Source organism: Melospiza georgiana, chromosome 5 (assembly GCF_028018845.1).
Source record: "Melospiza georgiana isolate bMelGeo1 chromosome 5, bMelGeo1.pri, whole genome shotgun sequence".
Lineage (NCBI taxonomy): Eukaryota > Metazoa > Chordata > Aves > Passeriformes > Passerellidae > Melospiza > Melospiza georgiana.
Genome location: NC_080434.1, coordinates 27280232 through 27407500, shown reverse-complemented (window position 1 = coordinate 27407500; position 127269 = coordinate 27280232). Strand labels below are relative to the sequence as shown.

Below are 127269 nucleotides of genomic sequence, written 5' to 3'. Positions count from 1 at the left end.
TTAGGAGCAGTGCAAAAGGGTAGTTAGAGTTGGCAATGTTCCCTGCACATCTTCTGTAAGGTAAGATAGTCCTTGCAACCTTTGTACACAGAGATAGAACTTGTGTTTTTCCTTGCTGGAGGAATGGGAGGGTTTCAGTGTTACAGGCAGCATGTTTTGGTCAGGCTGCTGGTCTCAGCCAGTGATCCCTGCAGCTTGGCTTCCCTGCCTTCTAATTCCATGATCCTCATCCCATTATCCCAGCACTGGAGCAGCCAGGTGATAATGTACTCAGACTAATGTTTTTGCTGTAAAAGACCTGTAAACTTATTTTTGGGATTTTGTTCTTTGGATGGTTTTCTCCTAGATGACCATTGAAATTCATACTGTGCTAAGAATTACAATCAGTTCTCTCTTAAAGCTGTGGATTTGTGACTGAGTGGCAAAGCATTTTGAGAAAAAGTCCTCATTTTCTTACAAAGCAGTATAGGCTTGTGGGTAGAGATTTGCAACCAAATAATTTTCAAAAAGTGACTTCCCTCTGTAGCTCTAACCTTTTTAGTAAGGAAAAATGAACATTCTTTTACCTCATAGTGAGAAATTGTGTGACTCTGGTACAACCCTTGAAGAAAGCAAAGGCAGAGATGGGGCAGTGCTGAACTCTGATAGGCAAAGTCCAGTGCTGGGCACAGAGCTGGCCAAGACACTTCCACCTCTTCCCAGGGCTGGGCAGTGTGTTTGCCCCTGCTAGCCCAATGCTCCTCAGCCCTCCAGTGCTCTGGGGCAAGAGGAGGAGGGTTCTTTGTGCACCTCTGGGAGATCACAGGGACCTTGAATGTAGCTCTGATGCTCATGAAAAGAGCCAATTTTCAGTGGAGAAACACCTGCAGCAACAAGTGCCAGAGGGTGGGAATATGGCGTCACTGACCTGAACCCTGCAATTTCTGCCCAGCACAGCACTCATGCATGTGCTGTGGGTGCATGAGAAATAGCTGCTCCTGTGTGAGCTGATTGAGCACTGGGGCATGAATTAATTGGGTGCTCATGTGAGCAAGGCTGTTTCCAGGCTTGCTTGTCAATAGATTGAGTGCTTGTGCATGAAGTGATTGGATGCTAAGGTCTGAATAAATAGGGCACTCATGCATATGCTGATGGGGCACTAATGCATGAAGCTTTGGGACATTCAGGTGTGAAGTGATGGGATGCTGCTCACAGTGTCATGGGCTGTTCATGCATAAAGCTATTGTGTGTTCATGCATGAGCTGATCCAGTGCCTCTCATGCTTGCCATGGCTCCTGCACTGCCTGTACAGCCACAGGTTGGGCTCTGTGTTTGCTGCCAGCTGGGAACACGTGGACATCCATTCACACTTCTCCCTCTGCCTCCAGTCCTGGCTGGCCAGCCAGCACACAACGGTATTTTCTGCAGGAACTGGCCTAGAATAAATCCAAACCCAAACAAGCTTTTGGGCAGGAGATGATAACTGTGTGACAGGCCATCCAAAAAGAGCTTTTATCTTCTGCATCCAAGGGAATGGACAGCAGATGACATTGCTCTTGCCTGCCCATGGATACAGAGCATATATTTGCAGCCAGCACTGACAAAGAGCTTATGATGAGAGCCATGGGATCGATGGTGTGCTGGCCTGGCTTTTATATTCCATTAAATGAATTGAGAGCCTGCATGAGTCAGTAGAATCCTGGTTTCTCCTGATTTCCAGGAGGCCCATGGCTGCCTTTTTGGGAAGGCAGTGGGTGTGGGGATTTGAGAGCCTTTGATTTCCTAATAGAAGTACCTGTGCCCTCCCAAAAAAACATTGTCCCACCAGTGCTCCCACTCTTCTGGCCAGTAGCCAGAGATGGTGTGTAGAGCTACAGTTTGAAGAAGCAGGAGCTGAACTAACCTATGACTTCAAATAACTTGAGCAGTAACTTGCTGGAGAATGTCCATCAGCAGAATGTCTTACAGCAGATGCTGTAAGAAGCAGGAGAAGCTTTTTTTCTGAGCATCCAGTACTGGAGGTAGAGCTTCAATGAAGTGGAGTTGGAATGAGCTAGAAATAAAAATAAGTCTATGTCCATCAGCTGGAGCTTTAGGAAGCCAGAACGGCTACACAAAAGCTGGAGTTTAACAAGCTTGACCTGGAATCACCTTCAACTGAAAACAAGTCAAAGCTGGAGTGTTCAGTAACTGGAACTGAAATCACCTGAACTGAGCAGCAGCAGCATCTCTCCTCACAACTGTGCAGGAGCTGGAGCTGCAAGACAGAGCCAGAGCTTTAAGAAGCAGCAGCTGAAGTTATCTGAAGCTTCCTGAGTAGTAACATGCTGGACCCTCTGCCAGCAAGAGCTGCAGGAAGCAGGAGCCTCTCTCATCCAGAGCATCCAGCCACTGGAGTGCGCGTTGGCTGGAACTGCAGCAAGCTGTGGTGTCCAAGCCAGGGCTGCCTTCCAGCACTGCTCAACAGAGGAGCATCTGCTATCCACAGCCTCTGTTAGCCAGAGCCAAGGGAGAAATGACAACAGGAGCTCCTGCCCTGCTGGCACAGACCCTGCCAGAGCAGGGAATGGGAACATGCCAGGTGAGAGCTGCAGCAGGCAAGTGCAGCCCTATAGTACCTGCACAGGAATCACCTCAGGGCCTCACCCCACATCCCACTGCCACAGCCAGGGACTAGGGCAGGCTATGAGAAACTGGAACTGGGGACACAAGTCAGCAGGTCATGGCTAAAACCTGATGCTCTTATCTCTCTTCAAGTCATGCGTATCTGATGACAAACAAACTTTGCTTTGTAATGAAACAAGCAGCTCCTTTACTGAAAGAGGGGAAGGTACAACCCCAGCGGTGTGACATGCAATCCTTTAAGGGTTAAGGGTTTTTACTGCTTTAAACTGCCTTTTCTAAGCCTTTGGTTGAAATTCTATCTCTGTAGCCTTGCTAATTTTATTTATACTTTCACTTGACACTGGGTGGCAGCAGCTCTATGAGCACACTATTCAGTAATCCATTTCCTTCTCCTTCAATATTTTCACGGTTCAAGTACCAGAGCAATAAATTGGAAGGGCTTATCACTTTTTGACATTTCTATATATATTTATGCAGAATAGTTAACAAATTAGCTGTTGTCTTTCTCTCCTTTTAAAAAAGAGGAGAAAAATACATTTTCATAAAATTTCTGGCTCAAATGTTCCTTGAGGTGGTGGGGGTACTGAAAAGGCCTTCTCAGGTTTCTGACTTCTGCCTTGCCTGCCTGATTGGCACACCCACAGTATTTCCCTTTCAAGCTGGTTTGTTTCCAGATCGTCAGCTCTCACGGCTGCACTTCTTGGCTGCAAATTTCAGCCTGCCACATTCTCCCCCTTGTCCTTAATGTGGTTGTTAAATTAGTAAACTCAGTTAAGTTAATCAGTTACGTTGCTGTTACTCCTTTCGCACATTACAACAACTGTTAAATGCAAGTTTCTCTTTCCAGGTTTCACTCCTCTTAAGGGATGTTTCATCCAAACGTACCAGATTTCATGAGTACACCGACCCCTAGGGGAGTTCTTGTGGAACTGTGTTCTCTTCCTTTTCAAAATGCCTTTTCTTTCCTTTGCTGTGGTATGAAATTGCCATGCAGACAAGGGAAAACAAGTCCTGTATGGGGAAATCAGCAAGTCATCAGCCACCACCAACCTGTGAAAAACGGACAGGCAAAATTCCAGCCTCTTTTGGCTTTAGACCATTGGGAGTCTTTTGCAGTGAGAGCTTGAAGAACATTTAGGGAAGAGACCATGATAATGTGGGGTATTTTGGAGTTTTTTTGTTTGGATGGTTTGGGGTTTTTGTGCTGCACCTCTAAACATCAATAGCAAACCGCAGCACCCCGATAGGTCTTCAGCAGAAGGAACTTGAAAATCATTAAGCCTTTTTTTGGCCAGGGTGGGCTCAAATCTGCAGGCCTTCTCTAAGGGAAAGGGCCAGGAGAAAAGTCAAATCTATGTGCAAAACAGGTGGAGTTTAAAACTGGAAGACAAAAGCTGTGCTTTTCTCCTGGCTGAGAAGACAGGCAGTAGGCAGTTGCAGACAACAAAACCTTATTGCTGCTGTTCGATAATAAAGAAAAAGAGTCCATTTCTCAGGTGTGGGGCTCTGTGGACTCCTGGCTTGGCTTTAAGGACAGCCAGAAACTGTGATTTGCACAGGCTCACTGCACAATAGCATTCACTTTTTAACCCAGTGGTCACTCCTGGGCCTGGTGTCATTAGGACATGTGAGGGATGGCACCTGCTAAGCTGGAAACAGCCTCAGATTTTCCATAGGCATCAGGCTCTGCACGCAAAATCAGATGCAGTAGTTTCCAGCAGTTGTCTTCTAACAGCTGCTCAAATAAATCCATAGTTTATAAAATTCAGTGTGACAATGCCTATTGTTAAGAATCTCACAAGCTCAACCAATAAACCCAACTGAATCTAATAAATTTGTAGTGAGCTCATTGCAAAATAGATTTCAGAGAGCTTGACACAGAGCCGTTGCACATCAGGAGTCACAGTGAGCTCACTTTGGGAATTCTGCCAAAGGATGCACCTGACCCCTGAGTTAAATCCTGCTGCTGTCTTGCTGCTGTCCTCAAGACAGACAGCTGGGCAATATTTATGTGGCAAACAACAGATAATGGGTTTACAAGAAAATAATTACCCACCTTTTCCATGCCTGGTGTGCAGCTCAGTTTGCTTTGAACTCCATGTCTGGCACCACCTTGCCCATGATGTACAGAAGAACCAAGCCCTCACCTCTTGCCTTTGACTATGAGAATGGCACCACAACCATGGGAACCACATCCCTGAATGTGGACATGCAGCCACCTCAGTGGTGAGAAGTACAACTGGGAAACAAATTTCTGTACTGGGTGCATTCCTGTATGCATGTTGATTTACCCTACTGGTTTAGCCCTATACCAAGATGTAAAGAAGTCAATCAGAAATGTTCAGATCCATGCCAGGAAACAAAACAACTGTGCTACAACATTCAGGCACAAGGAACTTAAGAGAGAAAGAATGCCAGTCTAGTGCTGCCTTGCAAAAGGTGGGAAGGGAGGAAGAATTCAGGACAGTGTGCTGCGTTACAGTTGGGAAGGCTGGTTTTAATTTTCTCTTTTTTTCCCCACACTTTCTACACAATTTTGAGGAAGCCAAACTGTCAAACTGTCAAAGCAGTCAAAACTCAAAGTAACACACAGCTCTCTAGAGGGACTTCAAAATCATCAAGGGACTTAAATCTCTCAGGACTTTGTCAGACAAAGAGAAAAATTCTTCCTGGCACTACACTGTATCCTCTCGCTCTGCTGCTGTTCCTTCCTCTCTGAAGTGCTCACCTGCATCTCCACTCTGATCTGGTAGCTGGGGAAAGGCACTTTCATCTCACCAGCCCAGGCTAACTGTTCTCTGTCAGGAACAATCCTCATCCCTCCTGCCTCCTAAGGCAGGTTCTCTTGTGGCAGGAGTGCAGGGAAAAAAGCACAGCTACAGCTGAGTTTCTGAGGGAGCCACACCATAAAAGCAAAGCTGACAGGACAGAAATGCAAAGCACAGAGAAGAACACCAGGGACAGAACTCAGAGAATTACTAACATATCCACAGCATGCCCAAAACCTGAATGTCAAAATCAATTCAATGACTTTAAATTAGAAAATGCAGCAATAAGCTTAATCTGATCATCATCCTAATTGTCCATTCAATTCTCCCATGATCTCCTGCACTGTGACACTACTTGAGCCTGACTCACTCACTCATCCCCTTGTTTTACCTCAACATAACTCCACTGCTGCTGAGCTGAAGTCTGAAGCACATCTGGCTGTCAAAGTAATATTTAATCTCTCCTGTATCAGCTTCTGCTTGTTTCTGGGAAACTTCCCCTCAGCATACCTGCAAGAACTAGAATGAATTGAATGCACATGGGAACTCTACATAACTACAAAATAATCTGTGACCTCATTCATTTTCTCAACATCCACTAGGGAAAACAAAATCTGAGTGCAGGACATGCTGCAAGAAATGACAGCAGTGGCTCTCTCTCCAGGATAGCCTTTTCTGCCTCAGTCTCTTCTGAATCATGTAGACAAGAAGTATAAATCCAGTCTTTGAATCTGGGCTGCTGTATGGAATGTGCTTGTAAAAAAATAGTGTTCATCTCGTTACATTATAAGCTTACTTTATTTGCACATAAATAAACAAGCTAAGTTAAATTTTATAAAGGAAATATATCCCACAGCTGCACAGACTTAATGCTAACTGCACTAAACTTATCATACAGATAATTTTTCACTTAAAAAAACATATATATACCCCCATTCTTATTTTTATATATATGTATATATAAGGAAACTACATATAAATACAATGGAAAAATACATTCTAAAGCTTTTTATAAAACTTGGCGCAATATTATTTTGACTGTCATAAAAATATTTATGAGAGAAAGGTAGATGCACGGAGAAACACAAATACATAATGTCTAGTGCTTCATCTAAATCCTGAAAATAAAATTTAGTCTTTGGTATTACTAAACAAAGTTAAGTTGCAACCATCTGGAGTCCCAGCTTACAGCCTCTGCTGCATGCTCTCTGATTCCACTTTGCACAGGCTTTGCTGGCTGCAAATTTCCATAATAATTTGCAAACAGGCAGAGAAACAAAATCAGCTAAATATGTAGTGTCTTCTTTCAAGGGCTCCATCCAACCTTCATTAAATTCAATGGAAAATATTCTATTGCCTTATTCAGGCTGACGGCTACGCAAAACATTTAAATTGATTTGCTGTCAAAGTGATCGTCCCCCACCAGTGAAAAATAATTATAACCATGTAACAAAGCATGGAACTGCCCCTGAGGCATTCCCTCCCTCATTTTCCCCTTCCCAGTGGGAGAAGTCACTCCCAGCAGCCAGGGAGGTGATCCAGCAGCCATGGGTAACCAAACCCTGAGCACTCAGTACAAGCTGCCCGGGAGGTTTTCCCTCCAGCCTGTGAAATGCGGTAAAGCTGCGGCAGCTTCAGCCCGGAAATTTAAATTGAATTGGTCTCAGCAGGAGCTGAAATAAATCCAAGCAGTGGCTGCAGATGCACCCATCCCATAAACCCAGCACGAAACCCAGGAACATCCCTGATTCAGCAGCAGTTGGGGTTCATAACACAGAATTTTCCTGTATAAGCCATGAATGCACAACATCCATCTGCATTTTGTCCCTGCAAGGTAAAAGCTTTTTGTCCATCTATTTTATCTTCACACTACACAAAAGCAAAACATTTTAAGAAAGGCACATGGCTCTTTGAAGCAGTAAGGGAAATGCACACCACAGTCTGATTCTCTAGGCAACTTCTATTACGCATACAATTTTTTGTTTGACCAGTCTCACATATCCAACCTGGTGCAAAACTAGACTGACAGCTTACACAGTGATACCTTTTTGGCTGTAGCTAAATCAAATCAACCTTTCAGTAAAAGTCTCTTTTCTACACATTTATGGATCAATGCAATACAGGACATTTTGGAGGAAAAGCAAAACACAGCAGATAAAAAGAAAAATAAGTGCCTATAGTTTTATCTACTGACAAATGTCACAGCTGCTGGCTTCTGATACCCATCCTCTCCACCCAAAAAAAGATGTATGGTAACCTTGTTAATATCAACATTTCAGCTAGTGATATTTTTAGTGGCAAAACCATAGATCCAATCAAAAGTATCTGGGAAATGTTCACTGTGTATCAAAAAATAAATTCAGGTTACCTCTGCTGACTGAATTTTGCTGACTGCACAGATTTTGGTGGATTATCCAAACAAGTTCTGGTTCTGTACTGTCTTCTATTCTTCGAGGAGTGCTGTGTAATTTGTGTAACTTCATTTTAAGCAAGAAACAAGATAGAACCGATGCCTATGGGTCTCTATAAATGTGCCAGGAAGAAAAATGATCAGAAATCCTTGTCCCAGCCTGAAAGTTCATCTGGAGGGCTCCCCACTTCAGGTGGATAGCTGTCAAAGTAGCTGTAATCAGTTGGTCCAGACAACTAGGACATTGAAAGCACAAACAAAAGGGTGTTTCAGAAAGTACCTTTTGAAAATGTTCTCTATGATTATGCATAATTTGTGTTGCTCCCAACATGGAAATGAAAGGCTAATATGACAAAGATGATGTCTTTCAATGGATGCATTTTCTCATTCTTTAAAACAAATACCTCCAGCAATTGCATTGTAGAACAGAACAGTGGCATTAGCCTTCTTGTACAAAAGGAATTCCCAAATATCAAATCCTTGATTTCATCCCAAGCCCTGTTAATTCAGTAAGAAAACTGGGCCACACTGTACAATTTGAATGCTATTAAGACCAAATCTACATTCATAGGGTAGCTACTCAAAGTAGACCTCAGAATTACTTTTTGTTTCAAATTAAGATCAAAGTGAGTTTCAAATGCTTTATCCTTAGTCTTTTATCGTTTAAGGGCAAAAACATTTAGGCCTTTTAAAGCTGGGAGCTTACTCAAGGATGTGTTGGAACTCAGTAGCAGGAGAACACAGGAATTTGTACTCTTCACAGTAATATGAACAGTGCATCTTAATAATGTGCCCATTACCAAGGGAGATATATTTTTTCAATATTAGTTTCTGACCAAACAACATTTGTTCTAGTAATGGTGAAAATGTAATACAAAGTACACAGGCAGAATAATATTTCCATTACTTGACTGACTGTAAGTTATGTATTGCTTGCTGTCTCTCTTTCATTCAATTTTCACAAAAAATGTTTTACTGTAATAATTCAAATGCATCTTTGGGAAGATTTGCTATCACCATCAGTTCTCCTTTGTAGCCAAGCTGTGTTAGCAAAGCATTATGACACTGAAAGCCAAAGCCAATACCTCTCTTTTTAAAGGCGATGTCAATTTCCTCACTTTCAGACTATCCCAGTTAAAACCACTCAACCACCTGATTAAAAAGAGATGAAAGACAGAGAGAGACCAAAAGAGAAAGACAGGTAATTTTTGGACATGATACCACAAAGAGTAGAAAAATCACGTGAACAAGGGCTATAAGAGGCTTTTTTCATGTCAGCTCCTGTAAGAACACAGAAGGAGGAATCTCCAGCACCGTTGTTGCCACACAAGGCAGAGGCAGCATCAGGCCCACCAGGCACTTTGGCACTTCTGCATGGAGGAGGTGCACAGACAGGCAGGTTAGTGCATGCAGAAACACAGCCATGCAGAGGCTTGTGTGCCTCCTTGGAATTCCACCCTTTTTACAGCATGAGAACAGGAAGACAAGCAGAAAAATCAAAGAACTGCCTTCCCTAGGCACAAAGTAAAGGGCTTAGAAACAGCTCAGATAAAAAGAGAAAACAGAAAATGTTTAATTTACAGAGGGCTTTCTTTGTTAGAAGAAGGACTTGCATTAGAAAAATTCATTGTGAGAAAGACTTTCTTTGTTACAAGAAAGAAGACAAACCCCTAAAATTATTGCTATGGAGCCCTTAACTACTCATTCTTAAAAATCAAATGTTGAAGAGTCAGGAGGTCTGAGAAGCAGATGCTGAACTGGCATTGATTTCTCTGAGAACTGAATTAAACTCCTACATCAACAACCTGCAGCAAAATCAGTAAAAAATAAGATTTCTAGATAATCCTGCTGAGGATTTACATTCATGTTGTTGCTTGCTATAGTTGCAAAATACTCACGAGCAACAGAGATGTCTATGAGTTTACCTATCTGGGTATTAAAAATGTTTCAAAATAAGCCCCAAATTTTCTTCTTGGAAATCTCCTTTGCTTACCTGTGCTTCTTGATGTCATTTATTCCATTCCTCAAATTGCCTAATCTTTCTGTAGGGTTTTGCCTCAAAAAAAAAAAAAAAAAGGGAAAAAAAAGAAAAATAATAAGAATAATAATATATGAAATATTCCTATTTTTAAAAGAGCATTTATAGGTCCTAATTGCTTGCATTTAACAGTTGCACAGGGATGCAGCTTGCATAAAACATGTGGCCTCATGAGGAGATATAATGAGGTGTTGCTCACTGCTCTCTTTTTCTGAGGATTGAGAAACCTTCTAGAAAGCCAAAGCAGTGTCACTCAGCTGTGAGAAGCAGCAGAGGGAAATCAGCTGGCTGAGTTTTAGCTGCATATCTTTTTCCTGGCCAGCAGGTCTGAGTTACAAAAGGAGGCAGATCAAAATTTACATTACAAGATCCTTCCAGCTGTGGTACACAAGAATACTGTTCCCAGTGCCATGGATGAAATCCCCCAAGAGCTGGGAATCCAAAGTCAGTGTCACCAGCCACAGGTTGTGCAGGCCACTAAGTTAGGCTGGTTCTTTTGAAATATCACCTTCTGCACATTTTCTGAAGGACTTAAGCCAGTCTTTCAGTGGCTTATGTTTTCTGAAATATCTATATGCCTAAGTCATTTTGGAAGATTTTATTTTTTTAACAATGTGCTTGATTTGATAATCAAATCCCTTAGCTCTTTCCTCAGCCCCCACTTAATAAATTTTCCCAAAGATGTGTTTCAGAAAAAATTCCCAGCTGCAGAGAAAGCCCAGAGCCTCTGCAGACTCAGAGGTGTGACACATTCAGGAGCATGCAATGCCTACTGAATTCAATCAGAATAGACCATGTCATGCATAACAATTCCAAATGAGATTCTCAGGAATTCAGTGCTCACTGTGAGTCCTAAAAGAGCTCAATCTCTCTACACTCAGTTTTTGCCTCACTGCCCCTCATACCTGCAGAGCCTGCGGATCAAATCCTCAGGTCGCCTTGTTATTGCTTTAGGAAAATCCAGCTTTTCAATGCCTTTGAGAATCAAATTGTATGTCATCATCTGATCAGCCCCAGAGAATGGTGGGCTGGAAAAAGAAAGCAACACTGCTAAATGAAACATCTGGCAAGAGCAGATGTGGCCAGTACTTATCTAAGCAAATATAGAAAAAATATGGAAAAAATGGAAAAAAGCCCACCTTCCTACTTTTACAACCCTCACCCTTTCAGCCTGTAAGATAATAGATAAGATAACAGAAAGGCTTGAAGCTGAGAAGCTTCCTGTATGTACCAGGTAAAATGCATGTCCACGTGTCCCTTTAAGCCTAACTCAGAGAAGCTTCCACTTTGTACTGCCACTGAGCATTCCCACAGAGTTGTCATGGGAGTCTGCAGGGAGCTAAAGAGAGAGAGCCCTGTTTACAGCTCACCCATCCCACTGCACCCCATCACCCACTAACAGGCAAGAGAACAGCCTGTTGTCACTTGCTCCCCACAGGAAACATCAGCAGCAGCTGCAGGAGTTCTACACCTGCCACTTATAGCTTGTGCCTGGATAAGGCAGAACTGAGAATACAGAACCCAGTAGGTCTGTGACATTTCTGAAATGATGGAAGGTAGGACTTGCATAAAGAAGTATCATTTTGCAAGGCTGTCTAAAAATAACCTTGGAAAGGTTTCTAATAACAGATAAACTAGGTAAGAACTTTGAGTAGGAGGCACTTACCTGCCAGTGAGGAGTTCATACACAAGAATCCCAAGGGACCAAAAATCCACGCTGAAGTCATGGCCTTTACTCAAAATGACTTCAGGGGCAACATATTCAGGGGTTCCACAGAATGTCCAGGTTTTCTGTCCTGATCCAATCTTCTTTGCAAATCCAAAATCAACCTGATCAAAATCAACATATGCTGCATAATGCAGAGGAGTTTTGCACTGGGAAGCATTAATGTCTTAATTGCTTCCTCACTTTCTGCAAAAACCCCAGAATTGCTAGTTTACAGCTAGAACAACCTCACAGTGTAATTGCGAAGGAGGGAGAGGTAATTCCACTGGATTACTGAATGTTATAAAAGAGATACATTTATTATCACAAGTAATTTTCTGAATAGTTTTCCTTCTGGGGAGAACAACCCATGATTTCCTTGAGGACATGAGATTTACTGTCCCTGGAAAGCAGTGGGTGGCTCACTGTCTTCAGAATGGATATTTCAAGCTCCCTGAAGGGTATTCTTGTTGCACATCTCATGGCCACAGTAAAGCATGGCAGGAGTTCTTTCCTGTGTTCTCTCTCTACAAAGAGAAGGAACCTGTGACTGTAAACGGAATCAATGAATGTTGAACCTGTGATTGTCTGAGGCTGGACAAGGAGGTAGTTCTGCACCCGGGAAATGTGGTTTCTGTTCTCACAATAAAACTGACTGCTGGGAGAATTCTGTCTTTTGCTGTTTATACTGTGGCAAGAGCTCTCAGAGGCTGCAATTCCCCAGTTTGTCCATGGCTTGCAGTGGCTTTGTAATGCCTTAGTTCCTCATTGTGCAATGAGAAGCCCTTTACTGCTGAAGCACAAGAGTTACTACACTCCAGGATCCTGGTTCTATAATTACATGCTATTTATATCCCCCCCTGCAAAGAAACAGGATACAGGCACAAAAGGATAACATTACAATTGATTACATCTTACCAATTTTATATATCCTTCAGCATCCAAAATTAAATTTTCTGGCTTCAGGTCTCTGTAGATAATTCCTATTTGATGCAGATAGTCAAAAGCCTCTGTCACACACCCAACACAAAACTTGGTGGTGAATTCATCAAAGCTGCCTCTGGAACAAAAATAATAATCACCATCAAGTTCTGAAAATGCCTCAGTTATTAACCAGATAATATTTAACATCCAGAATATTAACCAAACTGAACCAAACATTGAATGGAGAACCTACTCAGTAGCCACATGGGGCTGACTTTAAAGGGCAAGGTTATGCTGTGTTTGCTGTTACCTGTCTCTCAGCAAGCTCCACAGTTCCCCTCCAAGGCAAGCCTCCAGGAGCATGTACACGTATTTGTTATCCTTGAATGTGCGATACAGCCTGTGGAGACAAACAGCAGCAATTTAGGAAAAGCAAAATAAAAACGAGACTTGCAGTGGCTTTCCTCCAGAGCTCATGAGTGCCAAACCCCATTCCTAACAGTGCTGCCCCAGGGGTCAGCTGGGGGACAAAACCAAGGGAACCTTATGCTCAACTTACTTCACAACAAATGGAGAACATATCTGCTCAAGGATTTTCTTCTCAGAATAGATGTGCTCTTGCTGTTTGGTATCCACTACGTGTTTCTTCTTTATGCATTTCATAGCAAAAGCCACGTTCTCATTTTTAACTTTAACCTGTGGATAAAAATGATGAAAGCACATGAGGCAAAGAAAGGATGCTTTACTAAATTGTTCTCAGTAGATACATTGATATGGATATTTTTCAACACAGCACAGGACTGAAATTGATGGCTGTAACAAGGGACAAATTCCAGATCTTCTGCAGAACTGTTATGTGGATTTTACGCCAAGCATCAGATATTTTAGTTTCCCAGTCCCCACTCGTAAAGTGAAATGTTCCCTCTGTTCATGTTATATATACCAAATAGCAGCAGCTTGGATAGGTACTACATATTACAGTGAGTTTATATCACAGTGGGTCCCAATTTCAATTTAAGATTTCTAATCACCAGCATAATACAAACAAAAAGGAGAGGCAGTTTAGGAAGAATGTTTACAAATGATTTTGCATTACACTGAAATATTATCCAATATGCAATAAAAAGATGGAAGTTAAAAAAGGGCCTCTTGAAATGAAGGAAGCAGATATCTGCTCTACAGCTGGATGAGAATTCAATTTTCAGCTTAGTATTCAGATGCTGCAGTAGAATTCCAGTGTGGAATTTTTTTTGTGAAGCATGAATCAGAATGGAATAGTTGATGGTCTAACGACTGTAAAGGATTATTGACTTCACTAAAAGCACAAAGTCTCCTTTAATTTACCATTGCCTTCAGCAGCCTGCACAAAAAGCATTCAGGTTTTTGTCAGATGTTTGCAGCTCAGCCAGAGGCCAGTGGAATTTAAGGCTTTGGGCTAATGAAGCCCTTGGTATCCCAGAAGCACAGCTGATCACGCTATTGAATATGACTCAAAAGAGCCATTGCAAATTGTTGGAAATTTCCCAGTGAGCACAGCTCAGAGACAGCTCAGGCTGGCTGGAGCTGCTGTGGGGCATACAGAAGCAGTTCTACCAGCACAGACTATGTGGTGCCATTCAGATTGCTCCAGGTCCAGGCAGATTCCTGGAAAAAGGCCTGCCATTCAGGGGACATAATGCAGGCAGGCACGTCTGTAAACTCCACATGCACAAACTGATGACTATGTCTAGTGAGCAGGAAGGTATTTTTAACAGCAGGAGATGGAGGCACACAAGAATGGATTGGCTTCTTTAAACACCCAAGTCCTGAAATGCTTTTTTAAACTATGCAGTGCTTTATGGAGAATTATTTCTGCCTGAGGGGCAGAAGCACATAGAATACCAAAATCCTTCCCATTATTCAGTGGCTAAATCAATCATCCAAGACAGAGAGCTACATGAATAATTTTAAAACATTCTCTTACAAGCTCAACCCTTCCGAACCCACCAACACCCAGAGTTGTGACAACTTCTAAATTCTGGAATGGGGAAGGAGGGAACTGGGCTACTTTCTCCTTCAGCTCTATCATCTCCAAAGACACCTCTTTGGTCAACTGTCCACAGAAGGATCTGCCTCTGCATTAAAAAAAAAAAAACATCGGTTAGTTCTTTTCCTTGCCATTACTTTTAATGATCCTATATAAAGGAAAGGAAAGGAAATGGAGAAGAGGAAAATGGGAAGTGGCAAAGGAAAATGAGGAAAGGAGAAGGAAAGAAAACTCTTCTTATTTCCTAACAGAATCTTAATGAAATCCTATAGAAGTAAATTAGGACAAAAATGGTACTGAAATTCACTGAGTAGAATCTACAGTAATTTTAGCAAGACCTGATCCCTGGTGAGATTCCTGTTGATGGGGGCAGCTGCAAAAGTTTGGGCAGTCCAAGCTGGAGAAGCAATGCTTGAAGGACTGTGTACCAGTTCCAGTGGAATTATCAGAAATAAGAATGCAGATACATTTCTAGACAGAGGAAAAACACACTCTGCTAACCTTCCAGCAGTGCTCAGACTGATACCAAAGGTACATAAACTAAAAGTGTGGCCCACAGCTAAGAGCAGACATCAATACCATCACTGCTGCACTGAAACATTAAAAATAAACTGTTCCTTTATGTCTGTTTCTTTCTTTTTGAAATGGCACTCAATCTTTTGCACAGTAATACAGATGCTTTAACTAAACCTGGAGTTGGCCTTCAGGGTTTTTTACCAGTCAAAGAACTTACCATCAAAATGCAAAATCTATTTGAGCACAACATCATTTTTTTCCTGTGCTCAGTTTTCCAGGAATAGAATGAATTCTTGTTTGGAAGTCAATACCCTGAGATTCTATGCAATTTTTGTATCAGAAAAAGTTTTTTGGGCTTCATAAGCATAGACAGACTGTTCTACTACAGTGATTGCTGTCATTCCTAGGGGTCCATCTCCTTCAACTACCATCCATTATTTTAGTTAAGTATCTATGACATTTTTTTATGATTAGCTACTATAGGTGTAACAAACATGATCTGACTTACTTTGCGTGTCGTTTCTCATCAGCCTGTGTCAGATTGGCCACGTAACCTTCCAGGTAAGTTTGCAGCTCCTCATAAGTTCCAACTGTTTGATTAAATGTCCTGAAACCACAAAGGAAACACCATAAACTGCTGAACATTTGAGTTATGACCCAGTAGGAGTTGGTGGATACTCAAGGATCACTTCCTCTAGGCTCAAGAAATGATCAAGCAATCTGGCAAAGGGGGCAAGAGACCTGTGTGGAGAAATAAAGAATTCTTGTAATTACTCAGGCTTAAGTGGAAAACACACAGGAGATGGAAGATGGGTCAGGCTACTTGGAACAATATAGAGAGGTTGTCAGGGTAAATATAAATGAGACAAGGATGGCTGAGGCCCACCTGGAATCAATCTGGCCAAGAAGAAAGGTGTCTTCAAATACATCAGTAACTAAATGAAAAGGACCCATTACTAAATATGCAGATCTCATATTCAAATCTCCAAAGGATAAGGACCCATTACTAAATGCAGCAGGGACTCTGGTGACAGAGAAGGCAGAGTTACTGAATGCTCTCTTTGCATTGGGCTTCACTGACAAGAATAGGGCTTAGGAACCTGTAGGTGACCCAGGAGATCAGGATAAATATCATCACTACAAGGAGAGAAAGAAAAGAGTAACTCTGAACTACTTCTAAGCTTCTGTGCTCCAGCACCTGCTGTCAGCCTCTCTTCATTGGTATTCCTAAAGCACAACCACTCGTTCAGGATCCATTTAAGGAAACGCTGTGGTTCTGCCTACAGTGAAGTCACATTACCCACTGAAAGTCACTTTAACCTGCTGAAAGAGGATGCAAATCTTTCATGAAGGTGCAATGTACTTACTCTCTGTCTATAACGAGGCACTCCACGTTGTACTCATCTGCAATGACGTTTGCTGATCTGACGTCGTCACTGAGAATTGAAATGCATTAGGAGAGCTCAGAAGCATGTCAAAATCCTCAAAGTACCTCACACTGCACTCATGGAGGGGCACAGCTGCTCTGGCTTAAACTCCTCAAAAGCCTCTGCAGCCTGTACCTGGATTAATGCTGCTGAACCAAATACAACATTTAGTCTTTTACTGGTCATTATTATGGTCAAGCACAGTATTTTTTCCAGTTTCAATAGGGTTTGGATCATGATATCCTTTAGCAAGCTTCCAAGAAACTAGGGTGAGATATAGTTATCACTACATCAAGATTCACTACTTATTTCTAAAAAGATCCTTGGATATAAAACATTCCCAAAGCCAGGTGACTCCCTCCTCAATCACACACATAAATATGTACTGTGTGACTCCTTCTCTCTGTTTCTTACTGCCACGGGCAATGGAAACAAGAGCTCATTCCACTCACAATGGACCTTATCCATTCTGGCAATTACAACCTGGCACAAGTTCTCACCACAGTTTTTACTGAAGTGTTAACAATAAGCCACAATGCAGAGGGCCAGACTTTGACTTCTGCAGGGAAAACCAAAGGTAGATGCCAGTGTAAACTTTCGAGCCCTCTCTGCAACCCCTCAAAACAATAACACAAATTTGGTCACTGCCTTCATCTACTGACTTTACAATGAAAAGAAATATATTCAAAGCAGCCATGAGTTGTAGAATCTGACACACAGTGATGGGACAATTGAGATCCTGAAATTCACATCATGAATCAGACAGTGTGAACTAACCTAATGAGAGCCTTTTCTCCAAAGTAATCTCCTTTGTATAGATTTTTAATCACCTGAGGCTGCGAGTGGTCTGTGGTACTCTGGGTAACTATCACCTGCAAAGTACAGGAAAAAATTCTGTAAGGGAAAGTTTTAAAGTATTGCATGATTTTCTTTCTATTCTGTGTATTTGAGAAATGTCTTAAACTCACTAATGCTGCAGAAAGAGTTACAGATATATATTGTTACCCCTCCTCTCAAAAATTACACCCAAACATTCCCTAACTCCTCTCTGAGTTTTGCTGGGAAGAAGGAATATATTCAGTATTGGGAAGCCCTCAACATTTTCTCCTCATTCTTTTTGAAACAGAGCAGAATAAGTCACATTTAAATGAAAGACTGAAAAATATTTCAGTTCCCACAGTGGGCAGATGTCATATGAGCTTTTTGTCTTCTCAGTTAAACAGGCAACACTCCAGAAGCATTAACTAACATTTCCCCTCACAAAATTCTGCTTCCACAGTAGCACTTTCTGCTGATGCCCATGCTAGCAAGAAACAAACTAGAATATCTACAGACACAGAGATGTTTTGGAAACTGGAAGTTTGTTGTGGAAAATTCTCCTGATTTAATTCTTTAGAGACCTGACTCAGCCTCCAAGCTATCAGCTGAGGGATAAAGGCTGCTGCCTTGCATCTCTGGGACTAACCAGTGAAAGGATTCTGAGACACCTCAAAGGCCATTCTCCATTAGGCCTGCGACTCCATTACCTAGACTTTTCACAAGTCTAGGTTTTGCCCATCAGATATTGCACCATGTAGGAGAAGACATAGAATCAAATCTCATTTACAAAAAAAATTACCAAAAAATTTTACAAAAAAATTGGCTTTATATCTGTGGCACAGAATCAAGAGGCTTCAGGACAAAATTTAATTACATTGTAATTAGAATAGTATAACATGAATTCATTGTGAATGAAAAATTAGGCTCCCTGAATCTTTGCATTGCTGCTCCAGGCTTTTATCACGAATATTGTGAATTTAATAGCATGTGCAGAAACACTCTGCAGCATTTTTACTGAAGACCACACCCCTTAAAGTAGCTTTTGAGATACAAGTGTTTGTACATGTTATTTTTTAAGCTAGGTTTATTATACTTACCTTTCCTTTTGCTATTATAAAGAAGGTGTTTCCTTCTTCTCCTTCCCGAATAACATAATCTCCCTTGTCATAGTACTCCTGGTGGGGGGCAAGTGAGAGAAAATATTGTCCAATAAATCTTTGAAAGGTTACTAGAGAGTAAGAACTACTAAAGAGTTCTGAACACGTGGATGTTTCACTGATGTTTAACTTCCTCCATGTGAAAAGAACATGCCTCCATGCGAAAAGAATAAAGTTACCATTATCCTTGGAAAAAAATCCCAGCTGTGGTTATAGATCAGGCCTTTACCTTCAAAGGCTGCTGGCAAATGCAGCCCTAAGGCACACAGGTATTTGACTGGATTCATGTGCTGGGCACTTAATGCCTTCTTCCCTTAGATCTTGCAGTGTATGTGGTCCAAGGGATATGAAAGAATTACATACCCACATCACAAAGAGGTAAATTTGATTACCAAAAAGTCTTGGAGAGCAACTTTGTACTTAATCTTAATAAAGGAGAGATTACAAATCCTCTCAACTACTTGCTTGGCTCCTTTGATGCCAAAAATATAACTTATTTCTATGTCACTAAATGTTATTATTTTTAATGTTATTATTTTCTGCCAACTTGGAGTTCAGCTCTGATCACTCCAAAACCACTCTCATATTAAAAAAGCTTGGTTGCTTTTTATTTTTTTTTTATTATTTTGGAAGCTTACTGAATATTATTTAGAAAAACTTAATATCTTACCACTTCCAGGCAGTCCATGATCTTGGTTAATTTATCTTCAGGTAAGTTTTTCAGCAGGGACACACTTGCAGAAAACAAAACAAAACAAAAAAAGCCCCATAACCCAAAGCAGTTATCATTAGCAATTTTCACAGTCAAATTTTATAACTAGTTAAACTAGTGGTGAACACAGTATATGACTAAATCTTAATTTGGAAGGTTCAAGCATTCTCATCCTGGTTTTTAGATAAACAAACTCGCACAACTTAGAAATGTGGCAAACATTGGTCAGTTCATAAACCAACTTTGAATTTCAGGAGAGGAGGGACTTTAGTGGGCATAAGGATTGATTTCAAAAGAACCCAGCAATTATACACTCAAGACATGATAGCAATTCAAGAATATATTTTCAAGTGCACTGCAGAGACTGCAAAAGTTAAAACTTCAGTACTCCGCACAGATATTGAAAGATAATCCAATTACAGTAAAACCTTTGTGAACTTGCTGGTAAGAACGAAAAAACCTTCCACCCTGATCACTTGGACTTGTAAAAGTTAGGAAATTATAGAAATTTCTATCTATTTAGGCTCAGCAAAGAAGTGTGTATAGAAATCAAAGGTGGGGAAGGATGTGAAAATACACAAGCATTCTATGCATGGCCAGGTTTGGCATCTTGCTTTGAAGGCACAAAAGAATGGTCATTCTGGGTTAAGAAGATAGAATATCACACAGCTAATTGTGGTTTGGAACCTCTGATTTCCCCATCTTCCTGAGGAGAAGCATGGCACCACTCTCAGTGGTCCCTGCAGGAGAGAATTATTCTGCTCTGCAGATTTCTTAGTAATTTAGATTGGAATTAGTTCATAAGTTGAGAGATATGCAGATCTCATATTCAAATCTCCAAAGGACAAGGAATATTCCTTAATCTACTCCAGCAGCAAACCAATTATTCATTGGAGGATTTACTTAGCTTTATTTATTATACTGTTCTACGTTCTAGACCTGTAAGTTCCCTATACATTTATACCACTACTTAAAGGCATTCAAGCACCTATTGAAGCTTTCTAGTGTGATGCAGGAGAAAAACAATTAAAATGGAAAAAACTCTCATGAATATTAAAAGAAAAAAATACAAATATTCAGGCTTTTGAGGCCATATTTGCCTGAAGAGCACCTTTTTCTCTCTGTTTACAAGACAAGCGCAGTATTGTTGTGCACCTTAGTAAGTAGCACAAAGCAGTATCAGAAATAGAAATTCACCATATTTACCTTCTAAGGAAGTTTCTGTATTGCTCTTGTCTGGTTTGTGCTGTCACTCTCATGATATTTTGAAACACTTCTCTGTCCAGTGCCCATGTTTTAACATTAGTGATTGCTTTGAGAAAACAAAAAAAAGAACAAAATCAGCAATGTTTCCAAATTATTTGATAGATGATATTACAGAATCAGCTCATGGTAGAAAACAGACTAGCTATTTAACAAGGCCCAAGGCTGAATTTTAAAATATCCAGCACCTATTGCAATCAGACTTTTAAAAGAATTCAATTCCCACTTAAAACTGCTCACTAAAGTAAGGAATAGATTTCCAAATGGTTCCTCCAGGGAATGCTTTCCATGCAATTTCATAGGCTGAGCAACCTTGGAAATGACAGGGCTGAACACTTGGGAAAATCTACCCTAATCACAGACAGTCACTGCACTCAAAAGCTGTAAAATGCAAAGAAGCTGACTGGAAAGAAAGAAGAACATGGTTGGTTTTCCAAAACCTATGTCATTGAATACTGTGCCCTGAATCAAACTCTAATTCAGATCATATGCAAATTCAGATTGTATGCAAATTATCTGCACTAAGATAGAAAAAACAGAGGTCAAGAAATAAATTTAATTTCATTTAATCCTGTGATCCTCATACACTTTTCCTCCAAACTATCCATTATATAAGGGAATAAAGGGTAATCAAAATATTAGTGTCTCATTTTCAAAAGAGAATCAAACTATTAATATGGTAAGCAGGCACAGGATTCAGCATCAAAGATGCAAACCACTAAGCAGCTTCTGAGTGCAATCACCAACACAACAAAACAGTTCTTATTTTTTTGAGCAAAAGGTGATTCTATGAAATTTAATCTCTTCTTTCAAAAGATGCTACACCATAATCAGCAGTTTTCCTTCTGCTCTAAGAAAGAACAAAACTATGTTTTCTGGGAGATAAAATTTACAGAAAAAAAATTGGGACAATTGATTTCCTCTGTTTATCATCAACATGGAACCATTTTTTTCAGGGAACAAAAATGCCAGGTTTAAAATGAAGCACAGTAATTTCTCATTGTATACAATACACACATATGATCTCCCATCTATCAAAATAGATCAAAAAATATTTTTGGATGCTGGATGGGAGAACAAAGGTGTTACTTTGGTTTTATTTCTCTCCTGGATAACATCTTTCGGTTTATTTTGCATGAAGAAAGCATGGCAAGTACACCCAGCCTATTGGAAATTGGTATTTCCTGTATCTTGCACCTTAACTAAATGAAGTGGTTATAGAGTTAGAAAAATGCCTGCAGTCTGAAAGATGAGATTAAAAAAAGAGAGAAATTCAGAAACATTGGGGCAAATCACATTGCCAATTTCAAATACAGCTCCTGCCTGGGAAGATGCTGCTGAGCAGCAGCAGCCACTGAGATGCTGTTTGGGTGAAACCCTTCACTTGTGAGTTTTCACAGGCTGCAGGAAAAGGGCACCAGGAGATCCAGCATCAGGAAAGGGTTTCACACGTGTGTTCACTATTCATGCTCAGGTATGGCATTGCACTGCTCTGCCTCCACAAGGACCACAGGAAAGCTGGTGGGGAGGGGTGCATTTCTGCAGTGTTTGCAAGAATTCAAATACCTTTTCTTGTCCATAATTGGACAATTCCTGTCCTACCTCAAAAGCAATTAATGCTAGCAAAGGCCTAAAGCAGCTTGACATCTTATTATGCAGAAACACTACTTTATAATGCTAATACTATACAGCAGGCAAAAAAGAAAAATAGGGAACATATTCAATTAGAACAGCATGTTAGTAAGAAAAATAATCACATTACGGATGCTGTTCTGTTTATCAGGCAGCAACAAAAACAGATTACATGTAATAACTTCCATCTGCAAAGCCAGCAATGATTTAGTGTCTAAACTGGGTGCAGGAAGAAAGACCAAAAGCTTTTACAGCAAACAACTTCTTGTTTTATTCCATTTGCTCTTTTTTAAGTCAACATGAACTCTTCATACTTACTGGTGGCACAAAGTCCCTGCAGATTTAGACAAGAACAGAAATTAGTCTTCAAACAAAAGTATTATTTATGAAATGGTGGAGAGTGAAAAAATGATGACCTTAACTATATTTAGTCACTTACTTGTTTGTCACAGAGCAATTATGGCATGTTGGAAAGGGAATCAGGGGTATTTAATGGATGCACACCCAGTCTTATGCAGAAAGCAGAATATTTGTATCAGAGCAACCCTTAAACGCTCCATCCTGGTCAGTCCCCCAACTGCCAGCTGCAAATGGGCCTAGGCAAGACTCAGTAACATAATGATGATACAGAACTAAAAGAAGGGCAAAAGCAACTAATTCCTGCACATTTTAAATTGAATTAGAACTGTACCCACTCTACTAAAAACACCATGGCTCTCACATGCTTTCAAACTCACTGCAGTTTCATCCTTGGCACTGCATTAGACACAAGACCATAAGACCCAGAGACCACCGCCTCTACTAAAGCATCCACAATTAAAACACAGTCCTGCCCTAGTTGTTAGTATGCCACACATCAGGCTAACCAGCACAATTTGGAGGTGCCTAATTGCTTATCAAGATTAAGATTAGATAAATTATCAAGGTTATGCCAGAGATGGAATGATATTCATGGCATAGTATTCAAGTTCCCAAGGAGAAAGAACTCAAGGAAGAAAATGTGAGTTTACTGTAGATAACCAAGACATGCAAACATCTATTAACTGAAAACTCCAAAGGAAATCTGGGTGTAACAGGATCTCACAAAAATCCACAGTTTTTATTTTGAGCAAGGTTGCTGTATTTAACCTCAGGTACCTTTCACAGAAGCTGTCCGTGTGCAGTTGTATAAAATGGCCAGTTCTCCAAATGCTGTCCACACAGGTATTGAGGAGAGGAGTTTATTCTGCTGAAAGACTTCCAGACTGCCCTCTGTCAAAAATCACCAGGATAATAGCTGTTAAACTTGTGCTCAGCTGCACAGAGCGGATGGGAAACAAATCAATATATTTCTGACTTTGCCACTCCCTGGAACACAGGATGGGGAGGAACAGTGCAAAAAGTGCTTTGAAACTCACATGCAAACCAGTAAATATTTATTGTTTAAAATGTACTGCTAATCTACAGATGTGCTCTGGAAGGAAGGGCCATTCTAAATCCTGATGGATAAACCTCTGCTACAACAAGCCACTCCCTTGTGGTTCAGATAATCTAGTGTGGTGTAAAGAAAGAAGTCTCAAAATAATGGTCACAGGAGAAATGACTCATGGTTTATCTCTTCATAGAGATGTATGAGCATGTATATGCAGAATGCAAAGGAGAGGGTAGAAAAATTAAAAGCACATCAAATCTTCAATAAGTTGTTCTTGAGCTTTACTAGTAAAAGTTAAAGTAAGTCTGAACTTCACAGTTTATGGCCCCCAAAAACCTTCCCTTAAATATGCTATGAAAATTCTGCCCTGTTCTCTCCAAGGCCCACACCATCTCCTCAAGAAAGGTTCCAATGTGCCAGAAAAAGTTCCAGGTGCACATCTCCTTTCTGATATTTCATCTGCTTTCAAAGTGTTATCATTTTGTCTTGCAATAATATGACCACACTGTCACAAATCCTGCCTCCTCTTTTTTCCTGTAGCATCTCTGTTTTCCTAACACAGTTACCATCATTTTTTCCCAACTAACCCATCCATATAAAGCTAGAAAATGAGCTTCCCAACATATACCAGTTTGTTGGTATACCTGTTTAAATATTCCCACCTCAACAGAACTCTTACTATATATAGTACAAGTTCTAATTCATATGAGTCTCTGAGACTTTTAGTGGTCCCCAGTTGATGAAATATGCAAATTCAACACATTTTTTTTAATGGCGAAAAGATGAAAGACCTTATTGCTGATAGGAGCAAATTCCAGGTGTTAACATATAGCTGAACAGCAATTTGGGGCACAGTAGCAGTCAGCACAAATTATTTCAGACTTGTTGGCCTTATTTTAAGAAAGCCTTCTGATCCTAAAGCTTTTTTTCTTTTTTTTTCCCATAAAAAGCCAAACAGGTCTTTTTTTTTTTTTTTTTAAAAGCAACCTCTCAGCTCTGAGAATTATGAATGTAGACCTCATCTTTCCATTTTCCATGCACTGAAAACTGGTATCTTATGAATGTTGAAACGTAAGTCTATTTCAGGAGTGGCTTCATGATTGAACAGTTCTCTGTGTTTTAAATAATACCTGTTCTTCCTCTGGAGAGTAAAGGGTTGGCTACACCTCCAACAGAAAGGAGCTGCTGGCCTCTGAACTTTCAGAAATGAAAAAGGCCATGAAAAAACATTAAATCAAGACTCATGTTTCCAAGGTGCTTTTTTACTGCTCTCACTCCATTTCATGAAAGTCACTGGTAAAACTTGCCTTGCCCTCCACAGGGACCAATTACTTAGGAGCACAAACACCCTCACTGTGATACCCTGCAAAACCTCCTAAACCCCTTTCCTGTTCCTTGCACTTGTGTGCTGTACAAGTGAGCAATGTTCACCTTTGAGCACGAAGATGTGATTTCCCGGCTCTCCCTGCCTGATGACGTAGCTCCCCTGCTGGAACGTCCTCTCGTACATGCATTCCACCATGTCTCGTGTCTGGTGAGGCTCCAGTCTCTTCAGGAACTGGTTTTTGTTCAGGGCATCTGTGATGAGCTTCTTCTCACTGGTTGCAAAAGAAAAACCACAAAGTTTAAAATGCCCAGCATGGCTGGGGTTTGTTATTCACCAAGCATCCATTGCTCTCAAAAGCATTCCTCTCATTTCTAACACGCTGCTCTGCCTGCCTTGTTTAGACCTCGTGGGATGGTAGCCTGGCTAGTGAGGGAATTGTCTGTGCTGTAGCCACCTGGTGGAACAATCCCATTGAACAATCTTGCTCTCACTGCTCCCTGAGACAGTCTCTGCAGCATTTCCTGCTGCAGTAAATGCATATAAATACATGGGTGACTTGTAAAGACAAGAACTGTCTGTATTTGAGCTGCTGGTAGCAGAGCCCAGTGACTGGATTTTAAGAAGGAGAAAACATGGAAAAAGAAACAATGGATGCATCTGTGGATAGGGGCTAATCAGCTAAAACAAAGCAGGCCATACACAATCTATGGGTTCTTACTGATTTGAGTATGCTCTGGCTCAAAGGCATCCTAAAAAGCAGTGCCTCAAGTCCACACCAGAAATGAAGGCAATTACACAACTTCTGCACTGATGGGGCTTTTATGGCCCTGCTGAGTTTTCTTTTACTGCTGAAGTGAAGGACAAATTCTGCCTTCGAGTCCCCATGCTCCCAATGTTGACAAAGTCAATACCCTGACAGATTTCTGAGGCACTTAAGGCTTCCTCTTGTTTGTATTCATAAAGCAATGGGAGGTTGTCATCAAAACTAGGTTATGTGGGAAAAAATCTCCTGAGGACAATCCAGGAATGAACAAACCTAGAGCACGTAAATACACTTACAATGTTACTAGTCATGTAATGACTGAAAATAAGTGAAGGTGATGAGATGATGCAGGAAAATAAAACCAAGTAGCTATGGTGAGGACTGTGTTTAGAAATAGGAATCATAACTTACCTTCTGCTGAAAGCAACAGGGTTATTGGAATATAAGCTCTAACTTAGTTTTCATCTAAAGCCAACCTTGATAATTTGATTCATCCTGGCCTGCATCATGTGTACAATACTGCAATAAAACACAGTAATTGCATATAACCTGATACGTGAAATGAGCACAAAAGCTTCCAGAACTGTGGAAGAGGAGACTACGCTTCTAAACTTTCATTAAAATCATCCATGCTGAGATACTCCAAACAAAAGTATGGCACTCAAACCCCTGCCATACAAATAGCATCAAGTTGTGCCATTTGCTTTACAAATATTTCTAAAGGGACTGGTGACACTCTGGAATAATGCAAATTCAAGAAGCATGGAGCTTCCCCTCCTTCTGAGGCAGCTCCTTGCACAAGGAGCACCACAAAGTTACCTTACACAGCAGTGGGGCTGCATTAAGTCCTTTCTCTGTAAAGGGGAGGCTGCTACTGGTAGCAGCAACTCCAAACACCCCTACAGCCACTGTCAGGCTAAGGGGTCAGTATTTGGTAATTATAGCACAAAGAATTCTGTAGACAGTGAAGGTTACACTTTGTCCTTATGTGTCTGAACTTGACCTACTACAGTATTTACAGGCCAGGTAAGGAAATGTTTGTGCTTTTCATCATTTGGCTGTCTCAACAGCAAGGTGATGGGGTTTTACACAAGTGCATGTGTATCACAGGCTTATCTAACTGAGAGACATAGCAATGCACAGCACTACAGGTTTGTGGTGCTTTTTTGGCATATGTTTGCTTCCAAAATATTTGGAAGATCAAATAATACTTTGGCCACCACGACATCAAAAAATGATGTGCATTATGTCTGGATTGCTTAAGCTGCAATACTTGCTTTGGTTCTGGCTGCTGCACTTTGCTAATCCACTGGCTCTTCTCCTCACTGCTGTTACAATTCTGTCTCTGAAGGCACCCTGGAAAACCATGTGCTGGACTGCAGTACAAGGATTATGCCAAGGAGAAGACAGGTTACAAACAGAACACTCTTAAAACTATGATTTAAGCTACCCAGGTACTTGTGATAAAATATTAATGCAGTTCCCTTACTCTGGAAAAACACTGCTAACTGAAGTTCTCAGCTCTTTGTGGTGACTCAGGCAGCCTTTCTGATTCATGAGGCAACCTCTAAGGTGCAGTGCTGGACATGATGGATGAGAAAACATGCCTCATAACTCTCAGGTCTACTATGGTAAAGACTCAGATATGCCATGAATAACAAAGCTCCCCAGAAATCTGAAGGCACTAAAGTCACTGGCTGAAGTCCAGGTAGGGTCTGGCTACCACCATGTTACACAGACTCTCAGGTTATGTCTGCACTGCAAGGTAAAAGAGGGTCTAAGTTATGCTTAAGGATACCAGACTGATATCTCTGTCTGCAAGGTCAGCTCTGACCACAGAGGTTTCTGGGTCTATCAGAGTCTAGAAGGTGTAATTGGGTTAAAAGAGGAACAAGTAAGATTCAGTTCCTACACCATGATTGTTAGAAGCTGGAGGGAAGGAGGAAGCTGGCAATAAAGATAAATCCCCAAAAAAGCAGTAAGATTCTCATCTGAAATACAGAGGCTGCCCACCACTCTTCATCTGAAGTCTGTGGGACACAGATGATTCTTGGTTAAAGCTACCCACAAACTCAACCAGAGTCTATCACAGCTGCAAAGCCTGCATGAAAAGGATGAATACTTTAATCCTGACTAATCATGAGGAGAGGATATAATTATGATGTAAGTAATAACCTTGTAACACAAACAGAGAAGCCCTCTGAAACAAGCTCACCTGGAATCCTTTCGGACTGTTGCCTTTTCAAGGGAAAACACAGTTTGCCTGCTCAAATCACACAGTCCTGTTGTTGGCTCTGCAGATACACCTTCCTTGGCTCCTCTCCTCCTGTCAGCAGAGACTTTAAATGGAGAAGGCTGAAGAGAGTGCTCTCCTTGAGTGCTAACTACATCCTGCAGCTTGTTCAGCTGAATGCACTTGCTCTGGAGCTCCTTAGTGAGTTCTGCTATGACCTTAGTCTGCATGGCCAGCTGTTCCTGAAGCTCAGCAACGTGGCTACGACTCTCTTGCAGCTGCTGATCTTTTCTCTTCAGCTCCTTCTCCAGTTCCAGTACCTTGCTGCAGAGGACATCAGCTGGCCCATTGATCACATTGATGCCCAGGCATGGGTCCATGAGAAACTTGTGGCTGGCAGCACAGCCAATAGCCAGGTTTGCCACATGCCTATTGGGCTGCCTCAGGTGCTTGGGCTTCACTAATCCGTTCCCCATTTTGTCCAGGGACCTAGGTGGGAAAATAAGTCTGTAGTTTTATTTCATTCCTGAATAAAAAATAAAATTAAGTCATGGAATGTTGAGCACTGAATTCAGTAATTAGCTGGCAGCTGAATTTGCCATATGCAACTGTAGTAAACACAGCTGATTGCTTTCATCCTCTCCAGTCCTGCAAGTCAGCAGAGTAAAGGGCAAGGAGAAGAGGCAGGGAGAGGTGGTAGAAACAAAGCAAAAGATCTCATGGCTACCACTTCATTTTTGTGAGCTGAAGAGATGTGTAAGCTCCTTTCAGCCTAACAAAGACAAAACAAACAGCAGGAAGGAGAAAAGCTTGTGCTTGACTGCTAAAGCAAGAAAATTGTTAGAAGCAAAAAACAAAAGTTGGGTCACTTGCCCACTGAGGAATAATTATTGTGTAGACTAATTTAATTTAATTTAATAGATAGACTTATTTAACCAGTGGGTACATACCTGCCTGGCATAAAGGGTATGTGATTAGTAAGTATATGTGTTAATACACAGGCAGCTGGCATCATTTCTGCAGCTCACTTACTCATCTAAAACTGGCTCATATTTGTTAGTACAACTGCTGTAACAGCTGCTACTGCTGTCAAGGAACAATTATCTTTTTATGGGGAATTAACCCTTTCCACAGGCTACTCATGAAAAGTGACCAGGAAAACAAATGGTCCTGGGCTCCTGTCAGAACACACCCATGGCTCCAACAACCACTTGTTGCAAACCAGCAGCCTTCAGTAAATTTGCAGGGAAGTGTCCCCCTTCTTCCTTGGACACAATCTTTGGCATGTTTCATTGGATCATTCATTGCAGGAGGAGCAAGGGATGGTGCTGCTGTTGTGGTCAGGCGTCAGCAGGCCCAAAGCAGCTATCTGTCTGCCCCATGGATGAAGGACACCTTTTTCAGGCTGAACCCTAAGTGATGTGGATTAAGATAATCTCCTTCACCATTTTATTGGAACTGGAGAAGAACATGGCCCTGACAAGGTGTGTTGGTCAGATGACAAGCTTCAGCAATTTGCTTTTACTTGTTAGCATAACCATACTTTTAACACATGCACAGTTCTCTTCTGGTCTACAGCCTTCAATGGGTCAGAACTGAAACAGCTGACATGGTACCTCATTCCAAATCTAGTTTTCTTTAACATAGTCTTTCTTCTCAGCTCTGTCTGGCTTATTGTGACTTTGAATAATATTTTTCATTTGTGCCAATTTCACAGATGCATTTTGAACAGCTGATGCTTCAGCCTGTTAACAGGGACACCTCAGTATGTCAGAAATGAAGGCAAATCTACTGCACAGGAGCATTTAAACAAATTGCACATCAGGGAACCGAACCAAATAACTCTGAAGAGAGACCTGTGTGTCACTGCACATGGCTTAACCAAAGATCTTAGCTCAGCATGCAACCATATTTAAAAACAACACCAAACAACAATCAACATAAACTAAAAGTTACAATACAGAGAGGAGATTGTGGGAAACACATCACCACACTGTAGCAGTCCCTGCTACTAAAAGCAGCGGCAGTCACTGCATTACAAATAAAGGATATCCCACACACTTCAAAATTATGTATGGCAGAGTGACTGCCCCAAGGGACAGAAAAACCTACTGTTGGGATTGTACCCAGCAACAGAACAGGTTTACTGTGTGATGTTAGAGGTTCATAATCTATCAGCCTCACTGGAGCGACAATGTTAGCAGCTTCTGTCTTCCCATTGTACATGCACAGTTAATTGTCAGTAGGCAATGAAAGAGGCAGCCAGATCTGACAGATTCCTGTTTCCACATCTTAACTGGCCGCTTGTGTAGGAAACTCGTGGATGTGGCAGGAATCAATAAAACACTAACAGGTGATTTTAGTAATTCAGCATTACAGCAGCCAATTCAAGCAGAAAACTTAAAGCCCTGCTCCTGACCAGCTGTACCCACAGCTCCGGAGACAAAAAGCTCAACAGGGCATTCATTCCTCCGTGTTTGCCCACAGGGCACCTCACACGCTCCTTCCAGGTCACTGAACAAACGGGGACGAGTACCGGACTGACCCAAAACCCACCCGGGAGAGACGGAGGTGTCCGCGCCCGCCGCGGGATGCCCGGGGGATGCTCCCGGGATGCCAGGGGATGCCCGGGGATGCCCAGGGGACACTCCCGGGATGCCAGGGGATGCTCGGGGGATGCCCGGGAGATGCCCGGGGTATGTTCCCGGGACCCAGCGCCAGCCGGACCCGGGTCCGCCCAGGCCCGCGGGATGCGGTCGCTGCCGGGCCAGCACGCCCACCCCGCTGTCACCCGCTCCCGCCCCGGGAGGCCGCGGCTGCCCCGGCCCCGGCCTGCCCCGGCCCCCGCCCGCCCGGAGCCGCGGGCTGCCCTCACCTGCGAGCCCAGAGCCGGGGCTGGCGGCGGCGGGCACGGAGCGCTGCTCCCCGCGGAGCCGGGCTGGGCACGGAGCCGCTCCCGTCACGGCGGCCGGGGCTGCGGCGGGGCCGGCCCGTCCCGCCCTCGGCCCCTCCCTCGGCCGTGAGGGGCTGCGGGGCCGTGCCCGGTGGGCAGAGATGGGCCGGGCTCCTGAAGGCACCCACCTGGCACAGAGGTAACGCGGGCCCAGCTCAGGTGTTTGTCCTGTTCGCTTTCTGCCGCTCTGTGTGCGGGTCTCGGCTGTCGGGCACGCAGCTGCAGAGATGCTGCAGCCCTTGCTCTCGCAAACTGACCCTCAACCAGGGCTGCACAGCCTGCGAGGGGCTGGCCCATGCTCTAGGATAGATCTATATCCACTCAGGATTGCCCCAGAATGAAGCAATGTTCAGCATTGACTACTGGTAGAGTACAGCATTTCATAAAGGCTATTCTCTCCTAGCACATATCTTTATGTTGATTCAAAACATCTGTCTCCTTTTGCTTACCCAAATAGCCTGACAAACCAGGGATGAAAGGATTTTACAACAGGCAAAGAGCTGCACGCATACCTCTCCTAGGCATGCTGTCAAGAAGACTTGGTCTAACGCCAACCTGTGGCCTCTAGGACACTGGCTCTCCAATTTCTTCTCTACAATTACACTGTAGCCATGATATTTTCTGAAAAAGCCTTTCTTTAGGATTTTTTCTCCTAAAGATGAGAAGATGAGAGGCCTCAGGAACAAAATGTAAACAATGATTATCTGCTGCTGTGGAATGCAACAGGTGGATCTGTGATTGGTCTCATGTGGTTGTTTCTAATTAATGGCCAACCACAGCCCAGCTGTCTGGACTGTCTCGGTCAGTCACAAGTCTTTGTTATCATTCCTTTTCTATTCTTAGCCAGCCTTCTGATGAAATCCTTTCTTCTATTCTTTTAGTATAGTTTTAATATATCATAAAATAATAAACCAAGCCTTCTGAAACATGGAGTCAACATTCTTGTCTCTTGCCTCATGCTAAGACCCCTGTGACCACCATCACATTACGCTCTCCTTTTGGGACTGCCCACTTATAAATCTTCCTTTGGTTCCAACAGATCTCAGTGCTCCACAATCTCTGTCCATGTCTGGGATGAAGCAGCTCACATAAATTCTAACAGGACCAGCCCCCAAAAGAAAAAATGATAAAAAATACTGGTCACATACATTTCACTGCTGAACAGCCTCAAATCAGAAATGTTGTAGTGCTCAGTGAAGCATGTGATGAGAAAACTTGTCCCAGCAACTCCTCTGCAAGTGAGCTGCTCTGGGATGCAGCAACTGGCTCCAGTTCCCCGAGGCAGTTTGCCAGCACCCTCTTCTCCTATAGCAAAGTTCATAAGAAATGCAGACAGGATTCCAGAGCCTGGTCCTTATTTGTGGTACACCAGGGCTCCGTGGGGTGTTGCTCTTTGCTGTAAGGTGAAAAAGGTAACGGGAACACCAGAAGTTCACCTCCCAGGATCCTGTGGAGATCAGCATTCCAGACCTGAAAGGACTGAGGTCAGCTGCAGGGCTCTGTCTGGAGGGCCTCATACCTGTGTGGGCAGGTCCAGCTGTCACACCTCGTCTAAAAATTCCTTAGATATCTTACAGAGCCTTATTATCCCTTCAGAACTTGTTTCAGGGTAGCAGTATGTTTGGGAAAAATTAGGGGTGCTTTGGTCAAGATAAATTAGAACTTCATTTGATACGAGCTAGCTTGAAAATTTGGAAAGCTTATTTTGGTGTTACTGTGAAAGAAAAAGCTGTGCAATCATATCACACAAGGCCTATGTCCCATAATAACCACTGTCCTATCTGCAAACTGCAGGGGCAGCAGTAAACCTGTGAAGCACAACAGGGGTGGCCTGTTGTTAATCCTCTCCATTTGTACTGTTGTCTTATAGAGAAATAGATGAGACATTTATTGGCAGGAAGCCAATAAATGAGGAACAGGAGCCTGAAAACTTGGGAGATTAGATTGCTTTCATGTTTTGTAGCAGAATAAAATTGATGGTGTTAAATGTTGCTTTGTTGGTGTTTTTTTTTTTTGGTTTTTTTTTGTTTTGTTTTGTTTTGTTTTTTTTTTTTTTTAGGTAGAAATCAAACAGAGATTAGAAAATAACAGAAAATAACAGTGCTTCTCCTTCTTTCATGCCTTGGGAAGTATTTCTTTATTTTAACAATTTTGCTCCTAATTTTGTGACTAGCCTGTTGAATCAGTAATCTAGAAGAGGGACTTCAACCTGAAACACAACACAGTCTCACTTGCCCACCGTACTTCCAGAAAGAATGTTTTGTTTGGAGTTGATCCCTTCTTCCCTTCCACCTCAAATAAAAGCTTTTTTTATTGTGGGTGTGGGGCTGTTCTTGTGGTTTTGGCTCATCTAGCAGCATAATTAAAAATCAAACAATCAGAAAAACATTGTTTGAAACCTAAAGGACATTAATAATCTAAGATCCACTGCTGTCAAAAAAAAAAAAAAAAAAAAAAGAAAGCATGTTTTGTTTGCTAAAATGTATAAAGAGCAAAAGGTTTGGTAGTTGTCGTGCTGGCTTTGTGAATTTGCCACCCAACACCTCTGTCTGCACAGAACTGTAAATAAATACCTCAAGCGTGTAAATTGGCCTCTTGCACACTGGGTGAGGGAAGCTTTTTTGGGACAACACCCTTGGCAAGAGGTGGTGCTGCAGTCTTGGCTTGAGGCTGGATCCCAACAGTGGCTGTTCAGAAGGCAGCAGATAACAAGTGAGATCCTGCTTTTCTTTCTGTCCCCATTTGCAAAAAAAAAAAAAAAATCCTTCTCTTCAGCCTTGTGGGAAAAATAGCTTCTCATCCTGCTAAAACAATCACTGGGCAAAGTTCACCATATTTTGCTGCCTCTCTTTACAATTGATTGACAGGTTGAATGTTGCTAGGATGTCTTGAGCAGCCTCTTTATGCAGATATGATAACAGAGATTATGGCATACAAAAGAGGGACTGTGGTATTTTCAGGGTCCCCCATCAAAGGGAGGAAATGATGAATCTGACTCCATGTTCTTAGAAGGCAAATTGATATTTATATTATATTATATTATATTATATTATATTATATTATATTATATTATATTATATTATATTATATTATATTATATTATATTATATTATATTATATTATATTATATTATATTATATTATATTATATTATATTATGCCATACTAAAACTATACTAAAGAATAGAGAAAGGATACAGACAGAAGGCTTAATAAGATAATGAAAAACCTGTGACTCTCTCCAGAGTCCCAACACAGCTGGACCATGATTGGTCATTAGGTAAAAGCAATTCACATGTTGGATAAACAATCTCCAACCACATTCCAAAGCAGAAAAACACAGGAGAAGCAAATGAGATAATACTTTTCCTTTTCTCTGAGGTTTCTCAATTTCCCAGGAGAGAAATCCTGGCAAAAGTATTTTTCCAGAAAATATGACAGTGACAAGGGACTGCACGAGGGAAATGGCACTGCTTCTTAATTCTCAAACAGAAACCAGTCTTTAGATTACATGAAAGAATAGATAGTATTAGAATCAATTGGGACCTATCACACTTTGAAAAGACACATTTTTTTCTTGTTCAACTATCACATATCACATATCACATTTCAAAGCATCCTGCTACTGTGATTACTTTTTGCTTGCAAACCTTTTCTGGTGATGACCCAGGTCTTATCCTTACATTGAAAAAGTTCTCCTGCAGGACTGCCCATCAAGTCGTGAGTTTGAGCAGCCAGGTTAAACAGCCACAGCACTGCTTCTGAGCATTCCCTTTTCCTGAGCACTCTCCAAAGAGATCCAGCTCAGCTCAACATCACTGGTGTGGGAATACAGTCCTGCACTGTGGAATGAAAGCTCACCTGGATCACCCTGCCTCAGCGGTGTCTAGGCCTGGGAATAAACCCTTACAGCTCCCTTTGCACTCTCCCTCCCTGTCACTTTTTACCTCTTTTCATTTCTTTTCCCAGCTGCTCCTCTCAGTGTACATTTTGGTTTTCTGCTGGGTGCAGACATCTGGTGGTAGAGCTGGTGATGGCAGCTGAACGAGGGAAGCCAAACGAGGGAGGGATGCAGGATCTTTTCTTCTTACACTTTGGCCCAGTGATAGGAAAAAAACAAATTCTGTTTAAGCAGCAAGGATTTATGTTCAGTTTTGTTCCCCTTTTACTTTGTCACTCATTTTCTCCCCTTTTCAAGCCTCAGGGACCTGCTGGTCCTGGGTGTTTAGAAGAAAGGGCAGACTGTGCCCAAGTCACTTCTGCCATGCAAGTGTGCTCAGAGCAGGAGAGGAGTCACTTCCAGCAGGGCAAGTGACACCTCCCCAGGCAGTATCTGCTACACAGATGCCCCACAGGGCAAAGAATGGCTTCAGTCAGTTCTGCAGCCAGATAACTGCACCCCACTCGTCCCTGAGACAGCCAGGAGCAGTTGGAAGCAGGAATATTTCCAGACAATGTGTGTGGTCCTTTCTGGACCACTTCCATGTGCCTGCAGTCTCTGGCCCCTCTTTTTCTGGGATACATTTTGTGTATGCTTTGGCTCTGTAGTGCAAGAAGGGAAAAGAGCTATACATCACTTTGTTTTAGTTCATGCTGGAAAACTGCTTACTTAAGTCACAGATCCTTCAGTGCATGACACATCTGGAAGGGTATTCAAGCTCTCCCACTGAGATACTGTGCACTAGGACACGTATATTTATTCTATGAATTGAAAGAAATATGTAGGGTCAGGGACTACTCCATACTCCATACTCCGTACTCCATACTCCATACTCCATCTGCTAAAGGTGGGATCAAGTCTAATTTTATCTTTTCCAGGAAGCACAGCAAAAGAGTGAGATCCCTTCACCTGAGAGGCGATGAAGTGCTGGAGGTGCCTGGTTCTTTCCAGTGTCTTAATCTACATGTGCAACACCCTGGCTTATAGGTGTGACATCAGATGAATCTCTCAGTATACAAAGCTCTTTTGCCCAAAGAGCCCGAGGCAAATGTAACTTGACACAAAAGATTGGTCTCAAGGACGAGCAGATACTCCCCACCTCTGGCTCTGGTCTGTCTCTATCCCTGTTCAGTGTTTCTTCAAAACTTAATGTGTTTCCAAGACAAGCAATTTCCTCAACTTCAGACAACTGTTTTAGGGCCATTTTGCTGCTGGAAAAGCAGGAGCCAGCCTGTTGCCATGAGCTTACCTACATTATATAATTTGTTCTATAACCAAGTAAATTCCAAATTGTAAACTCGATGACTCGTCTGCTTACAGGAGGTTGCTGAAGCAATGTGATATCAAACTGATAAATGAATGGACTGAGAGAAGCAGCAAGAATGGGATTGAAATCAACATGTAAGAGACAGCACTTAGAACCAATGTTTTTGCAATTGATCAATGACAAGCCTGGGAGAAAGGGGAGAGAGGGAGAATAAATTTATTCATAACCATTCTAATATGCTCATTGGGTTCATTCCCCAAGTACTTGAGTATTTGTTTCCAAAAATTAAATGTGTACATGATGGCAGGCTTGTTGCTTTTTTCTTTACAAAAAACTAGAGTTCTTTTTGGGGTTTGCATATCCCCATCTGCAGTTAGGAGGGAAAAAAAGGAATTACAAGAGAAAATTTACATTGAATCATATACCACACATGGCCAATCCCAATAGAAACATTCAATGAGTGCAATCTTGACTCAGTAGGATGTAAAATGAAAGGGAGAAAACTGATAATGCTCTCGATGCTTTTCTTTTTTTCATTCTGCATTTTACTTCATTTCAGTCTTAAAATACATGAACACTTTTCAGTTGGGCATTAAGCAAGATAACATTGGTGCTGAGTCTCATTTCCTTTACTCCAAAGAAACCAGCTTTCCAGGTGGTTCAAAACAGGATGCAGTGCCCTACCTGAATTGCTGCTTGCTTTCAGATTTATTTCAATTACAAAGTAGCTATTCCAGGGAAAAAGCTGAGAGAAGTGAGGCTGTGCAGGAAATATGCCCCAGTAAAGTTCATTATGATGCTTAATTCTCATTGGCTTCACACCACATGTTGGCAGAAGTTGAAGAGTGTGGAGACAAAGCAGTTGCTGGCTTCTGGGTATGGCCACAATCTAAACACATTTTTTCTTGGGAACCTACATTCATTTTTCCTCATCCCATCCCATGTGGATCTCTGGATTTGTTTCACTTGTATCACAAGAGGGCACTCTGCATCAGAATAAAGTTTCCCATCCACATCTTGAAAGGCATCAGCTGAAATCAGGAAAGTTCGTGGACTGAAAGGGCTTACAGGGAGAGAGAGGGACACTGAAAGAACAGCCAGGGCTGCCCCTGCAATGTCAGTGTCCTCCCCTTGAGTGGGAGGGACAAACACCCACCCTGCCCTCCTCCCACTCAAACAGGACCTCTGCAATTTTTAAAACTCAACTCAAAAGTAGCAGGCTGCAGATAAGGGATTTGAGCAGGCCAGCCATGTAATACTTAACTGAAAAGGCTCTCTCAGTCATGCTGGATAACTGGAGTGCCTTCTTCACTTGTTTTCACTGAAAACCAGCTAACTACTGATATACCAACTGGCACTCTTCACAAGACATTGTGTAACTATGGCTTCCCACGGCAGCTAATAAATGGAAGGAGTTTTCTTCTTTGAGAAGAAAAGCAGCATTTAAATAATCCAATCAAGCATGCCACTATTATATGAAATGTAATTTGTATAGACAAATACATGGACTTAAATAAATTCCCACTTCACTTCTAAAGCTGGTGAATGACTGTTTCTTAATTATAACAACCTGATAGCACATCAAAAATACTTATACTGTGTCCTGAAAATCTGTATTATGAAAGCAGCTATTTGGGATGAATCTGATTTTGATTTTGTATGAGGAAAGCAAAATTCTATCTGTTAAAAAGCTTACACTGTGGTGCACTGTTCTCATCATACACTTACCTTTTTCTTGAAACTTAATCTACTAATGACATACTCTGTGAATATTGCTCCAGAATATATTTTCATTAATCTTTTGTGAAAAACAGCTCAACATGTATTGCATCTTTAAGTAAACCTGTTGAAACAGAAATTCACAGATGAGGTTTCCTTAATGCTCAACCTTCCAAATTCAGATTGGATCTTCACATGAGACCTGTTCTCTGTGAGGTTGCTTGAGAGTATGTAATGCTGTAAGCACTTTTTTATGGGGGGCAAACAGCCTCTGAATTCCAATTCTGCTGGTTATCAAATTGAGTCACACAGGGATCAAGGAGTATCACCTGCTGCTTCCTCCAGGCCTGATCCTGAACTGCCAAACAGAAAGAAGTACCGTAAGAGTTGTATGTTTGCTCAGACAGAAATTAAGGAGAAACAGTAATGTTCTTCATTGTTAGCATCAGAATAGATTGTTGCCTTAGCAACAGCAGACGAAGAAACACATTGGATGCAGCCAATACTTGTTTTATCTCATGTTTCACATGCTATTTTTCTAAACTTTTCTTACTAACTGATTATTGTTTTTGTAAACTTCTGCTGTCATCCTACTAGGTTACTCTTGCTGGCATTGGATGTTATCTTCTCTAAAGCTTGGTAGCAGATGCAGCACATCTCTGACTCCCTTAAAAAACTGTGGGATTTCTGAGTGGAGCTTCTTAGGCAGCATAAGAAATTCAACATATGCAAGTCAAACAAACTACTGTGACTTAAAGTTTTATTGCTTGCACTTCCTTCTGTCCAATACTGCTGGCTACAATTATGTGACATGCCTCAGGAAAGGGGTGCCAATTCATTTCTTACCAGATTCTCTTTTCTATTACTCCATAGAATAATAGAATACTCCATAGAATACTCCATATTGCTTTTCTAACTTTTTTAATGGAAAAGCAGAATTCAACTTCTCTGAACCATCTGAAGGAGAAAAGGACAAGGGAAAGTCTAACTCCTTCTGAAATAATTTTCTCCCAGTCCTAATTATTTCTGACTTCCTACATATAGCTTTCTGCCAAGAAAAACTCATTTAAAAAGCAGTGAGGCATTCCATATGTAAATGCTAGTGAGTTGTCAGACAATAAGGACTTGTTAATGCCAGCAAAGTTATTTAATCTTTTGACCACTAGGCCAGACTTGGGGGCCTGCAGAAGATCCTGCTGTAACACCAACAGATATTTTGGTTTATTGTTTCCTGGAATACACTGGCTCCAGATGCTGTTTTCCCCTGCAGCTGGAAGCCCACCTAAGAACCATTTCCCTTTCCAGCCTCTGGACTTCACAAGACAGGGGAGAAAAGCAGTAGGACAAAGCAGACAATCTGGCCCCACAGAATCACTGGCACTCAGACTTCTTTGGCTACATAAATAGCTGATAAAAACCAGCTGCTTTATTCACAGTATCTTTTGCATTTTTCTTCCTGAAGAGTAATCTCCATGAAAGGAGGACACTGCATTTACTTGGCTTACTGTGAGATCTCCTTTTGGGTCATGCTGTAGCTAAAACTTTCTGCTGAAGGAGAAAGAAAAAATCCTATTCCACAGTAGCTTTATGCAGCACGGTGTAATGATGATGAAGTGTCAGTGGGTATCAAATGATGCCCTTGCTGGCACCAAACCCTCACTGAACTTTATCAGTTCTTGGAGTATGAAGTGTCAGCTTAGGACATGCCTTCCCTTTAAGCAGGAAAAATCTGCTACCAAGATCAGACAGAGGAGCTGAGAGAAAAAGCAGACATTGGTGCACTACGAAAGGATTCTTCTTCTTTTCCAGCAAAAATACTGCAGGAAGCCCACAAAGGAGCATGGTACACACATGTAGTAAGTGTAAGTGAAGTGGTTTTGATTTGCTAATTTGAGATTTTTGGCTAAAACACTAATTAACATAGTGGGTTTAATGCTGGCTAAATGCCAGTGCACATATTAGAACTATTTATTTATTTTTTTGGCTGTGAGATGAGAATTAGGAGGAGAGCAAAGCAGGCTTAAAACTTTAAAGGGCATAAAGAAAACCTTATTAATAGAATTAAAACACAGAATAATAAGAATTAGAATAAAACTTTTAGAACATTTTTTAAAATTGAAAATGTAAAGAGACAAAATTTGAGACTTTTAGTTAGTTTGCTATTTTTAGAATAGTTTTTTTTTAGTTTTTTTAGGGAAAGAGGTGTCTCTTGTTATGCTATGGAGATTTTTCTACAAGAAATAGTTTTCTTGTGGTTTTAATGTCAGCAAATTAGATGCTTGGGAAAGGAAAATTTATTTGCAGTGTGAAAGGTTTTTTTATACTTTATAGATTTCTTATAGTTTCTATATGGTTTATGTTAACTTATGGGGTACTATTTTAAGGATAAGCTGTTTTAGCATAAAAGTTCTTTTCATCTATCTCTGAGAAACAGAGATTTTCTTTTATTTTTGGGGCAACGTTTTTTATTTCTTTTTTTTGTTTAAGCTCCTTATTAGATCATAATTACTTTAACATCTGTTAGCTTCAGCACTAGTGCTTTTACTTATAGCTGTAGTTAGAATGTTACATTGCTCTAATGCATTTTATGAGTTATAATAAAAAGAGTTTGATATATATTTTATATTTTTACTATAGTTTTATAAGAGAACTTTAGCTTAAGACTAAGGCATCTTTTTATTTTCTTATCTGCGATTTTGACTTTTTATTGACCTCAACATTTTTATGTTGTTTTCTATGTTTAGTTTTCTATGTGGTTTTATTTTTTTTTTTTGTTTTTTTTTCTTATTTATGTAGTAAAGAAAGTCTCCCAGAATGACAGGGAATACTCCCTAGAGTAACAGAAATCCTGGAAAATGAATGATGCTTTGCCTACTGCCTATTTGCCTGTTTTAGTGCTAGATCAAGTAACAGTTTCAGCTCTGTCAAGAACATCCGTCTGGGAAGGCTGACAAAATACAACTCAAATGCAAAATACCCACGTGGATGTAAAGGTTCCTACTTGCTCTTTTAGACATGAGAGCTGCAGATAGGCTCTTACACATTTTTGCATTCATCTGACTGCTCTTTTCATGGTGATGCCGTGGAGATTTTTCCAATTGGGAGAGCAGGAAAATAGCTGGATGCTAAGGACAGGTATTGCTCTTGTGGGCTTAGCCAGACATCTGCAGATTCGTTTGAACAAGCTGGTTCACATGGCTCTGTAAGAGGCAGAGATTCTGTCTCTGCACCATGAGAAGAAAGTGCACCACAAAGAAATTAAGTAATGCTTGAGCCATTTGTACAGGAGACATCGTTGCTGCCTCTGCCCCCACTGAGCACTGAGCATCTGTCAGCACTGAGATGGGATTTTCAGTCCTGCCTCAACACTCAGCTTGCAGAGTTAATGAGTTCTTGTGACTCCTCATTTCTGAGAGTCTGTGATGTTTCCTTTGGGAGCTGCTGGACCATGGAAGAATGAGTCCTTTTCTCTCCCATTTGCTATGGACAGGTGTGAATGGCTCTTTCCACACCAGTGGTTCAACAGCCTGACACAGCTTGGGATGCTCAAAATTAAAGCCCAGCATGGTTTGGCTGCACCAAATGATGGAGCAGAGGGCACAGAGCATGGCAAGAATCTGACATCAAACACCGAGTTAAATAATGGCTGAAGGAGCAGCTGAAGGAGCAGCTCTGGCTTGCCAGAGGTTTGGGATTTTCACTCCCCTCTCAAGCACCAGCAGCAACAGGGGAGGGATGTAGAGGGGAGGATGGGAACGACCTCACCTGGTGAAAGCTGGGAGGCAGGCCTGTGCACAGCAGAAGCAGTTTTCTCCTTTCCAAGAGTTGGCCTCTTCTTCCTCCTTCACCCCAACACAGGGAATGGGCAAGGAGGAGAGGAAATCTTCTCTGTCAGGGCTTGAAACCCAGGTGAGAAGGGAATTCCTTGTGGAATACATAACTCAGAGACTTCTAGTGCCTTGTTTCAGCAAACAGCTGTAGTTAAGGACAGTATCCCCATTAACAAAGGCTACCTCAGACATGTTACTGTGGAATTTAAAATAAAAATATATGCCTGAAAAGGCACACACAGAACATAAAAACCACCTTACCTGAAAACTCAAGAGATGCAGTGCAACAAATAAATATATTTATTCTTACTTTTTTCCTTTTTTTTAACAACAGCAGCAGAATAATTGCAAATTTTTTTTTTTTTTTTTTTTTTTTTTTGCCAAGTATGTACTTTGCTTATTGATTTTTGCATCCAGGGTGATCTACAGCTACAGCTCAGTTTTGTATTTCTTTTTCAATCAGGTTCCTCCTAGGATAGATAGAGTGACTAAGTATTCAGAGCTACTAAAAACTCATTAGGTGTGTAACACAGTGAACTACTTCACAGTCATAAACATAATCCCTAAAGCAAACACACAGGAAGACTGTTTTGTTCATAGCTGGAGTGGAGAAGACTTTTTTTTTTTCTTTTCAGTATCTTGCTGTTTCAAAGTGGATTGTGTTCTCTACTGTTACCCTTTCAAAAAAAAGGCAGTTATAAAAATTACTTAATAAAAACATACATTTCTCACATTTCAACAGTTTTTATGCCAGTTTCTCAATGACTATTCTAGAAAAGTCAGCTTGTTCAACCTAATAAAAGAAGAAGGTCAAGTATGGAAAATCAAGAGTAAGGAAACCTCACAGTAAAAATAAGTGTGTCTGTAGCATGTAGTGGTTAGCTGTAAAGAAGTGAACAAAAGAAAAAGCCTCCCTAGAAGTTGTAGAGCTACATAGCTACTACCTTTTTATAGCAGGTGTATTTTCTACCACAGCTTAGATTTTTATTACTTTATATTTTTAAAATAACTTAAAATAATAATGAGTTTGCCTGCCAGCAGCCAACTCAAAAACACATTGGAAAAAGACAAAAAACCCAGCCACCATTACAGCGGTAGGGAGAAATTCTCCTCAGCAGCCAATTCTTTTGTCCAGTCCTTTCCCTTCTTAGCAATCCCAAACTTCTGGGATATATTCAGCTTATTAGGAATGAGAGCTCTTCAATGCAGACTTGGGTTTCACTGAAAGGAACAGTGAACATTTCCCCTCTGTAGCCTCCTGTGAGTCCTTCTAGCAGCTCTGCAGAGTCCTTGCAGCAGCAAGCTGCAGCAAAAGGAAAGGAAAGAATATTCCATCCAGGTGTGAAATGATTCATAGGCGGCATCTGAGATCTTCAAAGGATTCTCAATCAATACTTCAGCCTGAATCCCAGATGAGTGGGCTGTGATTTTATCTCATCTGTCAGATGGGTGAAGTCGCCTGTTTGTTCTTGAATTAACTTCTTTCATCTTTGCTGCCACAATATTGCAACTGACTGCACATCTTTCATCATTCTGAGTGCCACTCAGCGCACAGAAAAGTAAACCAAGCCATGGCCCTTGGCAATCCGTGTAACACAGCAACAGCAGACAGGGTGTGCTCTAGACTCTGCCCAGAAGCGCTGACCTGAAAGGCAGAGGGAAATGCAAATGGGTAAAGGCAACCATAGAACCATGTAAATCTTCTCAGACAGAGTGACTGTGATAAGGAAGCTGTGAAACTGAGATTCCAGCTGCTACAGGTCTTGTCACCCTGTGTAACATGGAATGTCTGTGCCCTGATGTGAGTAACTCTCTTCTTGTCTCCTCCTCAAAATTAGTGGAATCAATCAGATGGAATTGTTACATCCCCAGCCTCAATGGTTCACATATCCTGCCACAATTAGTAAAATCAAAGAGCTGCTGAGGCTGCATTCTAATAGCAGTAGAAGAAAAGCCAAAAATAAGACTTTGCTGAATATTTTTCCCCAGCCTGAGCTCTAAATTGTTAGCTGGTTTCATTAATGCATTTGCCCCAGAGTGACCTTTGGGCAAACCTCAGCCCTGTCTGAAAGGCTGATGCAGAAAGGGATGCAGAAGCTATGAAAACATCTGTGTGGCATCCAGAGTGCTCTGTGATGAAGTGGGGATTTCTTGGAGTTCAGAAAGCACTTTCTTTCTTCACTGAATAACACAAAGAATTAAAATACAAAATTACTTATTCTAATTCCCTTTCCTAAGGGAAAGAAGGACTGAGAGGGTTTAAGATAAAGAATGATTGTTCTATTTTTTCCAAGAGTCAAGAGACTGGGGTGGGGGGATTTACAACTATGCTGCACCCCATCTGTTGAAACATGTAACACTCCATTTGGTTTTAACTGCTTGATGCTTGCTCTGTATCCTATTCTGTTTATTTATTGATCTGGGTAATCTCTGACACAAACCTTAGTGTCTTCCATCTGTCCTTTTCAATGTGGTTTTCAGGACCTTCACTTTCATAGGAAGCCAAGTAAAGTGCTGCAATCAGAAGCAAATACATTATGTTAGGCCTACTGGCATTTTAAAATTTGCTCTCCCTGCAAAGCAGCCTGAGTTAAATGAAGCAGGCCTGTATTATCCATCCCTCAGTTTAGGGCTTCAGAATCCCATTAAGAAGTATAGCATTGCTTATAATTGCACCCAGGCAATGCTAACAAACTGTGCATGAGAACAAAGACAGCCCTGAGGGGGGAAAAACCAACCAGTGGAAACTCAAAAGCATGAGGAGAAGAAAGCACTCAAGAGAAAATAAACTGAGCCCAGGGACATGGTGCTTTGTAAGCAGCCAGTGAAGTCCCTGTTTTCTTCCTTAAGCAGCTCCCTTCAGTGCAAAGTATCCTGAAAGTCCACATAAATACATTTCATGTGAGATTTACAGGGACCACATCACATTACTTCATTCTATTTCAGAACCAATGTTGACCCTCACAGACTATACACACATAAAAGAAAAATCGTATCTTCTCTGTCATTTGTAAGGGAGGAACATTTTTCACTTGCCAGACAGAGATGTCCTCAGGACAGTTTTTCCTTACTGTGAGGAAGCCACAAATTAACACAGAATGAGTTTAAGCAGTAGCCAGTGACACCACCCCTGCAGAAGCTCCTTACCATCATCACTGAAGACTGGGACAGAGAGCAAGTACTGCAGAATCTTCCAATCCCTTTCAAAAGGACATTCCACTTGCTTCCATGTCATAAATTCACTGACTTGTTTTGCCAGTTCCCAAAATTTCTGTCAGAAGACAAAGCAGAAGAGGTTGCTATACATTGAACAGCACTGCTTACCCTGAATATTTTTTTAATAAGAAGGAGAGATCTTGGTTTGGAGACCAAGGCTTCAATTGCCTTGGCTTTTAAGATAGAAGTGAACATGATCTGACTCAACAACTCAGCTTCTAACTTCTGTATTCCTGTTTCAATCTATGGTAACTTCCCACTCCTTCACCTTGTTAAAATTTCTGTTGTGAATACAAATACAGTAGATGAAATACACTTAATTTTTTCTTTCAAGGAGCTGGTAACACTCCTTATGCCCAAATTTTAACTTCATTGATGCTTATGCTTTTTGTTTTGCAATTAAATACATAGATTTTCACATCAGATGCTTAATACTGACATTTCAAAATCCAGATGTTTCCTGTCACTTAGTAAATATGAATGCTCTATTTTCTTGCTGGAAATGTATGCCAAAAATAAACACTCCCCATGTAGCATGCTGATGCCATTATTTGATAAGCTCTTTCAATTAAAGTTAACATGCCACAAGTGCAGGTGGATTCCTTCAGCAAAAGGGCATTGCACAGCCTAGGCTTAGAATCTTTAGGCTAACTCAGGCCTATGACTGCAACTGAAATGTACTGTACTTTTGTGTGGATGACCCAGGCTTCCTGAAAACTGAAAGTACCAGGAAACAAATCATTGGGTAACTCACCCTGTGTCAGATAACAAGCATGAAATCAGAGGCAGAGAAACTACTGGAAGACAAGAGAGTCAAAACTCCCTTGCTGATGCTCTATCACATATTTCTGCAGAGACAATCTGGAACTCGCATGAAAATGCTGTGTATATATCTTGTTAAAGGAGGAACTTGCTTTTTATGTGAGGAATTAAAAGATAAAGCCCTAAAATACTAATTTGAATGTCACAGTCCTATTTTCTGGAAAAATCTCTTCACCCAGGATTCTTCTCCTGGGAAGCTGAGAAGCCTCAAAGAAAAATGAAAACAATAATTACCTGATTTGCTTCTCTTGTGTTTTGCTGCTTTGGAGATTGTTTACCAACAGGTGGTTGTTTGATTGGTTTCATGTGAATTGTTTTGACTTAATGACCAATCACAGTCAGGCTGTGTTGGACTCTGGAAGGAGTCATGAGTTTTCATTATTATCTTTCAGCCTTCTGTAAGTATCCTTTCTCTATTCTTTAATATAGTTTAGTACAGTATTTTTAATATAATATCATATCATAAAATAACAAATTAGCCTTCTAAGAACATGGAGTCAGATTCAATCATTTTCTCCTTCGACAGGGGACCCTGAAAACACCATATTTGAACATTTTGTCATTAACTAAAACAAACCTGTGAATTGAAATGTTGAGACAAATTTGAGCACGGGGAAGAAGTTCTGACTTTTCTTCCCCCCACAAAAAACCCTGGAAATATTGAAAGTTTCTATTAACATTCCATCTTCAATAAAAGTCCTTTTTCCTGACTACTTCTCAGCTCCCTTGAAAAGTAACAGATACACTCAAATTCCAGTCTATGTTTGCTTTCCCAGAACCCAGTGGAAATTGGACAGGGATCTGTTTCAGTTTTCTGTTAAAGGGGCTGACCCTGGACTAAAACCCCACTCAGTGCTCCCCTTACCTCAAAATTGACATGGCCATTGGGAAGGCGATTGGCACAACCCTCATTGAGGAAGTAAATATCTTTGACCAAGAGGCTGAAGAAAGGTATCACGATCTAGGGAGAGAGCAGCATTATTGTCAGTCTGGTCCTGTATCAAAACACAATGGTCTACAGAGAAAAATGATTCTACATCTTTACACAAAAGCTGTGCATTCACTACATTTTAAAATACAAGTCTCTCCACAAAGCCCTCCATTTCTATGTGATGTCCTTCTTGTTTTCATTTTTTTCTTCTTCCTTGCAGATTCCAGAAGATAAACGGTCAGAGGCACCTACTTCTTACAAATAATTCCTGCAGAGTATCTCATAGTGTAGCTTTCCTCTTGACAGGACTGACTTGGTAAATGAGGGGAGAGGTCCATTGAAGCATGGTAGGGAATATTGGGGTAGCAGCACAAATGGTTTGAGCTACAATTCCCTGAACTCATGCAAGTCATGGAGCCTTGGTACTGACTGGCTTAAAATGAGGCATTTCCTGCCAACTGAACAAAGAATTTTCTTTAGATAATGCTGGAGAATTTTACTTTCTTAAAATGGTTCTATTTTAATTTTTATCCTATGGAAGTTTTCACAGCTACACATCCTTGTTACAACTGGGGATAAAACAAATACCACTTATTATTTCCACAGAACATTTCACTGTGCCATATTTCAATATCTTTTTTTTTTTTTTTTTTTTGAAGTCTTGAAACTGACTTTTCTCTGAAAAGAAGTAAGCCTCTTATATTTAGACTTCTGGTACTTTGAATGATATGTGAACAGATCCTGAGGACTCAGAAAGACATTCCATGTATAACAACAGTATAGATCAGCAGACTGCACGTGGATTTGCTTCATCTACCTGGTAGTTTATTCCATGAACTCCAAGATCATGTTTATTCAACACAGCATGAAGTCCTAATATCATAAGGAGTTGATGAGCAGCTGCTTCCAAGAGGGGAGCAGCTGGGAAGCTGTTTGATTCCCTTCCACATGAACTACCACTGAGATTCTGCATCTAAAGACTATATACAAAAAAAAAAAAAGCCACAGCTCTGTCTAAATTTGAGGTTTGGAACAACTTTTATGAGTAAGTTTTAAAGCCTTTCCACCTTAAGCCATGAATACTGGAAGTTTAGCACAAGCAGCAGCTTTAAAAACAAATTACTAGCAACCTCATGTCAGTCTTAGCCTTTCTTTTTGTGGTATGGGTTTGTGAGATACAGGTGTCTGTCAAACAGAAATGAGCTGAGGCAATGTACTTATTTCACTGAAATAATCAAAGTGATCATTTAATGTTTGGACTTTCAGCCAGCACCAAACTGATCTGGCAGCTTTTTATAAGCCAACCAGGGGAAGAGTTGCTGAGAATGAGAATTCCAGGATAAAGGTTTACCACACAACTTAACAAGCACATTTCCCTTTTCGCACTGCCAATTCATTTGCAAACACACCTTCTCTCTGTTGCTGTGAGCTGTCAGGGACCTCTGAGTCGCTCCGCGCAGAGCAGTTCGGTAATTGTAAAAATTGCTGGAAGGGTCCATCTGATGCTGCAAGGCATGAAAAGATGCAAATAATGAGGTACACACAACCCTTTTTCAACTGAGCAACTCTTAAAAAGGAAAAGGTCTTCTGAACAGCCCCACAAATGCAGCTTTGTAGAGGACTGTGGTATCGCTCTGTCTGTTCATTTGATCATTTTTTATTTTAAAAATGTCTATTCAGCACAACAAGGGATCCAACACATTCTCTTGGATAAATCGCAAACTCATATAGTGCTGCAACTGCATGACTTTGACAAAGGTCAGCTGGACAGTATCCATTAAGAGCACAAATAAACGAAATTAAATGTCGTAATGAAGCCAAACTCACATTTTTGAGCAGTTTAAAGTAACATGGTATAAACAGCCTCCTGTCCAAATATTAGCCAAACTTACCTCAAGAATATCAAATTTGGCTGTCTTCACTTTTGCCCAGGTTTTCTTTAATCGAGACACGGGACTCATGTTCATGCCAGCTTGATATAAAAGAAAGAGATTGTTGGAGTATTTAAAAGGAAAAAAAAATCTTCTAGGTAGCTTGGACCAGTAAGTATTTATAAAGCAAAGAATCTATGACCCATAAAAAGTATTTTCAATGAAGCTACTCAAGAAATCAGTCACTATTTTCTTTAAATTCCAAAATAACCTTGGAAACAAAATCTTCATCTCTTACAGAATGAAAGCTCTAAAAAAATGCTATGACATTATTTAATGTGGATTTGATAAAACACGTACATACAACAGGAAGTTCAAATGAATGTTCTGAACACCATCTCTTACACAATTCATTGAAAACTACATCCAACTATGAAGTTTTCACGTTTCAAATGAAAAAAAAAATATTCCCAGTATTTTCCTACCAGATATAAAGAGGTGTGGATTTCAAACCACTAGGATGTGACAGAAATGATGGAAGACATTTCAATTCTCCATATCGCAGGGAAAGTAACTATTCCAATCTAGCACTGAAGTTGGTTTAAAAAAGTGGGGATTGAGGTCTCTGAAGAGTTGCAAAGAAAACTTTGGTTTACACCAACTTTATAGTACACACATAGCACTACAACAGTGTTGAGCAACTTCATGCTGCTGACCAAGCTCAGCAGTAGCCTTCTGTGTGAAGCACTTTATTCAGATTTAAACAGGGATAAAATAATATCTGAGTACACATACTTACAAATAATAGCCATTAAGGAGTTGAAGTTGCCAATGTTGAAACATTCCCGTGCCACATCGATGAAATATTCTATCACTCTTGCTCTGTGCTTCTTCTTCACAGGCTGCAAGAGATGCATTTGTAGGGTTATGCTCAGCAGGAAACAGCACTCAGACACATCCCCAGAGAAATAAGACCCCTGTTAAAAGTCTTTTCCATATGTAGCACAGTTTCACACTATCCTTTACGTGTAGAAGCAGTTACACTATTGTGTTCAAAAGCATTCAGGACAGCAAGGACAAACCAGACCCTGGGCAGGCAGAGAGCAAGGACAGGCAAAGAGGCTCTGCCAAGAAGAAGGATATGAAGAGCAGCAGAGCAGAGCAGAGGGTCAGCCAGAGGAGAGAATGTGCCTCAATTCACAAGGGCCTTCCAGAGAGGAGAACAGCAGGCCAGACACGCTCACGTACCAAGAAGGGCTAACCCAGAATAAATCATCACTGTCACACCAACAAGGATGAGGCACCAGTATAATGCTAAAAACACTGCACTAATTTCCTCCTCAGACATGCTCTGACTGCATCCAAATGTCAACAATTACAGAACCAAGAGAATGGAAAGTCCTAAAGACACCAAACTAGAAAAGGCTTCACACTTTTTGATAACTAAACAAAACCTTTCAGCACAAAGAGTCTTTGCTCACCATGCAGATTTCTGTTGCAACCAAGTAACTGAGCCTGTTAAACCACTCCACATAGGCTTCAAGATTCCGAGTCTTCTTTCGCTCCCCATAGCAGCTCTACAGACAGAAATAAAACAGCAACTTTCAGCACCATTTCCATCTTTTCCCTGGGATATCTTTTGGCTTTCTGCCTTGCCATTCCCAAACACTGTCAAGTAACCAGGAATAACTCAAATTACCCAAAGTGACAAAAAAACCTTAGAGGGAAAGCAGCAGTGGTAGTATTCAACCATGTGTAACTTCCTCCTGAGCTGCTGGCCCAGTAAAACACTCCAGCAGGCATGTGGAATGCTTTAAGTCCTACTGGGATTCTTTAAGGAGCTAAGACAGACTTATGCAAACAATCAGGGATAAATATCTGCATAAAGCTCCCTTGAATGCACACACTGTTTCAGTCCTTACTTCTGTCCCCCTGATGGAGTAGGTAAAACATTAGGCCCTCTGCAAGTGCAGCAGGAAAACAGATGTCAGGCACATTATGTTTGGCTGTTGATGACAAATGGACATACTGCATCCTAAGTTTGGGAGATCAGCTCTACCATTTTGATGGGATTATCCCTTTTCTGAGCAGTGCTATGCTGTATCACCTTGGAATCATTCCCATACCACATCTCAGGGCTGCCTAAAAAGGGGCAGGCAGCAGTTTCAGTGATCTCTATCTGGAAAAACAATTTCAGAGACCATCTGACTGAACATCAAATTGTAGACTTGCATCATTCTATTCTGTTTGTCAGTTTAAGGATAATTCAAGTTTTAATGGATTGACTCTGTCACAGTTTATTTACAGAGGTTAAGTCATCTTGAAAAACATAAAAAATTAAGTCATTTTGAAAACAGCATTCAAAGAGATGACAACTCCATCATGGCTGGTTAAAAACACTGCATATTTTCCCTCCATCTCACATAGACCTAGAGCCCTCTGTGGTCTTTTTGTTATGTCTATTTGCTCTACCTGCAAATTCCCCCATATGCTACTTGGCTGCAAAGAGTTCAGTTTACTAAAAAGGAAGAACAGATGTTGAAAATGAGTAATGCAGAAGGCAAAGTTAAATTCAGCTTCTTCCAGCTGTAGGCCACATAAATGGCCTGGGGAAAACATTCACAGGATTAAGTTCTCCCTTAGCCTAAGTCAGAAAACCCAGTGAAATGTGTTCATTTAAGTCCATTTGTTGGCTGAGTTCTTGAGCTTCAGGAGTTGTACTCCAGAAAGAAAAAAAACATTAACAAAATATTTAACTAAAGGTTGTTTTCTGATGGTCCTCATTTATTGCTGGACCTCACTCCCAGCTCATGGTGCACCTGATGGTAAATGATGCATTTCAGAGCTGCTCCAGATCTGCTCCCATTACCTTGTCATTATTCAAAGGATCCTTTTGCACAAACGCCTGGATAAATTCCTCTGGTCCAATATAATTGAGTCTCTCCTAAACAAAGCACAGAAGCAGCCAGGTCATATCCCCTGTTAACCTGCACTTCAAAAAGAGGGGAGGGACAAAGTCATCCCTGGGAGGGTAACAACTCACGAGCTCTATGTGTGTCAGCTGCTGAGCTAACACATAGGGATCATTGCAGACCGTGATTATGTCCCTCTGCACGGACTGGGGCTTGGTTTTCAGGAGTGTGAGGCGATCTGTGGATGTGGAGGCATCGATTTTGGCCAGCACCTCCTCGTACTGGGTCACGGCGGCCAGCTTGCGGAGCAGGGTCTGGAGAAGCTGCTGCACGCTCTTCCTGTACATCTGTTAAACACCACACTGTCAGAAAGCACTTCCAAAATGGGAGAATACAGCACTAAAGTCTGCACAACACCACAGCAGATGGATGCTGATACCTGTGTCTCTCGTCAAGGTAAGCTCTATTATATGAATTTGTAATATCAGCATCTCATCAGACCAAAAGGAATCCAGCTGAGGGTTTAAGCAGTGATTGTCTCTCAGGTTCAATACTGACCCAGTCAGCTCAAAGAAATGATGTGTTCAATCCACTCCCTGAAAAGCACCAACCACCACAGGAAGAAATACAAGAAATGAAAATACTCCATCTTCTCCTGCTTAAGACCACAGAAAAAAAACAGATACGTGGCCGTTCAGTGATAAACAAAGGGCCTGCTTCTCTCTGCAGCAAATCACGACCAGTGATCACCAAAGTCAGAGCTCAAACTTGAAGTGAATCTGAGGAAAAGTAGAAGATAATAAAAGCATCTCTCTCTTCTTTTGCCTTTGTAGGCCTTTCCATGTAGTGATTTAAGTTACCAGGAGTGACAATTTAAAGTAGGAGCAGAACTCAACTCTTAAGTAGATAGATCTGTGTAACCAAGGGGGTTACTCTTCCAGGTTCCACATACCATCCTAAAGCCATTACAGCAAAACCTAAGTGGCTTCAAAAAAGATCATCTAAAAACTATTGTCTGCAAACTATAGTATGATCACTCCAAGGCAGCAATATTTTTCCTTTACTCTGATAAATTTGTCCTTTTCTCCAAAGATTTTCCCAAATATGTTGTTTTAAAGGAGAGATATGTGAGTGTGGTGAGAGGCTTTGGTTGTACTCTTACTACCAACTCTTAAAAGAACTGGAGTACAATAATTCAGGAAGTGGAATAAAAAGCTCTAAGTAGAACTGTAGTGAGCAGGAATAGGAAACTCTTCTTTTGTATCCTTTAAGGTAATGACTCAAAAGTCCAAGTGATCTGTAGAAAGGTAAGGTCAAGGAAGTTGCCATTTACTGTTCCAAGCAGCTCACAATAAAACAAGTCAATTTACTGCAGTGCTTTAACTTTGTCTTTTTAAAGGAAACATCAAAGTCAAAAAACCCTCAAAGCTACAGCCAGTAAGGATTTATAGTTCTCTGAGTAAGACTGCTCCCTTTGCACGGTTTCTAGCAGCTTTGTACATCTGCCTTTCCCTTCAGTAGACGATTTCACTGTTTAAACTGTCTGTAGTGCCAGAAACTTCATTGCAGACAACCCTTCCCTCTTCTCATTTCATTCTTCCATCCACCAACTCAACTTCCTCCAGGCTAAGCAGCTCTTTCTCTTTGTGCCAGTGAGTACTTTTCAAGTGGGTGTGAGCCCTCAATCGCAACTACTTTGCCTGGAACTGAATTCAATTTCCTACCTTGCTATGAAGAGTATCTAGAAACAAATCAACCATCCCCCCCTGGAGTGAGGGCACACCTCTTGCCCCTTCCCAGCCCAGAGCTCCCTGGAACTACCTTGCAACTTTCAGCTGGCACATCAAATTATGTCTCTTTTTCATTTGTATTTCATACCACATCTCACTCTCTTGTCCCATCTTCTGTCCCTCCCCACTCTGACAACATCAAAATGTATTTCAGCTTCCAAATTCAGTTTAGGTTTGTTCTTTTCCATGCTTGTGTACAGCCTCTCAAGGCTCAAGGCCCTTCCAGGCCTTTGGCAGCACTCTCAGCTTCTCTGAGCGCAGCTTACCTCCACACCTGTTAATGTGCTGTTTGCTGCCTCATCCACACCATTACTTAAAAGCTTATATAAGGAACACTGGTCCCTGAGGAACACTGGAAACACAACGCCATTTAGCAATTGCTACTTGTGTTTATACTTCTTCCAAATGTCACTCCAGTGTCTTTTGCAATTGCAGCATTATGCCAGCTACACCTTTTTAATTCCCTTCCACTAAGTAAATATAACCCTTGGCTTTTGGCCGAGTTTATTTCAGTACTTAACAGACAAGCATCAGTTAAGCATCAAAATATTTCATAATACCCACGTGGAACTTCCATCTGAAAAGTGGGATTTCAAGATTTCCTTGTGTGCTCCATCCACACAGGAAGGAATAGGACACACTTCCTCTGAGTTGATACTTTAAGCTCAAGACAATTCCTTCTGGTCCATTCCTGTTTTGGAAATTTCTCCCCAAACCTGCTATAACTTTTCTATTGACCTACAGGTCAAAGGCCCAATTCCAACACACCTTACTCAAGAAATGATCAACATTAATAGGGATTGCTCAGCTACTGAGCCAGTTAGCTTCTTCCAAGTAAAATGACAAATACTAACATCCACCAAGTTGTGCCTGTCTGCACAAAATGGGATTATGTTATGGGCTTAGAGGTGGAGAGAATCTTGCCCATGCTTTGGAGAAGATCTGCTTATTCTGTGTGGTTTCATCCTAGGCTTAGGTACCAGACAGAACTTTTTCCCTACCAGCACCTTGGTAATAAGTTTTCCTAAGCACCCAGAGCCACACACTGTTAATAATGTTGATATTAACAGCAATATCAAAGCGGTAACAGGAATGCCTTTTTATCCAGTAACTTTGTGTGCAGACAGCTTACCTCATCCCCACTGGCTATTCTTTGTGCCAGCTCCTTTAAGTTCCTCATCATTCTTTCATCTCGGAAATCATAAGGAAAAGTCTCTGTCCACTCAGTCAACAACTGCAGGATTTTTGGTGCAATTTTCTGGGTCCAGCTCTATATGGAAACAGTAGTGAGGAATGTTACATGTAACAGCAATGCAGGAAATATCCAGCTCAAAGGAAAGACAATTCTGCTCTGCAGGATACTGTGGAGCATAAGGGCATGAATGTCAGGTAAATTTTAATCTTAACTTCATTCAGCATTGGATTATATGCCAGAGCCAATGGCCATGGAAGCCAATGAAGAGACTCTCATTGGTTTAGCTGACCTGGAAATTGGGCTTCAGGTGGGTGGAAATGACTCCCCTCATTATCAGGAGTGCCTCAGTGCAAGGCATTGATTAGTGTTTCTGTAAGTTATGACTAACCCTCAACAAGGAAAGTGGCAAATTTCGGTTGTGCCACGACATATGCATGCACTACACCTTACAGGGAGAAACCTGTGTACAGACAGAGAAGGGCTGATGAGGAGATGTGGTGGTCAGAGGATGCCTTGGGCATAGTGACCACAAAATGATTTTTGATTCTCAGTGAAGTAAGGACAAGGGTCAACAAAACCTCTGCCTTGGACTTTCAGAGGGCAGATTTTGGTCTGCTCATGACCCTATTTCACAGATCCTCTTGGTAAAACAAGCAATGCAGCAGGAGCAGCAGCCCTCATGGAGGACAGGCTGAGCAGTATGGAAATTCCCCAAGAATCTCACTGAATAAAGGGTCACATTCTAAGTGCCTGTGTCAGGTTTTCAGTCTGTTCTATCCCACTGAGGACCTTTTCGAATAGCAGGGTTTGGGCAGGGAGCTGGGAAGTCCCTGAGAGTGTGGGACCTCACCTTGTCCAGGCCAGGCTCGCTGAGCCTCTGCTGCTCAGTGCACAGCTGGCAGACCTTGGCCATGAGCTCGTACGGGTGCATGAACAGGCGGGAGCTGAGCAGGAAGGTGAAGATGTACGTCCTCTGTGAGCAAGAGGAAGACACAGAAAAGCATAAATTACCAACATTTTTTATATTTTCTCGAAATGCCTTCCTGAAAAATCTGCTCTTTGTACTTTACTATCTGCAGAAGAAAACTACATGTGGCTCTGCCAAAAGCAATTACTACAGAGGTAATAATTTAATTTAACGCTTATCATTGCTCCAGAACCAATATTATAAATTTGTGCTGGAGCCAAGTTATGCAAGATTAAACCAAAACAAGGCAGGGCAAAGGTAGTTTAGCTCTCCTATTGCACACAGCCTTATTGCAAGCTTATTATCTGAAATTACTCAGAACAAAATTTCAACTCATCTTCTCCTGCTCTACAGTAAACTTTTATCTCCTGGGTGAAAGCAGAGGGAACTACACAGCTTATTTTTACAGAATAAAAATCAGTAACTGATTCTGAGGTTACAAGAGGAGGCTCCTTATTTTACTTCGATTTTTGATGTATCATGATTTGAACTCATTGTGAGACGAATATTTAGGATATCCATTCCACTTTCCACTTTGCCAGTAGTTAAGTATCCATGGCACCCACTCTACAAAGACTCTACAACGTTCTGGCTCTAGAAACTAGGAATAAATAATCCTGTTTGACCAACCAGTGTCTAAATTGCTACATATCTGAAGTTTACACTAAGCATTAAGCAGTAGCTTAGGTAATGTGCTGCTGTTAATTCTGACCCAAGTTAAAAAAGATCATGTCTTGGAAATGTGAACAGAACTCTGACAATAACAGAAGCTGAATATAAGCAGAGTTATGTCTTCTCTTATGTTTACAAGTAGAGTTGCAGTTTCATCATCCATCAGTTATCCCCAGCTGCCCTTTCCTGCCACCTTTTGATACCATTCTTTTTTATCTTCTTTTCTAAGAATTACAGAAACTGTCTCAATGCATGGATGTGCCCACACAGGTCAAAAATTACCAACTGACAAACCTCCTGTTGTCACATCCAGCCTCTGCTGATCCTAAATAGTGTGGTACTAGTCCAACATTTTGGTTGCTCGTTGCAAGTACACATTGACCTCAGATGAACAATGGGAAATATGCACTAAAACCACTTGGTTTTGCAATAAATACTTTCATTCTGTCACAATGGTGGTCATGCCTTCCTCCTGAGCTTGCCTGGCAGCATTTTTGGGGGTTAATGGTACACACAGTCCATCAGCCATAAGCCAGTCTAGGTGTGTGCTTTATAAATGAGTCACAAGTTGCTCACCATACAACGGGAGTAATAAAGCTTTGGACTTCCTAAGCTGGGTGAGTTATTGCAGGATGCACTCAGGTAAGGCACCTGTTATCACTGCTGGTCACCCAGCTGAACCCCTTCCTCAGCCATGGATGGGACACAATCTGCTCTTGCAGCACGTGTTTCCCTTCAGGAGACACATCAGGCCTGGCCACACAGTTAACTTACATCAGGATAGTAATCCACATTGGGTACCAGGTGCTGGATCAGAGCTTCCAGAGACCCCGACAGGAGATTGTTGTCATGGTAATAGAGCCCTCCACAGTTGTCCTCTTTTGACTGATACAGGTTCCTGTTGTAGCTGCTGCTGTCAAACATGGCTGCAAAGGGAGGTGTCTGTGGCATCTTGCCCTGAGGAGACAGACACACAAGAGATAAGGGATAATTCAGGGAAGGTACAATGTAAGGGGTTTTCTATCTCCCAGAGATAATACAGCACTAGAAAAAAAACCTCAGTGTCACGTCATGGGTTACTTGCACACAGTAAAGATGGCACTGTTTTCAAGCCTGTGCAGGCCCCTCAGGAAAGGGCCACACAGCCTTTCACCACTGCCTGTCACAATTGCCAGGTGCTTCTTTCCTATCTTGCTGTTTCTTTATTAAATGACAGATAAGATGTCCAGGCTAAGAGTTAGAAGGAGGTACAAAAATCCTAACAGGTTTTGGGAACTCAGACTTTGTATAAAGCTTTTGGAGATGTGACATATCATTCACTTTGGTCAAATCCTGAAAGCAGCTCCCTAAGAGCAGCACTCTGAGGGGAAGCAGGCTCAGGCTGTCCCAGTGCCAGTGCAGAAGGAGAGAGACTGAAGTGAAGCCCTGAAAAAGTCATGTGAGAGGACAGTCTTCTTTATGCAACACGACAGCCATGTAACTGCAATCCCAATCCTCCCATTTCCCAACTCCACCCTGGCAAATTGGTGCTTGGTTTTCCCAATAACACTGTGACAGGCGTGACCCAGGCTAAAGCCTGATGCTTCAGTGCATTTGCCTCCACCTACCCTCTGAGTGGCTCTACAGAAATTTGGAAAAACTTGCCTGGGCATAGTTGCTTACCACTGCTGTCCAAGTTCACCAATGATACAAAAGATGAGACCAGATTCAGAGTTTTGTTAAACCTTATCCCCAGATTCTGTGAAAATGTGAAACTATCCAGCCTTGTGTTTCCCAGCTTTAGGAAAAATAAAGCAATTACTCATCAGTTTGCATCTCAGTGCCTGTGGAATCAAAATATCAAAATGTCTTTCCAAGGAAAAGATCAGTCAGTGCTGCAGGCTGTTTAGTCACTCAGAGCAGTGGGTGGGCAGCAAGGGGGCCAGGACCACTCAGGAGCTCTTCTGGTAATGCAATATCTGAAAAGGCCAAAAGATAAAATCTCTCTGATTGCTTGAGCGTTGAGTTATAAACTCCTTCCTTCGCCCTCCTTCCCTGCTTTCAGGGAGTAGCAGTTCTTGTCAGTTTAAGGAACTTAGATTTTATAGCCTCGATGGGAAGCTAAGTTTGTGCCCAGTTTTAACCCCAAACAAGCTGGTTTTAACTCTACTGCAGCAGTTACTTGTGGGAACCCAGGAAATTCCTCTGGCTGCCCTGGAGGGCTCGAGCCCCTGCCCAGGGGGCGCAGAGACCTTGGCACAGAGCCCAAGACCCCTGTGCCTTTGATTTAGCCCTTGGGAAAAACAATTACCAACCTTATATGAAGGATTACAAGCCACGACAGTTTAAGTAGAATGATAGTGAATTTATCACAGGGTGAAAAATAGATATTTTTGGGGTTTTTAGAATGGGGGTTCAGGGGGCAAGGTGGAGGGATCTGGGTGTGTCCAGCCTTTCTCCTTCTTCTTCTTGGCCTCCATCTTCTGGGTGATGTTGGCACTTTTGGATTGGTTTAGAGTAGAAGCTCACTGTCTAACACAGGGGATAGGTATTGGAAAGTAATTGTAAATATTGTACACGTAGTTTTTAGTATAAAAAGATAACACTGCCCCAGGGCAGGCAGAGTGCCTCTGACTGTCTTGCTGAGCAGACCTTGGCAGGCCAGGAGAAAGAATTTTATAGATAAGAAACAATAAACAACCTTGAGAATGAGAACTGAGGAATTCTGACTCCTTCTTCGATCTCTGGGCTGGGAAAAGAGACTTTCTAACGTATCTTGGGGTCACTCTGACCAGCTAGAGAACCCGAGAGTTACTGGTGCTGATGGGCATTCAGGGAGAGACAGACAAACCGCAAAAGGGGATGGATGGCACTCTGTTTCCAACCCTACCCACAACTTCAAGGCAAGGGAGATCAAACTGAGAACACAATATCCACAGGCTGCTGTGCTCATGTGTCGACATGTGCATGAGAAAAGCATTAATGCCTCTGAGCCATCATTGTAAGAGCAGATGCTGTTTCTTTTCTCCCCATTGTATCAAATCTTATTCGGGAAAAGGCTCTTTAAAGCCACAGGCCTCAGTGAACACCAGCCTGTGAAGGCACCCGTTTTGAGAACAACTAGTGATGTGACAGCCTGGAGACAAATAGAGTGCTGCCATCTGTGTGCTCCCCAGCCCACAATAAAGCACTTTTCAGAGTGAGCTCGGTGCAGATGAGAAGCTATTAAGTTATTAGCCAGATTCCTTAGCTCCAACCTGGAGCACCACACAGACTCGCTGCTGCTGCTGGCAGTGTGTCCAGACAATGCAGACATTCAAACCAGCACAAGCCTGAGTGGTTCAGTAAATAAACAGCAAAAGAAAGCCAAAAACAAAGGCAGAGAAGGACAGTGGAGAGAGCCTCCTGGCCTACAGGACCTGTGCTAATTCCACCTTGAGAGGTGCCAAAAGATATCTGCATCAAAATGGGAAAGACTGAAAAGTCTCAGTGCCTGAAAAGTGACATCAGACACTCTATGCAGCTGTTCAACCAGCGTTTCAATTCTATGCAGCCCGACTAACTGGAGGAGAACAAAGTAAATCCACATGCCACAGTGTAAAGTGCAGGGCTGAACTTAACTGGGTTCCTGTACAAGGGAGTTCAAGTTACTGGGCAGGTGAAGTGCAAGCCTACCATGGCCATGCTGTGCAGCAATAAAGCATCCTGATCCACAAAGACTCCTGGTCCTTCAGGTTCTTTGCAAGGCTAACCCAGTTTAAGGAACAAAACTTTACTGAGGAGCTGACAGGAACCTTCTGCAGTGTTTCCTAGGTTTTCATATCCTGCATGAAAAGCCACAGACTTGAACCAACTCCAAAATATTCTTCAGCCCACTGACACTGAAAGATGTCCTGTTTGCACCAAAATTCAGATTTTTTTCCAGCTACTGCAGCACAGTTTATTCAGTCAAAATGCAAGTGGTAGTGAACAGTGTGTAAACACTGCAATCCACCAAACATTTGCAGCACTGTGGCTCCAAGGTATTACTCCACAGCGAAGTGAGAAAGGCTAGTCTGCATCTGCAAAACAACTTGAAACCAATATTAGCACTTGTAAAAAACCAAGGTGAGTAGTTGTTCCAACCCAGATCTCATACTAACCAAACCAGCCTGATTCAGGGTAAGACTGGAACGTGCAGGGGATTTAGCCAGACTAGCCAGCAATTAGTTTTGATTTCATGCAATCCTCTCAACACAAATCAGGCAGGTTGAAGACACAGTCTCCTAGGGCCTCATCAACAGGAAAGAAAAAATCAGCAGGCCATTAATTTGTAACCATGAAATAAAATTCTCAAAAGTCTCTCCCAAAGGGCACATACTGTCTCACTTGTTTGCTGTCTGTTTCTGGAAGCTGCTTGACAGAGAGGGTTCAGTCCTGCCTCAGTGAGACACCAAGTTGTGGTGATGGTCTGTGTGGTCAGATCTGGGTTTCACTTGGAAGTGAGCAGCACACAGGACACGTTCCCCCTGCGATGAAAAGGGCTGATAGCAAAGTGTGACAGAGATAAATATAGCATAGTCAATGGGGTGATTCATACAACACATGTGCTTTTCCAGCATGACTCCTTTATTATCCTGACTTTGACTCCTCTGCTGTATTTTATTTGGAGGTGGAGGCACAAAGCAGCATGCTTAATTCTAATTAGAAGCTTCTTTAGCTAAAGCTTCAGCCGAACCCTGCCTTCAGAATAACTTGAGTGAAACTGAAATTTGGTTGCAGAGCAGATAATGGTCCACAAATCCGTGGCATACAGAGCAGAGGTGTCTTGGAACCTAAAAATATTGTTGACAAAGCACAGCAGGGCAAGATCTGACAAGCAGGAATTGGGAAAAAAGACAAGAAATATTATTCCAATGAAAAATGTTCTGAGAGTTAAAAACTGGAACTTTTTAACTGGGCTTTGGAAACATTTGGCTAGCAATCACATGGAAAGCCATTTATCTCTTCTCTCTATTTTTTTCCCAAGAATGAAAAGAGTGGGATTTTTTTGTTTTGCTTTGTTTTGTTTTCTATTTTATTAAAGATCTGACTTGAAGGAAAGAGCAATGAAATAATTTCCTGGCTTTACCAGTAATGCTCTCCTGTGATAGAGAGAAGACAAAAACTCTGCACTATGGAAAGAGGAATACAACATTTTTTTCTGCCTTTAGTATCATTATGGAGAACATGAGACCTTGGGCCATGTGAATATGAGACTGGGGTCCATATTCTGCCTGTGAGTAGCCTCTGACAAGAAAGAAGCCTCAACCTTCCCAGAACAGCACTGTAAATAGGGAGTGAGAGCCAAAGATGATGCACTCAAACCCCCACCATCTCCTTGGAGCCAAGTTTCAGTTTGGCAAAACTAAAGGAATCAGACGTGGCTTCCAAGGCTGCCAAGTGCTTTTCCAAACCTTTATGTTAAACAAAAAAAAAAATCCGTTTTCTACTATAAACAGTGAAAGGTTGCATTGGTTTGTTTTAATTTATATTGAAGAGCTCAGGCTGCACATCAGATTCATAAAACAAACCCAGTAATATGGACAGCTGGTATCCTTCATAGAAGCACCCACTGAGAAGTTCAGTAGTAGCCATAAAAAGTGCCTTTAAAGCCACTGCCAAACATTGTCAGGTACAGTTTTCTCCCACACTATATCCCTCAGGCAGAGGAATGTAGCATTCCTAAGGCACACCTCCCCTTAAAAGATGCAAACTTCAGAAAGCCAATTACAACCCCTCAGAGCTGTTCCCCATACAATCTGAAACCCTTAACCACATTTAACAGGTGATTACCATCCCCCATTGTTATTAAGGATGCCATCATAAAACTGAGGTATGGCAAAACAAAAGACTGACTCCCTGCAGGAGCCGAGCTCCAGAGAGGGCTCTCATTATCCCTGCTCTTTCTTTTGTTAGCAACAAGCCTACAGAAGCCCTTACTGGTCCTTAGCTTTCTTAACCTCATCCCTAACCTCCTGTACAATTTCCCCATATTCCTCCAAACTTACACCCCCTCCTTGTCTCCCCAGCCTGTCTTCCATGAAAAGCCAAGAACCTTCCATTCCAGTGCTCCAGCCACTGATGCCAGTGCTATCACACCCATGCAGGCATGTGCATGTCTCTAACTCTCCCTGTTTGTTCCCCATGCCATGTGTGTTTGTGCAGAGCTCTCTGAGCCAGGCCCTGGATAAAGGTGACTGGAGCAGCTGGAATCCTGCAGTGCTTGGGGCATCCACCCAGGCTGCCCAAAACAAAAGCACACCTGACCCAGGGGCCGCCCATGGCATTCCACACAGCTCTTCCTGGTGTGTGTGCTTCACTCACAAAGCCTTTTTTGGTTTTTTTAGCACTGAAAGGTAAAGGGAAATTTTACAGCTCAAGCTACTGAGAAGATAAGAAACCTGAAAAAAAAAGATGGGTGTTTTGTGTGTCTCACTTGCAGAAATTAAGATCACAGAACTGTCCCAGCTCAAGCCTTCTTGCTTCCACTCTTTGTGATGAATTTGCCATACAGTTCTCAGAGTGTGACTTCAGCACCAACCCTGAGTTATAGTTCCTTCTTAGAATTACTTACAAAGTGCATCTTTAAAGAGGCAGAGTACAGAATATTTTTTCTTACTCACACAGGACATGAAAAGGGGAGTGGTATTGGCTTTTTCCAGACTGAAATCAAGAGCAAAATTAAGAACCTCTCATAAGGAATCCAGCCCAGAGGAAGAAGACCAAAACTATCCATGCTGGACAATGCCATAACAATAGAAAATATACCTTGCACAGTTGCTGGTGGGGCAAGAAAAGACCTGAGGTGCATGTAAGAAACCTGACTCAGCCTTAAAGCACTCTTTGGTTTTCACTAAAACAGCAGAGGAGGAACAATTTTGTAAAGTTTTCCAAAAATCACCCAGGCAACAATAAGCTGCAAAGGAAAATAAAAACGCCAGTAAGCAAAGATTAAAACAGGAACTGAATTTCAAGTAGGGGCATTTTCCTCCTGAATGTGCATTTTTCTTGGGTCTATAAATAGACCCTGCTGATGATTTGGGAAGGTCAGATGCAGCACTGCTGACTGATCACTCACGTATGAGAACTCTGGCACAGTAATTAAGTGAATCCTGAATGACTCGAAATTAAAGTCCTTGGATACTGAACAGCAGAGGTGTGATGGGCATGAACACATTTGTGGGTTTACTTGGGAGCATTAGGAACATTTTGGGGCATTTAAGAATGGCTTGAATTTCCCCAAATCTGCAAGCATAAAAAAGGGAAGGAAACAAACAAGTTCCTCTTTGTTGCTGATATGCTGTAAATCCATGTTCCCTGCTTAAGCCCCACAACTCACCTCCCCTTCTATCCTTTCCCATCCTCTTCTTCAGTGGGGCAGGAAGAGAGAGAGAGTCTAATGATGCTGGAAGTGGCTGTGCCAGCACTGCTGCAGTGCCAGAGGAGCACATGCAGGCAGACTGCATCACGGCACAAATCCCAGCTGCAGGAAAATTACTCAGTCCAGGGTGAGGACAGGACATGTGTTCCTCCCAAACAAAACACATGATAAAATTTGTCCGTGTTGCTGGACACACAAAAGCAACAGCCTTGAAACACATGACACTAAAAGGATGCCACACCTATAACATATAATTTCTTAAAGCACTTGTCCCTTACCATGACCACAGTGCTGCTGAGATTTCTGTCTGTAGGTTAGAAAACTGAAGAGACCACAATTATTTAAAAAGATATGAAGCATGCTCCATTAGTGACTGATTAATATTTTTGTTAAGTTCATTTTAAGTTATTTTTAATTTCATAGGTAATTTCTTCATCTGGATGCTGTTCTTTTACCATTTGAATGCAAAATAAGGCTTTCCCCATATAAGCGTGGGGATTTTGTAACTTGTACATCTTTTTGCTAATCCCAGTTTCAGAGGAGAAGTTTAAAACATGATTAAACAGGATAAGTATATATTATAAAGTGACATGATGAATTAGCACAGCAGTTATTAAATGTCAGAAGGCACATGAGATTCTAGAAAAGTTCAGTCCATTGCATGCTCCATAGCGACTCTTTAAAACTTGAGGGATTTACAGAATGAATGAAAAGGAAAAAGATGCACAAGAGTCTCAGGCCAGCCAAAGAATTCAATGAAACACCTCCCATGTTAAAATACAGACAACACACATAGCTACTCTTTTCTACCAAAATTTCTGAGCTGACAGCTGGACTGAAAGCAAGAATGCTACTAAAGCCTTCCAGTCCTTTACCTTACTGAAGCAGGGTGGAGATTTTAGAAGCAAAGCATTCCCCTTATTGGACCCAGTGAAGCACAGAACAGTTTTGCCATTTGCTCTTAAATATTACAGCTTAAAACACTAAAAAATACAGCCTTAAAACACTAAAACCTCACCTCTCTGCTCAGCCAGCTGCAGACTGGTTTGTCAGGGCTGCCACCCACCAGCAGGCTGCAGAAGAGCTCAGCAGCCTGGCTCCCACACCGCAGAGGGGCAGCTGGGATGCTGCTCCTCACTCAGCTGATGGGCTGCTGCAGCTCTGAGGTCAGGAGTGTGAAGGCAAGGGAACAGCAGTGATGCTTTATTCCAAAACATCACACTGTAAAACCAGTGACTCAGCAGCTGATTCACGGTGCCTGAGATGTCCAGGAATGGGGTGTGGGGTGGGGTGGACAGATGCGGCCTGTGATGCCACCATGCTATGCGACCCCCCCGCAGTGAATCAGAACTCTGAAAGGAGTCCTGTAGCTCTGTATCTACAGAGTTCTGCACTCTGCATAATTTCTGTAGCAGACTTTGTGCCTCCTGCATACTTCAAGCTGACAAAATTGAAATTTGACGTTTTCAACAAAAAATGGGGGCAGATTCCCCTACACTACCACCAGAAGAGAATCACTGTGGTATTAGACTTTCACTGACCTTGGGGAGTGTGATCCATTCCATGTGGCAGGGATGTGAACCCTGGGATGTGACAGGGATGTAATCCTAACCCACCCCAGGTGATCCAAGCCAGAAGATCCACCTTCTCTATCTGCATGGGCAGTAGCTAAGCACATTCTGGACCATTTCAGAGTAATAACTAGCTTCATCAAGAGCTGTTCCCATATCTATCCACAGAAACAGAATTATTATGGCATTATTTCAGTGCTTAGACCTGGCACCTGCTTGTTTGGATCTGCTTCTGACTCTGCTACAAGCTCCTCACGTGGCTTTAGTCAGTTTCTCATTACTGCATTCCTCTGCTTGACAGTACAAAGAGGGATAACTATGGGGTTATTTCCTTTCATTAAGCACTAAGATCTTTTTTCAAAAGGTGTACAGAAGGTGTATCTCATATTACTGCCAGGAGCATGGTACTAGCCTTAAGCATGAAGATCTCTTGACATGGTTCCTTCTTCAACCTCATCAAAGCAAGATAACTTCTGAATCCCAAAAAGTCTTTGCAGACACCTTTTGGTGCTACGTACAGTACACTTCTAAAGAAAACACCTTTCCCTTTTGTAATCATAATAGGCAGCCAAGTTATAATTTACAACAGCAAGCTGCTGTAGTGTTAAATAACAGTACTAAATTTCATTTAACTGTTTCTACCTAAAACCTCATTGCCAGATGTCTCTGCCATTTAGATGATGCAGAAAAATATGCTGGTTTTAGGGCAAACAATTCATAAGATGTTTTTTTCCCCGATCACTGAGTCCTTATGTCTCCATGAGCAGTACAGAATTTTCACTGACACTTCAATATACAGCAGGTTGAAAGCAGTATATTCACAGTTTCTGCAACAGAAATACTTCAGTCAAAGTATTAACTGATCACCCCACTATCACCACAACAACAAAAATATACTTTCCAGTATCTAGATTGAAGATAAAATTGGATGGCTGCACTTTGTCAGCTAAGAGAGGAAGTACAGCTCCATATCTGCACCAGCTACACTTGCCTCTCACCCATTTATATCTGGGCTGGGAATCAGCCGGCAGCTTCTAGAACAGAGCAGGGTCTGAGGTACAGAGGACTTGTAAACAGCCGTCTGCAATCAGCTTGCTTGACTCCTTGGGAAATCAAAGAGAAGCATCTTATAGCCAAAATGACTGCAAAGATGTTTTTCCCCAGTCAGGGCAGGGCCACAGCAGCCTGGTTTGTGCCAGCCTTCGGGACCAGCAGCAGTTCCCGTGCCCGACTCAGGGTGGACCCCTGGGCTGTGCAATCGATGGCCAAACGCTCCTTGCCCTGCAACAATTACAGCTATTAAGTCACCACCCAGTAGGTATGATATTGAGCAAATGGACACCACGCTGGGCTGTGAAAAGATCATTACAAACGTGGCCTAACAGCGTCTGAACCCCAGCAGGATGTTTAAGGGAGGATCAGCTCTAGTCCTGATGGACAAGTACAGTCAGTTCAGCACGCTACATTCATGCAGAAAGCACCTGGCCTTGTATCAATGAGAGCAATTACCTCACAGAATACCCCACTCCCCAGGCTGACTCAAGCTTATTTATCCTCTGTCTTACTCCTCACGAATCCGAAGGTCTCACAGCTCCCAGGCTCCTCTCTGCAGGTGTGTTACCTGGCATTTCTGGCCCTATTTCCAGGTGTGACCAGAAGCAGGCAGAGTACCTCACCCCCTGGGAGGGGCAGGTGACCTGGGCAACATTTTATTCTGGGGAGAAGATGCATTTTGATGAATCGAACCCAAAATAGCCAGAATGCATGGATCTGAGTCATTCAGTGCTATTCTGGAGCCGCCTAGGGAGAGTGAGCTGGATTGTTGTCATGATCCTGCACATTTCCTATTTAAAAATACAGCCATACTAAATGCCACCCCTTCAGGTTCCTCACAGTAGCAATTTAGTTTTTTAATACCACTTCTTACAGCAGCTAGAACAGAGGAGAAATTAGCAACAGCTTTCAGCTGGAGTCTTTGCCTCCTGTTTGTAAATTAATGTATTGTCTTGCTGTGGCTGCAAAATGCTCTCTGGAAGCTTTGTTTACAAGCTCATTTTCTATCAAAGTGTTTATTAGATGATGTGGCTCAGTCCCTCATACCCGTGCCAAGCAAAGGGTGCTTGTCAGTGCTTGCAGAGTACACCTGTGTGTTTACTAACATTTGGAAAAAATCCTTAAGTATGTGCAATCACAGATTGTGCTTCCTCCCCTGAAATGCAGGCAATCTATCCCAAACAGCCCTTGGGATATGTCAGCAGAGCCTTACAGTGATGTACAGCACAGACTGGCAGTATCATCCACACACAGTCCTTCCTGTCTTCACCCCAAGAAAACCTCACTTTTTAACCACCCAGTTAGAAAAGTAAAGCCCCACACTGTCAGCTTTTCCAGTCCATATTCCTTCACTGATTACGCTCCAGGGCTGAGCTGTGCCTGTCACTCCTGTCACAGTGTGCCAGCACTCACCGCACAGGCCGGGAGCAGGCACGGTGACCCCGCACTCCCCGAGGAATGTTTGGATAACCCACACAACCCACACACAGCCACCAACACACAGAGCTGTCCCCCAAAACCTCGGCAGAAAGAAACCACAAAGAATGCAAACCAACAGGGATTCAGCACACCACACAAAAAAAGCCTTTCACTCAGTGCGTGTGGCACAGCTGTGAGCTTAACCCCTGCTAAATCAGTAATTTCTTTCCTCTTTTACAAAGATTTAACAAATCCTACAGCGGCCCGTTTCAGTCCTGCTGTTCAAAGGAGTGATATCCCCACTGCTTATCCAAAATCAGAGCTCGGTCTCAGCTTATCCAAAATCAGAGCTTGGTCTCAGTTCTCTCGGTACAGCTCATCAGTTAGCTGCTTGTCTTGAGTATATTTAGCATTGATTTTCAGCTGATTAACAGCCTCTCTCCAAGGCATCTCATTTGGAAGCCCTAAGATAAGCCTGAGGAAGCCGTACTTCAAAAAGCTCTTCTCAGCTTTCAAAACAGACAGCCTGGAGACCCAGTCCTGCCTGCCCAAGTCCCAGTTTGTCACAGATGGCACAGATGACATCTCAGCCCACCAAGGCGCTAATCTCACTGAAAGCAGCCCCCTCAACATTCCTGCTTTAGAAATAGCCGCTCGAGGTACAGAGCACCTCTTTGTTCCCGGCTCTTTTGATTTTTCAGGCCATTCTTGCCCTTTGAGAGGAGGCAGCCCGCCTCCGCTCTGTTCCGGAGAACTCCTCTGGAAGAGTTCCTCATCCCCCTGCGTTGTATTTAGCTTTACACACGGGCAGACTGGGAGGCACTGCTTGTTAGGGCTGCCTTAGCTTACAGTCCGGACTGACACACTGACCTTGGGTCATTTAACACTGATTTGGGGTCATTTAACACTGATCTGGGGTCATTTAACAGTCCTTACTCGCCTCGTACCCCTGAACTGCTGCTACCCCACACAGCGCAGGAGGCTGAAGTTTTATCACACTCACACTCGGCAGATGCCCAGTGACACACATACACATACACACAGACATATCCCGCCCACACCCCCATTTTACTCAGCCCTACAAACACAATCTGGTAGATCAGTGCTTTTTTATTCTTCCCACTAAAAAAAAAAAAACTCAAAAAAACAAAAAACAACCCACTAATCAGTTGAACTACCGGGTGTAAAGAAAAGGAGGGAAAGCTTCTCCAAGGATTAGAGCCACAGGGAAAAAATCACATCATGCAGTTTTAGGATCCTGTTTTATCTTACTATAGAGAAGGGGATAAGAACCCAATCGCTGCATCACCACTGCTGGGTTGAAGTCTTCCCCAGTATGCTGATACCCCCCAAAAAGTAGCTCTGTCAGCACAGAACTGGGTAGCCAGGAAGGAGATTAAACACCAGGAGGAATGAGACCGTCCTGCCGGAGGTGGCAAAGAAGACAGAGATGGATATATAGATGGATGTACAGACAGATAGATGGACGGAAGGATGGACGGATGGACCGACCAGACGCACCGCAGACTATACCTGCAAGCGGCAGGTGCTCCCGGCCCCAGACGCTGCTTTACGGCTCTCACGCACTCATCATCCCCGACACGGCACAGGACAGCACGGCTCGGCTCCGCACGGACTGTGCCGGCGGCGGGCGGAGCGCCGGGAAGCGCCGGGAAGCGCCGCTCCCGCCCCGTCCCGCCCCGTCCCTCCCGCCGCAGCGCCCGTGCCGCGGGAGGCGGGGCGCGGTGCGGCCCGCCCGGCCCTCAGCGGCCTGTGGGGGCACCGCGGGCAGCGGGCACCGGCGGGCAGGTGTCCTCTGTGCTGGGGCTACCACGGGCAGCGGGCACCGGCGGGCAGGTGTCCCCTGTGCTGATGCCAGCCTCAGCTGGTGTGCCGCTGGCCCAGCACCATGAGTCTTCCAGGTCGTATTTCCAGCACAGAGGATTTCTTTCCTCAGCCCAGTGCTGTTTCTTCTCTCTCCCCAGTGTCGTCCAGTTCCCCCTCCAGCTCATGCACGGTAATATTCAAAAAGATCTTGTACAGATCCATCACCACAACTCCCTCCATTTCAACCCACCGCCCTTTGTTTTCTCTGCAACTCGGTTTACTAGCTTGGACCTGGTGTCCCGTTGCTCTTGGATGGAGTGACACTTTGCTTCTTTGTGCTCTCAGCACTCTCAGTCAGCACTTTTCCAGGATGAAAAGTCCAGGGTCCAAACCTTGGACAAGCCTTGTTATCCTCCACCAGTGTTTTTGCAGTACCTCTAAACCTTCTGAGATGAGGGAGCTGCATCTGCACAGTTCAAGGTGCAATTGAACCTCAGATTTAGGGAGCAAAATTTCAACTTTCACTGCTCTTTACCCCCTCTCCTAACATTTACTGATGTAGGCTCAATTTGCTTTTTTTGACCCCTCAGAACATCCAAACAAGGTCTTCCTATGGAGTGGCAGCAGCCAGGTCAGATCCTTTAAAAGCGAGGCTAACTACATGCATCAGATCTTCACTAGCTGAAGAAAAATTGTCCCTGATAGTCAAAGCCCTGAGAGACAGATGTTTCTAGCTACTATTTCTGCATTCAAGAGTAGAAGGATCTTGAATAAACCTCATACCCTGTGGCCAGGATGATTTTGGAGGCAGTCCTGCAATCCTGCCTACAGGCCTTCCTGTTTCTTTAAATAGAGGATATAGAAAGAAATACTTGTAAAAACTAGTTGAAAAGTAATTGTGCTGTCAATGTAACTAATAGTAAAAGGAACCCCAACACAAAAGGCCTTTGTGCATGCAGCTTTCTCTCTCTGGAATTAGGACTTAAACACCCACGTGGTCTCACTGTGGATTCTAGAAATTACTTACAAGTCTTTATGTTCTGGATTCACACAAAAGCCTGCTCTGTCCCTTTGGACAGTGTCACATATAATGTGAGATATAACAAAATGACATTGCAATGCTGTTTCTGAAGGAAGATGACATACTGCCAAGTCATGGGTCCCAGCACTAGCACACATACCCTGGTACTTTTCCCATTTTGGTGAGCATGTCAGTGAACAGTGCTATCAGAGGATAGTGATATATTTTCTTCAGGCTGTGCTTTGTGGTGGTTCTGCCTCCAATTCCCCTCTGTGACAGGTTTCTCAATGCAGTAGACTACCTGGCTTTCTTGATTCCTGTTTACCCCTACAATTCCCTTCATTAGACAGCCCATCTTACTATACATACAAGAAATCTACTGGAAAAAAGATTTAGACTTCATCCAGGTTAAAGAGGCTTCCATTTTTTCCCTAATTTTTTGCCCCTTTCAGATGCAAGGGCAAACGTTTTTCCCTCCCCTCGTCTCCTGTGTTCTCAGACAACATCTTTGATTAAAGTGGAAATATTTTGCTGAATTAATTGCAAGTACAGGCACGTTTATTCTGCTTTGTTTTGGTGCAGGCTAACAAGAGTGAAGGCAGCCCTTGGGCTCCCTGGCAGGGAGGAAAATCCCAGGGAAGTGACTCTGTGTGGTGCTGCTCAGGCCTCCTTTGCATAGTGCAGGTGGTTATGAATCACTTGGCCAGAGTTGAGAGGAGATCAAAACTTGGAAGGAGTAAAGAATTACAGTTATGAGTCAACACTGCAAGCACAGAACATGCCTGGTTTATGCTGCTCAGATGTTTTGCTTGTTTATTTTCCCATTTTGATACGGTGGTCCTCACAACAGCAATGCAGATTAAAGGAATTAAGCACAAACAAAGCCCAAAAAATGACATGGGGAATAATTGAACCAATTAAACAAATTCTTGCTAAACAAGTTCTCCTAAAATCCAAGCCTAGTCCTCATGGATCTGCCAGTGTGAAACCCAGCATCTAGGCTGGGCTTTTACATGAGACCATCCACCATGGCAGAAATACAGGCTGCAGGCTTGGACTGCAAACCAGGCTTTGCTTTGTCTGTGAATGTGGGCTGTGGAAAATGTCATCCACAACCCCACCTGATCTCTATGATTATTATAAAACATCAGCATGTGAGAACAATGTGTGGCTTCAAAAAAGAAAAAAAGATTTTAGGAGGGAAGAGTACTTCTTTGTGTCATAGACATAGAAAATCCCTGGGGAAGCAAACTCCAATTCCGGATGATCGTGACCAGGCTCCTGGGTTTTTAGGTCCATTCCAGAAAAGGTGAGTTTGACAGCAATGCCAATATCAACTGCTGAAGGAGTGGAAGCTTTAAAATTTTGGTACTTTCATAGAATAAAAATGCATTTTTTCAAGATATTTCTGTTTACTTTTCTGGTGACTATTAAGTGAGTTAATATGCTTCAAATCAGCATATTCAGACCATTCCATATCTCTTTCAGACACAAGAGTTACAAGTTATAAAAAATGGAGAGTAGGGGGGAAAGCAAATTTAATGGTATCAGATAACTTGAGGAAATGCAGCTTTAGAAAACTCACCAAGCCTGGACATAGTGAAAATAGAGTTGTTAACAACTTGTGTTGTGGCCTAACTTCTATTACATGGTTGAAAATCTGTGTACTGATAAAACAACCTGCATCCTCCCCATCTCCAGATTTATCCTGACCTCGTGGTAGGATGGCTTGTGAATATGTGCCCCAGCCCAATACTGATCATTTCCAGGTGATAAATCAGAAACCATGTCCCTCAGTTTGAGCAGCAATCATTTGCTGGCCAAGCAAGCATGCTCAAACAGTTAAATGAGGGTGAACTTTAAACATCAAGAGAGAACATTCTCTCTTGTTTCAGCAAGTAACTGTCTGGACAGTTCTCTGTCAGAGCAAGGTAAAACAATTGGCCAAACTAGCTGCTGTCTGCCTCCTGTAACACCAAAAGGTCACCCAAGAGTAATAATTAAGAGAAAACAACCAGTACCCAATTTTTTTTTTTTTTAATTTTAGGACTTGTTGCTGTGCAAATAAATCAGCCTTTACCCTGTGGTTTGTAGCAGTTCCCTGCATAAAGCAGAAAGACATCAGGTTTCATTTTAGCCCTATGTTTATTCAGCTTGAACTTGAACTAGGATCATATTAAAAACAGATTACAAACCATTTAAGAGCTCTTAATGCTTGCCAAAACTAGCCTGTGGTTTTAAATGAGATGCAAGGCAAAGTAAATGAAAAGTAGTATTAAAGTCGCTGTGGAGAAGTCCTGTTACCTAAAACATGCACAACATTTGGCATTTCAAAAAGTACTCAGCAGAACTCTGCACATAAAGAGTATTCTTGTGCAAATGGATGGAAGGGAAGGATTTAGAATGTGAAGTCAATTGTCTGAAATTCAAAAGTAAGCAATTGTCTGAAATTCAGAAGTCTGGCAACGCTAGCACACATTTAAACCTGTGCACAGAACTCCTGCTGGAATCATTGGGACACCTGCAGAATTTCACACATCTGTTGAATTTCTTGCAGATACAGATACCAAAGCTCTTGACCACTCTGAATTCTCAGAAAACTGCTGCATTTCACTCTGTAGACATGCAGAGTAGATGAATCAGTCTAGCAGATCACTTAAACTTTGCCTTGGGTACAAATTTGAAACGAAGTGCTAAGACAGAGGAATTCAGGCAACATTCTTCAGTGTTTAGATGCAGTAATGTGGCAGTGCAGGGGTTGTGTGTGGACATTAGAGATGTAAAAGCACTCAGGGCACTTGAATGGTAGGCATACAGCAGTTCCTCTAGCACATCTGTTGTAATGACTCTTTGATTTTAGCTGTTTACAACTTTGTCAGAATTTAAGCAATTGAAGCTCAAAGTGTTGGTGGCAAGTTCCTGCTTCAGGCTAGGACAAAATTCAGAAAATATTATTTATACTCTTCTGAAAAGGTGGTGGACAAAAATCTATTGTTATTGCTCGTCTTACACACTATTGTGTATTGACTATGGCTTCCTTATTTCTTCCTGTTATCTACTGAAGGAAAATCTGTGCAAAACCTTGGACAGGGTCTTGAAAATTGAAAGAATACGCTCTCTCTAATTTTCCTTGAATGTTTTGCCTTTAATGCAAGAACTGCCCAAATTCAGACAAGCTCTGTGCCTGCCCTGTGAGCACGTGTGAAAATTTGTCAGCCTGGTTCTCACACACCTTTTCATGATGGACAAAATCAGTCGCAGGTTTTAGGGGCTGAGCTGGACTTGCACTACTGTGATCCCCTTCAGTGCAGCGGGCACCAGAGCTGAGGAGGTGGAGAGACTCTTTTATATCCTCTGTCCCCTCGATGTTAGCACCAAGACAGTGTGAAAAGGAGGGGAAAAGTTGATCCTGGCTCAGTATGGCTTAATTCCAGTTTTTATCACTAAAAGATGCTATTTTTTAATTGCAATCACTTGCATTATCAGCGACCTCTATTTAATTGTCCCAAAGGAATAAACTGTCCGGGACGAAATAATTAAGTCTCCCTTTTATTTCTAGAAAACTTCCCCAAAGTATCTTAATTAATGAGTCTTTGCAAATTTGAAAAATATTCCACCTTGTCTTACACACGAAGAAATGGAGGCATTTTCAGAGGCAGATGATGCAGCATGTGAACACCTAACACTGAGAACAGAATCCTGATCTCCACGCCAGGTCCTCTGTGGCTTGGGAGGTCAGAACCTTATGGACTGGGAAGTGTGCCTAAAAGCAGATTATCTAGAAGAAATAACATACTTTGCACAATCACTGTCTTTCATTATGGATAAAACCACTCGTTTAGGACCTCACCTCTTTTTGTACGCACGATACAAATACGGGAGAAATGGGAGTACCAGTAAATATAATCCATTCTTTCCTGATGGAGAAGTGGAAGTGCTTCCAAACGTGTCAATGCCATCTGCGCCAAGCTTTAGAAGACCTAAACTGCTCCTTTAGTAGCATTATCCCAAACCTGGGTGTTGGGATCTTTCTTGCTGTTTAAATGTTGATTTGCCGTGGCTATCGCTGGAGGCTTCTCCCTCACTTCCTCAAGACCAGGAAACATTTGCAGTTTCTCCTGCCTCCCCATCCTCTCCCCTTTCAGTCTGACATCCTGTCACCTGCTGACAGCAATCACACTGTGAATGGCAAGTCATTTGCTTATTGACAGCCTCCCATTTACTGTGACACCTGCCAGCAGTCTCTGACCCCTGAATAAACATTAAGACATTAACAACCTGACACAGGTTCAAGGGTTTGAATAATAATGTCCTGCAGACTCACTACTCTCACACAGGCAGCCAAAAAAAACCCCCTTTGCACTAAAGTTTGCCATGCTGGGGGCTGGGAAAGGCTTGCTGGAGGGAGTACCCGCATGGATGAGCAGCCACACTTGGCTGTTCCAGGCAGCGAGGCCCCATCTCTGGCCAGTGAAGCTTTGAACATCTTTGCCTGTGCTGCAGTATTGGGATCTGGGTTATACGAAACAGACTCACTGGTTCAGGAAAACAACAGGATAGAGTAAAGAGGAAAAAAGGATGTCTGCAGAAAAAAACCCTCAAAACAAAACCAACACCACTATCCCCTATCCCTCAAAAGCCAAACCTCAAATTAAAACAAATAAGCCACCTCCTCCCATGGCCAAAGCCAATCTTTCCTCTGAATTTTGGAATGTTCATAAATCCTTGCTGAACTGCTCTGGAACTGAAGGGCTCCGAACTGCTTTTGGAGTGCAGAGTCTTGTGCTGTAAGTGTCATGAGGACGAAGTAGTGTCCATTTCAATGGATTATCAAACAGAGAAAGTGATCCCACTATGTTTGTTTTAAGTTTTTACTAGCACTGTGTTTGTTTCTCTGGTGTGTCTGCCTGGCATGTAGCCAGTCTGGGACTGTGCTATATTGGGTGATCTATTAGCTTGAAAGACATTCTCTTCTGTCACTTGCAGCCATCCCAACCGTGTCCCAGTAAGTCACAGAGGAAATGAATCCTTTCAACTTGTGACAGCCATGGCTCTTAGGAGCTGTAATTGCAAACCTCAAAGCCCTGGTTAGAAGTAAGAAGCTTCTGTACCAAATGACTTGCAGGAAACCTGGTCTGCCTCCCAGATGTTTATTAAACTTAGCAGTGCCCTCTCAAAATCTCTGGCCGGAGTTCAATCATCTCTACCCACAACCAGTGCACAAAGGATTCAAAGACTTCGTAAACCACAGCTTTTGTTTTGAAGTGTGGGTAAAGTATGCTCACACATTTCCCTGGGCATGCTCTGTGGTGAGGGAAGCTGGGATGTTTTCCACCCTTATGTGCAACAAAATAGACTCTTGCACTTAAACAAAAAAGACGTGGAAGAAAAATATAGAAAATTAAGACTTTATTACATGTAAGGTGTTAGTTCAGTTGCTGGTCAGTGCAGAAAAAAGAAGATCTATTCCTAATGAAAGCAATTTGACAGTCTAAGTGAAAGGAATTTGGTGGGTAACCTCTGTCAAGTGCAGGGAATGGATTTATATTTTCCAAACTCTCACCACAGCATCTAGCAGCTGTGTGGGAAATGGCTTTTGTATTCCCTAAGTATTTGTAAGATGCTGAGAATCCCTCCCAAATCAGAACATAAGTATGAAATCACCCCAAAAACCTCATGTTCATGAGCCAACAATCCTGGGCATATTTCAGACTGAAATTTCTATTTATATAGTTTTTAAATGTGTAAATTTCAAATTAGAAATTTAGTATTATTTAAGATCTTATTTAAACATGTGAAAAAAAAAAAGGTTGGCTTGGAAAAAAAAGTCCCTGCTTTTTAATATTCAGAAATAACTAAGCAGAAGAAAAGAAGCTCAAATCTTTTCCAATTCTTGCCCTGAAAGAAGGTTATCAGCTTGTTTTTGCAAGAGCTACCTTTTTAAAATTTTTTTTTAAATTTAAATCACAGTGTTCAGTTTTGCAAATTTGTCTGGTCAAGAGGGGAAAAATCTGTCAGTGGAAAATTTCTTACTCTTTCCACTTAATTGAAAGGTTGCCTGCTGTGTCCCCAGCTGTCCCCTTGCAGCTTCCAGTGAAGAGGGGGATTACAAAGCTCTGAAGAATAAAACCTTCCTGGAGCTGCCCCCCTGCCCCCAACAGAGCAGCCACTACTCCCAAAGCAAGAAAAATAGCAGGCACTCAGCCTCCCACCCCCTTTATTTAGCATGGTGTGTGTCTTCCAGAAAGCTGGGAGCTGCTGTTCCTGAGCTCAAGGAAGGACATCCAAGGCAGAAAACAAAGCTAAGCAAAGCAGAACCTTCTCCAGCTACAGGCAGAGGCACTGGATATGCATCTATCTGGGTAGGGGTCTCTTCCTGCACAAATCTGCTCAGATTTTCCTTTCCTAAAAAATAAACCCAGCAGTGGCAGGGGAGAAAATAGAATCTGTGATTATTTATGCTTTTTCTGCTGTTATTCTCAGTAAATTCAAAGATGTGCATTGAGTCAATACTTTTGGTGGGCAGCAAAAGTCTGGAAGGAAACAACAGAAGTTTAAAACCTTCACTGATATTATTTGACTTTTCCGGTTTTTGTTCTATTAAGCAAGCAGCAGGAATTTGAAAACTGTTCACATGTTACTTCATGTAACAGGAATGACTTCAAAACTGCCATTCTTGAAACAGAACAAATAGTGGCTGCTTCAGTTCTTGTCTAAATATGGTTTAGGATGCTTTTACACCCATTATAGGCTGCAGCTCTCTGCTGTCAGTTCCCCACTTCTCCCTGGCAGTTTGCTTTTCCCCCCTCTTGCAGTGTAATAGGAAGGAAAGGCACTCTGCCAGAAAGCAAGATTCAGATTCTGCAAACTGTTCTGCACACACTCAACATTAATAAGAGCTGACCTGAGAGAGAGTCTCACTAAACATTTACACAGTGCTTCAAATGGAGCCCATCAATGCAGGTATGTAGGCACAGGCTGAAAAAAAGGAGGTTTACTCTTAAGACTGCCATTTCTTCCCCAGATTTACAGTAGTGTTTAAATATTATTGCTTTGTTGTCATCTCTACTTAGCAGAGCTGTGCTACCTAATAAGAGCATAACCTCAGCCAAGTGAGATGTTTCTCATCACCTCTGACTTCATTGCTGGGATGAACATCACTGCACACCAGGCAAATTCATCAGAAGACTAATTTTAAAGCAAGAGAGGCTCTGAATCTAATTATTATTAATTTTTTTAATCAATTCCTCTTTCTTGTACTTGAACAGTAATACAGCCATGGTGTCAGAATTCAGAAACATGACAGTAGATAAATGTAGGAAGCATTTATGAAAGCATCTGAAAAAAAGCCTCCAGAAACCAGAAGTGCCACATTTTCTATTTTGCTGGAGTTCTGGGATAGCTCTGTACTCATCTATCATAATGCAACAAAAGCTAGAATTGTCCTTTCATTTTTGAGCAATTTAGTTCAATTTCCCAGCCCCAAGGGTTTTAGCAGAAGTGTTGTAGCTTGAAAATTTTTGCTTCCTTGCATTGAAAGAAATTGTATTAAGCACAAAATCTAACATTTCCTTCATTTGGTTTTATCTAAGCTTCATAGTTGCTGGACAAAACCTATATATATGACCAAAATATGTATTTAAAGCTCAAAAAGGCACGTAAAAATAGCCCTATTTTAATATCAAGGTATTCATTTTTCAATTTTTTGTGAGAATTTGGAGGTAGAGATTCTAGGTGTTATCCACTTCACCCTCCTCACAACCTATACAGTAGGGCTTGGTTTAGACATAGGAAAGTGCAGCTGGCAAAACACATCTGCTCTGGTTTTTTTGGATGGTGTAGGAAAAATATTTTTTTATTTTTAAAGCAATTTCTCATTCATATTTTAAAGAAAATGAAAAATTTTCACAAAACAATTTCCATTTGATTCCAGCTAGAGAGGTTTAATACAACATTGATTTTTTACCCATTAGTCAAATAATCAAATATATATCAGCACAGCTCTCTATTTATGAAGAATAAGCATTACTTATTGCATTTATCTAGAGTCTGGACTGTACCTTCCCTTTTCCAGCATAGGGGAGAAATAAGGAGTTTATAAATACATACAGATTGCTGAGGAAAATCTCTGTAAGACAGTATTTCCTCCTTCAAAATTACTAACCAGTCTTTGAGGATAGGATTAATTTAAGAGTAGGCTTAGATGCAATTCATAATGCTAAATGAGCAGGTGGCATTCTAAATAGTCACACAGAAGTTTCTCCCTGTCTTGGCAAACACAAATGTTTGATGTGAACAAAGCCAAAAGGGTTTTGTTATTTGCTGAACGCTCCACTCTGGCTCCCATTTCCAAGGTTTCCTTCCCTTGGGACATGTGGGCCTTCAGTTACTCACTCACACAGATTAGAGGTTATCCATAAAAGTGTTCTGGCTAAGGCAGCACAAGGCTCTGAGGGTTTCCACTGCTTAAGAAATGCCCTCAAATATTATCTTTCAAAAAGGGAAGGAGGGAGGGCATTTGGATAAACAGGGGGGACTGGCTAAAAGAGAAGTCCAGCCACAAAAGTAAAAAACCAAACTCCAGGATGCAGAAAATAATGAAGGGGGATTGTAGTTCCTAAGAGGAAATCAGAGATCACTGTGTACAACTTTCACTAAGCCCTTTTATTGCAGTTTAAGCTCTGTATAGCTGTGCTGTAATCAAACAGGAGGGGCACCAGCAAGGAACCTTGTGAAATCCATGTGCATGAAAATCTAAAACTTTTTGGTTCACCCACATGGAAAAGAACCAAGCCTGTGCTGAGCAGCTTCAGAAGCACAGGCAGGTAGATGATAACATGCTGTTTTCCAAGAGTACATCACAAATTAGTGGATTTCAGTTTTTTTACAAGCTTTGTCTGATATCTGCAGAAGATATCAAAACAGAACTGCAGAAAACCACAACCACATGGTGTGTGTCTGTCATGAAACATGGTCAAAGGAAAGATGTTTCACTAAACCTTGGGGACAGTGTTGCCAATGCATCCTGATGAGCCAGAGCAAGGTGGGAAGTCCTGTCCCTGCTCACAATGCTTTCTACAGCTGTATGTGCATCATTTCCCTTCTATGCCCATTCCCCTTTTCCAGTTTCCCACAGGATAAGCCTTTCAGTGCAAAACCTGCTTATTTCTGTGTAGCTGGACAATCCACAATTCCAAAGTTAGGGGCATCATGATGCACATAGAGTTTGGTGTGCTTTCAAATATAGAACCAGAAATCAAAAACATCTTCTGAGCCAGTTTTTAACAGTTAGCAGAATGTTCATGAGCATCCTTTAAAAATGCAGCCACCACACTTCACTGCATCAAATGAGCTGCAGAGCACAAGCTTTTGAAATAAAAACAATGCTGGCAAAGTGGTGTGATTATATCATCAGTGAATAATTATCATTATAGTTTTAAACTTGCTCTGGATTCTGTCATTCTTCAGTTCCATGGAGTTTGAGGTGAAAATCACAGGATTCCTATTTCAATGAACATCATGGAGAATAATTACTATCATAAAACAAACCTCCTGGCTTGATTTCTGTGCCATTTCTTTTCAGAAGTGTTTACCAGCAGGTCTCCCCTGCACTCTAGAGAATAGACTCTGTTTTCATCTGCCTGCACATGTCCTCTGCTACAATGCTCAGTTTTCTCATCCTCAGCCTTGAAATCTTGCAGATGATGCATATAAAGGGAAACAGAGCTTGTTCTTCCAGTATTGCTGAATGACATAACATGGGCTAATTTGGACTGAGATCTCAGTCACTGAAGGGTGAACTCTAGTCTCATTTAAGAAGCCTCAGGTGTGAAGAATTCCAATATCTTTTAAGCTAGAACCAGCAGTAAGATGTGAAGAGGCTCAACTGGTGTTAAAACTGATAAAACAACTGTATCCTAGAGGTTGAAAGAATAGTCTCTGCTCTTCTCCCTTCTATAGTTCTAGTACTACCATCACCCTGAGTGGAAGAGAGACTGCAAACTTGAAAACACTGTTTAGTAGAAGTCTTTTGTTGTAGAAGCTCATAACTTTAAGTGTCTGCCAGTGCTGCAGCAGATCACCCATCTGCAGTGCTGCTGATATAAAAATTAGTTCAGAGAGCCGACATGTTGGCTAAAGGCATTATTTAATGTGGTTGCCAGAAATCCCTTCATGAAAATTCATGACTCCAGCAGCTGGTCCTAGTTGCCATGAAACTTCTTGTGTGTTCTTCCTCGGAAGGCAGAGAAACCAAAACCATTCTCTGTGTCTCCACAAAGATCTGTGTCTGATTTCAACTGAACTGAACAAGAAAGGCTCCCATCACCACCCATTACAGAGATGGCTTTTCCATCACCATACAGCTCAGAGCATCTTTCCAGTCTGCCGTACTCTTCATCAGATCAGGCAGCAATGAGCTTTGAACTTAATGATCAGGCCCAGCAGAAATAACCCAGAAAGGTTTAGAGGTCTTACTGTACTCATCCAAAGGGGCACTGCTATTTGTGTTCATGTCTTAACACAGCACAAATCTTTACCAGGAAATATAAAAATCATGTCCTGATAGTTCCCTTCTGGTCAAGGCCTTACAAACATTTCTTTTTGGTCCCCTCTGAAGCTGTCAAATTGATCTGGTTTAAAGGAGAGGTATTCCAGCTTGTGTGAAGCAGAGGGACATAATTTCCCAAATTGCCCTACTCAAACAATGAGTAATAGGTGATAAAATTTATTTAGTTTAGCACATTGATAAGACCTCGTCCCTCATCTCCAAACACTCTTTAGAGATTACAGCTCACTGTTAACAGTCAGAAACTAATAATCCATGGGGGAATGAAGCCTATGGCTTCCACATCCTTCTGGCTTGTGTCCATATGAGAGTTTACCACACTGTCTGGGATAACAGGATTCTCTGCATACACTTCCCTGTCCCTCCTTCCTTCACCACTATGAATTAGCACTGCAGAGCTCTGGAATTGCTCAGCTACTGTTTCAGAAACAGGAGAAATCTCATTATTCTGCAGAAAATACACAGAGCTATGATGTGGTGGAGTTCCTATGGAGTTATTAATTGAAACACAATAGCTCATTCAAAATCAACTTTTAAAAAAATTGCTTTAAAAAATTACCTGCTGGCTCAAATTTTTCAAAGGTTTCTTTAACTGCCTGTACCTATGAACACTTTCATTTGCAGTAATTTTTCTTGGTGAAAATGGTATTAAGGACAATGAAATTTCAAGTTACATAGATGTTTCTGAGCTCAAAATTGTGCAGCACTGGAAGGATTATGCTATTCTGATTGCTCAAGAATAACAGAAGCAACTTTGAAAACTGCAGTCTTTTCCTTTGTGGTTCTTTTCTGTGGCTCTAAATGGAGCTAGCTGTTTTCCTGTAGTATCTGCAGTGAGGCAAACAGATGTGCAGGGGCTTGTAAAACAAAGTATTCTTTAGGATGTATTTTTTATTAATATAATCTAATATGATAAAGTTTGGCCATGTAAAACAAAGTATTCTTTGGGATGTATTTTTTAGTAGTATAACCTAATGTGGTGAAGTTTGGCCACTGATCCAGCAAGTATCAACAAAGTGAGTTATGTAACATTTTCTGGAAGAGCTCCACAGGGAGAGCAAAGTGTCAGCCCTTTTCTGCCTCATGCCTTGCAAGGCCCTTACTGCTTTTGCAGAGCAGACAAACAAACCATTTCTTAAGCACAAAAAATTGGGGATGAATGTTCTGAAGCTTCCTCATGAAGTTGGATCATCTTATAAAACTACAAGGTACTCTGCCACAGGACACTGAGTCCTTCACATACAACTGCACCCAAGGAGGGAACTCTGGAATTGAAGCATGGAACAGAAAAGTGATTTCTCTGCTTCTAACAAGATCAGCCTTCCAGCCATTTCCTAAGACCATGTGTAGCTGTCTAAAAGTAACCAGAGGAGGAAAAAACAAGGAGAAGCAACCACAGGAAGTAGCTGGATCCTGACTAGAAGTGAGGCCGTATTTTGTCATCAATTATCTTTCCCCAGCCTAAGGGACCTTTAGGCTACAGAACACACTGTGGGAGGCTTCTGGCTAAGGGATTATGTGAAGGCTTCAGAGCAGTTGGAGGGAGCTCCTAGAGAGATGGAGCTGAATTCCTCCTTCAGGGGCTGAGGATCTGTGTGAAAGACATGCTGGATCTCCCTAATGCTCTATCTGCCCACATTTAAGCAGATCTCTTTCTACTGCTCTTTATTGTGACATGTGGATCCAATAAGTGTCCTCTTCCCTTTTGGATATCACATACTTGCCGTGCCTGAGTTTTACCACCCCACCCCACACTTCCTTTGAAAGCCTGCCTCCCTCTCCATCGCTCACTTCCTTCAGTTTAATAGCTCCCAAACTTCATCTGTGCTCTGGGCACAAAGGTTATTCCTGCAACCCCAGTCTGGACTGAAGAGCACTCTCTCTCTCTTTGCCACAGCAATGCTGCAACTTTGATTGGCTCTGAGGATGAGACAGGGTGAGGCTTAATGGCTCTAAGTCAATTAATGCTTTCCAGACTTTACCCTCAACCTTAGTACTGTAGCTAAGGCTGGTTTGTTCTGTAGTGCCAAAGGACTGATCTGGACAAGCAGGAAAAGGGGCAACATCTGGGAGAAGAACCTGCTTTTGAAGTCATGGCCAGAGCCATGAGCATGGATGGGTTGTGTTTTGCTCAGTCTTTACACCTTCCAGCCCTGCTTGGGGCTGGCCATGGCCAGCTGATTTCTTAGTGCACATATGTCAGCTGAACTGTACTTTCCCCTGAGGTACTGACTCAGTTTCTTTTCAGGCTTCCATCGGGGATTGCCTCCCAATAACCCCTCTAAGTCCCATGCCAGCTGCCTTCAGCACAAGAAACTGCTGCTGCTGCTGCTGTGCACAGCAGAAAGAAGAAGTGGTGAAATGGTACACTGATTACAAAATGCATTTACTCCATAGCAAGCAATAGGAAAATTTACTAGACAGAAAAAAGGCAACTTTCAACAATTTACTGAGCAGAGTCTCCCCCATCCCAACAACCTCATTTCCCCCCTTGAACTTAAAGCTGCATCTGCCAGCATATGGGCTGGATCCAGATTGTCATGTGTAGGCTTAAGGTGTTTTAGCAAGTTCTCCAGCTAGGAACAGGTGTGTCTTTCTAATGCCCTTTCAAGTAACATATGGACTTCAGAGAAAATCCAGCAGGGTTTTCAGATCTCACTCTCCTAGCTCTGTCTGGTCAGACACTGTAGGGAAACCCATCTGTGCCAGCTCTCAAGTTCCCTTTGTTCTGTGTTGCCACTCCTGTTGTGACAGTAACTACCACAGTGCAGATTAGAGCTCCTATTTTGATGTTTATGTAGGCTCATCTATGCCTGAGACTCTTACTACACAAAGAGTAAATTCAGGAGTTAACTGCTTTGCCTACACCCAAAACTTCCCAGTGCTGTTAGGGACTGAAGTACAACAGCAGGTTACCACACCCTTTACTCTTCACCTGGTTTTTCAGAGTTCAACTCTGACAGCTAATTTGATTTAGCAAAAGTGTGCATAAGCATCTAAATCTGGTGTGAACTGATGTCACTTGGATTATGGATTCTCGCCTTCCAAGGAAGAATTTCAGACAGAGAGAGAGCAACCTGATGAATGAAACTCAGGCCTGCAGACTGTCTGATCCTGGTAGATCCATCGAGCTTGCAGGCATGCAAATCCAGGGATAAAATTAAGAATGCAGAGCCTGGAGAGATTATACTTTGGTTCTCACTCCTACTATACACCTGCTTGTGGTTCCCAGACTCTCCTTCTTAGCACATCTGCTGGGCAGGTAGGCTGTTTCAGCTGTGTGTTATTCCAAAGGCAGGCTCCTCTTTTCCTGCCTTTGAAAGAAAAAGAGATGTGAGGCTTATTTTTCTTGCCTCCAAGCAGGGACCAGTTTTGATTGCAAATAATGCAAAATTTATCAGAAAATTAAACTTAAAGTGAGAGACCTAAATTCCCAAATAACCGAAGTTATATAACTTTAAAAAATGGCATCCTGCATCCTTAGCCACAGGCATATTTTTGTCTTTTTCTCACGCCTTACATGCTGACATTCTTTCCATTACCATTGTTATCAGAGAGCTTCTCTATGTATTCAGCCCCTTGCTGTCCATATTTTCCTTCTTGAGAGGATCCAGGTCAGTGCAGTGATCAGAAAGTTCATCAGAGTGAGTTTGCTCCAGTAATTTCAGGGGTAAAAGTCCTGTCTGTCATCTGCTGTACATTGAGCAACCACATAAAAGATTGTACTGAGAGAACTTTAACTCTGTGCCTCATATCACCAATTACAGCTTGGATTGAAAACATCTTACTCATGAGTGGAAAGGAACTGCCAGTCAAGAAGAACATCCCAAGAGAAGAACTGCTGGCAAACAGAGTCACTGCGGGGCTGTGTTCACATATCACAGGTTGCAGGAGAAACCTCTCCTTGCCTTCCCTCCCCTTCCTCAATGCCTCTGTACAACAGGAATGAGGCTTTGCATGTGGAGGGCCACTCATGGGATGATGTGGATGATGGTCCAGGTACAGCAGAGATGTTGTGAAGGCCAGACTGGCCTATGACATGAGGGATATCCAATTTTGGAAATGTTTAGCTGATGGGCAGCCCATGCAAGTCTTCATTTCCAGCCACACAGGAGCCTTCATTTCTTCTAATTTCTTGTATTGCTTCTGATTTCTTTAGGTAAAGCTGTTGTTTTTGTTATAACCAGAACCTTATTTTTTGCACTTCTGTGTATCAAGATCATCTCTACAAAGAGGGAAAGGTGGGTTATAGTTATAGGTGACTCCCTTCTGAGGGGAACAGAGGGTCCTGCCTGTTAGGGAACTCTGCTGCCTCCCTGGGGTCTGGTTTTAGGGCATTGGTAGGAAACTTCTTAGCCTGGTCCAAGGGATCTTGCAGCATTACCCATTGTTTCTCTTCCATATGGGTGGTAATAAAGCTGTAAGGAGTAGTCCAAGGACAATGAAATAATACTTCATGGCCCTGAAGTGGTTGGTAAGCAAATCTGGAGCAGAGATAATTTTTTATTTGTCTTCTTTCTGGACACACCCTAACACCTTGATGTCTTTCTTGTATTGTGGTGCCCCAAACTGCACACACTGCTTGAGGTGAGGCTGCACAGTGCGAAGTAGAGCGGGACAGTCACCTCCTCCAGCCAGCTGGTGATGTGATGTGCTTGATGCACCCCAAGACACAAGCTGGCACAAGATCATTCAGTGACATTGCTTTGGAAATGTCAGACTCACAAGTAATTTCATAGCCTAGTTCTTGCAATGTATGCCCCACTTAGCTGCTGAACTGTGAGTCACAACTTGAACATGGGAAAGGAAAAAATGTTGCTCTTACTTTTGCTGCAAGTAGGTGCAGAGGCAGGATAATGAACTCCTATCACTCAAACTCTGCTTTCAATTCTGTCACTGAAAATCAGCAGAGATAATATTTAGAACGGTATTAATTGAAAGCCATTTTTTATTATTTTGATCCCTTTACATTAACATGGAGTTGGTCAATCAATCAATCAATCAGTCTGGGGATAGATGAGACTCACAAATTCTGTTTTATGGATGTCCCTGAAAAAGACTGCCACATGGAAAAGAGTGATGTTCTCTGCTTCCAGTCAAGTCTGGTGTTCAGATTTTGCTAAGGTCTTGTAAGTCAACTCACTTCATAACCACTGAACCTGATGCTGATGGTGGGGAAACCTCAGAGCTTTTAGAAAATTTTTAAGAATCAAGGCAGTGGAAATCTTTTGTCAGCTATTCACATTTCTGACACTTTTAAATGAAAAAAGATGTCATCCTCCTGGTTTAATAGTAGAGCCTTTACCTTACAGTGCACCACCATAGTTACAGCTCTTCACATGACTATTGGAATATCTATTACTGAATTTCTTTATAAGATTTTATTAGTTATACTCTCCAAAGAGAGAATTTAGCAGGCCCTTTTCCATGGCTGAAATGAAGGAGAGTGTTCCAGAGGCATCAGTGTTCCCACATGAATTTGCCCCTAAGCAGCTAAAACCGCTGTTGACAGCTCTTACAGAACAGGGCCATGATATGTTTTTTTGCTTCAAAGAGATGCTGAATGTTTACCAAAAAGTTCAAATATGTTTTGAATGTGATAACATCTAGAACTGAAATGCAGGAGATAAAGAACCTCTATCAAACAATCTTCAGATTGCTCAGAGCAACATCCTTGGAATATACACACTCATGCATGCTTGAGGGGAACGTAGCACTGAGTTATACAGCCTGCAGAGTTCTCCAGTTGTTTCACAGTATTGCTTGTTGACAAAAAGTAAGCAGCTTTACAACAGACCACATGCTTGGAAGATTTTGGAGACCAGAATTTAGGAATAGGAGTGCTTGCACAAAGACCCTCAGTTCTGGAAAATCCTTGGAGGATCAAAAGCTAAAGTTAGCTCAATAATACTGAGCATGAGTAGGTCCTGCTGCTCAAATCCTGACTCTGAGAGGCATTTCTTTTTTATTGCCACAACTTATTGCTAATGCATTTTCCTAACCAGGCTTATGGAGGTTTTTCTGATGGCAGGATGACTGAAATATAAATATGAGGAAGCCTGGCAGATTGACTCTGACACACTCTCACAAACTCTCAGGGTCTTTTTTCCCCCTCAGGTAGGTAGGGCAGAGGAATTTCTGTATTACGTACTGAAAATACAATTCCTTACGTTGTGAAAAGGGATAATGATAAACCATTGTAATTATTTACTCAAATAGGCAAAAATAATTTTCACTGAAGAAAGCTGACTTGGTGCCATTCTGTTTCTCCAGGTCAGTGTCCAGCCCACCTCCATCTCCTTCCTTCTGCCTTTATTAACACAGAGACAGCTTCTGTCTTGAGCTTTAATTCAGGCATGGAAAAGGCTCCTTTGGAACTAATATGTCTCCCTTCTTTAAACCCACCTCAAAACTCTGTAGTGATGAGTGAAGGAAATTCTGAAGTGAACAGGCCACTGATGTGCCCTGACGTGCCCAGACTCTCACAGCTGGCACTGACTGGTATTGGTTGCTCCAAATCCTGATTCTTCCTTTTCTGGGCATATCAGTTTACCCTTCATTGATCCAGATAATAAGTTCCCTTATGATACAAGAATTTTGTTCTTGTTTTATGCTCATGTGGTGCTAAGTACCATTGTGTGATGAACTGTGGTATATAGAAGTGCAAAAAATAAGATTCTGCTTAATAATAACAACAGCTTTACCTAAAGAAATCTGAAGCAATACAAGAAATTAGAAGAAATGAAAGCTTCTGTGTGGCTGGAAATGAAGACTTGCATGGGCTGCCCAGCAGCTAAACATTTCCAAAACTGGATATCCCTCGTGTCATAGGCAATTCTGTCACGTAGCAAAGATGAAATTTAAATGGTTTCTGACATATTGCTTCAATCATCAAACTTCTGTTTGCTGATTTGTTCTGTATTTTTACTACAAGACCTTTCTAAACACCCAAGCAGCGCTAGTTTTTCAAGACATAATTAAAATTATGATTTTGCCCTATGTTAGGCAAAATACTAACAAAAGTTTCTTGAACTACTGCTGAAATAGTTGATGGATCTTCAGTGCTGTGCTCGTTCCACTGAGGAGCTGCTGCCATGACATGGAGTAATTGTATGTTTTCCTAGGGGAAGAAAACCCTTCCTTCCCTTATTGATTCTGTCATCAAGTATTAAAAAAATCCCTCTGGTCAGGCCACACTGATGACAACCTTTGCAACGGGTTTCTCATGGTCTTGAATTTCTGCAGATGCCTCTAGAAGGTTCTAGAGGCTTTTCCCCTGCTGAACAACTGCCCTGGATAAAGTGTGAGATATACTGAGTATATTGGGAATATTTACTTGCATCAGAGTCACTGCCTTAAATAACAGCGATCTCCAGGTTGCTTTACATTCTGCTCTCAATCCAAAGCTTGAGGATTGGAATGCTTTATTCCTTTTCCCCTAATCCACCAGGCTCCACTGGAGATACCATATGCAAGCATACAAGTCCCAGGATGCTGAGGTCATCTGCTAGCCTAAGAAAAGTGCAAAATATCCTGGTAGCACTTGCACTTTCAGAACTTTTAACCAAATAGGATGCCATGAATTTCACACACAATTGGACCAGAAAGGTTTTCAGGTCTGCAATAACTTAAATGAAAGATTTTTGAGAATTCGTAGTCAAAGCAAACAAGCAAGCAAACAAACTCTCCAAACAATAAACAATAACAAACACAAACCCCTCAAACAGCTAATGCAACAGGTGAATATACAAGAGTTATTTGCAGCAGCTAAATAAGTTCAATTTCACTTTCCAGTCATTGAGCCATGTCTTCAGCTAGTTTAAATTCACAGAAATTTCTCAAATTCAATGGAAAATTTCTAATTACTATTCCATGTACACGATTTACCAAAAATGCAAAGGATTTAGAAGAAGATTATTTATAAATCAAAACATGACTGCCTACACCCCTGCCCTCATCTCAGTCAGACCCTCTGTTCTGACTGGAAGCATCTCAGCTTCCCAGTCACTTTCTCCTGGCCCCAAAAATATGCCTGGACCTCATGATATCCTATCAAAGAACTTATAATCCTACATGCCTCAAAATGTTTTTGGGAGAGAGGTCTTTCAGCTGATTTCCTAACTATTTTGCAACTATCAGCTACGACTCTGTTCTGATGAATCCCCAGTGAGTTAAAACAAAACTGAAAAGAAAAGCAGATTCTGGTGAGTGAAAAAGCATCATGGGTTGAAACCTATGATAAACTGTTTGTGTAACAGCAATGCCAACTGCTTTAGAGAAAGAGAGCTAAAAACAGACTAAATTGTCCTCAATACAAGAAAGCTAGAACTGAAACAACTTTTCAACCTTTAATAAGTCAAAAATAATAATGAAGATTCTCAAGGTGGTGAAGTTGGAACCTGACTGGAGAAAAAAAGTCTTATTTCTTTTACTTACTAATCACTTTTTAAAAAATGTATCTAGTAATCTTTGTGGTTTTGAGGTTTTCTAGCTAATAGTTTGGAGACTTTAAAAGTCTTTCCTGCTTCAGAAAAACAAAACCAAATTGTAAACACAGGGGACAGACATTCCCTCTGTTCCCCTCCCCAGTCCCACGGTTCTGTTGCTCAGAAGAACACACAGGAGAAGTTGGCACAAAAAAATCACCAGACCAGGCTCTTATAAAGTCTTCTTGCCTCACATCAGGTGGGCAAGGCTTAGAAAAATTAATTCACTGCTGCTAACAGGGGTTCCTACTTAATAAAGCCACCAGATTTTGGGCAGGAGTGTCAGCTAGGCAGGAGTTAACACCGAATCACACTGCCCCTTAAACTCTGTGGCCTTAGTCTGAACCAGTTCAGGCCCCATTAATCTGCCAGTTTTCAGGAAGCATGCATAGATGTTGGGGGAAATTATTGAAGTTTTTCTGCTTTTTCCAGAAAATATAATGTAAACATGGATGCTTATTAATAGAGCAGGAAAAAATGCACATCTCTGCTACTTACCATTCTTTGGTTATTTTCACCAATCAAATTTATTTTTTCCTTTTTGACAGACGTGCTATTTTTATGTTGGGAAGTTTGTCTGTATTTCAAAGGGAAGGAATTTCTTTGACAACATGAAAGAGAAGCAAACAAACTGGCAGAGAAAACATGTGGGTCACTAGGACCAGTGCTGTCAGAAACCTTCAGATAAACTTTGTCCCAGGTTTGTTTTATCATTTATACAAGAAATTTAGTTCTGTTTTTCAAAATGTGCCTTTGGGCAACTACACAAATCCTGTTCCATTAGTGTAATTGTACTAATTTTAATCACAAGCAGCTTGTAATCACTGAAATACCTTCTGACTAAAACTATTAAAGCATTTGACAGTGATGCATGCAAAACAGCATCCTGTGATTAGGTTGTATCATTAGTGGGAGATGTTTCAGCTCATATGATTAAATCTTCCTGACATTGGGTATTACATTTGCAATGGCTGTTTGATCATGCACTCGCACACATGACAACAAATCTGTGCTCATTCAGACAAGGTCAGCACAGAAATGCTGTAAACAGTGTAACAAGCAGCCTTGCATTTGCCCATGTGGAACAGAAAGAAAGAACTTGTCTTGAAATTCTTGAAATATCCCAATGCTGTGCCTCTGTGGTCAATTTTCTCAGTGCAAGCACTGGATTAAAGGAATTTTCCCCTAACAGCTCATTCCCAGCTCATCCTTGGCCTGCAGTTGTACCAGTACAGCTTGGACATGGAAAAGAACTGACAGGAAAACTTCTGTGTCGGTCTCCCAATACATTTCACACTTTTATGTCACTAACTACTGTACGACAGGAGAGGAAAGTCTAGCCTGATGTTAAAGCAGGTTTCCTGTCTGACCACTCTGGCAGTCACACTCCCACCCCCCAGGCACTCTCTGTTGGACTGGAGCCCCTTGGCAGTGGGGGGGTTCCAGTGACCTGATGGGTGCCCCACTTGAGTCCCCACACACCTCACATTCACACAGCCAGACAAGCTTCCCTCACTGGTTGGAGCCCAGATTTCCCATAGCAGAGTCCCAGATGTCAGCATCCTTCCCACTGTTTAATCGTGCTGCAGCAACAGCTGAGCAGAAACAGCTCCCACTGGTACCTTTGAGGAGGGACATAGGAAAAAAGGAGGCCCTGGGCTTTTGTCCTCTCACAGTCTAAGTGTGCCACAGTCTGGGTATTGTATTTGCTGGGAATGCCCTGATGAAGGCAGGACTGATGCATCTGACTCCATGTTCTCAGAAGGTTAATTTATTCTTTTATAATACTATATTATATTAAAGAATACTAAACTATACTAAAGAATAAAGAAAAGATACTTACTGAATGCTAAAAAAAGATAATAATGAAAACTTGTGACTCTGGAAAGAGTCCCAACACAGCTTGGCCCCAATTGGCCAGAGTCAAAACAACTCACACCAGAATCCAATGAAACAATCTCCAAACACATTCCAAAGGAGCAAAACACAGGAGAAGCAAATGGGATAAGAATTGTTTTCCTTTTCTCTGAGGCTTCTCAGCTTCCCAGGAGAAGAATCCTGGGCGAAGGGATTTTTTCAGAGAATGTGAATGCCACATTTGGGGTCTTCCTGCTGGACCACTGGGTCCTGTTGGGCCTGAGTGCCTGGTTACCTGGCTGGAGCTGCAGGTCCCTGTGCCCTTTGTGGTGGAAAGGGCTGGTGCCACCTCCTGGCCCCTCACCTGGGGCTCCAGCCTTTGCCCTGGCCAGGATCAACCTGCAGCTCCCACTGCAGCTGCTCCCTGAGCCCCTGGCACTCACTGTGTGTATTCCTCAAGCCTGAAGCCAGTTCAGCTGGCAGAGCCCCTGGCAGCTCCCCAGCTACATTCCTTTTGGCAGCAGTGTGTACAGCAGACCAATGAAGCTGACCCGCCCCCACCGTGGGTTTAAAATTAAGGCATTGGGTTCTGCTTCAAATAATGCCATGGATGTGGGGACAAACTGTTCTGAGTGTGTTCTCTTTGATACCCCATAAGCTGCACACTGCTGTTCCCATGTCCCTAAAGTCTGGCCAGCATCCTGGTACAGATGGCTGTTGTACATGTGTCTGCCAGGACAGCCAAACTGCCAAGGCTCTGTGGTGCTGATGTGCTCACTCAGCCAGGGAGAAACCTTTATTTAGGCACACTTACACGGGCAGAAGATGAGTTTTGGCAGCACAGAGTGCACTGGCACAGGATGAAATGAACAGAATTTGTTCAAAGCACAGATTTGCTTTCCGTGAACGTCCCAGTCTTATCAAAGCACTTTTGTTAAATTCCCATTGCATGCATGGAGCACAATTCCAACAGGACCAGGATTTTCCTCTCAAAACCATAAGCTGTGCCATGAGGAGCTGCTAAGTTCATTCCCACTGGGAGACAACTGTGATTTGAGAAACCTTTCAAATCATCAGTTTATTTTGGGGATGTAATACAGACAAAAAGTCTCTACAGGCAGCTCTGCTGCACGTGCTGGCCCAAGATTGGAAAGTTGTAATTTTGGAGGATGCAAAGCTGTTATGAAGAGGTAGATCACACATATATATTCTGCTGATTTGCTCACAGAGGAAACTTTCAACTTCTCCCTTTTCCTTTTTTTTTTTTTTTCTTTTCAGAAGTAGTTCCTTACCAGAAGCTGGCAACTGACAATGAACCAAAGGCACATTTTGGTCTTAGGGGTCTGATTAGAAGTGAAAAGTAACATGATCACTACAAGCATTCCTGAATTAGAGGTAATCAAGATCCTGAGAAGATCACTAGAGGCAGGTCAGTCTCCTTAAACACTTTGTCATCGTGAAGCAATCAGATCCAATCTCATTTGCTTTCAGTCAAAAGACAGCCTTCAGCTAAAAGCATTTATTCAATGAAGGCATTTACACGGCATCTGTTAAAGTCTGGCTGACAATGTTTACTAACCCAGAAATTTCTACCTCAGTTTCACTCTCTGGCACTCTTCTATCCATCTGTTTTTTTAAAGAAAAGCAAGGAACCCAAGCAGGGTGAATCAGCTCATTAAAGGATTGGATGAGCACCAGAGCCAAAGCCATGGAATCAGGCAGAGAAGTTGAGTGGTTAAACTGAGGTGGCCTTTGTCACTACTCAGAGAGAAGGAATACTTGTGGGACAAGACAGTAGTTTGCCTTTCCTTTCTTTTTACTCAAGGGGTGATAGGAGATGGTAGCACAATAACATGCATTATTAATTCCAAGCAGAAAATTCTAGTTAAATTCTCAAATACAATGCCCAGGAAGTAGACAGGGAACTTAAGAAAAAAAACAGGTGTTTTCTGCTACACAATGTAGTTCTGCTGTAACCTCAAAATTCAGTACAGATTCAATGAAATCACCTCAAAATCCAACCCCAATTGCATGTGAACTTTTACGGAGTTTCAGATGAACCTTAGATTAGCCAGAAACCGTGGGAAATATGTTAACTTCATATGATCAAACCACAAAAAGGGTAAAAATAAGCAATTTAAGCTGAGCTTTGTTTTGAAAGGTTTTGCAAAATGAAGCCCAGTTACTGGGAATTCACATGATGCCAACTCAGAAATAAAACCTCCACAAAGTCCCTGAGAAAAGAAGTAGGAATATTTGACACTGTGCTCCTACTTCCCTTCAAGTGCGCCTAAGTGGCAATTATTGCTACTCTGTTTTCTATGCTTGTTTTTCCAAGGTTGTACATGAAAACTCAGATCTACCTCAAACATCAACCCTTCCACTGAGGGATTATGTTGAGGGAACATAGCTTTGGGTTTGTGTATTTTTGCTCGAGTGTCTTGTTTGGGTATTTTAATGTGAAAAAGAAACACCTACAGATGTCTGCTTTGCAATTGAGTTTGTTTTTGGCAAATATAAGTTTAAAATTGAAAACAGGGACTCAACGAACCAATGTTATCATAATCAGTATTCCTGATCCTAAGCAAAGGCAGAAAACACTTTTGAGTTTGATTTGTGCCAGTTTGAATTGAGATTGTTGCAAAGTTGCTGCTGACATCAAAACAGCACTGGAGGGTGAGGCTGTGGATTCAATCTGTGTGTTAGGCTGCCTGAAAGCTCCTGAAATGCTGCATTTCCCAACAGTTCAGGAATAGCTGGACATGGCATCCTGGCAACAGCACAGCCCTGGTGGGTAGCTGGTGCTGCTGGAGACACACTGGGAAAAATGCTTCCACAGAGGCCAGGCAGCCAAGTGCTCAGAGATGAGCTGAAATCCCGAGGCCCAAAGGAATTTTTGACAATATACAATCTGCTGTATGCAGTTTGCCTTGGGAGCTAAGCATCCCCTTGGGTGCTATTCCAGCACAAGCTGGGCTGCCCCTGCCTGTTTGCAGCATTTCACAGATTTCCTCAACATCATGTGATGTCCCTATCTATAGCACCTTAAAATTTAGATGCCATGCAGTCCTTGAGGCACTTACAAGTTCTCACAGAGATCCAGGGTGAGATCCAGAGGTCGCCTGGGACCTGTTTCTGTGGCAGAATAAACTGGCAAATCCTCAAATCCTCATCTCCTCCTCCTCAAACACCAGCACTGCACTTTGTGCATCTTATGTCATTTCAGTGTGCTGAGTGAAGGTGCTCTAAACTCCTGTTACAACAGGATTTGTTCAGTGAAAAAGCACATTGCAAATGCACTTCCATTTGGGGTTCTGGGCAATGCCTCCTTTTGCAATGTGTTTACTTGGCTCTGTAAATATCCAGGGCAAAGAGTAACCCTTGGCTAATAATACAACCCACTGTAAGAGTCAGTGCACTTCAGCTTACTGACAGGAGGCTGGAAGAGTCTGATGCTGAGGAAAAACAGAAACCAGGCACCAGCTATGCCAGCAGTCAGAGCTGCTGGCTGTACACAGTATTTTTCACTCAGTAGGCACCAGGAACTATTATAAAACACATTTATCAGGAAGACCCCACGCTCTTTAATCCCTAAAGGAATTATTTAGATACACATTAGGCTTCAGCTCTTCAATTCTAAATTTGCAGAGACCTTTCAGAGAGAATGACATATTCTAGAAGTCAATTTCAACGGCATTACCAAAATCTGAAGAGTTAAAAGCACATCCTGACATTGAATAATTTTTTAAAACACTCAGGAGACTTAGCTTCTTCTACCTGTGTCATTAAGTGGCATCACTTCTAAGCAAGCAAAGGATTCAGGAAACTCCTTCAGAGTCATGGTCAATTTGCTGTTTATTTACTGTAAGGCAGCTCTTCCATGGAGGATCCATGCCAGCTTAACAAACTCACAGTAACAACTGCAAGGTGATAAAGGGCTAAACAATTCCTCTGTAGGATCTTCAAACATAAGCTGGGCTGCCTAGGACACTCCCAGGGCTGGAAGGACCCTGCCAGGCCACCCAGGCACATCCCAAGGCTGGCTCAGAAGGGGATATTTTCTATTTTCTCCAGTATTGAGCAGGGTGGAGCTTTGCTGGTCACTTCCATAGCCTAACCAGGTTTGGAAATTCCCTGAACAGCAGAGTAAAAAGCTTTTAAAAATTGTGGAAGGGGGATTTTCTCAGAAGAAATGAGAGTATTATCCTATCTGCAGAAAAACCTACAAACAGACAAAGGAAAAAAAAAAAAAAAAAAAGTAAATCCAGAAATTTCATTTGTCTCCAACAGACAGTGTGTAAATACACTGTACCCCATCAGCTCAATCAGCTGTGCCACCCTTGACTCAGAAAACAAAATCACCCAACCAAAACTAACCCTTCTGGACTGGGGGGATTCACATTTCTGATGCCAGGGGAATTTTGATATGGTCCTATCTTCACTTAAAGGCACACAGAGAGACACTAGGAACCTGTGTAATCAGTCTGAAAGCTTACCCAATCAGGTGAAAATTATTTTTTTCTTATTTTATTCCCACACTGTGACTGTGGTTTGGTATTTGCCAGTGCTCAAAAGGACAAGGGGTGCCCATTATCAATAATCAGTAATGCAAAAGACATTTTCCCAGTGGCACCATCAGGTGCAGGATTTGCCAGCTGGGCCAGTTCCTCATCTAAATGCCAAATCCATCCTTTGGACAATCCAGGGACAAGAAACACCAGCCCTTTAGGCCAGTGGGGCTCAAGTGGCTTTTTCCAGGTGTCTGCCCAGGAGCTCTTGTGTCTATTTCAGAAGCAGCTCTGTTTCTGCTGGGTACCACCCTGTTCATGAAGTGTGTGATGCCATCAAGGCATTGGGGAGATGCTTTGGTTTGGGGCTTTGCACCTAGCCTAGAACAACAAGATGATAAAGAGGACAGAGGAGTTAATATTCAAGGACAACACCACCAACAGATGCTTTTGCTCTCAGAAAACATGAAGTTTTTCTACTGAGAATTTAAAAAAAACAAAGTTAATCAAACTGGAACCAAATGGATGCAGTAACTTCACCGAAGATGCTTGCATGGAGCAAATTCAAAATAAAGAAGTTGGAGGTCAAAATGAAATTAGTGCTAAAAGCCCCATTTAGGCTGCATCCTGTCATTTTAGGATACAAAATAAAACAATGTGGATACTGGATTTTCTAAGGTAAAAAAGAGGGGAGTTTAATTTTTTACTTTAACATTTATAGATTTTTAAAAGTGACAGTGGATTGGGGGATGACAGTGTCACCTCTCCAATGACACTGGACAAACTAACAGTCTATTAAATTTCTTTTTTAAAATATAGGAATGTGAAACAGTTATTTACATAAACTGTGTGAGAAAGTTTGTTACAAGATTGTAAACATCAGAAGGCTTAGAAGAACTTAAAAAAACTTGAAAACAGGGACTCAACGAAAACAGGGCCACAGCATCCAGAGAGCTTTGCACGGTATTTTTTCACATTTGTTTTTCAGGTTAATTTTTTTCAGAGGCAGCTAATCTTGTGATATTGTGTCATGCTAGTTGCCTCTCCTACAGTGACAAAGCTTCCTCCCTGGGAGTTGAAATGAAGAGACTTCTTGAAAAGGTCTAATAATTTTGGGGGCTTTTCTTTTTCCTAAGGTGCATCTGAGGGGATTTTAGGAGGGATGGCCCTGTAGTCACTGATCTGCTTATGAAATGAGAGAACCTGCAATGAATTCTCAGCAAATTTGACCCCACTGACATAACTCCTGAGCAACAAAAGAGGAAGAATAATGCACAGATTTGTCATCCTTTACCTCATGTACCAAAAATACTGTTTTGTTGAAGCATACCATCTTGTTGGTCTTTAAAGAGCATGGAGTGGGTGCCTGGTACCAGATGCTTCACAACAGAAATTCTGAACAATGCCACCTCCCTCACCAAGCCTGAAGGACAGTGAAATGAAGAGAGAGAAAAAGCATCTCTAGAAGGGTTTAAGGCTGATACTACTGGGGATAATGACATTCAGGAGCCACACAAAACTGAGAAAAGGAAATAGAATCTCTGAAAATTACAAATTACTAACAGGTTTCTTTTGACATTAATGAGCCATGGGAAGCAATGGATCTTACAGGCCAATGGGGCTGGACAATCCCCTAGCAAGAAGAAAGCCACCCTGTTTTTGGAAATGGGCATTTTTCTGTCTCAGTCCCTAGTATGACAGTTTTCTCCACAATTCTCTCCCATTATTTCTTCATTTTCCAGTGGATGGAGACAAATTTATTCTTGCTCTTTTTAGTTGTGTAAGTGACATTCTGCTGCATGCAGATACCCTTTCTATGGAAAAACAAAAGCTAGACAGCTTTCCATGTGCTTTTTTTTTTTTTTTTTCCCTGCTGAATGGCCTTTCTATTCACCAGTTCATCTCTGCAATCATATGAGGAACACGGGAGTTTTTCCTGATAATTTACTTTTTTTTTTTTTTTTACCCACAGTTGGGCAAGGCTTCAGTTCTATCCTATGAGAACTTCCCATAATACTCTGTAAATTAGCAGTGCTTTCAGGCTGCAGCTCTCAAGGGGACCAGCACATTTGCATTGGTGACAGCCAGCTCCTGCTCCAGGGTCACTCCAGTCACATTTCCTTTGCATCAAGCTGACACTCAGGGTCAAGTGACATGTTAGCTTTGACACTGCAGTGATATTTGACTTCATCAGCCTCCCAAGGTCAGGCTGCTCTTGGCTGAGCAGCACAGACAGAGGAGTTTGTGCTTGCCTCCCTCTGCTTGGGTTGGGAAATGATGGAGCAGTTACTTCCACAGCAGGATAAATGGTAGGCAGAGGAGAAATGATGTCTGAGAGCCAAGTTCACTTTTGCCCTGCTGTTCCTGTAGTAGCATAACAAAATAACTCACACCTTTCTTGCTAAGGTAGAAAAACTGAGTGCCCACCAATCTGCCCAGTTTATCACTAGGCTATGCTAGTACCCTCTTGTATTACAGATTATTACCTCCTTTTAGGATAAATGCTATTAAATCCTCAGGACAGAGTTCCCTCAATCCCTTAGGAAAAATCTGTGTTATTTTCTCTAAAGGTCACACTCAAACCAGTGAGTTACATTCACTGCATCTGTTCTCCTCATCAGTTTGTGTCCCACATCAGTTCAGAGAAATCAAAAGCATTAACCCTCTAACATAAAAGCTGGGTTTTAATTGCTTGATAATAAGCAACAAACTGTCCTTCCAGCCCCTGACAATCAGGCAGATTCTTAAATGGGCAGTGTCAGACAGGGAGGTCTGTGAAGCACCTGTGCACTTTGACAGCACTGCACACACATGATGGAGAACTTCTGTTTACTTTTGCAGCAGGGGGGATCTGGGAAAGCATCCTGGAAACAGACAGGTATTTTAAAATCCAGAACCAAAACAAGCAAAGGAAGAATTGAAGACCTTATTGAAGACACTGTGATTTAAACAAGTGACATCCTTCCCACCCTATAAAACTACTGCAAGGATTAACCAGCACTTGGGTATTTATGTCAGACAGCAGTCCTAAAAATGAGTTGCACTGCATGCAGACTGGCAAACAGACAAAGTGACACATTCAGCTTACATAACACCGTAAAAAAAGAAAACTTACTGCAATTCAAAACAAAAAGAAAGAAAAATTGATCAGGACATAGATGTCTTCTGGCTACCACACAAACAGCCACCTCAGCATCTTCTGCAGCTTTAATTGCATTCTTGTTCAAAACCTTCAGTATAACTCAGTAAATTGAAATAAATAGTAGCAGATGAATGCATCTGTCCCTTTGTAAACACAGGAGAAAATCATCTATACAACACTTTACCTATTATTTCAATAATATTTTTAGAATCACAGTATGTGAAGAAATGTTATATAAGAAACAAAGTCAAACCATGGCATCTGAAAACTGAACACATTTCTGTTTGGCCAAAGTAATTGCTCTTTTTCCCATGTGTGAAAAATTTGTTTTGCAGTTTGAAAACCTCCCCATTGTATTTTATTCAATACCATTGCAGTTGCTGCTTCTTTATCATCTGGGCCTCCTTTTATTTGGTCCATCATACCAAAATACACTTATGTAAGCCAGAATTCTGTTTTGATGCCACTAGTTTGTTCTTCTTTCCCTCACTAAAGAATCTCCAGACCCTGCTTACTTCTTTTCATCTTGTATCTTGAAGGTCTTTTCTCTTTCAGTACTTAACCCAACACGCTGTTTTTAATAGGGTTTGGCACTGAGTTTGTCTTGCACTAAGATAACATAAACCTCCTTTCTTTCACTCCAAATGGTAGAACGGAAAAGCAGTAAGTGACAAAACTTGGTGATTAAAACCACTTGAAAGTAGTACAAAATAGCTTCTCAAATTCTGTTATCACATGCAATATTCCTCTTTTCTACACAGAATCTTCTGGTGTAGCTGTTGATACCTGGGCAAGGAGAGTGTGAAATGTACTTTGAAATACTTTGCACAGAGGAAACCCTCCTTCTTAGTTCTTGTTCTTCCTTCCTTCCATCTTTGGCAGTTTCTCCTCAAATACTTGAGCCTTCCCCTGCCTGAGTTGCAGCACTGGAATGGGAGTTTCTAAAAAACCTATTCCTAGTCTCTATCACATTCTTTTTCTCCATCTTCTACTTTAGAAAGTAGACATGACTATTAAGAAGAGCTTCTTTACTGTGAGGGTAACTGTTACATTCATATTTTCTGAAAAATCCCTTTGCCCAGGATTTTTGTCCTGGAAAGCTGAGAAGCCTCAGAGAAAAATGAGAACAATAATTATCTCATTTGTTTCTCTTCTGTTTTGCTCATGTGGAATGTGTTTGGAGATTTTTTTATCCAACAGGTTGTTGTTTTATTGGTTTTTGGTGTAGATTGTTTTCACTCATTGGCTAATCAGTACTAAGCTGTGTTGGGACTCTGAAGAGAGTCACGAGTTTTTATTATTATCTTTTTAGCCTTCTGTAAGTATTCTTTCTGTATTCTTTAGTATAGTTTAATTTTGTATTCTTTAATATAATATATAAATAATAATAATATCATATAATATCATATCATATCATATAATATCATATCATATCATATCATATCATATCATATCATAAAATAATAAATTAGCCTTCTGAGAACATGGAGTCAAATTCATCATTCTTTCCCTCGTCTGGGGAGAATGCAAATACAATAGGGGACTAAGCACTGGAAAGGCTGCCCAGAGAGGTTGTGGAGTCTCCTTTCCTAAAAATATTCAGAACCTTTTGGGACACAATCCCAAGTCTCATGCTCTAGGAGATCCTGCTGAGCAGGGACATTGGACCAGATGTCCTCCAGTGTTCCTTTGCAATTTTACCCATCTGTGATTGTGTGACCTAAATCTCATCTTCTGTGGATTTCCTGCTGTTGGACATAACCCACTAAGGATATGCAGAATATACATTTCAAATGCATTGAGCTGACACAGAACCCTCTGATCATTGCTTCCTAAAAGAGATTTCAGTAAGCAATAGAATAAGATCTGCATATTTTATATGCTGGGAGAGAGCCTGGCACTGGAGAAATATGGGGTTTGCTGGCCTTTCCTCCAAATTTCCAGAAATCATCTTGAATGAAATCTAACAGAGAGACATGGAAAAAGATTAAATAATTTCTCTCAGGATGATGTGGCTGAACCAATGAAGAGGAAACACAGAGGTTTTGGGATGACTCTGATCCCTAGCAATTGTGTCTCCTCTTCCCTCATGGCAGCCATGTTATATCCTACCATGGAAAGGGGCAACTTCATGTACAGCAAATCTTAGGATTTCAGAGATATTATCAGATCATTATTCAATATAACCTAAGTCTGACACTGACACTGCTCCCAGTGTGCTCTGTAAACACAGACTTCTAACTCCATAATGCAGGAATAGGCTCATTCCTAATCATCAGCAGGAGATGAGAGTCTATTTAGAATCCTCTTGTAAACAAAACCACAGATGGGGAGAATTATTTCCTTGCAGAAGAGGCTGCCCACACATTTTGTGCTCTCAGAATGGTGCAGTTTATATCAGCTCCACATGATCTGCTTTTCACCACCACTCTGAGCAAATACTGCAGAGTGCAGACACTCACTGCAGAGAGTGCAAAAAACAGTGCAAAGGCAGCTTTGCCATTACACATTAAAAAATAGCTCTTCAAGCATTATCAAACAGGTCTGGGGGAAAATACAAGTCTTGACAGGGCTGCAGAAAAAGTAGAAGCTGTTCCGGCTTTGAGCCTTTCCTGGGATTTCAGGATTCTCAGAATTAATATTTAAATCCTTGGCCAGATACTTGCTCAAAGAGAGCAATTATGACAGTTTAAAATAAAATCAATTAATCAACAATTAATCAATTAATCTACTAATAGCCCCAGCAAAGCATTCTTCTTTGGATCTAAGTAGGTGACAAAACCCCAGTAAGACAGTTATCAGTGAGATTAAAATGTGTTTACAGCTTCAGACCCTCCAGGACCTTGGGACCCCACAGTCCTGACCTAATGCTGAAAAACTCCATCTTTCTCACAAACTACCTAAGCCCATCCCTAAATGACAATGACACCCTGAAAGATCACACTTTGGTTTGTGCTAGGTTATTTCTTTCCTATTTGTCTCCTCAAAGCAGCTAAACTTTCCTGGAATGAGGCCTAAAGCAAACATGTGAAGGAGGTGTTTAATTAACCTTTGAAAGAGAACAGGTCTCTCTTGCTGTGTCCATACCATCACAGAAGAAGAAGAAGAAAGGCAGCTGTACTGGGTACCTTTATTTCTTGTGTGTATTTTCCAGAGCCCTGTTTCTTGCAACCAGGGTGAATACTGGAAAAGCAGAAGCTTGGGGATGGCTCTGGGAGGAGAAGAAGGATAAACAAACTCCTCCTGATTCTCATTGAAGAGCATCTTTTTATAGAATGATGCATTGCAGCATGTTTGTTTTAAACTAAATATACTTGGAGTTCTTGGGTACATTAAAACTAACTAATCAAAGTACCCATTTAAGAATGTTTATTTATTTGGTTCAAACTGTTTACATTCAGGAAAAAGAATCCCCTCTATCTGTTGATTAAACACATTCTGAGAGGGTGAAACTGGGCACACAAACAAAAATTCAAAGCTACTCCTTAAAATAGGAAAGCCTCAGCTTTGCCCAAGGCTTTCTGGGCATTTTAGCATGCAGCAACAAGAAATTACTATAACTAACAGACATGAGCCTGCAAAAAGTCTTGAGAGACAATAAACTAAAGGTATTCACATGAGAAAACAACACAACAGGAGCAATCCTACCATCTTATCAGAAATCTAAAGAAAATTCAGGTCTTGAGCTGTTTCTGGAAAGATGCCACAAGGCCACTGTGGTCTGAATTAAAAATCATGAAGCATTGTCATGAAACTAATTGTTTCTGATATGAATATGTTAAGTAAGAATGTAATTAAAAGTGTTCTGCTTTATTTCCCCTCAATATGTTGAGCACAGCTAGCTCTCAGTAGACAATCTGGAAAACCATAGAAGCTTAGGACCACTGTGAAGTCAGACTTGTTTTTTGGTTGTCACGTTACTCCAGCTTTTATTATCCATGTGTAATTGTTGTAACCACATTTTTAGTTGGGATTCATACTTTTACCTGCAGAGGATTGTAATATTTCCATTCTATAAGCATCTTGATGCTTGACACGTGCTCTGAAACACTCTCCATGAAGTGAAATATGAAGTAAATGACAAGACAGTAACTTTGGATCCTCATGACTGCTTGAGACCTGACTACATTTCCAATTGCATCTTGAGGGGGATACAATTCTAAATCCATAGCAAGTCTCCCACTGAATGAAATAATTGTCCCCTCAAAGTGGAGATGACACCTAGAGAGAGCATTGTCTGCAGAAGCTAAAAGCATCCTGCTGAAGGTACAGGTAAAAACGGGGTGATTTTCTTGCAGAATGAACATAGCACCTAAAACAAAGGTGAAACATCTAAAACAAAACGAGCTGAATGTGCAGGAGCCTCAGACTTAGCACTCTGAAGGAATTTAAGACATTCTAAGTGAGGGTGATCTGCTCAGGCTGATTTCCCACATCCCAAGCCTCAGCCTGCTTATCTCACAGCAAACATTCCTTGAAAAAACCCCAGTCCATCACTGCCTCCAATCCACAAACTGTTTCACACAGCCTCAGAGTGCCAAGAGGCTGCTTTGGGCCAGATGCGTCACAGTGTCCTTGCCCTGTTTCTTGCACCCTCCTGTGAGCATGGCCACTGCCAGAGAGCACAGAAGTGCCACTGCACTCACACTGCAGGGACATCCACGTGCACTCGTTAGTTCGAAATAATTATGTTTATGAAGAAACAAAGTAAAGTCTACAGGCTATGGTGGCTAATGAAAAGCCATGTGCCGGATGTTTTAAGGAATATGACAAGTTCTCCTAAGGGAAGAGGCTTGCCAGAAGTTGGTCACCAAGCACAATGCACTTTTATATGGTTAAGATTTTAACTTGGCAAGACTGAGTGGAAATTCGTGTCAGGCTTTCAAGTTGGTAGCAGGTAAAATATTCATGAGTCAAAAGGGTTCTTTACTTCAGAGAGAAGCTTTTTTGCTGATGCCCAAGCTAAGCAAAGTAAGTACAACAAAAATCAATGACTAAACAAAACTCAGCTGAGTTTAAACTCCTAACCCTGAACCACAGTGAAGACCTTAAGACTTCCTTAAACTTTCTACTTAGACACTGAAACAGCAAGGTCCAGTGGTCAGGGATGTTGCATTCCCTTAGAATGATTCTGCTGTCACAGAAATAACAGCTTGTACCAGAATCTAGCATAAAACAACTCTCCAACCAAGCAGACTCTCAAAGCTTTAACTGATTATTCTGGAGGTTTGGGTCTTATACTCATTTCAAAAGCCTCTTGAGGGAACCCACATGTAACTTCTCTGCATTATTGCAATATTTGCAAAGACTGAGACAATCACTCAAATCTCAGGCTGTTTACATATTTTAAAACCAGAAGACCAAGTGCAAACTACCAACACTAACTTGAGCCTGGGTCTAAACCTATGACTTTATTTGGATTTTTTAAAATAACCACATGGCCTAAAATACTTGGTGAAAAACATTTTCTTGTGTGAATCTAACACATCTCAAGCTGATAGCTTAGTTCTTTTCTTAGCACCATCTTCTGTTGTTTCACAGGGAGGAGCCACCCAAGATACACAAACAGACTTTTTTTCTGTGTTGGAGAGTTGCTTAAAAAACACACCAAGTCAGTCTCAGAGGGTAGGGAATCCAGGCAGGTTCTCCTTGCTGCCACAAAGCAACCTTGCCACAGGGCTGGAACAGAGCATGAGGTTGGCAAGGTGACTGGCAAGCTGCTATCAAATCTTCTGTGAGAGAATTTACTCACAAAAAAATGGGCCCAGCATGCTGAGAAATCCTTATGCCTATCAGGACAAGAAATTGTAAAAAGAAAAGCAAAAGGGGCAGGCAATGATGGTGTGCGACAATGTTCAGGCTGATGGGCCATGAAGAAATGCCTCCATCCTTCCCTCTGATAGAGCTAGCAACTCTCCAAGGGAGGCAGAGGGAGGGGAGAGGAAAAGAGGGAATCCACAGGCAAAGAAAGTCAGAGGGTTGTTCATGTGATGATACTAGTCTATTTCTCTGCAGGATGTGCTACCTCCTTGCTTAAAACTATCATCTTTAGCTAAAGTCTCTTTTTATTCTGGCATCTTAAACCCTTAAACTAGCATGGTAGTCCCCTACAAATATACTGCTTAAGCTTTCTGTATAGATTTTTCTGTTGATTTATAGCTGCTTGAATGTCTCTTGTGCTGTATTTCACAATTCCTCTGGTTTTTCATGGCCCTTGCAGAGAAAATCCCCAACAAGTCTACTCCCTTACAACAACAGAGTTCAAAAGAAATTAATAACATCCCTGTGATCACAGTAGTGTTTGGGACTGTTAGAAGTAAATTCCATTCAGTCCACCCCCACAATTTCTTTTGGAAGCCTACTGAGGTGCACAGCTGTTAAATACATGTTTAACACCAAAAAAACCCCTTTGGTCTCTTCACTTCCTTCTCTTGCTGTCACTGCTTCAACTTCCTCTTTCCTTTATTTCCTTGATCCCTTTAAACAAGACCAAGCTTTTTAATCACTGTAAAGGACTGATTTTATTTTCAGCATATTTTGTAGTGCAGGTGTTATTCTGTTTGGGCAGGCAGTGAGCTGACGTTTCATTGCAGCTGGGGCTCCTCTTTCCTGTTTCTGGGGCAGAACCCTCACTTGACTTTGTTCTTGAAGCTGTCCTTCTAGATACTGCATGGCATTCAACAGAATGACCTAAATTTAGATAATTCTTCAGATTTAAAGCAAAAAGAGCAGGACTTGATTTGCACTGCCACCATTTTGGATCCCTTGATGTCTCTTGAAACAGGATAAGGAAACAGAGTCCACCCAAGGTTTCTACTGTTCTATCACTTATGAACTTGATATTATAAGAGGAGAGTTGAAGAGTTTCAATCACTTTAACAACTGCAGCTGTGCAGGAACTGCAGAGCTGCATCTTCCAACCAACCCCTATTTCCCCCGGTTTCCCTAAGAAAACAGCATTTCTGTTTATAAAGCAAGACCCAAGACAATTAAGTTGATCTTCAAAAATCCTTCCTGACACTTCCCCACTGTGTCTCTGTATTTAGTGCAAACAGGACTCTGCCAGTCAAATGCTATTATCAGCATAACTCCTATCAGAAGACAGTGTGGTAAATGTCCATAGCATGGTCATGGGAGCTTTCTGGGGGTCCTCTCTCCCCCCTCACCACTGGCTGAGCTTTACCCTTTTGCTCTTGCACTGCCCTTCACCACCCAAGGATCCTCGCTGTGTCTCACTGTTTACTCAAGTCTGTGTCACACCATTGAACAAATTATCCCAACACACAAATGACAGCCCAGAGTAACCTGAAAGCCACCTTGAACCCCAGAGCTGGCTGACAGCCTGCATGTGCTGAAAGACAAGCATTTCAATTAATCTGACACTTCTCTAGTTACCATGTAGTAATTTTCAGACTGCTGCATTCAAACACAGACACTTCACTGCCACGGGGTGAGGCCTGCTACAAAATTTAAGAGAAAACTAAGTTCTAAGGAAGGAAGAGACACAGGAGCACAACTTACTTTATCTCTAGCTTTGATCAGATAGTGTCTCAAGCCCCAGAGGCATTGGGACTGGCTCAAGGTCCTGAATGAGCTTGTGGCATAATCAGAAGCTAAACCCACGTGTTTTATGTGTCATTTCTACTGGTGCAGAAAACAAAACCAAAATAGGAACTCGGAACTGAATGAGTTTCTCAGCTGCGGCTTTGCAGAAACAAACTGTCCCTTGAGAGAATTTGCCACATGTGTAAGAATGTTAAATAACTCCCTAAGCAAAGAACAAGTAATCTTCTGTGAATTCATTCTGAAAGGCTATGTTCCCATGGGGAGACTTTGGTGTTTAATAAGAGGAGATCTCATGATATAACCTCTCCTTGTGGATTGATTCTTGTCTCTTCATGCAGATTCTTGTCTCTTCATGCAGAATTTGCTTCAGCCTTCTGTTGTACAAATTTGTAAGTCAACAGTGACAGTAGGATGGGGAGAAGAATCACAAACATAATAAACATGAAAAAAAAAAAAAGAAAGAAAAAGTCTAATTTCCCTAGAAAAACAGACTGAAAGGAATTCGGCAATACTGCTGGTACATAATACACCTTCAAGTTTCTGTGATAGCTCCAGCCCAAGTGCAGCAAGTTTTTGAAAACATTTTCTTCATTATAGACACCAGCCTGAAATCCTGAAAACAATCAACCTAAAAAATTTGACCTCCCAGAAAACATTAGGGGAACTTATTTAATTGAGTGATCAGGGCAAAATCTTCCAGAAATACTGAAAAACAGGCAGACGAATTAATAATATTGCATGTACATTTTATGCCTGGATATAAGAGCTAATACAAAAAGGTAACTCCATCGGCATCCAGTCAATATTTTTCCCCCCAAATGAACTACAACTAGCAGTGCAGATAACTTGATACTAATTTTAACTAATATAGGGAATGCAATAAGAAATCTGAAAAGCAGATGTGTGAAAAGAGAAAGCCTATATCCTCTCAATGTAGATTTTTCTGCTACAAAATCATGGCTTCAGTCCTGTAACTAACATTCATGGTTCGTGGCTGTTGTCCCAGGAGCTGGGCTTAATGTCAGAGCAGTGTACATGAAAAAGAACTTAACAAATAGAGGAGAACTCCTAAGGCTGTTGGCCAGGTCAGCCTGCAAACTCCTAAAGGGTCTCAGTACCAGGAGGTGTGTTATTCCACTATAAATTCAGTTTCATTAGGCCAAATGCTCAGACAAGGCAATACTCAACTACCACACTGACTTCAAAGGGAGCTGACAAGTTCTCATCATCTGTCATCATCTGTCCCAAGAGGCTGTGTTTTGGTGTTTTGGAGCAGGGGAGCATGCATGGATTCATGAACATAGTGCTTTGTAGTCCCAGCACAGAACCAGAACTGGCACTGGGTAAAAGCAGTGACTGGATGTGTATCACCCAAGGTAGCTCACTCTTTAATTATGGAGAAGGCATCAATCAATACTTTTCTGGGGCAGTGGCTGCAGAGAAGTTCCTTTTCTCCACTGCCAAATCATTATCTTTCAACACCTACAGAGCTTCCCGAGCTGTTTACATGAGTGATCTCTTCACTGTGCTGTGAGTGACCAAAGCCAAGCTTTACACACCCATCAAGGGGAGAACAAAGCCCTTTAGAGCACACTAAGCCCACCTTATGTCAGTCAGGCCACGCTCCTGCTGTTCAGTAAAGGCCAGATACTAAGACCTGCTGAGCACCTTCTGTTCAATTTAGCACAAGACTCAAATGCTTGCCAGCTTTCAGGATTTAGCCCCTAGCTAAACTCTATTTTTGTACCCTCATTAGCACAGGAACTTTCTATCTTTCATGCCAGCAATACTTTTCATAAGGATAAGCCTAGAGACACTAATGCTGGCTGATTTAGGAAGAAAGAAAAAAAATCCTTTCTTGTTATTTCTATCAAAACTTTCCTCCTTTTACAAAATGGAATGATCTATTAAGTGGATTTCATCATCTGGAAAATCCACCAAGTGTTTCAGCTGGCAAAGATGGGCCTTGGTCTCTGCACCAGAGTCAGGCACTGCAGTTCTGCCCCTGCTAAGCTCATGTTATCTCTTGCAGGGCCTGTTCCCTGTGTGAAATAACACCACAGTGTCCCTCAGCTGAACTGCTGTGGAAAATCATTGCAGACTGTACTGGCATAGACTGACTGTACTAATCAGTGACTTGGTTTCAAGGTGAGGTTCAGGACAGAATTAATATGTTCTATGCAGGTGCTGTTTTCAATAGTTTGAAAAGCTGTATATATATATAAAATAGCACGTTATGTCATGGTTCTATGCATTTTTGCCCCGTGAGAGCAATTCCATAGAGCAAAGATAACACAAATAGCTCTGTGCATCAACTTTCACCAATAGCCAGGCTCCTGTCCCTATCCTTTGGAGCAGTTGTGAATGCTGTAGCTCAATAGCCATGCTAAAACTGTACCAAACAAGCTTCATCCTTGACGTAACAAGGTGAGAATTCACCTTCAGATTGCTGATCTCTATTCAGCAGGTGCCTTTCCATTCTATGCAATGTGATTTGAATGGCCAGAGAAAGAGATCCCACGTGAATCTGGAAAATGGTGAAAACCAGCTAAAATCAGGTAATGCAGACTTTTTTCTCCTCTTACAAAATTTCAAATTTTTCACTGCCTGGCTAAGATTCCACCTGTTTCCACATTCCATAATGTGTCGTACTGATGACAAATTATGTGTTTGGCCCTTTCAGCACTTGAAATGCAGGTGTTTTTCCATCCCATTTACAACCTCAGATGTGGGGCTTGAGGACATGGTTTGAAGGTGTGCACAGTGGTGGTAGGTTGATGTTGGACTCTATGAGCTCAGAGGTCTTTTCCAACCTCAACAATCCTGTTCTTACACAAATCTCCTTCAGAGCCACCCCTCTTTTTGACTGCAGGTGTACAAAGGAAATGATCACTTTTGAGGGCTTCTGTGAAAAGGGAAATGTGACCAGGCAGCACCTTGAGAAAACAGACCAACTATGCTTGCCTTTTATCGTACTACAAAGGAGGTTTTAACAAACCAACAGTGTTTAACAAACACTGTCTGCTCAGCCTTGAATCTACAACTCACAGTGAGTTGTAGATTCACGTGTCTCAGAGCCCAGAAATCTGGGAACTATAATTTGTTTAAGAACCCCAGGGAAAGAGGAAAAAAGCTCCAGGAGCAGCAGCCAAGTGTGACAGAAGAAACCCTGGCTTTCTTCAGGATGAGCCAGTCCTCCCACTCACTCTCATTTAAGCAGCAGCATATCAATTACAGCATAAATTAACTGCCCAGCTGGGTTAGGAGGTTATTAAGCACTGAGAAGCAGTCCAGCCTGTAAAGCTGACAGAGACAGAAAAGACAGTCAAAGTTGCACAGGGAACTTGGGCTGGGTTGGATCTTCAATCCTGCAAAAATCCCCCCATGAAAAGATGTCTTTTCCAAGCCTTACATGCCAACTTTCAGTTTAAACTGGTATCACAAATCAGCATCAGCTTCCCACCTGCTAGAACTACTGCAGGTTTGGAAATAATGCTTGAGTTAGGGCTCAGAAACACATGCTTGGCAGACAATGCTCTGTCAAAGGCTCTCTGACCTGGAAGATTTCAGATCTCACCTCAGTTTGAATGAGTCAAAGTACACAAATCTGTTTAAAGGCTCTGTTCAGATCAAGCTGAACAAAATGGATGAATAGCTATTCAACATACAAAACCAAAGTAAACTTTGGTTGCTGTTTGGAAGGCAGAAACCTAAAATTAGATTACAAACTTCTGTTAGTGAGTCCAATTGCTGAAAGTTTGGGGAGGCACAGAATTTAAAGCCTAGTGTGAAAAGGATTGATCATACAAAGAGTTCCAATACCTTGGCAGAAAATACAAGGACATGCAGCTCCAGAGGAAGATGGGGCTAGAATTGGAAATGAAGGCAAGTACTCAATGAAGAAAATTAAAAATTATCAGACCTTCCATCAGGCACACTTCCTTGCTGAATTCCTCTCTGTGGTCTGCTGGAAAAACAGAAGAATGTCCAACTTTGTTTTTAATAATATCTTTTTAAAGAGATGTTCAAATTAAAGCCAGGGCATATGCAGTTGGTAAAAATTGAACAGAAATTATGAAATCAGGTGCAGCCTCCTGACAGCTGCAACTATCTCAGGGAACTGAGAGATATCAGGCGTTTGAAACAGCATTAAGAAATTACTCTCCTGTGGAGGGTGGTATTTACATAACCTATTAGAGAGATCAGAGCAGCAGGAAGCTTCCTTTGATGTCAGGGGCCGCTGTCAGATCACTGCACTTCTGAAAGAGCTCACTGTGCTGCTTTGACCTCTGGCCATCTCCTCAAGTGGCCTGTTTGGTTAAAAGTTGTCAATTCCAAAAGGGAGGTCCACAGCTGAGTAGCTATTAGGATTTATAGTAAAACCCCTCCCATTACAAGACTGAAAGAAAAGCCCACATTGATTTTTCAGGTACTATTGAGTCCAAAATAAGAGATATTGCAATAGTACTGTAGCAGATTACTAGATATTTGAGAACAGAGGTACTTCTGTTTCACCAAATGATTATGTATTTCATGATGCTGGTAATAATGAGAGGCTAAAAGAACTTCCAAGAGGTTGATTCTCCAAGTAGTTCAGACAAACTTTCAGCTGGCCCAGCTCTTTCGTCCCTTCTCCTTGCTAAGTGGGAAGTTTCTGTGAATAATGTCACTCTCTGATTGGCATTGGGAATTGTCTCTTGGTAAAGAGGTTATGTGTGAAGTCAGGAAGGATAGATTGGATGGAAAGGAAGCATGTTCATTTCAGTGAGTTTAAATCAGGCTTTTTGTGATCAGCCAGCAGAAAGGCTGGGTCATGCTTTCCAAGTCCTGTCAAGCCAACATGAAATACTACAGATGAATTTACAATGAAATTATCAGACTAACAGAAATATTTTCATAAAAGTGCCACATTTACATTGAAAGTTCACATCATTGTCACATTCAAAGAGCAGGAAATAGAGATGTGTTCAGATTCTTAGGGAAAAAACCCCAAGCAAACAAAAATGCTGATTACAGAGTAAAATCACAAGTTTGAAATGAGCCCGAGAGCCAGAATTGTATTTAAAGGCTGGTCAAACAAATCCACCCAGCTGACTGGACCTTTCCAAGACTGCATGTTCCCTCTTAGTCACTGTGTTCATCCTTGGCCTTAAGAGACTGCCCATACAGGTTTTCCATGCAGGAACCTGGGAAATTATTGCAATGTGAGGCAGCAGATCTCCAAAATCACAGTTAGTTCGAGTGACAGCTCACAAAAAATAACTACTGAGCTGTCACTCAAACTACCAAGAGCCAGGTCAAATATCAACAGGAGAACATGACACATGGAACTCACTGCAGAAGATGACAGACGGTACTAAAAGCTGACCTAAGTTCAAAGGAAACCTACCAACTTCGTGAAAAAAAATCCATCTCTAGGTGATAAAAAGCCACACACTGAAAATCAAAGGCCTGAAAAAAGCTGGGACAAGCCTCACCTCAGGATGCCCCATTTTACCACTCCCTGTGGGTTTATATGTTGGCCAATAAATTGGTTAATGGTGCTAAGGAAACTTTCCTGCCACAGTTGCCCTTGCCCTTTGTTGTGCAGAGGGTTGGTGCAAGGTCACAGCCCCTCACCTGGGGCTCCAGCTGTTCTGCCCTCCCAGGGACAACCTGCAGCTGCTCACTGAGCCACCTGCATGAAACGTGTTCCTCAGCAGTGGTCAGGCTGCGGGCTCAAAGCCATCTGGCTCTGAGCCTGGATGGACAGAGACCACCTTGAGCAGGTGTGTTTTTGTACTGACCCACACTGTGTAACCATAAAATGTGGTCTGTTCACCATAGTTGCTCTGTCTGCACACACCATTCTTTCCTATGCTTCCTTAAAACCAGTGAAGATTCACATAAAACAAAAGAGTGGCTTGGACAAACACCCCAAATTACTCACAGAAGACAAGGACTGTTGCAAAGCTTCCCACATCACCACACAAATGCAACTTGAAATAAGAGCAAAGCCACATTTCCATGTTGCCAAGGTTATACAAACATAATAAAGCCAAAGTGCACATTTTCCTGGTGTCCCTGAGAACAGAGAGATGTGATCCTGAAAGGCCATTTCCATGGTTTGTACATTCCCTGGTGGGCTGGCTGCAGCAGCCCTTGAGCAGGACAGCTGTGATATTTCTCACATGGAAAGTGTGTAGGTGTGTAACAGCTTTCCTACCAAAAACCTTTTGGAAAGTTACTAGTGAAAGGAGTGATTACATTTCTTTTCACAGCCCACACAGAGCGAGCAGGAGAAGTCAGCCGCTCTTATTGCCATAGAATCAGGATAAAAACAGTTTGGAAGTAGTTTCCCTAAACTTTAAAAATAGATACATTTCATACAACATTTAGTATAGTCACCCCAAGCTCTGTCTTTGTGCAATAATAGAGACTCAGAACATCTAGGGGAAAAAGGGCTTGGGGTGCCAGACCAATTGGAGAAGGCAAATTCCAATGGTGAAAACATGAAGGACATTGAAAATATGAGGAAAAACAACACTCAAACCTTCCCTTCCAAATCAGCTGTGTTTGACATAGATATATAAAATCAATCAGATGTTACAAATAACAGTTGTAGCTTAAGTACTGGCTCAAAAGTTTATGAGCTGAACATTTAATCTTCATTCACTCCCTCTCCCCAGGCACTCAAACTCCAAAGATAACATCTAAGACAGCAATCAGACTGCAGCTCCTGCAACTCCTGCAGATGCAGCTACATGCCAGGAGGGATGTCCTGATTTTATTCAGAATGTGAAGGGTGAAAGCAGAACATTGTACTCTGCCCGTATAAATCTGAACATAAACCCTCAATATTTTGCTTTCAGACTTAACAGCTGAAAATTAATCCTAGCATTAATTGATGTATCAGCTCAAAAGAATGTAGCAGAGAGGAATCTTGATTACAGAAAGAGCTCTAGGCATAAAACTATGGTACCTGGTAAAGAGCAGCTGAAGTCAAAGTAGACAGGACTTTGTGTTCAATAAGAGGAGCTGCTCCCCTAAATGTTATCCTGAGGGGAAGCATGGCAACCTTGCTTGGGATTTTACCAGTCACCAGCTCATGCAAGTCCTGGACACAGACTGGTTTTTCATGAGGACTTTGATATGGACTATTAAGCATTCACCTTTGTCTCTCCCCATGAAGAGGGACATAGCAAAACTCTCTAGATAAGAATACAAACTTGTGTCAAGCTTTGCCACATTTCTAATTATTCTACATTCATGCTCCCATGTGTAGCTCCTGTACATTTCCCCTTGTGTTGTAATTCAGCTGCCTGTCTTCCTGTCTCCCCACTTTCTCCCCTGCTCCACTCTGATAAACATTTTGCACAAACAACATCTCAGAACTCCATCAGTTCTCCCCCTTATTAACAGGCTGGATGGAAAATTGCAAAGTTTAGGATTTCTTCCTCTCTTCTCTTCACCTCAGCCATGTCCAGACCTCAGCTTGTTTGCATGTTGCTGCTCTAATCTTCAAGAAAGACTTTAAAATCTTTGCCCACTTGTTTCTTGCAACAATTGAGGGTACTGTCACAACCACTGAAGGTGGCACATCACGTTGTTTCAGATGAAGAAACAGGGTTTGCCAATGCTCTGTCAGATTGCTGATGCTCCCAGTCTGGTGACCCTGTGTGGACATGTGTGTCAGAGGAATAACCTGGGCAAGTTGAGAAAGAACAACTGGATCCTTCTCAGGCTCAATCTCTCTGTCACCAGAAACCCAAGAGCAAAACTCCTTTACATGTTCCTATAGGACTTTAACTGCATAAAAGTGCAATTCCCTAACTCCTGCTATGCAATAAGCATCTGTTTTCTTGAACCATTAAGATTAAAATCTTGCTTTTCCTCCTGGCCACTCACAATAAAGTCAACCTCATCTGTGCTGGAATTCTTCATTCCAACATCTGCTATTTGGCACTGACTTGAATTTTAATCTCATCTGCTATGACACTTCAGATCTTTGCAGCTCTGGGAGGTATTGCCAATGCAATGCAAACTTTTTTAGTTTTTGCTAACACATACTTGTCTGCCTCTTGCAAATTCTGCCTCCTTGCTGTTGGCCTCTTCTTTTTATCACTGTACTGCTAGATAAAACACAGCTTATTGTTTTGATTTCTATTCCTGAATTTGATAACTCATAGCAAAGGAAAAAAATACTTAGAATTTGGATTTCCCTCCCACTGCAACAGCAGAACACAAGCAGGAAATCTGTGACATGTGGAAAGACAAACCAGACATGTAGAAGATGCTGCTTATAGGCAGGAAACCAATAACTAACCAGAACTGCCTTCTCTGGTTCAATAAAAGAGGAGGCCAGAAAAGAAAATATTTTACCCCAAAATATGGCAGATTAATCAAGAAAGAATAATTTTTTAGTGTTTTATTTTCAAATAGCTTTATTACTCTTGCAGCTTTCGTACTGTTCTTTGCTTATCTTAAAGCTCAAATCCTGCCTTTTGTCTGTGTGACACTGACCTGGTGAAACCTGAACTAGGGATCTCAGGTAATTCCTGAACACTCAATGCTTCATGAATGTAAACTAGAAGAAAAATTAAATTGTTTTAGCAACAGAAGTTTCCCATTACTTTCTCAAGGTGAACAATCAGAATCATGAAGTTCTTTTTTCCTTATCACTCACCCAATAACCATTTTCAAAATGCATCACTTAAAAATGGCAGTTACCATTTTAAAGTGATGTATTAGCATAAACATTAGCATATGTCACTAGCATAAACCAGTGAGAAAACAGGTCATTTGGGATCTTCGGTTTTGTAATATCAATCCAATATAAACAGACCACAAAGTCCATGTGGAAAGAGTGGCATAACCTCTGTCTAGAATGTAGCAGCTTTTTGCATTTCTTGTTGGCTAGGAAGACAGGAATTTAGAGAGGAATGGGCTTTGGAGGATATCTTAATGGTAGAGAAAAGTTGGGCCAAAGTAGGATCTCTATAAAAGCCTGGTGTGGTATTTTCAGAAATAACATTCATAGGGAGGTACTTGCCTGAATAGCATTCTAAAAAATAAACAAACTTCCCCTCACTCCCTAATGTGACATCAATATCTTAGTTTGACAGGACTACCCTCATTTCTCACACACTATTTCTGCAGGATGAGCAGTGGTAGCTGTTAAGGTCTGTTAAAGCCCCAGAAACAAGAGTAAAGAAAAATTGCTTGAAAGCAGCAGAGACAGTAATCTGACATGAGCCCTCAGAAGCCTCAGTGGATGCTCTGACAGCCATTTCCAGCAGGTGCTTTCAGCAGAGATGCTGTTATCTACCACTGAGCCACGGTATCAGATATTTTGTGCTCAAAGAAGAGTGTTGAGCTGCTGTGAAAAGCAGAGACAGCCATTGCTCCTGGGGAGTGGAGGAAGCAATCACATCAAAGCAAGCTACAATGGCTTTCAAAAAGAACTGGAAATCCTGGGGACAACAAGCTAAATTCAGCAGCTGTAGATTCTCTGTACAGCCATGGAGAGGATGCCCAAACACTCCAGCCCGGCTCACCCATGGCTCCCACTGGAAGCTGAACAGAGGAGACATCTCCAGTTTAACCTGAAGATGATGGCAGCATGTACATGATGCACTCCAGCTAGGGCACAGGCTGTCTTCAAGAAGATATCAAAGAAATCAACACCTTTTTCACCATCATATTATCTTGGTTTGCACTTTCATACTGCACACTCTCTCAAGTCCTGGGTGAAAAAGCTTCAAAAGATGTGATGCTGTTTTATCCTGAGCCAAGACTGAGTTCTGTAGGAACACTGACTGTAGTTTAGCAACAGCTCTGCCTGAACAAATAGCATTTTCTATTTTCACACCTTCTTTTGAGCTTCCAGTTCTGTGCAGTGCTATTATTGAAGCAGCAGTTCTGCTGCCTGGGGCTGTGGGACAGGTGGCTACACTTTCATTGCAGGACATCTGCCTCCCCAGAGCCCTTCAGGTTTGGGCTCCAATGGCTCTTTCCTGTACCTGGTGATCACCACAACACAAACACTCAGCTGAAATTTGCAGCCTTCTTGGTCAGCAATACACAAAGGAAATAACAAATGAAATATCATACCTAGGACTCCAAGCCTTGAGCCAAATGGGCTATTTAGCAGAAAAGGAGCAGTTTAAAGAGAGCAGTCTAGCAGTGATCACAATCAGGCATTTGCAAAATTAGTAGGGAAAAATGTATCTGAAAATGTCAGGTGTTATTATGCCCCCTTTGTGAATTCCTAACTCAGGTGTACATCCTGCTTTTTAGCCATAAAGGCTAGAGATACTAACTCAGGGAGAAAAGCCCTTCCTATGCCACACACACCATGGCATGCATGATCCTGTTTGGCCCATGATTGTCACTGTGATTGTTTTTTCATGCTACATTTTAATTTTCCATGCCTTTTCTTGCCTATCTGCTGATGTACTCCTTAAAAAGGACAATCTAACCTTCCTGTTGTAGAGACACACATCTACATTTTTTCTTTGTGGTAGTTTTGGTCATTTCTGATAAAGATTCCCCAGAACTGTAAATATGCACTCTGCTGCATGGAGCTATATAGAATTCTTAGGCCAGCTGCCTTTGCTTCCTCTGAACAGATTCCAAAGAGGACACATGAATAAAGTGTAAGAATTCTGATGATGAGTTTGCAAGGGACAAATTACTGTGCTGGAGGTGAATTCACAGTCCAGACCTGTCAATGCATCTGTTCTTTGCTTACACTGAGTGAGGGTATGCTGGAATCAGCACAGAACTAGTTCCCTAAATTTGAAAAACTAAATAAAACCCAATCTCAGCTTCTTTCAGCAGTGTCTTACAGAACTTCAGCCAATTCAAAGCCAAACAGCATTTCCATATCTGTTGCAATGTGCAGCTCATAAGATTAAGGACTTCATTTTAAGGGTCTTTACTCTCAAAGGCTTAAAATCCTTCTGATCTGCAGATCTCTGTTATGCCATCTGTCCCTTCTGACTTTCTTCAACAAATGTGGAGTGACACATCCTACAAGCAATAAGGCTTATATTATAAAGTCAGGTAACAATAGTTTCAGTGGTACCCTCTCCCTTTTTTAAAACCAAGGACTAAAATCCTTCCCTTATGAGAACAGATCCACACATGCACACTCAGACTTTCAAAAGCTTTCAACAAATACTCAACTTAATAACAAAAAACCCCTTTAAATAAAGTGTTTTTAAATCATCTGAATGCTTGTCCTATGGGCAGACTGCTTCAGAAGTCCATTTAATGTATCACACCATAATTAGCACACTGCAGATTGGTAACAGACTGTGGGAAGCAGATGTTTCTCTGTTATGATCTTTACAGACAAATCAGAGCCAAAAGCTTTCCAAGTGACTCACATTTTCACAGATGTCATGTTCCTTGTGTTGTGCCTGGAAATGAAAGCAAAGCACTGATGACCCCTGGCAGGCTTTGCTGTCCCACCCACACCCTTGGGTGAGGTCAGGGAGATGAAGGTAATCCAGCAGCCACATGCACAAGGGAAAAGCTCTTCCTCAGAGCCAAGCTGCCATTGATTTGTGTGACATGGCCACATTTCAGGCCTTGACTTCTGCTTATGGCACAAACTTTCATTTTCTTCAAGAGATGAAGATTCTCTTTTCTACCTCATCTTCCCACCTGTGAAGTGTCAACGTCAGTGAAATTTGCAGGTTTCAAGGCAAAGGGATCCAAGATGCTCTTTGTATAGGCTGCTATGTAATTATCGGTACTATTTTGATTTGGTGATGCTTGTAAATGGGCAGAGTTTATTCTGGGAACCCTCAGGACCCATAGAAATGTCCCTTACACCAACACTTGTGGTCTTAATATGTCTCTTCCAGTGACATTAGAAAGGAAACCCAGAGTAAAATATGACCAAGCACTTGGAAGATAATTTGTCCCCAAGGAAGCTACGAAGGCTTGGAAGTCACAGGAACCCCATCCTGCCTCAAGTTAACTGCTTAAGCTTATAATACTCATTGCACTAATAGCAGGAATCTGCCTCAGCCATTACTGTCACTTCAGTTTGGGAATTCTGCAAGTGACAGATATCTTGGAAATGGTCTGGGAAACAAATCTTGAACATTTTTCTACTTACCTTGAGAAGGCAATATTGAACTGTCCTTGCCTGGACATTTAATTAAGAAATAATTGAACCCTTTCATTAATTCAATATGCAAAACATAATTTAAAAACATTGTAAAACATAATTTAAATGTTATTTAAAGGAGATAGCTATTATTTAACTGCATAAGATATACAACATTTTTTTCTGAAACATTTTCCAAAAAAAAGTAAGGTTTGGACTGTTACTGTTATTTCACACTGGGAATCCACATTTACAGTGCAGGCTTAAGAATATAATGAACAAAACATATGAAAAATAATTCAAAGTTGTGCTTTCAAAGTGCAAGTGCTGGTTACTTACTTTGTTTTACCAGGCTGAAATAAGCCTCGGTTTCAAAGATACTAGCAACAAAATCCCTGTTGGCATCAAGAAAGTGTAAAAAGAACTTAATAGAAACTTCAAGATTTGGATTTGATAATGTGATTCCTCCTGAAGTGGGAAGAGGGGAGGAATTATTCCTGAATCTTTTTTTTAATGTTGTGTCAATATATATTCTGATGCTTATTGAATGGGAGATAAGTTTAACACAGCTGGTCCGCAGTTGCTAATACATGCTAAAAAACATAAAATCAAAATCTCCCTTCTCCCTGGCCAAGATTCAGCTCAGTTTTAGAAAACTTAAGAGCTGGAGTGTCTGAGTAAAACTCCTGCCAGAAAAATGACCAAAACAAAATGTGGGAACATCCCCTGCTCTGATATAGGATTTGCATTTACAGTACATTTTGGAGATTTTTTTCCAATGTGGACTTAAATTACTGAAAATATTTGAGAAATTTTACATTTCAGTTTTCACCATTACAGGTTTTTTTTTTCCCTGTACCATGTGAATACTGCCTTTGCTTGCTCAATTTCATCTTCATTTGAACTGTGCCAAATGGAGGAATCTGAGGCACAGGATTTTAAGTGGAAGGGCTGCAGGCAGGCAACATTTCTGCTCTGAGACATTTGTGAGGACAGACACTGAGCATGGGGAACATCTGAGCATCTTTGTCAGAAGATGCTGGAGCATGGGGAACATCTGAGCATCTTTGTCAGAAGATGCTGTCCCAGAGCATCCCAGAAAGTGAGCTGGAAAGCAGCAGTAGTTGGAAATTTCCACGTGGCACGTAGGAAATCAATCAAGATTTCTGTTGTCAAACTGCAAGCTGATAGCTAAATAACTCCTGGGGTGACACATATCATCCCTCCAGGCTTTCAGTGCTGCTGAACTCAATTTCTGCAGCACTATCACATCAGCAGCCTTTTTAGGATTGATCAACTCATCTTCTCACCTATGATGAAGCTTCTGGATCAGGAGGATCAGTGAGCTCTGGTTTAGGATAATTCACATGAATTGTTCTACCAAGATTAACAAGAAAAGGTGGTTTATAGACTTAAGTGCTTTGCTGAACTGGGGCCAAAGCTTTCCAAAGTATTTTAACTTAAAGAGAGACAGAAGTCAGAGCTTTGAGCTTTTACTCTGCAGCATTAAATTGTATTACAGAGTTCTGTTTCCAGATCCCTTCCTTCTGAATTGAAGCCAAAAAGCAGATACAGGCTTGCCCAGAAAACAGCAGTGTTTGTTACTTGTCCAAGGTTTTCCTCCATCTTGTGCGATTTCATATCTTCCCTTTAGTTTATATGGCATTGTGACATCCAAAGTTCAGTCCCATTTCCTTAATGGAAAAAAGTAGGAAACCAAAACCCTAGTGCCAGTGCCCACATCAACAACTAGACATCTCCCTCAAGCCAACTATAAATGTTTTCTGGGTTTTTTTTTTTTAGGAGCAGCATTGCTCACTAACTTTGGTAACAGTACTCTCCTCTGGCAGCATATGTCATCAGCCTCTTACCATGTCCATTCACACCAGAGATACCTGTGTGGATCTCTAGAGCATTCTAAAATAGATCTGACAACTAAATCAGTGTTTCCAAACCTGAGGTCACTCATCCTAATGGGCTACTTCCTCCACAAAATATGTAATCAGTAATCTTTGGAGCTGCATGGATTTTGAATATGTTATGAGTGCAGGATTACTGTCCCGTTCTCTTTCACTTCTGAACCTGCAGCATTTCCAAACAAGATTATTACTTCAGCATTATGCCAAGCCATAATCACATGAGAAGCTGGAGTTTTCAGAGCCATACTTAATAGCCAGATTTTGCAAACACCATTCAGGAGGCTGCAGTTGTGTGTAGGATCTCTGAGCTTTACGCTCTCTTTGAAAAGCTGCTCAGGTGAACCTCTTCAGGAGAAACTCCTGCTGCATTTTCAATGCCCTGGTAAGCAAAGAAAAAAGCAGGGCTTTACACAAAAATGGGGCAGAGGACACCTGACATAAAATGGTCCTTCAAAAGACTATCAAATGACAGCAAAAGTACTTACACCGTCAAAGAAGCCACTTAAAATACATGGATGTTGCCTGAAGCTGGGAAAACATCTTTGTGTTTCCACTGAACTAAATATTCAGGTCCATGAGTTCTGCTGCCTGCCAGGCTGCCTTGCTGGTCCAGTCAGTGACGTTGCTCTGTGCCACTTTGGAAAAAGAAGCAGGAATGGGATGTGTGTGTGTGAGAGGTATCAGAGATATAAATTATAGGGGGGAAATAAAGAAACAAACACAGAGGACAGCCTGGGGAAGAGGACAAAATTTCGTTTGAGACAAAGGCTCAAGAAGTTTTCTATAAAAAAATCTGAAGCCTTCCAGATTTCAGGTAGTAAGAGAAGCTTGTATAATGGATGATCTTATCCAGAGAGGAAATGCCTCTCTAATGTGTTCATGATGAGATAATTTAATAAGTAGCACATACTCTATAAAACTAATTTGTGTAAAGAGGGATGGATTTCAAACCTCTTCAATGGGTTTACCTTGAACAGCAGTTACAAAATGGAAAGCTCTGAGTGACTGCAGAGGAAATGATCTCTGGGCTTTTAGAATGAATCTCTAGATTCTTAAACAACTTATGTTTTGTTAATTAGCATACCAATACTTGGTATTGATCTCCCTTATTTTTATAAATTACTGTTTGTTTCACCACCACTTCTCAAGAGAAACACTTGTAACCTTGAACTACAGCAGTTTTCATTAAACTGGACAGAATATGACAGGAACTGACAGATGCCCTAAACTATCACTCTGACACTATACAGAAATGATACTTATAAACTGCAATCAGTAAGAACAAAGAAGCAAAGTTAAACTCCCAGAGTTAGACAATATAAATATTAAGATAATCTGGACACTTAAGCAAGTTTCAGTCTTCAAATCTGCCAGGTTCAAAAGCAGCTAAACTTAACCTCTGCTGAATGTTATAATCTTATCTAAACTGAGGATTAGTTCTCCAAGGTATGTTTGGACAACATGTCTGATGTCAGCCAGGGTTAATATATGTCTGTTACAACATCAAATAAAAAATAAGAATAAGAGTTACAGAGCCAGTAATGGTGATGTTGCTTTAGTGGTTGCAGAGCCAATTGTTACCTTGGTTCCCTCACCCATCCTTTATCACCCCAGGCCAGGGGACAAGTCTAACATCAGTACAACTCATTTTGGACATATGTATGGTGAAACAGCAGACAGAACAGAAAAGAATTTTTGCAGAGGCTTTTTTCCTTACAGATTTCCTAACTGGTTCAATCAGGAAAATATTATATAAAAAATACTCTCCACAGCACAACACTAGGGACCACCATCCACCTAAGAGACAGCAAGTTAGGACCCTTGTTACTGCTAAATTCACGACTGTCCAAAATCAGGACCTGAGCTGCTTTCTGCTTCTTACAATCTCATACTTCACTTTCAGCCTATGCTATCTCTTATCTCTTTGGATAATCAAATGATGTCCATTAAAATAAATGGATGCCTGCAGGCATAACTATTTTTTTGCATTATAGTAGACTACTTACCTCATAAGTTTTGTATGAATTGACCATTTACTCCCCCTACTGTAAGAAAATGCCCTTCATCTGAACTTCTTTGTCTCCCTTCAAAACGCAGAGAACTGTCAGAGAAAAAGGGCAAATATCTCATTTCTAAGCCCAAAAATTTCCACACATTTTATGATTTTCTCCTCCTAAATAATTTGTTCCCAATTAGAGAACTGCATTAATTTCCCTGCAATCTCAGCTACAGACCACAGAAAGCCATTAGCAACCTCAGCAGATGATGGAGCCCGAGGCATCCACAGACCCAAGATGGAAAAGGTTGATTTTTGAATGGATCAGGGGGTCAGCTGCTGCTGCTGGCTGAGAGCTGCTCAGCCTGGCTCCACAGAGCAAAGTGCTCAGGCTGTGGGAAGTGGGCTGGGTGCATTTTTCCAAGTAAGTTTTCCTGTCAGAACAGGCAGGTGCAGGAGCTACTGCAGACAGTGACACCTGACAGGACAGAGCGTGGCTGTGCCCCCCACCAAAGGGACACATCCATGGTCAAGCACCAACTCTGCCTGTGCCAGCCCTTATGGCAAGAATATGAAGCATCTCCAAGTTTCTCCTGACCTTCCCAACAAGCTGAACCAAAGCATAATGTGATTTCTCCTTCCCTTTTTCCATTTCAGAGAATGACTAAAATACATTGGATGTTTCTATTAATCTGGAAGAGAATTAAGAGCACTCACTGAACACAAAAAGAGGGGCTTTAAAAACTTGTTTTGTTTGAAGAATGTATGATGTAAGGATTGTTAAAAAGAGAAATCAAAAGGGAGTGTCTTGTCAATGTACAGAACATTGACACAAATTTTTTTATATCTAGTTTGCTCCCCCTCATCTCTTGGTTATTGTGGCAATCAAGTAATCAAAACAATGAATCTTCCTGTCTTCATTTCAAAGTATTAAGCTTCTTAGAAGTAGCTGTTCCATTTCTTTCCTAGAAAAATATTTCTGGGTTTTATTCTAGTTACATTTCAGCCTGAGAATTTTTTTTCAAGCTGCAGCTGACTCACTACCTATAAAACTGCCACTGTACTGCCATAAGGCTGCAAATTCAGGGAGTACCTCTTGCTGTCTACAGGAAAGAAAAATAAAAAGGTAAAACCATCCAATTTTATCTCACTATAAGAACACACAGAAAAATATTACCTAAGCACTTCTTGAACCTGGCATTCTCAGCTCAAGAGATAGGTGCTTGACATGACATTGCTGCAGTGAGAATGTCTGCTCAACACCCTTTGCAAGCCATACAACTACAAGAAGGGAAATTCAGAACAAATTTAGGAGGAGAATGAAAAGAACTGAAACTTGCCCTGAGACCTGCTTGCCATTATTGTCTGTAAATAATCCAGACAGGCCTCTGGCCTCTCAAGTGAGAAAAAACAATCTGTGACCGGGATTTCAGTGCTGCTTTCCGAGACACTGGCAGAGGAGGAGAGAAAGCAACAGATGGAGCCAGTGACTTGGGGAGATTTAAGCCTCTTATTTGCAAGCAGGATTACAGATTGAGAAGGGCCACACTTGTGTCCTTCCCTCCTAGGGAGTTTAGCACACAAACAGTATTTCAAAGCATCAAAAGCCCTGTGGTTTTTCTGATGGGTACATATGCAGTGATTATTACAGGGGAATATTGCACAGCTGAAGAGTAGTTGCATTTTACACTTTATACTGAAAAACTATTAAACCCCCCCCATCTGCAAGCAATGCCCCAGAGGTAGCAATTCTCTGTTGAATTCAGTGTTGTGAACAGGTTCACTGCAGATACTCTTTCTCTGACCTGACATTTGGAATTTATATACCCACCTACATCAGGTTCATTGCTGGGCAGCAGCTGCTTATGTGTGTGACCCACAGGATTCCCTCATGGACCCACTCTGGCCAGGATGAAGCCCTGCTCTTTTCCAAAGAGGGCAAACAGTGAGAACTAAGCAATACTACTGAATGTCCTGCTACTTGACTGCAACACTGAACCAAAACCTCCTCTCCTCTCCTCTTTTGATGAAGTGATTTCCTTTTATGTCTTTTAAACCTCCACGCTCCCTTCAAAACCTGGATGGTCAAGAAACCCCTAAACAGTAAGTTTAAGGTGGGATGGCAGCATGTGCTTGCTTGTTATCACAGATCCCTGAAAAGCCAACAGACCACCAGGTGTCCATTAGAAGGAGACAAAAACCTGTTTTTCCAGAGCTGGATAGAACATCACAGTACAATGATAACAACACATTTAGGCTTTCACTTGGATCCTCAAACTTGCTGTGTAAGAAATAAGCAATGCAAACCCTGCAGATTGTGAAGTAATGGATGGATGTATTTTACAGCCATGAGGGTGGGAAGAGGAAAGGTCTCTGTTCAATTAGACTGACCTAATTTCATTTCTGAAAGTGCCATCCTTTTCATCCTGTCTTCCTTCAGAGAATGATCCTGCATTGCCAAAGCCATGCTCTCTAGGTGAATCTCTCAATTGAATTAGCAGTTTCAAAGCCAATTTCAGTACAGCCAGTGCCAGATCTGTGTGTGAAATTTTCCAAATTAATTTAAAACAGCCATCTTTCATCAGTCAAGAAACCAGTTAAACCAATGAGACTGTGAGGATTCATCAAGACTAATTTAAAAAGTTAATTTTTGATTTCTGAGTAATTTTACATCTTCTCTGTTACTGTTTGAAAGTTACAGGTTGTAACTGGAAACAGAGGTCCAAGAAACTTGGCCTAAATCACACTTTCAAAATAAACAAAGAACATCCCATCAGCTTTCTTTTATCCACAGGAGAGAGCAGCCACACAGTGCTGAGATAATTCACTGCACAAATAAAAAGAAGTGATGGTAATTAAATTGTCCAGCTCTCACTTCCACGCTGCCACCACAAAACCAACCTCAAACCACAGTGTGTGATGACAAATAACCTGCTGCAGTTCATTCCCCTGCTTTCAGAGCTTCCTCATTACTATTCCAAAAAGCTAAAATGGGGCTGGACTCATAATTAGCAGTTTCCTCTCTTCCCTTGCATATACACAAAATGTAATTGATTACTTGCCAGCCATCAAGAGCTATTCCAGTGCTTACTTGCCCACAGCCCAAAGGAACCTTCATCTTCAATCTTGTGGCTGTTGTGTTTCCTTTCTCATGTATATTGCTCAATTCCTTTTTCCTAAGCCTGACTTCTCTTCTAGCCATCTCAGCACTTTCCCCTTAAGTTGAAACTTATCTAGAGGACTGTTCTTTCTCCCTTCTGACAGGCCTTTTGTCCCCTTTTATAAAGTTACTGCTGCCCTCATTTTTACTGTTCCCTCCTTTCTTCAATTACCCTTCCTACTCCAGGAAGGTGGGTGAGTTGGCATTACAAGGTGTTTGACCAAATTAGAACATAAAACATCTTCTTTGATGCTGGGAGACTGGGATTCAGGTTCCAAACTACCTTGGCTCCAGTTATATTCTTAGGAATAAGCTTGCTTGTCTGCTGTAGATCTCCACTCCATGGCCTATGAACAGAGCCAAGATGCTTGGCTGTGGCTTACATGCCTATACATGGACACCTAAGTTTACTTGCCTTAAAATACAATCCGAGTGTCTTAAACAATATCTAAGAGAGATTTCTCATGACACAAGTGGGAAATAATCCCTAAGTGCATTTAATTCCATAGCTGGGGTTCCACAGAGATCAGGTGTTGGCCTATGGTTTTCAAACACCAAAAAAACTCTAGGAAGCATAGAACTAAATAGTTATAAACTTGTAAATAATTAAAAAAAATATGAACTCTTACTGTTGGCAAAAGATTTGGCAATTAGATGGCTTTCTAAACTAAAAATGATACTGTAAAACCAAATTAATTTCCAGATATTCTATGGGCCATACACCCCACAGACTAGATTGCAGTTTTTCCAGTTCTACAGTGCATGAAGAACTCATTTCACTCCTGAAACACTTTTCCTTGTATTCCCCTCTTCAAAACCCTTCAGTGCAGCAGCAATTGCCTTCACCTGCTTCTGTAATACTCTTTTAAGGAGAGTTTCTTTCTAGCCCTATTCCCTCCCTGTCTTGAAATATTCCTGCCTATTTTGGGAAAGGCTTTGCTGAGCTGAGCTTTCTATTAGTTCTTGCTGCAGCACAACTGCCTGCAAACCTCTCTTCTTCCCAAACCCCATTAGGAAGCCTCATAAGCTCTCTCAGCTGATCTTCATGGCCACACAGCAGGTTGAAGAGAAGAACACTTTGCACCTTGGCAAATTACCTATAAACACCCAGCTTTGCAGCATGCTTGCTTGCAGCATGACTCAAACCCCAGAAGTCTTACACAGCAAGAAAACAGCCTTAAGAACAGGATTTATATCTGACAGGCATCGACATTTTCTTAGGCTTTAATTTCTTCAGAACTTCTTTTTTGAACACAGCAAGGGAAACAAGCCTCAACATCAAAAAGAGTTTAGCACACAGGACTAATTTGATTTGTGTTTGCTGCAGCATTAGCAGCGATAATGACAGTTAACAGCCACACCACTCTTCTAAGTCTCTTTGATAAACTAATCCTTTACCTCTTTACCTCCTTTATTTTCTTAATGCTTCTTCTGTTCTTAAAACTTCTTGGGAAAGGAGGGTGCTTGAAGCAGGAGATGCTTAGAAGAGTGTTGTGTGTTTGATGACAGCAGGCATCCTAAAGAATGTTTTTACTTTTCCATGTCAGACAGGACATGGAAATTATCAATTTAATTCTCATGTCAAATTATTATTTCACCATAAACATTGAGTATGGACCTTCAAGATATACATTAATTCTAGATATACATTTATACATTTATGCTACTTTTAGAAGTATTAAACTTAAGTATTAACATTTCTGCAAAGACAAACTAAAAACCAGCCAGTGCTGAAAAGCCTTCTCTGTGTGCCTTGTCACAATCAGCCCACAGGAACTTAGATATTAATTCAGTTACCTGCAACATTAAATGCACTGCAATTACCAAAATCTGACATTCACTAGAGGGTTAACAAAAGCAACTATTCTGACCAG

General features: G+C 41.6%; 2 protein-coding genes across 4 annotated transcripts; both read right to left on the bottom strand.

Annotated features, from left to right (window-relative positions):
• Nucleotides 1-7774: 7774 nt before the first annotated feature.
• PRKG2 (protein kinase cGMP-dependent 2) lies at nt 7775-28211 on the bottom strand. Of its 3 annotated transcripts, XM_058024169.1 has the most exons (18): nt 27718-28211; nt 24844-25010; nt 23139-23252; nt 20313-20418; nt 19065-19128; nt 18335-18412; nt 17196-17290; nt 16359-16427; nt 15500-15598; nt 14413-14563; nt 13009-13145; nt 12760-12849; nt 12444-12585; nt 11487-11650; nt 10726-10848; nt 9776-9838; nt 8868-8934; nt 7775-8018 (listed from the first exon to the last, which is right to left on the bottom strand). In XM_058024169.1, exons 1-18 carry the CDS (start codon nt 28209-28211, stop codon nt 7923-7925), a joined length of 2319 nt encoding a protein of 772 aa, XP_057880152.1. In that variant the 3' UTR covers nt 7775-7922. The 3 variants fall into 3 exon arrangements, with proteins under 3 accessions (XP_057880152.1, XP_057880153.1, XP_057880154.1); XM_058024170.1 differs by lacking the exon at nt 8868-8934; XM_058024171.1 differs by lacking the exons at nt 15500-15598; nt 16359-16427; nt 17196-17290; ... (4 more) ...; nt 24844-25010; nt 27718-28211 and having other exon boundaries at nt 14436-14518.
• Nucleotides 28212-41804: 13593 nt separating this feature from the next.
• Nucleotides 41805-68914, bottom strand: RASGEF1B (RasGEF domain family member 1B). Its single transcript, XM_058024056.1, has 14 exons — nt 68777-68914; nt 56594-56776; nt 55031-55153; nt 54118-54255; nt 51327-51542; nt 51153-51227; nt 49765-49860; nt 49083-49185; nt 48305-48384; nt 47822-47917; nt 46347-46442; nt 44591-44714; nt 43885-43957; nt 41805-43088 (listed from the first exon to the last, which is right to left on the bottom strand). The coding sequence occupies exons 2-14, from the start codon at nt 56768-56770 to the stop codon at nt 43064-43066; spliced, it is 1422 nt and encodes a 473-aa protein (XP_057880039.1). The 5' UTR covers nt 56771-56776; nt 68777-68914; the 3' UTR covers nt 41805-43063.
• Between the last annotated feature and the right edge of the window lie 58355 nt (nt 68915-127269).

Coding starts and splice junctions, on each gene's coding strand:
- PRKG2 (XM_058024169.1), bottom strand. CDS start 28,211: ATGGGGAACGGATTAGTGAAGCCCAAGCACCTGAGGCAGCCCAATAGG. Junction 23,253..24,843: donor TCACATCTTCGTGCTCAAAG/GTGAACATTGCT, acceptor GATTTTTGACAG/AGGGCAGTCTGGAAGTCTTT. Junction 12,850..13,008: donor TGTTCTCCATTTGTTGTGAA/GTAAGTTGAGCA, acceptor TTGTCTCCACAG/GCTGTATCGCACATTCAAGG.
- RASGEF1B (XM_058024056.1), bottom strand. CDS start 56,770: ATGCCACAGACACCTCCCTTTGCAGCCATGTTTGACAGCAGCAGCTAC. Junction 54,256..55,030: donor GCGAGCCTGGCCTGGACAAG/GTGAGGTCCCAC, acceptor GTTTCCATATAG/AGCTGGACCCAGAAAATTGC. Junction 43,958..44,590: donor CCCAGTCTTCAGTGATGATG/GTAAGGAGCTTC, acceptor TTCTGATTGCAG/CACTTTACTTGGCTTCCTAT.